Source organism: Pteronotus mesoamericanus, unplaced genomic scaffold (assembly GCF_021234165.1).
Source record: "Pteronotus mesoamericanus isolate MK-2021 breed Mesoamerican mustached bat unplaced genomic scaffold, CSHL_Meso_final contig_101, whole genome shotgun sequence".
Classification (NCBI taxonomy): Eukaryota; Metazoa; Chordata; class Mammalia; order Chiroptera; family Mormoopidae; genus Pteronotus; species Pteronotus mesoamericanus.
In genome coordinates, this window is record NW_026555001.1 from 251764 (window position 1) to 395942 (window position 144179).

The window sequence follows — 144179 nt, forward strand, 5'->3', positions numbered from 1 at the left end:
ACAAAAGAGGGCCCGGTGTCGCTCTGTGGGCTTCTTGGAGGTGCGAGCCCAGGTGAGATTTCGTTTAGTAAGTATTTGGCCACCTCCGTGGCCTTTTCTGATCTGGTAGGAAAGGCTTCTTCAGTCTATCCAGTGAAAGTGTCTACAAACACTAACAAATGTTCAAATCTGACTTTGAAGGCCTCCCAGTGAAATAGATTTGCCAGTTCTCCCCAGGGAATGTGCCCTGCCTTGTCTTGGCTCGGAGAGGGGAGGAGGAGGAAGGTGACCCTGGGGGCTAGTTTTGGAGAGAGTATATATCCTCAGGCTGTTTCCTTTACAGTTTTATGAAGCTCTTGTGTCACAAACAACTGGGAGACAAGGGTGCAAAGGGCATCTCTCCCCAAGGGGGTGTCTTGGTGGAACATTTGGATGTATTTCCACTTTAAGCTTTGAGGCAATAAAAGCCTATTATCTCTTAACATCCAGCCTATAGGGTCTCTGGTGTATTGCCTCTGATTATATCTGTGTCCCCCTTTGGGGGCCCTGGCAGTGTATTACCGCTGCTTCCTGGGGGAGGGTTGCAGCTGCCAGCAGTTCTAAAATTTCTTCATGGTGGAGTTTTTAGCTGTTAAAAGTCCTCTTTCCTTCCAAATAGCAGCATGGGCATGTAATATTAGAAGTGCATATTTTGAATCAGTATAGATATTAACCCAGAGGTTTTTTTCCTAATTGTAAGGCCCTAGTGAGTGCGATGAGTTCAGCTTTTTGGCCTGAAGTAGCGCAGGGCAGGGTTTGCCTCTGTTGTTTCCTGAAGACCGACAATGGCATATGTGGCCTTTGTGACCCCATCTCGTATAAAACCCTGCCATCCGTGAACCGTTCTACTTCAGGATTATAAACGTTCATCTTTTAGGTCAGACCCGCTTGAAGATGCTTGCTCAATAGTCTCTATGCATTGATGTGTGACCTGTTTTCTTATACATTGGTAGGAGGGTGGCAGGATTGAGTTTGGTTTATTGAGGAGAGTCAAGGAGGAGAGCCTGATATTTACTAGCCTTCCTCCTGTGAGCCATCGATGTCCCTTTATTTCTAACACAGCCTGTACTTGATGGAGGCTTTGTACTTCAAGTGGCTGCCCTCTGCTGAGTTTATTGGCCTCTCCTATTAGGAGACCAGTGGCTGCTACAGCTCATAAACAATGTGGTCAGTGGCTGCTGTAGGACTTGGTTGTTTTGAAAAGTAAGCTACTGGCCTTGGAGTCAGACCTAATTCCTCGGTAATGCCTCCAAGTGCTATTCCTTGTCTCTCTGCAATATAAATGGTAAACGGCCTTTCTAGACTTGGCAGCCGTAAGGCGGGTGCACTGCTTCAGTTTGACTTTTAACTCCTCGAAGGCATGGTGGCATTCAGGGGTCCAGTCTATCGGTCCTTTGTCATCTCCTTTTAAAGCCTATTATAGAGGTTTAGCAATTAGCCCAAATCCTTATATCCATAGGCAGCAAAATCTAGCCATTCCTAAAAATCCTTGAGGCTGCCGTTTACTTTGTGGGATTCTGACAGCATGGCCTCCTCTCTGGGGTGACAGGGTCCGGGCTGCTGGAGTAAGCAGGCACCCTAGGTGTCGGGCCCACGGGGAGGTTATTTGGGCCTTTCTGGGAGAGATTTTATGTCCTCTGTCTACTAGAAAGTTTAATACGGGGATGGAATTTTTATCGGAGTCCTCTTTGTTAGCACTAGAGATTGATAAGCCATGGACGTGTTGTAGGGGAGCCCCATCAGTCAATTGGACTTCCCTGAATTCCTTGGCTCAGGCATTTCCAAACAAGCGGGGACTGTCCCTGAAGCCCTGAGGGCACACAGTCCCTGTAGCTTCGCAAGTTTCCCTAGTTTGGGGCTTAGTCCATCCAAACGTGAACAAGCACTGAGAACCAGGATAAAGGGGGCTGCAGAAAAGGCAGCTTTCAAATCTAGCACAGTGAGATATTTGGCGTCTCCTGGGATCTGAGTTAAGATAGTGGAGGGGTTTGGAACTGTAGGATGGACCAGAAGTACAGCCTCATGCACTGCCCTGCGGTCTTGTGCAAACTGGTGTTCTCCATTTGGCTCTCGTACTGGGAGAACGGGGGGGGGGGGCATGGGCGCTAGCAGGGCCTGAGAAGCCCACGTACTAAATCTCTTTCAATGAGGGGTTTGGTCCCTTGTTATGGCCTCAGGTTTTAGGGGGTACTGCCTCTTGTTAGGGTAGAACAGCTCTGGTTGCAGAGATACCTTGGCAGGGGGTCTGTGTGTTGCCCTGGCCCTATTTCCCATACCTCAGGGTTAACTTGCACGAGGTCAGATTCTGGAATATTCTTACTTTCAGGTTCAGGGTGAGAAACTAGATTGGCCATCAGGCATCATGACAAGGGTTCATTGTCTTTTATGGCTAATGCTCCTAGGGTGATGGTGGTTCCTACACTAGACAAGTAGTTCCTCCTTAACAAGGGAATGGGGCACCTTGGAACCACAAGAAGAGCGCGCCTAAAAGTGAGATTTCCGAGGCTGCAGCTGGGGCAGGGGTGGGGGTTGAGTGAAATGGTTGTGGACATCCACTTACCCCCCAGTGATCAAACAGGTTTTGGAATAAAGTCCTGGTGAGTGAGTCAGAGCAGAGCAAGCAGCCCTGTGTCTAACAAAAATGTAAAGGGCTTACCGGCCATATCGAAGGACACCTGAGGCGCCTCTGGCTTAATGGTCAGATGGTCAGTGAGGGCAGTAGGAGGACTGGGGCACCGTCAATTCTTGGGTCTTGGGTGTTTCGACCATTATTGGTTTAGAGACACTAGGTTCCCTTCGGAGCCTGGGATACTGATTCTTCCAGTGGCCTCCCCTCTTGCAGAGGGGCCGGGTCCTGGAGGTATTCGGTGGAGCTGAGTCTGTTGCGGGCTCTCCCTTTCTAGTGTCCTGGTCTGCAAGGATAGCATTGTCCCTTTGTCATTCATTGTAGCCTGGGGGCCGGTGAGCCTGGGGTCGTCTAAGACTTAAAGCCTAGGCTAACAAGGGAGCCTTTGTTTTCATAGAGTGGCTTTTTGTTCCTCTGCCCTGCCTTGGTTGTTAAAGACACTGAGAGCTATTTCTACCCATTATTCGGTGGGTGCAGCGTCCCCAGGCTGGGTTTTGTAATTTTCTCCTGAGGTCCAGAGCCGCCTGCAGGAAAAATTGCATCTGCAGAAGAGCTCAGCTGGCTGACAGGCTCAGGGTCGGTGTTTGTGCACTTTTGTAAAGCTTCAGTTAATCGTCCCCAAAAAGGGCAGGATTTTCAACCTTCCCTGAGTAACCTCTTTTATTTTGTCATAATTAACAAGCTTAATGCTACATTTCTTCATCCCCTCTATGAGACAAGTAACCACATGGATCCGGCGATCCCTTCCCTCTCGTCCCTCGTCTGTCCCAGTTTGATAGACCCGATCAGGGTCCTGATCTGGGATTCCATCTCCCCTGCTCACAGAGACGCGATGTTGAGCATGTGGCCAGCTAATTCACCAGCATGAGCCCTAGCGGTCCCTGTTAGGCACTGCTTTTCATCCGCAGTGCAGCAATGGGAGAGGACAATCTGTTAAGTCACCCCAAGTCAGGTCATACGTCAGTGCTAGGTGATTAAACCCCTCTGTGAACTTGCTAGGATCTTCCAAAAACCAATCACGCTTTTTTATTTGCAAAGGGTCAGGTCAGACATAGAGAAGGGAAGATGTGCGCGGACAATTCCTAGTCCACCAGGCTCCCCGTCTGCCACTTCCCTCAGAGGTAACATACTAGGATTTGGGTGACACTGAGTTCCGTTCCTGGTAGCAGAAGGACTACAAGCTGGGGCGGTGCCTGCTGCTCTGCGGTGGCCTAAGGATTGTACGGTGGCGGCTGCCCTTTGGGAGATGGCTGGGGAACGAGCTGGGAAGCAGGCTGTTCTCCTTGCTGTGGGTCCTGTCTGATCTGCTGGGGGCAGACTCTGGAGGCATCCAGCAGGGGCTGCAAGGAGGACGTCCTCTACTTCATCTGACGCTGTGGCACACACATCCCACAAGCCTTTCTTAAATCCCTGTCTTGGTAAAGGGCCATGAACATCTGCATATGAGGTATTTCACTCCATTTGCCTTCATTTTTGCAAAACAAACCTAATTGGAAAATAGTGTTATAATTCAAAATTCCATTTATAGGCTCGACCTCCCCATCCCTAGTTTGTACTGAGGCCAGGTGATGTTACAAAAGAAAATGAGGCAGTTTTTCTTTTGATCCTCACCCTTAAAAAGTGGCCCAATTATTAAGGAGACACCCTAGAGGGAACCTCAGGGAATGCTGTCAGCGCCTCCCATTTTGTCTCTGTCACCTGGTCAGTACAGCTGACACCGATTATGAGGCCTCCAGTACCCGGATGTGGGGCACGGATGAAGCGTCAATTCAGTTATTTCTTATAGTGTCTACATATCTTCATCCAGTTTAAAGGTATGACCTGAAAAATTACTTATTATATATATAATTTTTTGAATTTTAGAATCAATCAGAGTTCTTTTCATTGATTTTTTTCAAAGGAGAAACATATTTGCAAATGCGTCGGAGTGAGGCAATGACTGTCTCCAATGATGGAAATCCTGTAATGACATGGCTATAGGAGTTCAGGAAAATCCTTGTCTTTCTAACAGAGTGAAAAAGAACCAGATTCCAACTCTGTTTTAGCTTAAATTCATTGACTTCAATTTATTATCCAGCTCAACCATATGCCTACCTCTCGAGATCCTTCATCACAGATCTTCCACAACCTTCGCAACTTTCTACGACTTTCACAAACCATTCAGAAATAATCATCTGTAGCACATTGCGCTTTCGATCCTTATCCTTCAAAAATGCGTTTCTAGTCCTTTCTGTCTCTGCCGCCTCTGTGGCTCCCATGAAAAAGCTTAGGGGCGGGGTGGGGGAAGAAGCAGGTTTTGAAGTCCTCCCTTAACTGCATCCACCCTGCAGAAGATGGAATCATGGATGCTGCCAATTTTGAGCAGTTTCTTCAGGAGAGAATCAAAGTGAATGGAAAAGCTGGGCATCTTGGTTGGAGGGGTGGTAATCACCGAAAGAGGCAAGAGTAAGACCACTGTAATTTCTGAGGTATCTTTTCCCAAAAGGCATTTGAAATAGCTTACAAAAAATATTTGAAAAAAAAATAACTTTTTGGTTATTCTTTTCCAAAAAAATATGGTTGCACATCGTTGCTAACAGCAGAGTTGTGAATATAGGGGAGGAAAAGAACAAATTTATTCTAGGACTTTGGTTTATCTCTAAGCCTTTTAAGATAAATAGGGGAGGTTTGGGGAATGCAAAAGGGTTTGGTTGGTTTTGATGTTCTGGAGCCAAACCTCTGGCCTGGTAAATACTTCATCTGTAAAATAAGGACAGTTGTTATTAATACCTTAATGGCTGGGTTGCCATTCAAATGTTTGTAAAGGACTGACAAATTCATTCACTTATTTTTTAAATGTTTTTTGTCATCTGGGTATATATTTCTAAACACATTTTACCCTTCTGGTAAAAGATGTTAGGGTGCTACTGGTTTCAAGAAAAGTCTCACCCAGTGCTGGCTGGTGGGGCTCAGCGGGTTGAGAGCCGGACTGCAAAGCAAGGGGTCACTGGTTCAATTCCCAGTCAGGGCACATGCCTGGGTTGTGGGCCAGCTCCCCAGTAGGGAGCGCAAGAGAGGCAACCACACATTGATGTTTGTCTCCCTCTCTTTCTCCCTCCCTGCCCATCTAAAAATAAATAAATAAAATCTTAAAAAGAAAGAAAGTCTCACCCTGTTAGGTGAATCAGAGCAGATCTGATTAGTAAACATATATGTTGTCCCATAATATTTTCCAGTTGGAAGGGAACAGGTTCTGATTTAAAAACAGACATTGGATAATTATCTCTACTGTTTATATAAAAATCTTACTCTGAAGGAGAGTGATAGTTGCCAGAAGAAAAGGGGAGATTAGGTAAGTAAAGTGAGATGGGATTAAGAAGTACAAATTAGGCCCTGACTGGTGTGGCTCAGTGGATTGAGTACTGGCCTGCAAACCAAAAGGTTGTCGGTTCGACCCCCAGGCAGGGCACATGCCTGGGTTGGGGGCAAGCAAGAGGCAACTGATTGATGTATTTCTTGTACATTGATGTGTTTCTCTCTCCCTCCCTTCCCCTCTCTAAAAGTAAATAAATAAAATCTTTAGAAAAAAAAAGAACAATTGGTAGTCACAAAACAGTCACAAGGATATAAAGTGCAGCATAAGGAATATGGTTAATAATATTGTAACAAACTATAGAAACAATCCCTGAAAGTATAGTTTTTCGTTAGTAATATTGTAATAACTATGTAAGGTGCTAGCTGGGTACTTGAAATATTATGGGGACTGGTTTATAAAGTAAACCAGTTTCCGTGTGTGGATTAAATGACTTTCCAACCATTATGCTGTACACTTTAAATGAATACAATATTGAATGTAAACTGTAATTTCCAAAAAGAACAGATGAAGGGCCTTAATATATAATCTTAATTAAGGTCCTTAATCTATAGGCCCTTAATCTATAAGGGCCTTAGTAGTTTTTCGTTTTATGATAACTTCAATTTGCCTCAAACTATTAGTAAGGGGGCAGGGAACCCATGCCGGCCTCCGCCTCCCCTCTTTCCAACTCCCACCTCAGCCTCCTACAACTCCTCCTGGGTGACCCGGCTTTCCTTATAAAGGCAGACTCCTGCACGGAAGTCTCCCAGTAAACTTCACCCAGCAATTCTGTTTCCCTGCTCCCAGGAAGCAGCAGGCACATTAATTGGAAGAGTCAGGACCATTCTCTCTAAAAGTGAAACTAGATTCCTGTGTAACCCAGCAGGGTCCCGGAGAAAGGAAGGCACGCGGCCGCTGCTGATGGGAGCCCCAACCCACCGGCCCCCAGGCAGGGATATGCTGTGGAGCCAAGACGCTCCGGCAGGACAGACCAAAACCACACTGGGCAGCCACACCAAGGACTCAGTCTCCACAATCAAATCCACCGTCTGGGACCCCACACCCTGCTGTCTCTTGGCTCCGGGCCTGTCTCCTCTGAAAGTGACATCAGCTTGAGGCCAGGACTGGCAAACATCATTCCTGGACGGCCCTAAGTGCCCATCATGAGGCCTTGTCTCTCTCCTCTTCTGAGGCCTGAACGTTCAAGTATCGCCTGCTCTGGGCTTTTACACTCTGAAATGAGCATGTGGGAGGGTGGAGTCTGCCGCCCAGGGGGGAAGGCAAAGCTGGGGGGAGTGGGGGCGGAGAAGGAACAAAATAGGCAGGGCCAGCTAGCCCTGGCCTGGGATCCGCCCGTCCTAGCACACAGCATTTAAAACAGGTCTACTGAGAACATGGCCACACATGTCCTTGGGTCCTCTTGAACCAAGGAGGGAACAGTCTTCTGAGGCTGACATTTCAGTTACCAGGTCACGGGAGGGCCAGCTCTTCCCTTCGCCCCCACAGTAGACCCTCAGTCATGCCTGAGCCTGCTCCACTCTAAGCCACTGTAATTCAACATCCACATGTGTTCTGAGTAAACATCATAAAAATAAACTTTTGGTGCCTACTTGGCGCTGGGTTGACTTTTACAGCAGCGGTCCCCAACCCCCAGGCCACGGGCTGCTCCGGGTCTCCAGCCTGTTAGGAACAGTAGGAGGGGAGCTGCGGGTGAGCTACTGAAGCTTCGCCCACCTTACTCGCCTGAGCTCTGCTTCCTGTCCCCTCTCCTCCTCACCCCCTACGTCTGTGGAAAAAACTATCTTCCACAAAACTGGTCCCTGGTGCTGAAAAGGTTGGGGACCGCTGTTGTAGAGTGTGGCGGGTTTTTCCATTCAGACTGACGTAGATGAGGGTCCCTTAAGCTCTCTGAGCATCAGTTTCAACATCTTGAAATGGGAAACAGACCTACCACGCTGCATTAGAGTGAGAATTAACTGAAATGGTAGTTATAAAGTGACAGGCACAGTGTCTAGCACAGACATTCATGAGAAATTTGTTCCCCTTCTTCCCTCCCTTTATCGATCCATGAATTCTACGTTTCCTGTGTTGATATTACTGTCAGGGACCATCCATCCGCCCATCCATCCCTGCATTTACGTTACATCATTTGTTGAGCACCTTCTATGTAAAAGTTGCTGCAAGTTGTCCACAGACATAAGTAATAGAAACACACAATCTAAAAGCAAAAATTAAATATTAAGACCAGGATATAAATAATTTGGCAGAAAGTGGCAAGTATCATGGGGGGGAGGTACAGAGAAAGCGTTGGGAGAGTAAACGCTCCCAAGGCCTCTCATCGAGCTCCAATGGAAGAAAATCGCCAGGATTACATGTTATTTGATAAAACATTTCCTTCTCTAACAGACACCACCGGGCCATTTTTCCCCTTTTTACACAAGGAAGGAACCTCAGATTCTAATTATCCTAACCCAGGCAATGGCTTTGTCTCGCCTTTCATTTTACTTTGTTCAGCAATTAGTTGCTCTACTGGGTACCATGTTCAGAACCCAGATTACTTCCAAGATTTAAATTGGACCGCCCACGAGGGACCGTGAAGCCCACAAAATCAGCTAAATGAGGAGATGATGGATACATTGAAGACAGCTGCCTCAGGCCTCACATCCCCGACACAACCACGTGCCGGGGCGTCAGTGCAGTGAGAGCCGGGCCGCATCAGCAGCCAGCCTCTGCCCCTTCAAGACCTCTCCCTACCACCGGAGTCCTGCTCCTACTTAGGCCACTCCCAGGAAGAATTAGGGGGGAAATATCTCCCTGGGAAAGTGCCTGATGAACAGCATGGAGCTGTATTTCTCAGCAGATGAGAGAGAAATTTTGTTGCCACAGAAAAGCTACTACCTGTCAACATGATGAATGAGAAACTGGCGGCTTCTGCAAGCCACTCCTCAGCTCTGCAGGACTCTGACCGCAAGGTTCCTGCCAAGATGGTGCCAAGGAAATGCTGCTGATGCTGCCAGCCGAGTTGTTTGGTGCTGTGGGTTTAGAGACTGAAGACCCAACTCTGCCGCTGATGGGCCGTGTGTGTTTGGACAGGCTCTTGCGCTCTCTGGGCCTCCATTCACTAATCCGCAGGGAAGTGGGGTGGTCGCCCACGTCGCCCACATTGGCCAGCTTATGTGATGGTGACTGTGCTCTCTGGGAGGCACAAGGCATGGTGGGAAGCCAGTCCTTCTGTTAGGCAGCATGGATAGTAAACCAAGGCAGGGAGGGGAGGGACACGTCTCACCGTTAACACAGCAGTCCTGAGCCTGGTCCCAGAAGACCGCCAGGTGTTCCAAACATCACCAGAAAAACCATGACAACACAGGAGGCCGGAGCCCTTGAAGTTCTGTACCATTTCTGCTCTCTGGGAAAGAAAGCCTTTGAAACTATGTATTAATCCCAAGGTCTGGAGAGGGAAGGAGGAGAGGGAAACTTAGAAGCTGGCTACAAGCATAAAACTCCTAAAATCCCAATGGGCAGGGCACTCAGGCTAGCTGGGTGGGTGCCTGCTTGCAGCTTTGGGCTCGTGTATTTTATAAATAAATTTACTATCTCATTTCCTCTCTGTGCGTCGTCTCTCGCCTGAATTCACCTCTAGTAAGCCGAGACAAGCACCGAGGAGGGGGGCCCCTAACTCGGGTCTCCCCGGGTCTCCCCGGGAACACTTCCATCGTTCATTAGCACCGTGACCTCAGGCAAGTAACTCCTTTTTCTAAGCCTCCATTTCTGCATCTGTAGAGATTAGTGGTTTGTGAGTGGATTAAATGAGAGTATACATGCAGAAGCAATGGTGCGAACCAGATCGCTCCTTGTTTTTCATTCTCTTCCCCTAGCAGGGAAGTCCAACCCGCGGCCCGCAGGCCACATGCGGCCCAGGATGGCTATGAATGCGGCCCAAAACAAAATCGTAAATTTACTTAAAATCTTTGTTTTGCTCATCAGTTTTCGTTAGTGTTTGTGTATTTAATGTGTGGCCCAAGACAACTCTTCTTCCAGTGTGTCCCAGAGATGCCAAAATGTTGGACACCCCAGCGGGCCTAGAACTTTGCTGCCCACACTCAGCAGTTTCCCTGGGTCTGCGACAGGAAGTGCAGAGTCTCCTTGGGTCCCCAAGCGACAACCCATGTCCTTCACTAATACCTCAGGCTCATTTCACTGTGTACAACCAGGCACGAGTTCATGCTTCCCCTCAACATGCCTTTACAAGACTTCAGAGTCATTTCCGCAATGCTGCCTTTGTGAGTTCAGGGATTTCAACTCTTTGGGCCTCCGCACAGAGATACTCTTCTTCCTAAGGCCACTGCTAGCTCAGACAGGGCCCCCGCAGGAGTTAGAACCAGGCACCCCACTTAGCAGACAAAGCCCGCGCCAGGGCACATGGTGGAGGGAAGGCTGGAGTGTAGCCCACCCAGCCACTAGCTGGCCCCCCTCATGCAGGGGGCAGACACACCACATCCCTGCTCCCGCCTCCTCCTCATCACCACTGTCACCACCACGACAGCAGCAGCTGACACTTGCCGAGGGCTTGCTGGGAAGCAGGCACCGCTCCGCTCCTCCCCTGCCGTGTCTGTTCTCACCCTCTCCAGTCTCTTGTAAGAAAGTGTTGGACACGAGCGGTTTTCCTCAGCCCAGCACCCCCTCCTCAGTTCTCTGGATCACGAAGCTCCCGTTTCCTCTGGGGAACCGCTCCGCCCCCATCCTGCATGGTTCTGGCAGGGCTGCTGCAGGGTTAATGGAGGCAGTCTGGCCTCCCCACCCAGGTCTCTGGGTTACTAAGGGAAGCGGTTTCTTAGCACAACTTTGAATGGGCCTGATAAAGCAGTGTTCTCATAGCCTTCAGACTGGGTCCAATAAACAGTTCCCATAACAGGAAGTCGGCTCGCTTGCGCAGAATCATGCTATATTATATAATATCTTGGCTTTTTGCCGGTTTTGTTTGTCTTTGGTACTTAAGGGGGTAGGGGCTTCGCTGGACACACACATACACATGCAGGGATACACAGAGACAGAGGAGAAAGAGGGGACTGGTGCCATACAGTGTGGCACACAGGGACACGCAGACACACGCACACAGCTTGCAGCGTGTGTGGATCGCCCACCCTTGAATAAAGGCACGTGAGACATCCCAACGACTCTGTGAATATTCTTCCATCTGCCCGGATCCTGTGAACCTGTCTGGCCTGGACCGGTCACAGCACAGCTACCCTCATAGCCTTTGCCTGATTCAGGTCAAGGTGATTGCAATCCCTCCTTAGACTTTAAACTTGGATGCCGAAGAGAGAGGACTTCGTCCCTCTGGATTGAGAGTTGGAAGGATTTGACCGTTTCTGTCTTTCGGTAGCCGTGACCCCCTCCCATGAAGGAACCCAAGGACAAGGCAGACACAGAGGCCTGGATGAGAGAGGAAGGGCAGGGTCACGCTCCGGATTCTGGACCCAGGTGGGCTTGAGGTCAGCAGCCCCTGCCCCCAACAGCTCTTTTTGTCCAACTTAATGGGGTTGGCTTTCTCTTGCCTAAAAGCACAAAAGCTCTCTTTAGTAGAGAGGCAAGTAAATTAGATAGATTCCATTATTACCCTCATTTTACTGATGTGGAATATGGGATTTCGTGTCCAAGGTCCAGAGTCAGAGCAGAGATGTTGCATGACTATATTTCATTCTACTTGAATGTCCAGTGTGGTCATGTACTAGATGCTGTACAAATAGAACAGTGGAGAAGTGGTTATTTTTCCTCTTAGAATTAACAATCTAAAAAAGAAGTTCAGTCACATGTTACTGACATAACCCCCACTTTGATCAAATCCATATATGTAATGCCGTATTTATGGTTTGCATAATGCTGCAAACAACTCATATCCGAGTTGCCTCACATCAGTGGATGTCCTTGGTGCATTTGGAATCTGAGTAATTCACAGAAGCATGAGTCTCAGATGTCTCTTTTGAGGCCCATTAAGAGTCGGTGGTTATAGGATTTCGTCTGGCTCACTTGGTACATGAATCATCCAGGGACCCTTTGGTCACAAGCAACACAAGCCAAAGGGGAATTGGTTGGCTTGGTGACTAAGAAACTGCAGGGACTCCAATTACCACGGCCAGCTCACTTTCGCATCTTCCCCCGGCCACTCCTGATACTCTCCCCCTCTGCGTGCTGACTCAATTTGTTCCCCACGGCTGGCGGGCTCCCTGTGATGGACAGGAGGGGCACACCTACAGACGGCTCCAGGCAAGCAACGTCCCAAGCTAACAGTCTTGGAGGAAGAAGAGCCTATCAACTGGTGGCACAACTTGATTCACTGGTCCATCTCTGTGGCCAGGACAAGAGGTCCCGTGACGGGCAACCCCTTCAGAGCTGCACAGAGGGGCTTCACCAAGAAATGTGAGGAGGGGATGGTGAACAGACAAAATATCAGATATCGCCTCGCTGTCAAAATGGATTAGAGTTTGAGGAAGGCTTAGCAGAGGGCATCCAGTCCAGCCTCCCCCAGACACACAGATGCTTACCATCTTCACTCTTGGCTAGTCCCCCATCCCACCTGTGTGGCCTTTGGTGCTTGGTTTCCTCATATCTAGTCAAGTAGTTGCATTTGACAGTGGTGTCTGAAGACCATGCCACCTCTGATCATCGAAGGACTGTCATAGCTACAAGAAATGAAGCCTTCTTGGGCTTGGGCCCCAGCCTATGCAGGAGCTCGTGCTAAAGCAACTAAAGTAGTCAAGGGCAGTCAGAGGAAAGGCCTGAAGCCAGGACAAGAGGAGGCCAGCTCCAGCAGAGTGAAGATCAGGAAGTCGCTGGGCCTGGGCATAGTTGGAAGATCAAATTGCTTGTGAATGAGAAAGAACTGATGTCAGACCATTCAAGCCATCAGGCTGTTCGGGGAACTTGGTCCTTAGGCTGCCTGGCCTACTGGGAGGAATATGGACCCAGGATGACAGAGATTTGGAAGCTCCAGAGGAGGAACCAGAGAGGGTAAAAGCTACATGTGGAGTGAAAGCAAATCAGCTTCAAGCCAAGGAGTTTGGGCCTTTCCTTACTTGGCTGTTGGGCTGCCAGGGCCCATGTGGGATGTACAAGAGAATGTTTTAAAGCTAGAAGAGGCTGAGTCCCCAAGGTTCCCAGGGGATGGTGCCCTCTCTTGAGCTGTCACCTGGGACCTCTGGTGACCACGGACTCTGGGCAGGAGTCACCATGGGACCAGTTCTGAAGGAGATGGTGATGCCTCCACAAGCTCGCCAAGTGTCCCTAGCCATGTAGATGCAATTGCTCACCAACCCCCGAGAAGTCCAGAGGAAGGGCTGCCTTTGAAACTCATGAGGCCAATTGAGGACAAACAGGAGTCCACCTCCCATAAGGAGAAACAAGTGACAGACATGGATTGATTCCAGGAGGTTTTGAGAGATAATGTTATTAAGAGAGCCACAAATAACTACTGAGAAAACTCAGAAGAAAGCAGAAATGGCCTCAAAAAACCCTATGAAGTAACCCTGAGACCATCAGCAGGCTTCTGGGAAGGAAGGAATTTGGCCAATGGCCATGCAAGTCCCAAACTTGCCATTTGTCCCCCAGTTTGCTCTCCAGTGAGGTGTCCTTGAAATGTGACTTCTTCCCCAGAGGGAGTATGGTACTTAGGGCATTGCCTTTTAGAAATTTGATAAGCTTTAGAAAAACAAAGCTGTTTTTTCTTCCAGCTCCTTTATTTTCTGGGTTGTCAGTTCTCATACCAAGGGAAAAACTGGTGGGAAAACAATGAGAGAAGACGATCGTCTCAAGTATTATGGTCTCCTGAAAGTCTATAAGCAAGGTACAGGCTCAGCAAGTACCATGTAGATCAGGTGCTCAAAAAAATCAGTTCAAGTTCATTATTTCCAGCTAAGCTAACCAGTCCCAAGAGGAGAGGAGGAGAAAAACAATTTCCAAATACATACAAATTTATAACCAATTTCTTAAAAAAATTTTTTTAATTTATTGGGGTGACATTGGTTACTACAATAATCATATAGTTTCCAGTTGTACAATTCTATAACACATCACCTGTATATTGTGTGTTCACCGCCCCAAGTCTAGTCTCCTTCCATCGCCATTTATCCCCCTTTTACCCTCGTCTACCTGCCCCCCGACCCCTTGCACTCTGATAATCACCATACTGGTGACTGTGTCTATCGGGTGTTTGCTTGTTTGCTGAACCCCTTCACCTTTTTCTCCCAGCCCTGCAACCCCTCACCCCTTAGACAGAAGGAAAAGCCTATAAGAGGTAGTGCTCAAAGTGTCAATAATCCAGGTCTGCAGGGAGCTGACACTGTGCACAAGACAGACAAGGTCCTGAGTTTTTAGATCAGTTGGATTCCATGGAAACAGTGATCACAGAACAGAGCGGAGTCCAACGAAGTTAATTATGAGGAAAAGCGAAGGAAGGAACAGAAGCCAACTAGTGTCCTGAGGGGAAGATATACCAGGTGGGACTGTGAAGACCGTGGTTAGAAGAGGAAACATCACCATCCCAAAGCATTCACCAAGCACCAAATCAAAAACCCCTTGCTGTAAACCCCTTGCCATTTCCAAAATATAGTTGTCAAAATGAGTTTTGGTCAACTGCCCCTACGAGGTAGGGGGGACAGCTAAAAGGCTTCACTTCCCGGGCTGTCTCCGTGTAGACATGCAACTCAATTCTGGCCAACAAGATGCAAGTGGAAGCAATGTGTATGAATTCCATGCTTTCTTAAAGGCAGGAAAGAGCATCTATGTATCTTCCTCCTTCCCGCTGCCTACAAGTGTGAATGCATTGGTGGAAGCCCCCGCAGTTGTTGTGGGCCGTGAGGAGGCCTGGCGTGAAGAAGCTGTGCACAGTGCAGACACAAGCTCAAAGGATCCAGGCTCCCCAGGGCTGGCGGGCCTCCTCCCTGCGGACTTCTTTCACAGGAAAGAAAAACAACTTCTGTCCTAATCGACTCATGTATGATGATCTTAGGCAAGTCGCTTCGCTTCTTCTCTACACCCCAATTTCCTCATTGGTCCAACAGGATAATAGTGTCTACCTAATAGGTTGTTGAGAATCAACTGAGTGCGAGGCATATAGCACAATAAAAGCTACTATTTCAGCTACAATTTTTACAGTTTTATTGAGATATGATTTACATACCATAGAGTTTGCCCATTTAAAGGTACAATTCAGTAGTTTCGAGCATATTTACAGAGCTTTGTAATTGTCACTGTAATCTTTACCCTGTAACTTTAGAGCCCTTTTACCGTCCCCCAAAGAAACCTTGTACCCATTACCAGTCGCTCCCCACTTCTCCCTTCTTCCTCGCCAGCCCTGGGCCTGTTTTTTTTGTGTTTTTTTTTTAAATAGTAAGTTCTCTTTAATCACAATTGTAAGGGTGCTTGAAGATATTTTGTGGTACTATATACTCCTTGATTTAAGATAGACACATTTTTCCTCTTTATTTAGATTGTCTTCAAGAGAAGGACCTGACCTTACGTGGTAATGCAAATACAACTGACACGTGTTTGTTGGATTTTTCTTTAGATGTTAGCGTGCAAAGTAAGATCATGATTTAAATATACTTTTAGACAGTTTTCTGTGTCCATTTTCAATTTAATATTAATTTTTATCAAAGTAATAAACCATTTAAAACAATCTAATTGTAGTATCATGAGGTTTATAATGAAAAACAGCAGCCCTCTTTCCGATGCTCTCCTGGCACGAGCCCCTTTCAGCTCTGAGAATCCTCTAGCATTGATTTCTGTATTTTAAAATAACATGCTTATACTGCTATTCCCTAACGTCTAATTTTAGACATTATCTTACACAGAGTGACAAATTTATTCTTACACCCTTTCCCATCCCAACATACATAATTGTTTACCATTTTTCTTTTAAAAAAAAGATTTTATTTATTTTTAGAGGAGAAGGGAGGGAGAAAGAGGGGGAGAGCAACATTAATGTATGGTTGCCTTTTGCGCACCCCCTTCTGTGAATCTGGCCTGCAGCCCAGGCACGTGCCCCAAGAATCAAACCAGTGACCACTTTGGAGGTCAGCACTCAATCCACTGAGCCACACCAGCCTGGGCTGTATTTTTCTTAAATCACATGTTGATGTTTAAATTATTATAACTAAATGAGTAAGTCATAGTTTAATATCACGATACCTACTTTAAAAGTAACATTTTGATATTCCTGCAGTGAATGATCCCACCCACTCCCCTTTTTTCCCCGATTGCTGTTTCTTTGTAGCTGTTATTAACTCAATCCCAAACTCCTCTCACCGCACTCCCATGCGGCAGTGCCATTGCTCTCTCTGACTGTCCCTCCTTCCAGGGATTCCTATCCTCCAGTTGTTTGCTGTCTAGATGTGTTTCAAGCTCCTCTTTTTCACTCTTGAAGGTTACTTATATCATATCTAGTTCTGAAGGATTCAGCCTGCTTGACCTCCTCATGCCTACGAAGATTAAGTTTAGGTTTTGGCTCGCCCCAAAACCTAGACTTAAGCTCATGGAGCTGAAAGAGGCTTAGAAGTGCTGCTTTGATCCAACCACTTGCCTTGCCTCTCTCAGTGGTCCGCCCCCGTTCTATTTGGAATTCATTGGGTCTTTCTTCTCCGTCTAATTCTAGTGAACGGGGCTACCAAAAGGGTTTCAGGGAAAAGCATTATCATTGGATACTTCCAAGGCCTCAGTATACTTAGTCACAGTTAATAATAAAAAGTAAAATATTAAAGTGCTCTGTTGCTGATTAGAAAATTGGGAGTTCGATTATTAACATGACACTTAAAAGGGGAAAGATGAGAGTGGGGACCACCTTCAGATGCCTGTTGGGTTGCTGGCATAGGCTAATTGCAACAGGGGCTTGAACTTATTTTTTTTAAGCATGTATGGAAAAATCATTTCATATAACCATGAAATATTACTCTACCTTGGACAAAATCAGCACTGCAGACAATTTTCTTGGCCAGCAGTGTTTTTCAATTTTTGAATGCTTTCAGGTTGGGGCATTCACCTTAACCACACTATTCTCTGCACCCCACAGCTGCCTTGCCCTGAAGGTGTGGCAATTGAGAACTCTAATAATTTACCCCCCTTAAATTACAGAGGGAAAAATCCAAGGAGGGGTAATTTCAAGACATTAGCTAAGTGACAAAGCAAAGACTAACCTTCAAACAACCTTCCTGACACACCACATTGCCACTCACTCTAACTCCATGTGTCCGGGCCTGCACAGGCTCCCTAAGTACATATCCAGAGCAGGGTGATGGAGAGAACCAACCTCCAGGACTATTCCCCACGGGCTGGATAAAAGGTTCCTGTCTCAAGACAGAACATAACCTCTGAGTCGAGTGACCAGATTTGAATGCACCAGCTTTAGCGTCTTGCTCTGAGTACTGCTGACATTTAATTCTAACTCATTTTAGGCTTCTGGCTGACCATCTCTTCTCTCATTTGATCATAATCCTTTGTCTAAACACAGTATGATGCAATCACTTGATTACATGTCAGCATTTGATGACTGGTGGACTTCTGAGACGATGCAGCTTCTGAACTGCTCCGTTTCCCAGGTGGGCAGCAGGGGCCCAGGTGAACGCCTCTCGCAGTGTCCATGACGGCCAGGAGACAGGCCTTCCACAGCACCGCCAGGCTCCACGGCAGAATCAGAAATACTTAACATCCACACCACACCTCCCTCTACTTTCTTTAACTCCTGTTGCATTGCCCACACCACTCGTTTTGACATATTTAGAAAGATTAAATTTATCACATGTGTACATCTCAGATTCCTAACTGTATTTTAAGCCTCTGAATGGAAAGAAAAAGACAGCTCTGAGCCATGTTGCTGGGGTTCAAATCCCAGTTCTGCCACTTAATGGCTGCGTGACCTGGGCAAGTTACTGAACCTGAGCCCAGGGGTTCTCATCTACGGAGCACAGGTAACACAGTACATACCTACCTTTTAGTATTAAGAAGAGGAGTCTTTTCAGGAGCCCAGCACACTACCTTACCCTCGGATGCTAGCAAAGTATTTAATGTTGCCAAATTGTTTATCCACATAATAATATTAAAGACTCAATGTGCAAAGTCATTTTCATGATTGATTTGTCTGAGCCAGGCAAAGTTTAGCAATAAAACATCACATTGGAATTGATAATAAATATGAAGTACTGATCATTATGTGAAGGAAAATGGATAAAAGACATCCTGCTAGATGGACAATGCATATTAAAGTTTCATGTCAGTGGCTGAACTGAAAATAGTTGTATTAGATTTAACTATACTTAATTTGATTGTAAGCTATCTCCATTCAAAATTATTCATAATGTAAAAATGATAATTATAACTGGTGTCAACAAAATTCTGGGAAATAAACAGAATAGTAATAGTGTGATAACAGAGGTTGTTATTGCTGAATTTACTGGTTGATTCTGAACACCAAGGAATTCACTGCCATTGTTCTTTTGTTAGAATAAGAAATTGTCCAGGTAACTAAACCCTCGTCCTCCAATAATAGCACCACCTCCAACCTAGAAATACTGGTTTTTCAATCACCAAGGTCTACTGAGTCTACTCCTGAGACATCTTTCAATGTGCTCCTTCTCCCAATATTGTTTCCACTGCCAATATTTTCTTACTTAAAATAGTCTAGGCTAAATGGTAATGAAAAAATACAATAAAAATTATTTTTAAAAAAATTGTCCAGAGTTTTTTTTCTAAATTTAACCACTTAAGGGAGTTTATAATTTTTCTTTGTCTCTTTGAGTGAACCAAAGACAGCAGCAATGCAGGTTTCTACTCACCAAGTCCAGAAATAAGAGCAGGATGGTCCAACGAAGGCCGCCAACATCCCGTATTGTTCACGCCACTGCTGAATTTCCCAAATAGCGGGATGAAAGATGTGTGTGGGCACTTCTGTTTGGACAAACCACATGCCAAAGCAAAAATATGCTAACATACATAGAATTTGGACCATGTTCTGAATGTTGTCTGACACCATGGACGCTATGCTTCCAGGGAGGTGGAGCAGCTACTGGGCAAAAGCCAAGCAAGAGCTCCTGTCCCCTCCTCAGAAGACAGGAGGCACTGCTACCGGTGGGGAGGCATGTTCTACCTAGCACTGCACCGGAATGTTCAGACCTCTGAACTGGCATAACAGGTAAATTCTAAAGCAGCACAGTCAGAGAAAGCAGCAGCTCCATCTGTCAAGGAGAGTAGGGAGAACATCAGGCAGAAAACTATTAAGTTGGGCTCCACTTCCAGTTTAACCTAAAAATGTGTGTATCATTCCAGGCATTTTCATCTTCGGCCACACCCCATCTCTTAGCCCAAACACACTAGGCAGGCAGTAGATTTTCTTTGTATCTGGAAATTCTCTTTGTTCTTCCCTATAAGCTGATTAACATTGTTTAATTTATTTCAGACCAGAGACTGGTTTTTCTCCTAACTGGTCTGCATGCCATTTTCTTCTGTGCACCATTTTAATAAACAGAATGTAACTAACAAGCTTAAAGAGCCACTCAGTCCTGAATCAGCAGCTCATACCATATGCTGTGGGTAAAAACATACTTCCCAAAAAAGCTAAATGCAGAAAGACTAAGGATAGAAGATGCATTTGATACTCAAGTCTAACAGGATGTTAGTATATGGAACATTGAGACTTTAAGGAGAAAAAGTTATTTTTCAAATATATCAATCCTAAAACATCTTTCTTCTCCTCTGCTACAAAAAGTATTTTAAGGAAAAAAAAAATCAGTAGAGAAACAATTGCATCTTTGATTCTTAATGCTGTTTCTTCTTTAAATCAAGTTATTTAAAGCTTTTAATTGCCCCCTAGTTTCATAAAAAGAAAATGTTTTATTATTACAGCTGTCCCAATTTTTCTTACTTTGTCCCCCTCCATCCAGTAACCCTCATTCCCTCCAAGGAATTGTCCCCCTTAGTTCACGTCCATGGGTCCTACATATAAGTTCTTTGGTCACTCCATTTCCTATACTGTTCTTAACATCCCCGTCTATTCTGTGCCTACCAATTTGACTTCTTAACCCCTGCACCTTTTCCCCCATTCTCCCTCTTCCCCATCCCAACCGATAACCCTCCAACTGATCTCCATTTCTATGATTCTGTTTCTATTCTGCTTGTTTGCTTAGTTTGTCTTTTAGATTCAATTGTTGATAGTTGTGAATTTATTGCCATTTTAATGTTCATTGTCTTGATATTCTTCTTTTTCTTAAATAAGTCCCTTTAACATTTCATATAATAATGGCTTGGTGATGATGAACTCCTTTACCTTTACCTTGTCTGGGAAGCACTTTATCTGCCCTTCGATTCTAAATGATAGCTTTGCTGGATAGAGTAATCTAGGTTGTAGTTCCTTGCTTTTCATCACTTTGAATAGTTGTTGCTAGTCCCTCCTAGCCTACAGTTTCTTTTGAGAAATCAGCTGCGAGTCTTAGGGAAATCTTTTGTAGTAACTGTATGCTTTTCTCTTGCTGCTTTTAAGATTCTCTTTAACCTTTGACATTTTAATTATGATATGTTGGTGTGGTCCTCTTTGTGTTCATCTTCTTTGGGATTCTTTGTGCTTTCTGGGCTTGTATGTCAATTTCCTTCACCAAATTATGTAATTTTTCTTTCATTAGTTTTCCAAATGTTTTCAATATCTTGCTCTTTCTCTTCTCCTTCTGGAACCCGATTCAGTGTCCCAAAGGCTCCTTAGCCTATCCTTGTTTTGTTTGGGGCTTTCTTTGCGGGGAGGGGATTTTTTCTCTTGCTGTTCTTTTTTTTTTTACGTTCCAAATTATTGATTTGATTCTCAGCTTCATCTACTTCACTGTTGGTTCCCTGTAGTTTTTTAAATTTAGTATGAACTTGATTTCTGCCTGGATCTTTCATATGCTGTTGAAGTATCCAATGAGTTCCTTGAGCATCCTAATAACCAGTGTTTTGAACTGTGCATCTGACAGATTGCTTATCTCCATTTTGTTTGGTTCTTTTTGAGTTCTGTTCTTTCATTTGGGCCATATGTCTCATTTTGGCAGCCTCCCTGTGTTTCTACGTTTACGGAAAACTGTTTTGACTCCATCTTACTAGCGTGGCCTATTGTCGAAAAGGAACCAGTAGTTGGATGTGGCGGAGCCTTACGTAATCACCAGAGTGGGGCAACCCAGGTGAACCAGGTTGTAGGAGTCTCTGATACGGTATTGCCACTCTATGGCTCTATAGGGGAAGACTCAGGATGGGAACAATGCTGCTGCCTGGCCTCTGGAGTTTTGTCTGGGGAGAAGCTGTCCCCTCACCCTGATGCCAGACACTTCAATTTCTCCCCATATGCCACTGGAGCCCTTCCAGCTGCTGCCCTGGTGCTGAAAACCAGAGGGAGTCTGCATAAGTCCTAATGCCAGGCTCTTTAAGAGACTCCAGAGAATCGTTTTTCTGCTGCTCCCACCCTCACTGGTTTTTACAGCCAGAAGTTACAGGGACTTATCTTCCTCGCACTGGAATCCTGGGCTGGGTAGGCCTCATTCCCAAGGTACCCCTCCCAATTTTTATCCACCACCCATGGGTGTGGGACTGCCTGTTCCACGTCTCCACCCCTCCTACCTATCTGGGTGAATGTGGTTTCTGTAATTTCTTGGTTGTCAGACTCCTATTCAGCTCAATTTTCCTGCAATTCTGGGTGACATTTGTTTTGCAGTTTTAATTTTTGCTGTGGTTGTGAAGGAGCAATTCATGTTTACCTCCGCCTTCATCTTCAATGCTAACTTTTAAAAATGCAAAAAGTCTTGCATTTTCTCAGAAACGTGGTTATGTGGCCAAGAAATTTCATGATAAAGTATGGTTGATTTTGAAATCTTGGACACTGATATATTCAGCTCTATTCTGGTATTATCCAAGTTCATGTTTCAGTGAGAAAAAAAGAAACTACATTATAATTAAAATTTTAAAATCCAACTGTCTTTTGACAGATCAGAAATTAGTGTATCTTTTGCTTTATTTACATCCATCATACCAACAGGAAGGAGACTGTAACTGAAGGTCTGGTTGATTTATTAGCATATTCATGTAATAAGCACAGCTTAATTTAAATGACTGTCAATCTGGAGAAAGTCCTGAAGGGTACCCAGCATGGTTTTCATTTTTCTAACTGGTAATTAAAGACCTTTTCTTGTGAATGGACCATTTAGATTTCCTTTTGGGTAAAGTGCCTCAATTTCATGAAAAACAAATTTCGAGATAGAAATCACGTATCATACAATGCACCCACTCAAAATGTAAGATTCAATGTCTTTTAATATATGTAGACATGTGCAAACATCAAAAATCAACTTTAGAATATTTTCATCTCAAAAAGAAACCCCATACCCTTTAGCTATCAGCACCCGAGACTGCCAGCCCCATGCGATTGTTAATCTACTTTGTTTCTGTATTTCTCCTACTTGGACTCTCACATGAATGGAATCATATACAAACTTTTATGGCTGGTTCCTTTACCACTGTTTCCAAGGTCACCCAAGTTGTAGCATGTATCAGTACTTCATGCCTATTATGACAGAGCAACATTCCATTATATAGACATCGTACATTTTATGTATCTGTTCACCTAGATAAACATGTGGGTTGTGTCCACGTTTTTTTTTTTTTGCTATTATACTAGTGCTATAACATTTGTGTCTAAGTTTTTGTATGGACATGTCTCTCTTAGTATGTACCTAGGAATGGAAATGCTGTCATATGGTAACTCTCTGAGGAAATACCAGACTACCTTCCAAAGCAACTGCACCATTTTACATTTCCACAAGCAGTGTATTAGAGTTCCAATTTCTCCACATCCTCTTCAATACTTGTTCTCAGACTTTTGATCTTAGATATCCTAATGGGCATAAGTGAAAGCTCACTGCAGTTTTGACTTGCATTTCCCTGATGACATTCTGCATCTTTTCATGTGCTTATTAGTATATCTTCCTTGGAAAAGTATTTATTTAGATCCTTTGCCCTTTAACTGGGTTGTATTTTTGTTAAGGAGTTGTAGTAAGACTCTTAAATAAATTTAAAAAAATTCTTAAGTGTCTATTTTCTTAGTGATTTTATAGTTCTTTGTATAGTCTGGATATAAATCCTGTTTTCTTTAAAAGACTTTATTTTTAGAGAGAGAGGAAAGGAGGGAGAGGGAGAGAAACGTCAGTGTGATTGCCTCTCACACGCCCCCTACTGGGAACCGGGCCCACAGCCTAGGCACGTGCCCTGACTGGGAATCAAACCTGCAATCTCTGGTTCACAGGTCGGCTCACGATCCCCTGGGCCACACTAGCCAAGGCTAAATCCTTTGATATTTTATGTGGTATCAATATATTCTCCCATTATAGTCTTTTTCACTTTGTGATGTCTTTTAATGAGGAAAAGTTCTGAATTTCAATATAGCTAAGTGTGTCCAAATTTATGGTGTTTGTGACTTAAATCTCTTCCAAAGTTGAGGTTGTAAAAATATTTCCCTGTATTATTTCCAATAGAAATTAACTACTAAAAGCTTGGTAGTTTTGCCTGGTACATTTGGGTCAAAAATTCACTGAGTTAACCTTTACGTATGATATGGAGTAGGGATCCAATTCCATTTTATCCCCGTGAGAGAGCCATTACCCTATCACCGCTTATGGGAAGACTGCTCTTTCCCCTCCATATTCAACAAGGCCGGTCACTGACTTTTAACCTCTCCATCTCCCTCCTGTAAAACACAAGGAGACTAAGTCAGGGTTCCCAATAGGGAAGCTTTTGTTAAAATCCAGATTTCTAAGTCTCCCCAGGGACTGGGTGGGAGAATGCAGACAGGGTGGAGGATCACTCTAGGCCTGCGGACTGTAAGCTCCTTGGCTAATGTGTATGCAGCCGACCTGGTTGCCAACACAGGGACACTCTGGGGAAACCACTGGAAATGACTTCCATGATTTCTTCTAGTTTTAAGACCCTTCACGTCACAAAGTCTCTCGGTTACTTATTTCTTCCATACCATTTGGGAACGAATATATGTTGAGGTCCTACTACAAGAAATACAATGTGTATCAAATTCCACAAACTACATGATTTTATTTATAAAATTCAACATACTGCCTACTATTATTGCCCATGTCCATTGAAGTATTCCTGAGTTATGTCTATCATTTTTCAAAATTAAGGTCTTTGAAAATGTACTCAGGTAGAGCAAAGTATCACTAAATATTTTATTAAGTTGATACCCCATAGGCATCGTTTGCCATCACTATGGAAAAAAGGTTAATATAAAACAATACAAAAGCATTACAGACAATAGCTTATCCATATTATCTTCATCCCATCAGTGGGATTTTCTCACGTAGTAACCTTTATTCGTGAAATGATTTCATTTACAAACCCATTATTCTTCGCAACCACCTCTGCTTTCAGCTGTTTTAACTTCATTGTGATGTTTTCTCCCGACATTTCGGTAAAGGGCATTTGCTTCACCTTGGATAGAAACTCTTGAATAATCTTTTCACCTTGCTGAAAAACATGTGAAAGTTTCTTTAGTCTTTAAAATGTCTTTTCTAAAAGTCACAATAATAATGAATTGTTTAATTAAATTTCCATGTAAACACACCACTCAACATTTAAAGAACGTTCTTTAAATTTTAAGTGTGCACCGTCTAGAATATACAGTTGACCCTTCAACAAAACAGGGGTTAGGAGTCCTGACCACCCCAGGCAGTTGCAAATCTGCGTATAACTTCTGACTCCCCCAAAACTTTATTTTAGGAATATAGAATATTATATATAATAGAAAAATGTGTTAATTGACTGTTTATTTTATCAGTAAGGCTTCTGGTCAACCAGTCGGCTATCTAAAGTATTCATTAAAAAAAAATGCACATATAAGTGCACCTGTGCAAATTCAAACTCCTGTTGTTCAAGGGTGAACTGCATAGCAAAGCCCTTAGTTGACCATATTTCTTTACAGCAAGACATTAAAAGGATATTCACAAATATATGTTCAACTGCTAATGAAAACGGTGCTGGATACTTTAGTAGTTCCCAAATTCCTCCATATATATATATATAAAAAATATAAATACATATATATACACACACATATATAAATATATATACACATATATAAAAATGTATATATAATATATATATTATATACATACATATATATATTAAAAAAACGAAGTCTTCTGGGAGAAAAAGAACTCAAGATTTACAAATATTATAAGGCAGAAACAGTAACTAAAAATTTAATACTCATACACAGGATATTTCTTTTAAAATTTATTTTAATGCCCAGTTATTACCATTCTAAAGAATGCTTATTACTTGCCATGTGACCTGTGGGCAAATTCTTTACCCATATTCCTCATCCATAAAACGAGAATACACCAACCTCACAGGGCTGTTCTGAGAATTAAGAGTCAGTATGTGTAAAGCGCAGTGCCTGGCAAAGGGTAATAAGCACTGCGTAAATGTTTATTATTGTCTATGAAGCAGGTCTGCATTTCACACAGGGAACTAGATGCTAATAAGTACCCTGAAGGTAAAAGAAAGGTAGATATTGAAATGAGACGAAAGAAAAAATACTTTTCTATTAAACAAGTGCACTTTTGTCTCCCTTAGCATAAAACATTTTCAAAATACATTGTAATTAGTATTATCAAAAGTAGATGACTCCTGTTCCAGTCGGAAACCAGGGGTTACATGAAAGCCCACCTAATCCCAGAGCACGGACAGCGGCGGTGCCGACACCAGCCCACTTCATATTCAGGAGGGCAGCCTTCATACTTAAAGCCATTAACAAGTTACAACACATTTCTCCTGCCTATGTAGGTGCAACGGATAAAATCATACTTTTAAGCTCAAAAAGCATATACATAATAGATTACTATAACAATCAGCCATCCTTCAAGAACACAAAATTCACGGATAAAAGCTAAAAATGTGACAAGTAAAAATTTGTCACAATGCATGCCACACAGTAAATGCTGCCAGACCCCAGCAGTGAATTAAGATTCTCTTATTTTCACTATTATTAAGTCCTGTAATTTTTTAAAAGTACATTGGGCATAGCCTTGTACCTTTCTGTGTGAACCTCTAATTTTCACCCATCCCTCAAAGAGGGCCCATTTCTCCCATGAGAACAGAAACACCCTGCCCACAAAGAGCTTTCTGGAGTGAACACTGGCCACATGCCACTTTATTCTCTATGACCATAACATTTTTATTATTTTTATCTCTCCAATTACATTCTAAACAACTGGTGGACAGAAACTGTTTTTATTTCTTTGGTATCATCTTAACTAAGCACTGAGTAAATATGAGACTTACCTGGACTTAATCTATTCATTTATGAAGTAATCAAAGATTTGCCTGAACACCTATTAACTCCTCTGAATTACTTACTTTAAACCTAGACTACTAGCCCTATCCTCCTACTTTTAAAATCTGGTACTTGAAATGCTATCTTTTAATCATGCAGATGTCTACTTAGTGCAGAAATCAAAAAATACAGATGAATTCCTTGCCATGCAAAGAAATGTTACGTGAACTCCAATAAAATGAACAATCAGTAAGTAAACCTTAGAAGCATAGGGGAAAAAACTCATCTTCGTGACCTGATATGCATAACAATACAGAGGTTAAATAACTACAGAATCAATCTGACAGACCTCTCTTTCCAAATGGCACCTCTTTGCTGCTGGTTCCATGTCATCATTTTCCTGTGATTCTCTGATATCCTGAAACTCCTCCAGCTCCGTGGCTTTTTGCTTAGCACATTCTATTACATGTCTGGGAAAATTAGCAAGCTCTGCAACGTGAATCCCAAAACTCTGATCACAGACGCCTAGAAGAAATTACAGGTGGGGGCGGTGGGTGAGAGGCAGGGTAGGAAGAGACAGCAATTTATGTAAATGGAACTTACCCTTCTTACCTTGTCATTGGAAAACTCTATTTTGTATTAGTTCAAACACAGTAGCTAAATGTTTCAGAGTAACTTCGAGAAATGAATTTTAATTAAGCCTTCAGTAAAAAGTGATTATGACTTGGCACAGTTATATTTTATCCTTGACAAATATAGTAGAAAAATAAAAATAGCAGAGAAAAGGCTTGACATAATCCTCAAAGGCCTAGGCAAATATCTGAGTCTGAAGAGATGTTAATCAACTCTCTCTTGAGGTTTTCTCCATTTCATAAGGGAAGAGTTAAAGTACTAAGGAAAATAAATAAATGGAAAAGTGTCACTAGTTAAGAGGTACATTTAATTCAAAATATACTGACTTATTATTAGTGAATGGTCTATCCTCTGAATCTGCCTACATTATTTTCTAGAGATGCTGACTCCAGAAAACTGGTTGGATAAATAAATTTGAATATTTGCAATACTTTTCTTCGAAGTTATTTACCATTCTTACATAATCTCATTCTGATTCTAAACCACTACAAACAAATGACAATGAAATATTTTGACCCAAATCACTAGTAAATTTATAGACTAGCAAGATGATATTCATCTTCATTTGTGCAGAAAATACACTGACTCAAGATATTCCTTCCAAATGTTTAATCCAAGAAATCCTCACAGTTATGGAGCTTCCATTTTCCCCACAATTATGTATCAACTGTAAATTGTTGAGGGACCTAATTTTATATCCCATGCATTCTTGAGCTGGACACTTTGCACAACTAAGAGAAACAAATAAAAAAACAGTTTCATAAACATCTGTCCACAATGAAGGACAAACTTACTCCTATCTTCTCTGCACCTCATCTGGTCTTTTAAAATATTTTGAACCCATTTCTATTATCACATAAAACACAATCATTTAAAAGCAAAACCTCAACTTTATGCTAAATGCCAGGTCCAACTAAAAGTATCTATAGTTTATGTCAATAATAATAATAATAATAATAATACAAACACAGTAACTCAAAAAGAATTCCTACTGAACCATTAAAAAAAACAAAGGATAAAGGAAACAAAAATAGTGTCTCATTTATGTACAACAAATTGATACAGAAAAACCTGTTCATGGAAAATGAGAAAGCCATCTGAACAAGTTATTCTGATGATTGGTGAAATGTTTAATAAAAACTTTAGAGTACATTAGTCTTATCAATTTGATTTGATGCCAGATCCACAAAAGACAAAACTTTTCTGAAAGGATAAAATGCTGGTGCAGAGTTCTGGCCAAGATGGAGGCATAGGTAGATATGCTTTGCCTCCTCACACAACCAAAAGAAAGAAACAACCAATTTAAAAACAAAAAACAACCATGAACTCTATGGAAGTGTGGCAATCAAGGAGTTAAAGAAGAAACATTGATCTAGACTGGCAGGAGGGCAGGCTGGTGCAGGGTGGAGAGGACACACAGCAAGGTGGCAGCTGATAAACTGACAGGGCTCACATTCGCGTGCGGATAAACCAAGAGGAACAACTGGGGAGTGAGACAGGTCGTGCAACCCAGGGTTCCCACTGTGGCAAGATAAAGCCTCCGTACCTCTGGCTGTAAAAACCTGTAGGGGTTGTAGCAGTCGGAGAAACTGCTGGTATCTTGAAATCGGGGCAAGAGACCAGCACCTAGCATTGTTCCCTCTCTGACTCCTCCCCCAAATACAGCTCCACAAGGCAAAGAAGTGGGTTGCCCCACCCTGGAGAATTCCTAAGGCTCTTTACAATGTTACAGGCGTGCCAAGACAGAAATATGGCCCAAATAAAAGAACAGATCGAAACTCCAGAAAAACAACTAAGTGACAAGTAGATAGCCAACCTATCAGATGTGCAGTTCAAAATACTGATAATCAGGATGCTCACAGAAATGACTGAGTATGGCCAAAAAAATAAAGGAAGAAGTGAAGGCTATACAAAATGAAATAAAGCAAAATATACAGGGAACTATGAGTGAAGGGAAGGAAACTGGGACTCAAATCAATGATTTGGAACAGAAGGAAGAAGTAAACATTGAACCAGAACAGAATGAAGAAACAAGAATTCAAAAAACATGAGGAGAGGCGTGGCAACCTCTGGGACAACTTTAAACATCCCAAAATCCAAATCATAAGAGTGCCAGAAAGAAAAGAGGAAGAGCAAGAAACTGAAAACTTATTAGAAATAATCAAAGGAAACTTCCTCTATCTGGAAGGAAATGTAAGTTCGGGAAGCTCAGAGAGTCCCAAAAAGTTGAACCCAAAGAGGAATACACCAAAATTAAATTACCCAAGACATATCAAAATTAAGTTACCCAAGGTTACAGATAAGGAGAGAATCTTAAAAGCAGCAAGGGAAAAGAGAATTGCCTACAAAAGGGTTCCCATAAGACAATCAGCTGATTTCTCTAAAGAAATCTTACAGGCAAGGGGCTGGAAAGAAGTATTCAAAGTCATGAAAAGCAAGGGCCTCCATCCAAGATTACTCTATCCAGCAAAGCTATCGTTTAGAATGGAAGGGCAGATAAAAATGCTTCCCAGACAAGATAAAGCTAAAGGAGTTCATTATCACCAAGCCATTATTATATGAAATGTTACAGTGACTCATCTAAGAAAAAGAAGATAAACAAGTTCAAATGAACCTGTTTATGTAACACACCACTAACATAATCAGATAATTATAACAGTTTATTAAACAGTAACAACTAGAGTCTTGGAATGTCAGAGCCTATTTTGCTATCTAATAGCTAATCTGGTAAGAAAAGATATGGCTGTGGGAGAGGGTATAAAATTCATCTGTGAATACGTTCAAGAGTATAAATTATTCTTTCTGTGATTGTTTTAGAATGAGCAGTCCTACTACAAAGACACAGAAATAGAGATAAGATACCACATCGCTGCCCCCAGGCTGTGAATTGAGAGACAAATGCGTTCTGTAAAAACATCAATAATTCATACTAATTCAGACTGGAGCAAACTGCTGGTGATTTCAAGGGTGGGAAGTTTCCCCGCTGTCACTCTCTGAATTCACAGTACACCAGTGGTGTAGACTCACCTTTCTTCACCTGATAGAGCATAGTTAAGGTTTCTTCAGTAGTTAGTGCTGTGACATGTAGATTATTAACAGTTGGTATCTGACTTGCCAAGGCAGTAAGTTCATGAAAATGGGTTGCAAACATGCAAAAAGCACCAATTTTTGTTGCAATGTACTCTGATATAGCCCATGCTAACCCAAATCCATCATAGGTAGAGGTTCCTCTTCCCAATTCATCTATGATTATTAAAGAATCTTTGGTTGCGGACCTGGAACACAATTACATGAAAATTTCTCAAAAATAATAATGCAAAAAACAAAATTAAGATAATATAATAGAAAAAATGTGTCACAAACATAACAGATTCATTATTTTACTATGTTAAAATTACAACAAAGTCAATAAAAAGCACTAAAACTTCAGGAGATAAAAATAGGCATGGACATGAACAAGGAACAACTGATGGAAGAGGAAACAAATGGTGAATAAATCAAATCAGCCAAGACTAAAAAAAAAACTATACCACTACACAAAGATGGGACAAGCGTATAATGATAAGATCACTGGGCTACACAGCTGGTGGTCATGAGTATTTGTGTGCAATACTTAACTAAATGTACGAAAGGGAAATTTTTTTTTTTTAATTAGGAAATCTGACAGTTCTTCATATACTTATTGGTCATTTATTTATTTTTCTGTGAACTGTCATTGATTATCTTTTGCTTATTTCTTTAATCTGTAAGTTTTGAATATTAGCTTGTTGACTACTATACTGAACAAATAATAATCAACCCATAATTACTAAAAACAAGAGATTTCAGTAACCTTTAAAATAAAAGCCTAATAAATTTCAGACATGGGAGAGAGTTCACTGACACACATAACCTCATTCATGTTCCTGTGACCAAAAAAACAAAAAATCATTGTAGAAGTAGAATTTGTCCTTAGGGCCTGTAAAGATGGGAAAGGACTTGAGTGAAGGGCAAGAAGGAAGAAGAGACCATTCTAAGTAATATGAACAGCGCAGGCAAAAGCATGGTTGTGGGGGAATATAAGGTCAACAACTATTAGAAATCTTAAGACAACTTTAAAAATCACAGTTTTCCACAACTATCACCAATCACCTTTTTAAGATAATATAAAGTACACAAAGTCCACAACTATTACACTAGATGAAAGTTCTCAGGTGTTTTGTACATTAATCTACAAATGTACCTCTCAGAGGACAGGAACATTCATTTCCATTTTCAGGGGGCCGGGAAATGCACTCACCTGAGAATAGAAGCAGTTTCTAACATTTCAGCCATGAAGGTGGAGACTCCTTTCAATTGGCTGTCACCAGCCCCTACGCGAGCCAAAACACAGTCCACAATGGACACTTCTGCGGACTCGCATGGCACAAAACACCCAATTTGGGCCATGAGAACTATCACCCCAGTTTGGCGAATATATGTTGATTTACCTCCCATATTGGGGCCTATAAAACAAATTATATCAAAAAGCAAAATTATTAATTTACTTCTAATGAATTGACTGTTAGTCCTAAATTACACATTGGTGACTAATCACCTAAGTAATGTGATATGACACAAAAGAAGCAGAACCATAAGCTGCCCAAAGTCGTGGCCAAAGTTGCTGGCAATACTACTCCCTTAAGAATGACTATTTTCTCTTCAGACAGACATATACTGCTCCCTTCATAGAAAGGACCCATAAAAAACATACCTGACCTATAACTCAGCTATAGCCTAGAAAGACCAGACATTTTCCCACAGCTCACAGAGCTGCCTGCATAATAATTTTATGACATCCAGTAAAGTGGTACAGGCCTAACTGACTAAACTGTGTAACTCATTAATAAATGGGCTATTAGTGTGAATGGATCAGTATGGTCAAATTCTTCAAACCACTTAAAATCTACACTGAAGCCCTAAGACATGACCGTACTTCTGGAAAATGTACGATTTTCATGTCTGGGTTAGATTATATAAACAACTTGAAAATCCATCTGGGGAAATAGAATATATTTGCCCAAAGACTCCGAACTCCCTCTCCTTTGTCTTTTGGAATCAGGTTAAGCTCTCTCAAAAATTCTTTAGTCTGAGACACGCTACGTTAGACTATCAGCATGTCTACCTTTTTTTGGTTTTTTTTTTGAGTTTCACATGAATATAGTGCCATGTCTTTAAAAGAATGGTGACCCTAAACTGAGGTCATTCCAGCAGCCAATTATGCTTGATCTTAAATGACCTCTTTTGAAAGGTCTGGCACAAAGGTAAGCTTTGAAGAGGAAGAGATATGTTCATTTTCAAATACCCTGATTCCCTGGAACAGAAATTTCATATAAATACAATTTTCTGTCATAAGGCTTTTCCCACCTCTTCCAAATCTTCCCTCTCACCCAAATGAATATATTACTTGTTAATATGAATAACATGTTCTTTTTCTAATGTCAAGAACTAGAATTTTCTTCAATTTTAATCATATTTCCACTCCAACATTAAAAAAGGAAACATTACCCAAAATAACCCATAAGTTAGGTTTTATACCAGTAATGATGTGGAACATCTGTTTATCCTTTTCAAAGTGAACATCATTGGGAATAAATGCAACTTCATCTTGAACTTCAACACAAGCATGTCTGGATGCTTTCAAAATAATTCTTCCATGTCCTTTCTCCAAAATGACCGGTCGTACATATGGAACAGGAGCTCCATTTGACACATGAGCAAAGCTGACAACAGCATCTAACTGAGCTAACACATCATTGAGTGTCTGCATTGGTTCTACATAGCCTATATAAAAAAATAAAATGTGAAAAGGAATAATGAATAATAAAAACATACATATAAGCAGCTCTAAGAATAAATTTAACTTCTCCGTTTGGGAATTCAAACTCTATTTCCTAATTCATGTAATTTTTAAAAGTTAATAGAAGTTTGCCACAACTAAACTTGAAAATAACACCTAAAACTCCACATGAGGTTAAAATGTGTTGCCATGTCTTAAGAATACGATGCCCCCACCACCCACCAAAATCCCGTAAAATATGAAAGCACACAGCTGATGCCCTGACCAGCGTGGCTCAGTTGGTTAAGTGTCATCCTGCAATGTGATGGGTAGCTGGTTCGATTCCCAGTCAGGGCACATGCCTGGGTTATGGGGGCCCATCCCTGGTTGAGGCGTATGCAAAAGGCAACCAGCCTACTGGTTGATGTTTCTCTCCCTCTTTATCTCCCTCCTTTCCCTTCTCTCTAAATAAATACAATTTAAAAAAAAAAAGGTTAGGGGGGAAAAGCACACAGATGCTTAAAAATAAATGAGGTAAATTTTTTAAAAACCTAATATGGAAATGTTATCCTAATTTATTGATAAGGATATAAAAGTAGGGTACAATAATATTTGAGGCACACCTACAATTTTAAGGCGCACTATTTTCTAAAACTTAAGAGTCAGAAACCAAAATGGCATTTCACAATTATTATAAAAAACATACAAACACCAAGTAAAAGACACAATGTGACCACCAAGGCCCGTGCATGTTAAGACCGTAATTTTATTTCAGAATTTTTTCCCATCAATATCACATGTTTAATTTTAGCATAAATTCAGACCCATTACTGTCACTTAAAATACTTTCAACAAGATTCTCCTTTGCTACAGCATTAAAGAAGCTAATCAACTGGCAGTTACAGTAGGTATGTTTCTTGCTTCACTCAAATATTTGATAAAATACGATTTGCCTTTTGAGAACTTGTAAGTAAAACTCTGCTTCTATTTAACAGTTCTTGTTTGATACTGAACACCAACCTGACACAGATAAGCTTCAAGAACTTTTCTTTATAAATAAAAGCAGATCGAAAACCATGTTTTATGTTTATGGGGTCCATAACGTAGATATGACCTAAGTTTTTATGACAGGGATGCCTGGGTTGAAACTTTTCAGTATTTCCTCAGAATTATTTTTATTCCATAGACTAAAATCTTAATATATAAAATGAAAAAAAAGACAAACATAAAAGCTATTCAATATTATGTACATTAAAAAGTTCCTGAGATATGTGGAGGCCATAACAATAGTCAAGAACAGAACAGATTCTAAAATTTTAACAGGTTGAAGGGATGGGCATAATAGACCCACATGTTCTATAGAACTGTCACACAGACATCAATATGTCAAAAGCTTCAAGGGACAGTCAAGGGAATAATGTTCAATTTTAGAAGAACACAAAATTATGACTATTCAAATGGCAGAAAATTTGACTCATCTTTGATTCCCTTGTTCCCCATAAAAGTAATAAAATGTTTTGAAAAAATTAACAGAAATGGCCAAATACAAATAATTCTCTTAACTTTGTTTTACCATTAAAAAAAGAAAAAAAAAAAGAAGAGAGTTCACCGTACCTTATCATGCAGCAAATAGGAACCTGTGAGAATTACTTAAACATTAGTGAAGTACTTACTATAATTATTTTAAAACTCATAAAACTTCTAACGTATCGATAAGAATAGGTCTATAATAAAAAAGAAAACCAAAAGCTACTTACTGAAGAGTCCACATTCAGTTTCTCAATTCATCTGGCTCTTAACAATATTATTTTTTTATGGTTGTTCGTTTACAGTTGTACTGCCTTTTTCCCCACTGCTCACCCCTACCCCCTACTCTCCACTCCCACAGTCAATCCCCTTAACAATGTTATCCTTTTCTGCTTTAATTGCAAGATAGAAAAATGATCTACTATATATATATATTTTTTTAAAGATTTTATTTATTTACTTTTAGAGAGAGAGGAAGGGAGGGAGAAAGATAGGGAGAGAAACATCAATGTGTGAAAGATACATTTGACCGGTTGCCTTTCACACGCCCCCAACAGGGGACTGGGCCTGCAATCTGGGCATGTGTCCTGACTGGGAATCGAACTGAAACCTTTCGGTTTGCAGGCTGGCACTCAATCCACTGAGCCAAGGCTGATTCACTATATTTTTAACTAAAGATAGTTTAAAATGTATACGTTAGACCAAGAAGAGGCTTTGTTTAAATTCCAGGTGACTCCAAATACAAAACCTTCAATTTAAAAATACTAAAATCTAGTAGCTTTAACCTACCAGGTGCTTAATAAATATTAATAGTTTTTCTGAGGAAGAATCACAGTTTGGCTAGAGAGCATTTAGAGGGTTCTTAAAAATTCAATCTAAACTAAGGAAAATAATTGATCTAGATTATCATGGTACAGTTATCTGTTACCACCAAGCAAAAACATAATCTTTACAAATCTCATTCATCTCCAAACTAATATATAAAGTGTATTAAAACCCTTGTTTCTGATTTACTATAAAAATTCATAATAGTAAAACAATTTACAGAATTATAAATGCACATGGTTTTTAAATGACTTTTACCCCTAAATAATTCAGCATGCATATCCTGAGAACAAAGACATCCTCCTGCTTAATCGTAATATACATCCAAGAAATGCACCACTGATACCATATTATCTCATACTAAACTTCGCCAATTTGTCCCCATAGTGTACTTTATAGCTATTCCCTAACTCTAACCCCTAATCCTTCATCTAATCAAGGGTCATCTACTGCATTTGACTGTCTTGTCTCTTTAAATCTCCTTTAATCTAGAATAGATCCTGATCTTTTTTTGTTTCCATGACACTAACATTTTTAAATAGTTCAGGCCTTAAAAAGAATGTCCCACAATCTAAATTTACCTGATTTTTTTCTTCTTATGATAAACATGTTAAATGTTTTTATCAAGAATATTATATAGGTGATATTGTGTCCTTCCCTCTGCATCACATATAATATCATTTGTCCCATTACCGGTGATGCCAACTTTGATAACTTGGTTTAAGTATTTCTTTGATATAATTTTGCAAGGCACAATAAAAGTTGCAAAGTCAATATCAGCATGATGACAGGCAAAGCCTCCCAGCTTAACACACCCCCATCTACACTGTGTGTGCTAAATATCCATTCATCCCATGCTAAGGGAAATACCATGGTGCCACGTCATGCCGTCCCTTTAATTATAAAACAATCACCTCCAACAATGGACTCTGAAAGTCTATAAATGGCACACAGAACTTAAAAGGGCTTGCTTGCCTCATGTATAATTTCTATTTGCTTTTCAGTGGTATTTATTTCTATAACCTAGAGCATGAGCTCATAGATAATAGTCCTTGGTGTTTCTTTCCCTTGTTACAACTACAGTAAGTTTTGTGCTTTTTTTGCACATCTTTGTTTTTCAGGGCATTCTCATTCCTTAGCATGCACTAGCATATCTTTCTATGTACCAGGTAATTTCCAGTTACTTTTCCTACCACAATACAGCATGCATTATTTGGTAGGTAGTCTAACATAATTAACAGTGTAACAGCTTTTTAAAAGACCACTCTTCAACCATCCTCACATTTTTCTATTACCAAAAACCAGATCATATTCCAAATGTAATGGCTCTATTTAAATTTACCTGAAGAAATGTTGATAATTTCTTTAACAATGGCATTCTGGGCTTCCTCGTACTCAGTTTTATTTTTGGTATATTCTTCATTAAGAGAAGTCAGAGCACTGCAAATCAAGACAATGATATTATTTTAAAAATGAAAACATTTACTAAACATAATGCATACTTTATAAAATTATCCAGAGTATCCATCCTATAAAGCATCAAAACAATAATTAAAATGGAAGTATCAGTAGAAAATGAGCAACTCATTAGGGAAAAATGTGGTTGGAATTCAATGCATTAATATTTATGTCATTTGCAATAGCCTAGTAGCATAATTCTTCCCCTAACAATTATTCCACTGGGTGAAATTCTGATCTGTGACCTTTCTAAAGTATTTGAATGAAATAAGTCTTCATCCTTACTTAGGATAGAGGCCATCTTCCCTTTTAAAACACACACGGTTTCTGTCAATACTGTAATTGTTTTTTGATACTGACAGTTGTCAAAGTAAGGAGTGTTTCAAAAACCAAATCTTATTGAAGAATTTAAAAAGAGAAGAAAAATCAAAGGTTGAAAAATAATTGCAGAAGATGAGAATAAAGTGAAGAAAAAGCAGTTATTCACTGATATAAAATGAACGGACTGAAATGAAAAACAAAGGAGGAGGGGGCATTGAAAAGAAGAAGAGGTGGAAGTCCTTTATCAGAAGGTCACCAGTAAACCAAGACGGCAATTGTGAACTTCATTAGCCAGTGACGTAATATACACATACAGCTTACAAACAGTACACGGGCAAGCAGCAGCACAAGGAGACTGCTACAAAACGCGCCAGTGAAAAGAACTACAGGGGTAGGGCAGGGGAGAATAAGGGGAGGAAAATGGGACAACTGTAATTGAACAACAACAACAAAAAAGACTTACAGAAAGAAAAGCAAGAGGCAAAGGCATTATAAAAATGAGGCCGCTGTGTGAAGGAAAGTGCTGCAAGAGATAAAAGTGGAGGTGGGCAGAGGCCAGGCTGTATGGGTTACAGTAAAGATTCCAGAGTTTTCTGGATGACAGACAGAAATTGGAACATTTTAAGAAAGAAAATTATATGATCAGAGTCGGATACAAAGCAAGCACTCAATCTGCTGGGGGGAAAAAAATCAACAAATGAATTCTTCACAACTTTTGGAATCACTGTTATCATTCAGTTCAATCTTTTTTATGTTATAACTAACAAATGGGTGATTTAAAGATGATTACAGCACCCCCTAAGTTCTAAGCCAAAATATATATATTTCTTAAATCAGGGATATAGTGTGGTAAAAAAACAACAGTTACTAAACGTGGCAATAGAAGATCTAGGTTTGAGCATTTAGCATTTCTAGATATCTAATCCTGGGGAATTGCGTTTCAGCTTCTTCATCTAAAATCTGAGAGAAATATACCCAACCTATTTATTTCAGAAAACTGTTATGAGGAAGAAACTAAACAGACTATTTTCATCACTGGGGTGTCCAAACAGCTAGAATAATAACTGCACATAACAAACACTCAAAATACTTGTTAAATAAATTCTAGTACAGAGGAGAAAGGATAAATGCCTTCCCTCACCCAAGTCACAGATTTATTTTGAAATAATTTTTTCTCCAACTATGAATAATTTGCCTCAGGAACTTCCTGATAACAGCAAGGGGAAAAAAGCAGAACAAAACTGGTTAGGTATTTTTTAACATGGAGCATGATTTTTTAAAAAGCTATAATCTAATGAGTGCTGTCATTACAGTTGGTAGATGTCTCCCTAAACTAATTTATACAGCCACTTGATATATCAGAAAAACTTTTTTTTTCCACTTGATAAAGGACAGCAAAATTTTCTTAGAAAAAACAAATGTGAAAAATAAGTAAAGCAGAGATATGGGAACTAACTATGATATGGAAATATATATAAAAGAAATACAATCTTTTTCATATTGACAAAAGAGTATTAAAACAGATAATGTGAAAAAATAATCCTAAAAATAAACACGAAGTGCCATTTCAGTTAATGAAAAAAAGAGTAATTATTTAAAAAGTGGTGTTGAGACAGCTGACTAGCCTTTTGTAAGACAATAAAGCTTCAATCTTACCTTATGCCTTATTTCAATTAACAGTAAATATAGCAAAACTTTCGTATTATAGAACATTCACATTTCCCCAGAGAGTGATTTAGTTCTACGGAACTACTGAAGACTTAACAATATAATACAGGCTTACAAACCTATTGGTAAATTTAACTCCATTCTTCTGGATATCTACGGTACTGAAATTTTTATTGTTACGAAGGACTTTTTCTTCCTTACACGTTACACGAAAATAATATCCAAACTGTGAGTTGGAATCGAGTTTAATCTGTTTGCCGGACTCCAAACCTTCATGATCAGGAAAAAAAGAAAAAGTGTGTCATAGATATCAACAGCCATTGTTCCATATAAACGTTTAAAATAATGAAATCTAAACTTGTATTACATGATAATATACTGAAAATTATTAATACTACCTAAGATACAAATCCTACTTCACTCAAAAAATATGTGAATTAAGTATATCTATAAAATCCTTTAATTCCATTATTAATGTTAGCTTCTGATGTGGAAGCACTTTTTGGGTAAACCCAGCCAAGGCTACAGAGCGCCGGCAGCGGGCAGCGTGCACTGTTCTAGTTGCAGGGGCATGACAACGAGTAAGCTCTAGTCCCTGCGCTCCTGGAGTTCTGCGTGAGGGTTCTTTAGTTAACCAAAGCATTTCTCGGGGTACACAGAGCAAATTAAAGTGAACAAATATACTTTCCAAACATAAATTTGAGACTCTGACCATGAAACTTGAGAAAAACTAGGGCATTTTTTGTTAAATGTAGGAAACTTCATAACACAAGCAAAGATAGATCAGCTAGACTTGATGCAACAAAGATTTTTGAGGTTTTTTAAAAAAAGATTTTATTTATTTCTTTTTAGAGAGAGGGGAAGGGAGAGAGAAGTATCTATGTGAGAAAGAAACATCGACTGGCTGCTTCTCACACGTGCCCCAACAGGGACTGGGCCACAACCTAGGCACGTGCCTTGACTGGGACTCCAACTGGCGGCCTTCTCGCCATGTGGGTTGATACCCAACCAACCAAGCTTTTATAAGTCTGTCCTGTCCTTATAATCTCATTCATCAGTGTGATCTTTTGACCACAAACCAGAAGACAGATAGTATCTACAAATTGACTTGCTGAAGCATGGCTATCACATGTTGTTAGTAGCAAACAACTAAAGAGAGACAGATCTCACTTGACTAGGAACAAAGAGACTGTAGAGAGCTATGACGTGAGGAGGGTAAATTTCAAAGGCAAAAATTCTTGATTCTATGCTCTAGTCCATATATGGACTCCCCATAGAAAACTCTGTGCCCATTTAAAAATATGAAGATATGGGTGTATTTCTCCAAAGAGGATCCATAACTTTCCTCAGATTCTCCAAAAGTTTAAGAATTACTGCTCTGAGGAATCTTTCTAGTTCAAATGCTAAGATTCATTTATTCATTTGGCATACATGTGAGTGACATTCAGAACAAAGAGATTTACAAATTTAGAACAAAACAGTGTGAATAGTGTGAGAGTAGTTAGGGAATTAATCTAGTAGAGCAGGCAGACATTTCAAAAAATTGGTATTAATGAAGTGCTCAGGAACCCCAAAGCCAATTCAATGAACTATTTCTAGTAGAGTTAGGCTTATAGAGAAGGTGATATTTAAAACAGGTGTTATTTAAAAGACATGATAGGGCCTGCTGGGTAATTTGTTGACCAAAATGTGGAGGCATCCTGGGGTTTGGGCGAGTTAATAAGACATGAGTCTGGAAGAGCAGGCAAGACTTTGAATGTAAAGTACCCTGTGTGTCCAACTGTGTCTGTAATTATATTCTGTAGAAAAAAGGGCTGGCACTATAAACAAGGAAGTTGGCACAATAAACTGTGTCTTCTAGGAAAGTAATTCTCATACCACCGTGGATAGTATGTAGACAGAAGAATTATTCAAACCTCCAACAGCCCATTCTTACCTAGATCTCTAGCTGTACTTATTAATGTTGATTGCATCTTTTTTTCTAAATCATCCATTATTTCTCTTAATTCACTCAGATTAGGATCAAATGAAGGCTTTACAAGGAATTCATGGTTTTCCACCTATAGACAGAACAAAGAGTAATTCAATTTTATTAACAATAGGTAAAGATGGAAGTCACTGAAACAAGAATTTTCTTTTACTTATTTAAATTTTGCTAATGTTTTGAGTTTTATTCAGTCACAACATAAGAAGCTTCTATTTATTAAGAGATGTAAAGTTCTTTTATTAGCTTAGAGCTCTAGATGTACAAAATTATTTGTATGAAACAGACATATTGCTATTGCTGTATATGTCACCAAAAGCATTATTTTTATTTACATTTCCCCTAAACTATGTTCAAAACATTTTTTCTACACATTACTTAAGAATGTTCAATGTTCAAAACCTATAACAGAATGTTTAGTTTTTGTCCAAACCAAGTATCTCAAAAAGTCAGCTCTAAAGAAAATTATAGCCCTGATAGGTATGGCTCAGTTGGGCGTCATTCCACAAAATGAAGTGTCACTGGTCTGAGTCCCAGTCAGAGCACATGCCTGGATCTGTGGGCCGCATGCGAGAGGCAGTCAATCAATGTTTTTATCTCACATCGATGTTTCTCTCCCTTTCTTTCTCCCTCCCTTCCCCTTTTTCTAAAAATAAATAAAGATTGTATTTATCTTTAAAAAGAAAAAAACCCTTTTAATTATAAAATTTTATTTCTTTGAACTGAAAGTTCATCAAAATCTCATGATTTAAAAACATAATCTTAAATATTGTTTCCCTAAATCCTTACCTATAATAACCACCAAGAAATCACAATGAAAAAATGGATCTCACTTATAATGGTAAAAATACACACAAAATATTTAGAAACAGAGTCTTAATTTAGTAGAATTTTTATAAAGATAACTGCATATTAGAAGATTAAAAAGAACTGATAAGTGAAGAGGCAAACCCTGAAGATAAAACTAAATCAATATTAAGGCCTACTTATTCCTAGTAAATGTCCAATAGGAATCACTTTTTGAAAGAAAACAAAATGACTAAAATTTAAACAGACAAAATTATAAAAGAATATTTAAAAAAATAAAAGCCTACCCTTACAGACATTAATAACTGTTAAAAAATTATATATAAAAGCATAAGAGTTTTCAAAAGAAGGGGATTTTTAAAAATTAAATAAGTGGGACTGATATAATTTCCCAATTACCATCCACTTAATGAGAGCACACACACATTCATATACCAAATGGGAAGATCACAAAAATAAGGAGCTAAAATCAAATTATAGAAAAGCCAGCAAAAATTAAAAACATTTATCACATAACTTGCTCAATTTAATACAAAAAAATGAAAGCTAGGTTTAATTATATAACATTAAAGGTTTTAAAAAAAATACATCTAACTTTAAAAAAAGTATTGTTCTGAGAATTTTTCTTTTTTTTTTTTTTGCCATTTAATCGTTTTGTATTTTTCAATTACAGCTGACATACAATACTATACCACTTTCAGGTGTAAACCCCAAAGACCAAACACCACATAACCCACCAAGATCATCCCAGTAAATCCCGCAGCCATCTGACACCACACGCAGCCATCTGACACCACACGTAGCTACCTGAATACCACTGACTATACTCCCAGTGTTGCACTCCACATCCCCATGACCACTTCTTTGCACCTAAGATGTACTTCTTAATCCCTTCACCTTTTCCACCCATCCTCCCAACCCCCTCCCATCTGGCAACCGTCAAAATATTCTGAGTCTGTTTCTGTTCTGCTTGTTAGTTTATTTTGTTTTTTAGATTCAATTGTTGATGGATATTTATTTATTGCCATTTTTTGTTTGTATCTTTAATTAAAACTCAAGTTTTTAAAAAATAAACCTAACTTTTAAAAATAAAACATTTCACCCCAATAGCAAATGTGTTGGAAAAAAATAACAAGACAAAACATTTGTATAAAAGAAATAAAAGCTTTGCAAAATATAAAGATTAATGTTTTCTTTTATAATAGCACTTGTCTGCATGTATGAGAAAAACAGCAAGGTCATTAAATGGTCACATATAACGTATGATTCACAGATGAGAAAACAGGTAGTAAACAAACCCAAAGGAAAACGTTAAAGCATCACAATAAAATGAATTATTTAAGCAACCTTAAGGTATTATTCTATAGCTATTTTTTTTTAAAAGAGAAAAGAACCCACCACCAAATACTAATGAGGCTACAGTGAAATTAAGGTACTCATTCATTTCTAGTGAACATCTAAGCTGAAATAACCTTCAAAAAAAAGAAAAAAGCAGTATGCAACAAGACTCAGACATCTGTTATACTCTTTGACAGAGCAATTCTACTCATAGGAATTTAAACTAAGGAAATAATGCAACAAAAGGAAAAGAATAGGGATGAATAAAATCCATGCAGATTTATTTGTTATAGCAAAACCCAGAAATAAAAAAATCAAGCGTTTGCACAATGGTGTATCATAGATTATAGTTATATAAAGACAATGAAGATGATCTAGAAACAGGGACCAAGACTGATAATAATTACAGGGGGAAAAATAATGCTACAATTGTGGATTAACACTGCTACAAAACTTGCCTCTTCCAATGAATTCAAGAAAAGTGAGGCATAGAAGATCAAGTTCCTACCCTCACTCCCACCTTCCAGAAACCCAAGGATGATGAGTCAACAAAACCCTGAGAATTCTTGCTAATAATGCCAAATCTAGAGAGAAGAAAGTTGAATGGATATCCCTACATCCCCCACCCCCGACGCCCCACCCCCTGTCGGGAATGCTGTTTTGAAAGCGCTGCTGGGGAGACTCAAGTGAAACAAGGGAAAGTAAATGACTGAGCTCTAACTTACTAAAATAAGTACTCTAAGGACCACATGCCAAATTGAGTACCTTCAGCAATACCTCATTACTCCCAAACAATCTGGGACAATAAAATATACCATCCAACATACCCATTGCATGAGACTTACACAAAGAAGATAGAACAAAATAAACCCAGGCTTGGAACACCCACAATGAAATAATGACATCAAGAAACAAGATAAAAAAATGAGGAAGTTAGGTCCTAACAATATCATTACAGCATAAATAAATACAACATAGCAAAGAAAAGATACTATTAAGTCAAATTACCTGTACTGACATAATAGACTTGATATAATCGGAGAGCGTTCACATGAAAGCTAGAGATTAAAGTATTTAGAAAGGAGAAAAAGAAATATGGAGGATACTACATATCTTAAAAAAATTTTAAAAACGCTCTACCTACCCTAAAAATACTAGATAAAATATAAACATTTTTTTTTCAAATAAATTATAGTTGAGTTAGAGAAAACCCAAGGTCTGAGCTTCTGCAAAGGAAAGAGTCCACGGTTTAAAGCTGGGCCAGGGTTAAAGCATTTTAAATACCCACCTCATGATAAATACCAGTAATAAGGGAAACCTGCATGGGCCCCAGGAAAGGGGGGGGTGGGTGCAGAATGTACTCCATGACAGTATGTGACGAAAAGCCTTGCCATCACCCAGGTTTAGAATTCAAACATGTGCTGTTTGTTTTGGCAACGGAAAAAGCTGCTGGTTTTTGGCCACTTTTAGTATCGCCTCCTCCTACAGAGATGAAACTGACCAATTTCCACAGGAAACATAACTACTAAGAACAAACAATACATTTTCAGCTTCCCTTGCAGCTAGGTGTGGCCATGACTAAGTTCTGGCCATTAGAATGTGAGCAGAAAGAATGTGTGCCGTTTCTAGAAAGTGTCCTCCTCTTCCCCTTTTGTCCTCGCCCATTGGCTGGAATGAAGATAAGGTAGGAAAAGCCAACCTGGACCTTGAAGATGAAGGCAACATACTAAGGGTGCTGGAGCAACAAGGGAAAAGCCAGGACCCAGAGAGAGTGGAGCTGTCCTGCCAGCCCTGTGCTGCTATATCCACACTACTATGATAGAAAAATTTAAACCCTCATTCTTATTTAAGCTACCATTATCTACATGGGGTTTATATTTCAGCAGCTGAATCTTCACCCTAACCAATCTAAAAAGCTCCAGGCTGAGAAATTAACTTAAAAGTGTTCCTGAGTGAACTACATTGTAGGTGTATGTCAAAAGTAAAAGCAAATTTTTTTCCCCTGGAAAAATGTATTATTTGCTTGTATAATTCACACAGACAGAACCCAGAAAAACAAGAATTCATAATCTAAAGATACACAACAGACGAGGAAACGAGACAATCAGTAGAAACAAGGAGCAAATTCGAACCCAAGAAATTTTTGATATGTAATATTAAGTATATTTTTAAAGTTTAAAGAAGTGTGAGAGAATGGAACACGTGAGCAAAGAATGAGACGTTACTTAAAAAAGACCAGGAAGAGTTAGAAATGAACCAAATTATCTTTATGGATGAAAATTATAATTGTTGGAGGAAAAAAAAACCCCAATTGACTGGTTAAACGCTGTATCAAGAGCTGAAGAGATATTCAGTAAATTAGAACATCTGAAATAATCACAAAGAGAGCAACAAACACATGGCAGAGAGAATGTGAAAGTAACATATGCTCCAGTTGTAGTTTTAGAAAAAGATAATGAATAAGCACAATATTCAAAGTCATAATGATTGATAATTTTCCAGAGTTTATAAAAGACATGAATTCTCTGATTTAGAAAACATAGCAAATCCAAATAGGAAAAAGTAAAAAGAAATCCACTTATGGACACATGATACTAAAAAAATCAGTATCTCAAACCAAGACTTCTAATCAATACTAATGCAAACCAAAACAGCACAATACAATCTTACAGGTACTAAGGAAAACATAACCGTCAATCTGGAATTGTACACCTAGATTAAAACATCCTTCAAAAACAAGGGTGGATTAGACATTTTCAAACAAACAAAACCTTACTAACTGATCTGCAATAATGGAACTTCTAAAGACTATCTAGGAAGAATGAATGAATAGCAAAGAAATTGGTAACTATATGGCCAAATCTAAACACTGACTGTATAGAAATCAAAGGGGTAAAAAGACAAAACTAAAATACCAGCCAATGATGAAGAAATGTAATCTGATATTAGGCATCCTAATATCCTAGTGTGTGTGTGTGTGGGGGGGGGGGATGAAAAGATATTGACAGACTTTTAATTTTGATGAATTAACTACATACATTTTCTTAAAATTTGTAAAAAATCTCCAAACTAATGCATGTATTTGTTATAGGATGACAGAGGGAAAATGGAACTTAAAAAAACCAGTCAAGAGGGCCTGGTGGGGTAGCTCAGCTGGTTGAAATGTCATCTCACCAAGGCTGCCACTCTGACCTCTGGTCAGAGTACATACAGGGACCAACCAATGAATACATAAATAAGTGGAAAAACAAGTCAATGTCTCTGTATGTATGCCCCCCTCTGCAAAAAATAAACAAAACAAAACAAAAATAAAAAACACAGTCAATATAGTAGAATGGATAAGGGCCCTAGCTGGTGTTACTCAGGAGACTGAGTATTGATCTGGAAACCAAAGGGTGCTGTTTCGATTCCCAGTCAGGGCACATGCCTGGGTTGGAGTCTCCAGCTGAGGGCGTGAGAGAGGCAACAAATTGATGTTTCTCTTCTTTTTCTCTTGCATTTACCCTCTCTCTGAAAATAAACGGAAGGAAGGAAGGAAGGAAGGAGAGAGGGAGGGAGGGAGGGAGGGAGGGAGGGAGGAAGGGAGGGAGGGAGGGAGGGAGGGAGGGAGGAGAAGAACAGAGGAAAGAGAGGGGAGGGGAGGGGAGAGGAAGCCAAAAAAGAATGGATGAGGAGGACCAGGAAGAATTGGAATCACAAAATGATTTGGCAGAAATCCAAACTGCCACTTTTTTGGGGGGGGGGGGGGGGGAGGAAAAAAATGCCATGTAAAAAACTAAAAAGAACTCTGGCATAGCTCTCTCACCATTAGACAAAATAAATCTAAGGCAAAAATCATTATTAAAGATAATGTCCCTAGAGAATAATGACAATTCAAATCACCAAAAACAAAGAGCTCTGTGCCTTAAAAACATATGAAGCAAAACTGGATGAACTGTATGGAGAAATCTAACTATAGGTCAAAAATTAACAAGTATACGATGTGAATAAAACAAGTAAAAGCTTTATCTAATGGACAAATAGAGAAGTCTGCAACCAAAATTAGGGAGCACACATGATACTCAAGCACGTGGAAAACGTCTATTAAATTAACACATAAGAAGCTTAGAAATTTAAAAACTTATTTGTAAACAAACAAAAAAAAACCCAAGAACCAATGATAATGGGAATAAGCTACTTAAAACTCAGTAAGAAATTGTACCTCTCAAAACTTACTGGATATATTCAACTAAAGCAAAAACAAAAAAGGTAAAAGAAAAGGCTATATGCTCTGACTGTTGTGGCTCAGTTGGTTGGGCTTCATCCTGTGAAGCAAAAGGTTGCCAGTTCAAATTCTGGTCAGGGCCCATGCCTAGGTTGCAGGTTCGGTCCCTGACTAGGGCACAAAGGAGAGGCACTACTGACTGATGTTTCTCTCTCACATAAATGTTTCTTTCCCTCTTTCTCCCTCCCTTCCCCTTGCTCTAAAAAGAAATAAAATCTTTTAAAAAATGAAAAGAAAAAAACAAAAAAAAAGGCTAGAAAAATAGTGATCACGTAACTAAAGAGGCTGAAAAATGACCAAGAGAAATAAAAATATATACATACACATACAAGAATTGAAATTAATGAAATAAAAAGTGAAGATACAAAAAGAGGATTTAAGAATCAACTGATGAATGCATAAATAAGTGGAACAACAAATCGATGTTTCTTTCTCTCTAAATCAACCAATAAAAATTTTTTTACAAAGGAAAAAATAAAATTGGGTTATTTATCTTTGCCACATATACAGTGAAGATAAAGACCATGGTCAGCAGCAGCCTGCTGAAATTCCAGAAAAGGCCCAGAGGCAACCCGCACACAGACTTCAATCACATCAATGTAGAACTCAGCGTCCTTGGAAAGAAAAAGGAGAGGCTCAAAGGAGCCTCACAAGTGTCAAAATTAAATACTAAAAAGAGAAATCTGAAAAGTTTAGAAAGGCCTTTGCTTTTCAAAAATATTCTTCTGCTTGAATTATAGAGTATATTACATACCTGATCCATATCTAAAGTTGTTTCTATCATTTCCTGAAACTTGGAGAAATCAGAACGAAGATCAATAAGTGGAGTCACAAAAACTGCCAACAACAATGACTGATGTTTTCCTAAAAGAAATAAAAAATATATAAATAAAAAGCCCTATTTTTTAAAAATACAAGACTACAGATCATAAAACTTTGGATAATGAGTACCATTTAACACAAACAGCACAAATAGCACAGCAGGTCTCCAAAGTTACTATTTCCTCAGGTATTCAAAGGTGTTTGGTACTTATTTTTTATAGAAAGGGGAGATGCCCTGGCACCCAAAGCTTCCTAATAATAAAACACTGCCTCTCCCGTCTGTCTCCCTCACGAGGAGTACTAGAGATGCAGAGACGTGACATTAATTATAACTAAAATACATTTCTTTGTAGATTTTTAATTTATTTTTTATTAAATTTAAAAGATTTTGTTTATTTTTAGAGAGAGAGGAAGGGAAGGAGAAAGAAAGAGAGAGAAACATTAATGCAAGAGAGAAACACTGGCTGCCTCTCATTAGCACCCCAACCCAGGGACCAAACCCACAACCCAGGTGTGGGCTCTCACAGGAATCAAACAGGCAGCCTTTTGCTTTGCGGAATGACACCCAACCAACTGAGCCACACTGGTCAGGACTCTCTGTAGACTTAATAATTCAAAAGTCGTTAAAATAAAATACCTCCAATACACCTTATATCCCTGATTTCCATTAATAACACTACAGTGTTCCAATTAACAAAGACTAAATCAAGCCAAGTATTTACACTGGAACTTTGCTTTCTTCTATTTAAGAGTCCATGCTGGGGAATTACATGAGTGAGTAAAATAACAAAGTTTATAGCATAAAAAACATGAGTCGAGATCTAGGCGTCACCCTGGCCCATGCAGTTCAGTTGGTTGGGCATCATCATGCAGAGCGAAGGGTTCCCAGTTCAATTCTGGCCAGGGCACGTGGATTGAGTCTGGTCCCTGGTTACAGCACGTGCGAGGGGGCAGCTGACTGAGGTTTCTCTCCCTCTCTTTCTTCCTCCCCCACCCCCTAAAATAAATAGATAGATAGATAGATAGATATAGTCATTTAAAAAAAAAAGGATCTAGGTGTGAATCCCAGCTCTGCCACCTTTTGTGATCTGTAACATACTTCTGAGTCCCCTTTTCCTTGTCTATTATAGTGGGAATAATAGTAGCTACTTGAAAATGAATAAGTGAGATAACTACACACAACACTTAGTACACTGCTTCGCACTTTAGAGAAGCCCAGCAGTTACCATGTATTATCATCATTATATAACCACAAGGATTTTTTTTCCTGATCTGCAATAAATTCCCTTGTAAGAATTCTGCCAGTGACCGCTAGCACTCTGCATTTCACTCCCAAGCAAGTTTCCAACCTCTTCCCAGAATATCAGTAGCTCTTGAATGAGGAAAAAAAAAACCTACCATGAAGTCAACAAAACTGTTATAAGAATTCATTTTATTATTAATCACAACTGCATCTACACATAGTTAGAAAATAGTACATATGTGTTAAACATTTCTATAAACAACACTTTGCCCACATAATGTCTGTGCTACAATGTCTGGTTCTTTATTCTGAATTAGCTCATATACTATTGGTAAATACAGGGAGGATGGCAGAAGAACAGGTAGCTTTGGTTCATGAATTATTTTTTCCCCAATCCATTGTTTTTGAAGCGACCAAGAGCAAATTTCCACACATTTGAAGAGTAAGCTTAGCTACATATGAATACCAACTACTCAGTGTAGTTGGCTTAATGACCACTGTACTTCCTAATATGTTGAAATGCAGGGAAGCCTGAGTAAAGATGAAGGGTACAAAACATGTGCAAGTGTGTAATTATTATTTTCCACTAAATTCTGTACCCTGGTTCAGATCTTTCACGTTGATGAAACCGACCTTTATTAAAAGCAAATGCTCTGAAAGGGCAGCTCAAAAGAGGAAACAAGAGTCCCAGATTTTAGGGTTGCAAAGAGTACCTAATGCTGGTGCTAGGTGAAACTGCAATGGAGATTTATGCAGGCTGCTATTTTTCTTAGTTTGTTAATGTCTTTGTTTGTTGGTTGTTCTTTCTTTCTCTCTTTCTTTCTTTCTTTCTTTCTTTCTTTCTTTCTTTCTTTCTTTCTTTCTTTCTTTCTTTCTTTCTTTCTTTCCTTTCTCTCTCTCTCTCTTTCTTTCTTTCTTAAAAAGATTTTACTTATTTTTTAGAGAAGGGAAAGGAGGGAGAAAGAAAGGGAAAGAAACATCAATTGGTTGCCTCTCACATAGCCCCCAACCAGGGACCTGGCCTGCAAACTAGACACGTGTCCTGACCGGAATGGAACCAGGGACATTTTGGTTCTCAGAACGATGCCCAACCCACTGAATCACACCAGCCAGGGCTTGTTAGTGATTGCTTTAAAAATTTCATAGATTTTGAGGTCTATTTTAAACTCATTTTTATAAGCTCTGTTATGTTTCTATTATGACTTTAAAGGTAAGGTTTTCCAAGAACACACACAGGATATTACTACAAACTACCTGTATAGACTGCAGAGATTGTCATCCTCAACGTGTCTTCTAGCCCCTCAAACATAATGGCCCACCTTGCTGGAGCTCTTTTCATATTCCATAACGCCCCTTCTGCATTAACCTGCTCCTTATACTGCAAACTTTCACTAGCACCTTAAATTCTTTCCCCTATTTGTAATTTATACTGAGACCCAGTTATAATTACCAACTTTATTTTTGTCAATTATTGTTTTTTAATTAAAAACAACAGCTTTACTCCCAGACATCCCCCCCCTTTTTTTTACAACAGCTTCACATTTTATAACAGTGGAAGGACAGACAGAGGGATGTCTGACATCTTGGCAAGACTGCAGTGGTAGGAGCTGCTCTCCAACCTTCTCTATGCAGCCCAAGGACAAGAAGAAAGATGTCAGACAGATGGTCAAGACAGACAAAGTCCCAGTGAACAAATCTGGGGACAATAACAAAAAAGAAAAAGAGGTCCCAAGGCAAAGTTCAGAACAAGTCTAATAACCTAGTTTTGCTTGAAAAAGCAACATATGACAAACTGTAAGGATGCTCCCAACTATGAACTTATAACCCCAGGTGCTGTCTCTGAGAGACTGAAGATCTGTGGTTCCTTGGCCGGGGCAGCTCTTCAGGAACTCCTTAGTATAGGAGTTATTAAACTAGTTTCAAAACACAGAACACAAGTAATTTACATCAGAAACACCAAAGGTGGAGGCACCCCAGGGGCTGGCAAAGATGCATGAACGACAGATCCCACCAGTTGTACATTTTGAAAAATAGAACTTTATTAAATTAAAAACAAAAACAAAAACAAAAAAACAGCTTTATGGGCTGTAATTCCATACCAAAACAACTATCCATTTTAAAGAGTAAAATTCAGTGGTTTGAAATATACAAAGATCTGTGCAACCATTGCCACAGTCTATCTTATTAGAACACTGTAATCCCTCCTCTAAGAAAGAATGGACCCTGTACCCGTGAGTAGTAACTTCCCAATTTCCTCCAAAGTCCTGCCCCTCCCTCCTCTAAGCCTAGGCAACCACTAGCCAGTCCATTTTGCATGTCTAAAGATTTGCCTTTTCTGGACATTTCCTATAAATGGATCATGTTATACTGTGACAGCCTTCTTTCATTCTGTATGTTTTCAAGGTTCACTCATGCATGTTGTATAACCATGTTATCAGCACCTTATTTCTTTTTATTGCAAATAATATTCCATTGTATAGACATAACAATTTATTTACCCATTCATCAATTGACAGACACCAATTGGGTTTTGGTAAAATTCCATTCTCCACTAGTTACCATAGTCTAGAAAGTCCTATACAATCTATCCAAGGGTCTTAACTCAAGGAACACATACCCTTGAATTCAGAGTAGTTCATAACTGTAATCTCCCATTTCCACCATTATTAACAAAGGCAAAAAACACAGTAGTACTGTCAGTACCTGTGTCTTTGTCATCAATAAAAATTCCAGATATACTTTCATATCATATTATAGTTTTTGGAGACAATGAAGTATCATTTAAACTCATTATTAGTTCAAAATTGAAGTTAGTAGAACTTCATATCATGTCATTAAATGCATTAATAAAAAGAACATATCAACGAATTTGTTTTATAAAATGTCCTTCAATATAACTGGTTTCCTTTTCAATTCTATGTTTTATTTTATGCATTTAAGAACACCACTCTGAGAAGGGATTCACAAGCCTCATTAGAAGCCTAGAGGGTCCACGGCACAAAAACGTTAAAAACCTCGTACAGGTCTTCCCTCTTTGGCCTCACCTTCTACCAACATCGATCTCCCTTATTCTCTGTGATTGACCACCACAGCTTTCTTTCACTCCTTCATCGAGTCAAGTCTGTGTGCCAGCCTTAGGCACTTGCATTAACTGGTCCCACTGGCCTCCCCACAGATCTTAACAGCAGGCTTCTTCTCATCATTCAAGTTCCATCTTAGACAACTATTCCTTAGAGACAAAAATCCTTGACCACCAGACCTAGTGTCTTCCTGTCCCTCAGCCAAGTCACTATATCACATCAATTATGTTCCACTCTTTTTGTTGTACTTATTACTTATTACTATCTGAAATTCTTGTTCATTTATTTGTTTATTGTTTGTACCCCTCTATCTTTCCACTATTATAAAACTTCCATGTTCTAAGAACAGAGACCTTAAAAGTCATTTCTACGACTGTACCTCCTAGAATAATGCATGGCACAAAGCCGGCAATTGATAACTGTTGAATAAATGACTTCATGAAGGAAAGGAGCACGGAAATGACAAAGCAATCAATCACTGGTCATTAATTAGCTTTGATACACACAACACTCATCCAGCAAGGATACTAAAGATCACCCAGGGAAATAACTATTAGCTTCTTAAAGGCATTAAAATGTGAAATCCCAAGTAATCTAGTCATTAATTTTTGTAAAACTTCAAGATTCATTGTCAGCCCCTAGGTTCTTTTTTAACTACTTGAATATTTCATTTTTTTAGGAATGCTGTTGTGTGTGTCTCACCAACTGCTGCAATGTTTAAGTCAATAAGCGTTAAGTACTTACATTTCTATAAAAACCTAAAGTGCAATTAATCGCTATTAAACATTTCATTGTCATTTACTATGATAAAAATTGTAACAAATTTCAGGATAAGTGGAAGCCCCTAAGTCTATCAAGAGTAAATGGCCATTAAAATATACTCCTGGAATGCTGCCCAGATCAGCTTCTAAATCTGAACCTTAAGTGTATCAATTACTGTATCAACACTTATTTTCTCCATGTTCATGCCTTATTCATAGGTTGAGAGAAATACTAAGGAGAGCATCTTCAGTGAATTTATAAAGATTAATTTGCAAGTGGTAAAACACCATTGAAAATTACTTTGGCATATGTGTTACCAAAAAATAAAATATTGCACTTTCTTGATATACCACTTCAGAATGTTCTTTTTACTTGTGTAACTTATCAAAATTATATTTTTAGAAGGTGCAACGTACAGCGTAGTAACTAGTTAATAAAACTGTATAGTCTAAATTGTAACTCAGTATGGTGATAGGTGTTAACAAGACTACTGAGATGATCATTTCACAGTATTTACAAATATTGTGCCATTATGTTGTACACATGAAACTAAATGCTATACATCAATTATATCTTGATTTTTTAAAATTCTATTTTTGTGTATTTACTTACTTAATGTCTGTTTCCCTTGCTGTTTACAGGCAAGGAAAAAACTCTCTGTACCCTAGCACAGCCTCAGCAACTAACAGTGTCAGGAACATGTGAGTACTCCCGTGTTCGCTGAATGTTCTTGCTATTTCTGCTTCTACTCCCTTATCTTCTGCAATAGCCTCTGGATATTAGTCCTTTGTCATGATGTAAACACAGAATTAGTTTTTGCCTTTGTTAGTACAAAGACTATAAAGTACTAAGATATGAAACACTGTAAGCTTTCAGAATCTCTTAAATAAAGGGAAGACAAAGCACCCTGAAATGCTGTTGAATATAGAAATGTTGAAATAGAAAAATCCAAAACCATTTTTCTATTCATTTTCAGTTTCTTCTCTCACATGTTAACACTCTTCTCCCTACATTAAGTGTTACCTTCTCATTCTCCCAAAAGAAGTGCCTAGTGCATGTCAAGAGCTGGGCTGGAACACTCACTCATTCCTCATGCACATGCTGTGCATCTTAGAGGGCTGTGGTAGGGGTTAAGAAGAGAGGGCACAAACATCAAACAATCAATTTCAAAGAAGCATGGCAAGTATAATAATAGGGAAGTACAGGGTGCTTTGGAAACACATAAACAAGGCAGGAGTGTACTTAATGTAGGGACAAGGTAAGCTTTCCCAAAGAAATGACTTTTAAAGTGAAATTCAAAAATAAGGACAAAGCTAGGTAAGACAGGAAGGGACAGATGCCTCAGTGTAAAGGAACAGCATTTACAAAGGCCTGGAGAAGTGTACAGTATAGGTGGTATCTATCTACCTGGTGGATGTTCAAGTTCATTTGGACTAATGCAAAAAACAAGTGCATTTTTTTCAAGTGCATTTGAAAATCTTCCTCCATCATAAAATTAGTTTAGTAAATATGAGCATTTTTCAATGAAATTAAGTGTCAAAGTACAGAGTAGTACTGTTTCAGTTTTATACAATTTATTATGTAATTATTTGTTTTTATATATACAGTGTGTATATGTGTACACACACCCAGAGGTATGAACTGAGTCACAATGCAAATGCATTTCTTTTTTTGAGATTTAAAAGTTTGCTATATTACTAACACTGCTACTAAAGAATGTATCTACAGTAGGGAGCAAAAATCTGGTCTTTTTAAAGGCAGATTATTATCAAAGCATTCTCTGAATGAAGATTTCCTTTTGCTTCTGGCTTGAAGCTTACTTGTCAACCAGTGGTGGCTGGCACCAATTCAACACCAAGAAGAATCCCCAATTTGGGGTGTGGTGAAGGAAACTTTATCAGTGCGAACAGCTTAACTGTGATACAGCACAGCTGTGGAACAGCTCAACAGTGTTTAGTGTTACAGTTCAATTATGAAGCTCCATGGCTGTGGAACAGGACGGCTGCGGGGCAGCTCTGGGGCCAGGCCCCTCTCTGCTCTCCACGCTAGCCTCCTCCACTGTGTTCTGGCAAAACATCCTTGGGGTTTGCTCTTTGGTTGTTTCAGCTTCAAAGGTTGTTGAGCCAGGGAAACTCAACCTGAGTGGAAAGGGAAAGTGCACTCTCCCAGCAGGGGGGAGCTGACTTATATAGACAAGTCCCTGCCCTGGTCCCTGATTGGTCTGTCCTCATGGAAATAAGAACTCCAAATCCTCAGTTTGATCGCCAAAGAGGACTGTCCTGATTGGTCAGAACTAAGCCCCTCTGATTGGTCCATGAAAATCCTGATGCAGGATACAGCTGTACAGCTCTGAAGAAATAGGGAAAGCCTCAGTACTATTGGTTAAAATACTATCCCAAGACCTCCTTATTTTAAAGGTTGCCTCAAGTGACAGGAACACAGTCCAGGCAGGCAGTTTAGTGCAGGAGGCAGGCAGCTTAGTGCAGGCTCCTCCCTGGAGTGTGGTTTGTGTGAGAGACCCTTGTTTAGAAAAGGCTGCTAGGCTCTGCTTTTAAATTTGAGCCTGGTTAGCCACCAGGAGTCCTTGGTATCTTTCTCAGGGTCCACATACTCTAGAGCCACTATCTATGCCAAATTACTTTAATCCACTCATATATTTATAAGACTCAAAGATGAATTTCAAACACTGTGTGACCCGGTTTATTTCTATTTCACCTTTATTTAAATAGTTTAGTCTTTTAGGATACCAGACTAAAGAAATGTTTAATGAGGTACGGTCATCTCAGTGAACGGTTCTAATGAAAATTTCTTATTGGGAGTTGCAGTTAAAAGTCACAGAAACACCAGCAATGAGGAGGAGGGAAAGGATAAAGAAGAGGCCACAATTCATGAGGGGGCTTTTAATCTAGTTTAGACTTAATCCTAAAGGCTGTAAAGCAAGCAAGCAAACAAAAACCCTGAAGGGTTTTACGCAGATTAATGACATGTTTATATTTATATTTACATTTGAGAAAGACGGTTGATTAGAGCAAACGAAGGGCAGCACCAGCAATAGGAGGCGGTCGGCGGCTCGGGTAAGAAACGATTACAGCCCGGACTGAGGCGCTCACAGTGGGGATGAGAAGGCGTCAGGGGTGAAGCGTTACTTAAGAATTATTTTAGGTCTTATATCAACTTTTTAATTTTAAGAGAAATGAGGAATAATAGAGGGCAAGTGTATTTTTCAAATAGCTATTTCTAACAGGAGAAAGATGATTCAGAATAAAGCTTTTATCACTCAGTGCAAATGGACTTTCTACTACTGCCCTCTGCTGTCTCTGAATTTTTTTTTCAGGAATAACATTAAGATTTCACTAAATCTAGAGTTAACCAAAAACCAAAAACACCACAAGATATCAGGAGAACATACCAATATCTAGCAATAAACTAATATATTTTAAAAACTTTTAAATCATGACTTTGCTTTTAAAGGGAGTGCATTTGGTTTATTTTCTTTATAAATTAGCCCTACTTTTGGCTTTCTCCATGAAATCAGTAAGGCTAAGGAGCTATGCTGAACTCTGCAAAATGTCATTCTGATATTTTTTTTAAAAACTCAAAACAGGTCAGTTAGGTTCCCAATAACCAGGGCACACCTAAAGCCTCCAATGTTCGTGTTATAAAAAGAAAAGAACAGCGCACTTAGCACCACAACACCTGAAGTCTTTCTCCCCTAATGTTTTCTAGGCTGAGTGACTTCAAATACCAGGACATCAGTCACCAAACTGTTGCATAATTCTCATCAAATGCATTAGGCCACAGACACTCAGGGGCTGTTTTTGTTTCCTTTGGACATATATAAATAACCAGAAGTGGAATTGTTGGATCATATTAGATTTTTCGACTTCTGCATAAGAGGTATCCTTACCCCCCAAAAAGGGAGTAAGAAATTCTGCTCTGCACATTCCTTGGGTAATCTTTATCCTTCCCTTGGAGAAGCATGGAAGTTAGAAACTGGGGCTGAGGGTCTTGGTTCTCTTTCTCAGCTCCCCTGCTTGTCAACATTGTTTACTGCTACTCTTTACATTTGGTGTCAGTGGGCTCTGGGTCCCCAGAGGGCTCCACGGGAGAAACTAGCTACAGGACAGAAATATGCCCAGCAGGCCAATAAAATTAGTGTTAAAAAGCCTAGCCAAGTGATGGCAGGAAAATGGAGACGAATGATTTTGAACAACAACAAAAAAAGCCTAGCCAAAACTCCATTTTAGGCTCTGTGGTTCCCAGGTACTCTGCGCACATTGGTGGTCCCTGACCTGAGAAAGCACACCTCCCCACAAGACCTTTCAAGGAAGGACACTAGGAACCTGCACATGACCTCTCTGGACCCCTTTTCAGTGACTTCCTTTGGCTGTAATGCATATCTTTACTTTAGTGCTGCTGTTAGGTTGTATCCTTTTCCTGGAGCAAACTGTGTATTTGCAAGCACTCTCATTTTAGGTCCTATGAGTATTCTTTAGCAACTGAACCCTGTTCAACTGTCACTGTTGGTGCAATAAATAAATTTAGTAACCCTAACATTCGTTTCTAAAAAGCAAAAATTCTGCCCTAATCAGTACGGCTCAATTGGTTCAGCACTGTCCCACAAAGCAAAAGGCTGCCAGTTCAACTCCTAGTCAGAGCACACGCCTGGGCTGCAGGTTCAGTCCCTGGCTGCGGACTGTGCAAGAGGCAACCGAATGATGTCTCTCTCACATTGATGTTTCTCTCCCTCTCTCCCTCCCTTCCTCTCTATCTAAAAATAAATAAGTAACATCTTTAAACAAATAAAAATAAAAAGCAAAAATTCTAAGTTGTCTCATGACTTCTGTGATAACCCATAGGGCAATACAAACCTGTTGTTAGCAAAACATACTAAGTCACCAGAATCACATTTGCTATATAAGGACAGCACATTTGCTAAGTATGTCAAGGGTGAAGGAAAGAAAAGAAAAACAAAATCATTTTGTTACCTTCATATTTTTCCAAAGCCTGTATAACATAAGGAAGTTGATTTATGCCCTGATAGAGTCGGTAACAATCTTGTAAGTTTGCTGCTTGTCTTTGAAATTTCCTGGCAAGTCGGTTAAGATCTGGAAATCGACGAAGCAAATCTTCTTGTAAGATCTGTCTCAATTCTGTATCTTCCACAAAAGCTTCCACTAAATTTAATCTGAAATAAAATTACACCAGAATTAAATATTTTAGTAGAGAATTAAAATCTGTCAGCTAGATATAAGTGTCAATTAAATGAGCTAAAAAACTCCATATTAGGATCTTAAATCTATTCTGAAATGTTGGCTTTTTATGGAGGATGAAAAGCTCCATTAACACTGTAATATAAGCAGTTTCTAATTAGTTGTTAACCAAATTAATGTTTAGTTGAATGGTACAGGCCAATTTTGTTTAACTTTCATCAAACAGACATTTCTTAAATAGAAGAATTTCATTATTGGGATATTGTTGTTACTGATACATACTGCACATGTAAACAATAATCTTTAATGAAAGAGAATTACAATTCAAGAAGGATGACAAATCCAATATTTATTCAATCAGAAGGTCTTATAAGTTTTCAAAATGCATTCTAAAATTATGTGACAGTACAAAGCCAAAAATATCTAATTAAAAAACTGAAATAAGTCTGTTGCTCCCTAAAGTCAATTAAAATAAAAGCTTGTTTCAAGAACTATAAAACATGAAGCTCATATTGCTTTTACAATTTATTGGAATCAGTGGCTTTCCATTTTTTTTCCACTGTAATCCACAGCAAGGATTGTTTTTATATCATGACCCAGAGCATGCATGTCTAGATATTGTAGGGGGCAAAATGTGCCCCCTATAATAGGACACTTTGGTATAAGAACTATTTTGAGCTAAAAAAAACTAAGAAGAAGGAAAAAGAAAAGCTGTCTTTTCCCTATCTGCATAAAAGCAGGACATAAATTTATAAAGGTTCCTCACCTCTTCCTTCTTCAGCAGGAAGGACAAAAGTTAATCACCCTAGACAACCTTAGACCCTTATCAGCCTGAAGATAGCACCCACAGAACCTACAAAAACTTTAGTAACTAATTCCTCAAATATTTGCATCCCCACAAATCAGCCCTAGAAACTCAGTCTTCTCACTTCTCTAAATTTTATTATTTCTTTGCTAAAAACCAACCCTCTTATTACTCTTCTCTGAGTATTCCCATGTATAAACATTTCTGTTTTTCTCATTAATCGGTCTTTTGTCAGTGTAATCTACAGGGTCCCCAGCCAGATAACCTAGGATGATAGTAGGAAGGAGGAATTTTCCTTCCCCACAAAATATAAAGTATAAATTAAGTGTAACAAAACAACACTACATGTGATGCAGTGTTATTTTTCTATCATATTTGACTTTTTAAAAATGCTGATTATCACCCAGTACACTAATTTCACAACCCACAACTGAGCGACAACTTGCAGTTTTTAAAATAACTGTAGACGTTACTGAAGTTAATAGCTGAAAGGTAAATTTTAACCACCTAACAATCAAAGGTAGAGAAAATGGCCATGGCACAGCACATGACTAAAGGTCAGACGGCCATCTATCAGGTGAGCAACCTTTTCCTTAAAAGGATGACCTTGATTATTTTTATTAATGCTTTACAAGATGCATGAAGGTCAATGACTTTCTGTATTAGATGGGTTTAATCTCAGCTCTGCTCCAACTAGCTGTGTGACCTTGGGACAGGTCACCTCTCTCATTATTATAGTGGTTCCTGCTGGAAGCATGGTCTATAGAGTGAGCAGACCTTAGCTTGAATTCTGCCTCTTCCTGAGCAGTACATTAACCCACAGGGGTTTACATAGGATCAGGGTGAGGAAATGGGCTTTCTAAATCTCTTAACTATTTACTGGTCTCTCCATCAGCATTTACAATTCCTGCAACATCAAAATGTTCATCCAATATATCATATCAAGGAAAAATATGCTACCCCCAGAGTAATTACATAATGACTATATACAAGGTCTGTCCCAGAAAAGTCCAGCCATTGTTAATATAATGAGAATGGTTTGCACAATATTGATGTAACCTGGTAGCCAAGGAGGGTGGACTGGAATGCACATGTGTGAACAATGACGACTTCATTGTACTAGTCAGTGGGGGCAGTAGATGCTGTTAAGTGAGCATGTGTACTGTGTGGCTGTCACATTCAAAATGACTGAGTGAGTAGAGCAACAAATCTGCATTAAATTTTTGCCTTAAACTTGAACATTCTTCGGCAGGAACTATGGATGATTCAGAAGGCTGCAGCTATGGGCAACTAGTGATTGGCAGCTTCATTACATCGACGCGCCCATTTATGTATCACATCTTATGCAGTGTTTTTGGCGAAACATCGAATCGCCCAGGTGACTTAGTCCCCTTACAGCCCAGATTTGGCGCCCTGCGACTTCTGGCTTTTTCCAAAACTAAAATCACGTTTGAAAGGAAAGAGATTTCAGACAGTCAATGAGATTCAGGAAAATACAACAGGACAGCTGATGGGAAGTGGAAGAACTGTGTGAGGTCCCAAGGTGCCTATGTACAATGTGCTTTTTATCTTCTTCAATAGTCTCTATTTTTCCTATTACATGGCTGAATACCTTCGGGGCAGACTTCATATATTTAAAGGATTTCTCAGCCTCAGCAATATCAGCATTCCTTGTTGTAAGGGTCCTGTGCTGTTTAACAGTACCCCTATCTTCTACACACTAAACTGTCTCTAGGAACTGCCAAATGTCCCTTGGAGGAAAAACTGCCCTAAGTTCCACTGGTTTAAAGGAACCTACATAAAAATTCACTCTTTAAAAGATGAAAATAAAACAAAAATAACAAACTCTACAGAAAGCAAGATATCTAGCAGCTGGCAGCAGATATATTCCTTGTGACAAATGCCAAATTAGTGGAAAAATAATCTGCTACCAAGCTTATATTATGAACTAATCACTGGGGCTATAAACAAACACTGACAATAACTCAGGAACTTACTGCTCTGGACAAAATTTCAATTGCATGTACTCTAGATTAAAAAAAAAAAAAAAGGAACAGATGCAGCCAAATTATAAAATCCAATAAAGCAAACTGGGCCTTCAGAGCTAAGCCTCTGGCTCTACTTGCACTCTTCCAAGTTTGGTCCAAGATCACCAGCATCAAAATCACTTGAAGATGGATAATACTAGAGAATCCCTGGTGGGTGGTAAGGCACGGGGGTGGGAAGGGGGAATTCTATAAAATTTCAGTGAGCCTCTCAAGAGATTCTTAGGCACACAACATTTTGAGAAAAGGATCACAGGCAATTCCTGAGGTGTACGAAGGGGTAAAGAAAGGCTGAAACCTGATACTGGCTGACCTGCCCTTTAATCTTTCTTTTTCTCTTTTTTCCCTAAATTCCCAAATTCTCAGGTAAATGGTAATAATGCACAGAGAAGATATTTCTGATCAAGAATCTTCCTATGCTTTTTCTCTGTTCCAAGCATCTTATCATCATTTCCTCTCAAGCTGACCTGAATATGAATCATACGTAATCAACACTGTTCAAAAACATAAAGTTCCAATAAGAGTATTAAGAAGAAAAACATCAAGGAAAGGAAAAAGCTTCTAAAATTCACAGTATAAGACAATATACTCAGCCCCCTCAATCTGGAGTTTGGATATCATTAAAAGCCTAATAAATTGCTAGTTTCACAAGTCTATTCAGTATGCCATTTCAAAATTACAGTATTGGTTTACTGTCTGGCTAACACACATTTTTAAATGATTGCTCTGCTAACTGCTTCCATGACTATGCCATTTTTACATCACAATTTTAGAAGTACCAAGATGAAAGAATAGATATATTTTTGCTTGTTTAGCCACAGACTTTCCATGAAAGAGTACCGGGCAGTGGTTAACAATTCACATAGAGTATAACAAGAAGTGTGTTCCTGGAGAACACAGAGGCCCTGAAGAAGGAAGGGATCCTGGGAGCTAGGAGACCGGGATAGGAGACTTATTACTGTATAGCCTTCTGTTCTGAATTTTGACACATTTAAATATAGTTACCTGCTCAAACAATTAAAATTAAAAATTATAAACTGCCTTAGTTACTTGCAAATACCCAATTCTTCTTATTTCTTATATTTATTCACTTAATACCACTCATTTTTAAAATTTGTTTGTTTATGTATTTATACTTTAGAGAGAAGGGAAGAGGGAACGAGAGGAAGGGAAACATCGATGTGATAAAGAAACATTAGTCAGTTGCCTGTCGCACACACCCACACCAGACTGAACCCGCAATCCAGGCACATGCGCTGACCAGGAATCCAACTGGCACCCTTTCACTTCCCAGGACGACGCCCAACCAACTGAACCACACCAGTCAGGGCATTAAATCCCACTCTTCTTCTCCAACAAACTTGGCTTCAAAAAGTTACCTTGGCACTTCAACTTCTGCATTTTCAATAAAATATCAGTATACCCACAATTCACTAACCTCATATTTTTTATTTTAAGGCTTTTTTGGAATCCACAGGATTAATACTTAGCTTGGTAATTTTGTATCTGTAGAGTCTTACAATACTGATCAACTATTCTGTTTGTCTGGCATATTCCAAAACGATCAAGAGACTGTGATGCTTCTGTATATCATCAGTATTCAGCAGGTATTCAACAAATTCTTGAATGATTTGACAATATCAAAGCCATAAAAATATTGAAACTTTTACCCATTTTGGCAATATCTTAATTTGCCAAGCGGAAAACACTAGGCACACAATAAGGTCACTAGAAATAACCTAATTATTGAAAAAGGTAACACAAATTAAAGTGCAACCAGTCAATAAAAAAATATGTACTTCTAAATAGGAAGATAAAATGGCAACACTAAAAAAGTATCATGCAAAAAGTATTATGCTAAGCGAAATAAGCCAGGGGGCGAAAGACAAATACCATATGATCTCACCTATAAGCAGAACCTAACCAACAATGCAAAGATGCAAGGAAAATATGACCAGCAACACTGAAAGGAAAAGAAATCAACAGAGACAAGAGGGAAGGGGGGGGGGCAGGGAAAGGGAAGGGAAGGGGAAAGTCAAGGAACATATAGCAAGGACTCATGGACAAAACCAAAGGGGAAGAGCTGAGGGAGGGAAGGTGGAAGGGGGGCAAGGGAAAGAGGTCGGGGGGAGGCAGAGACAAATGTATTTAAAAATTAAATAAATTAAAAAAAAAAACATGATACATAAAGACTAAATAAATAAATAAATAAATAAATAAAAATAAAAAAATACTTATGATAATATACACAAAATTGGAGGGAAAACCAGGCCACAAAGCTATTAGGATTACAACTATGCTGAAAAGAAAAGAGGGGGGCATCGGCTAACATAAGCATTGACTAGATAAAATGGTTCTATTTATACACAGTTCAAAATCAGGCAAAACTAATTAATCTGTGATGTCAGAAGGACAGTGGTCACTCTCGGAGTGAGGAGAGGTAGCAATTAGCAGGAGAACTGAGGGGAGTTTCTGGGGTGCTAACTATGTTGTTTCTTGACTTATGTGTTACTACACCAACGTGTTCACTTTGTGAAAATCCATCAAGCAGCACACTTAGTATGTGAGCTCTCATGTATACTTCATTTAAAAGTTTTAAAATTCATACCTAAAACAACAAAAATATACTCAAATTGCTAATCATATTAGGTAGCAGGGTTATACAACTTTTTCTTTTACTTTCTCAATTTAAAAAAATTTTCTGAAATTTGTTTAGACCACCTTAGTCCTTTTCAGAATAATCAAGTGCTTCCTATGTGCCTTACCTTGTTCAAAGTACTTTTACACATATTAAATTGCCTAATCCTCAAAACAACCCTATGAATTTGGCATATTATTACTATCATTTTATTTAATATTTTTTAAATATTTATTTATTTATTTATTTATTTTTAAGAGAGGGGGTGGGAGGAAGAAAGGAAGACAAACATTGATCAGAGTGAAACATCAATTGGTTGCTTCTCACTCGCACACACCCCGACCAGGGAGGGGGGACCAAACCAGCAACCTAGGCATGTGCCTGACCAGGAATTGAACCAGCGCCCTTTCACTTTGCACTACAACGCCCAGCCAACTGAGCCACACTGGTCGGGGCATTACTGTCATTTTAAAAGTGAATAAACTGTGAAACAGAGGTTGAGGAACTTGCCTGAGATAAAAGCTAATAAGTGACAAAGACATGTTTTGAACCAATGTACTTTGGCTCCCAAGTTCATTCTCTGAAACACTATCCACCCCATCTTTCCAATAAAATTTTGCTTTTATAGTGAAAAAACACAATAAGTTATTTAATTAATCTAAATCATTACAATTTCACTATTACAATGTGGCTCTCTGTGAGGTTATATGCTATAACATAAACATAACAATTATAACAAAATTGCATATACGAGTAAATGGTGCCCTGGTTGGTGTGGCTCAGTGGATCGAGTGCCAGCCTGCAAACCAAAGGGTCACCAGTCCAATTCCCAGTCAGGTCACATGCCTGAGTTACTGGCCAGGTCCCCAGTAGGGGGCACACGAGAGGCAACTACACATTGATGTTTCCCTCTTTTTCTTCCTCCTTTCCCCTCTCTCTAAAAATAAAATAAATAAAATCTTAAAAAAAAAAAAAAGGCAGCAGTATAATCAAATGGAGCAACTGCATGTTACCCAAAGCTTACTAAAGTATACACTAGTAATATACCTCTCTTCTATTCTGTTCTTATCCATGAGAGGCTGTTTAATCCACTGGTTAACCAGCCTTTGTCCTTGAGGGGTTTTGCATTTATTCAGCAATGCAGCCAGAGACTGAGAGCCAGTGGTATCTTCAACAGAACCCTAGTAAACAAAAAATTAAAAAGAATGGCATGCTTATTAGTGAAAATGTTACAATGCCATGAAAAATAATTTTGAGAACATTTAATATTCTTCAAATATTAAATGAGAAATTTGTGTAGTTTCTTCCTAAAATCAAATTTTCAATCGGTAAATCTGTATTTTGCTGTGTATTCCCCCAAACTAAAACCACTTTATAATTACTGCAGTTTCAGACCTAAAACTTATTGGAATGTAATTCTTAAAAACTGCTATAATATAAAAAGTATTCATAAAGCCAGAAAAAATACTCTTTCTGTATCTTACATGTAGAAAATTACAGTAATTTAAAACTACTTATCGAAGTATAGTATTTCAAAATATTTAAGCTCCTTAGTGAGATTTTTCAGGGTATATCAGAGGAAACATTTTTTAACCTTTCACATTTTTATTTTACTTTTTGTAACAATTTCTTTTTTAATAATCTGTATATTGTATTGTGTTCACTACCCCAAGTCAAATCTTCCATCACCATTTTTATGCCCACCCCTTTACCCTCTTCTATGATCTCCCCACTCCCCTTTCCCTCTGGTAATTATTACACTTTTATCTGTGTCTTTGAGTTTTACAATTCAGTGCTTTTAATCCATGTTATTATTTTTTTTACCTGGAAAAGATTAAGGGCTCTGACTGCTGCAATATCCAATTTCATGTACTGGCTGAAGTCAAAAGTAGTCAGTTCAAACTGTCCAAAGTTTGAATCATCTGATAAGAGTTCTAAAAACTTGATAACTGCAGACAATGATGAAACTGCAACCTAAAATTAGGAATTTAAAATAAAAGATTGCTATCACTAGAATTCTAGGCATTTTTTAAAGGCAAATGGCAAAATAAAAATAAATTCCAAACACAGCATTTTCCTTGGTGTTTCTTCCCAATCCAAACCAAGAGAATCAAAGTTTAAATAAATCTCTTAACGTTAGAAAATGATTTTCAGAAAATGAAAATATACTTTAATAGCAGCACTGTTCATAAAAGTCAAAAGTAGAAAATACTCAAATGCCCACTAAGAACAAAATGAATAAAGACTGGCATGTTTAATGTCCACTCGAAGGAATACCACACAATATAACAATCTACAACTACATGCAATAAAGATAAATCTCATAAACATAATACTGAACAAAAGAAACTAGACTCAAAGAATGTGTGTGTGTGTGTGTGTGTGTGTGTGTGTGTGTGTGTGGTGTGTATAAATGAAATGATTCCGTTTACATAAACTACAAAAATAGGCCAACCTAATCTACATTGTCAGAGGTAAGAACCAGTGTTACCCTGGTTGGGCATAATGGATTAAAGAGTATTTTCGATTCTCAAGTCTTATTATTTAAATAATACATTTTGAAAGGCTGTAGCTACCATTAATAGTGATTCCTCTGATGGATCTGGGCAAAGTAAACTGAAAGCTTTCAGGAAAGGGTTCATTATTCTAAATGTCATTAATTAATTCTTAGAAGGTGAAAATATCAACATTAACAGGAGTTTGTAAGAAGTTAATTCCAACCCTCATAGACGACTTTGAAAAATTTGAGGCTTTCAGTGGAGGAAGTAACTGCTCCAGGAGGATGTGATGTAAATGACAAGAGAACTAGAATTAGAAGTGGAGCCTGGAGATGTGACTGAATTGCTGCAATCTCATGATAAAATTTAACAGACGAGGAACTGCTTCTTAAGCATGAGCAAAGAAAGTGGTTTCTTGAGATGGAATCTACTCTTGGTGAAGATGCTGTGAAGACTGGCGAAGTGACAACAAAGGCTTTAGAACATTACATAAACTTAGTTAATAAAGTGGCAAGTTTAAGAGGATTGACTCCAATTTTGAAAGAAGTTCCACTTTGGGTAAAACGCTACCAAACAGTTTCACATGGTACAGAGAAATCATTCATGAAAGAAAAAGTCAATCAATGTGGCAAACTTCCCTGTGTTATTTTAATAAATTGTCACAGCCATAGTTAGCAGCCATCAACACCAAAGTAGGACCCTCCCCAGCTTAAAGATTACAACTCACTGCAGATTCAGATGGTTAGCATTTTAGCAATAAAGTACTTTCTGATTAAGGTATGTACATTGTTTTATAGACATAAAGCTATTGCACCTAATAGACTAAAGCATAGTATACATACAACTTTTATATGCACCAGGAAACCAAAACCTTCGTGAATTGTTTTATTGAGATAATTGCTTTATGTGGTGGTCTGAACTGGACCTGTAATATTTCCAAGGTATGCCTGTACTGAACATAAAAAAAGAAGTTCAGGACAGCAAACCAATAGCCCAATGACATATCATATTTTTTGCCATGTATAATGTGCACTTTTTTTGCCAAATTTTTGAGGGAAAAATAAGGGTGCGCACTATAAACAGCAAAATACAATATTCTACTTATTAAAATATACTTGAGGTGAACCCTTTGTGTAGGCTGAGTATACCCTCCTCTTGTGGTTGACCCTTGGCTGCTGTTAGCAGATCAATGGGAGGGATTTACCCAGGCCAGTCAACTGCAAGGATTGGCTGTGACCTCTTATCACCAACCTCCGCCCTTCATGGAGGATCAGCTGTGCAGGGGCAGGGCAGTGGTGCTCTGAGGTGCTCTGTAGCTGTCCACTGGGCTGCCTGGCCCTGGGGTTTCCTAAGTGGTGCAGACCAAAGTCAGCTCCCACCTGTGTTTTGCCAGGGGCCACCCTGCCTAAATTATAAAGCAGTTTGAGATGCCTGCTACTTTTGCTGAGCTTGGAGATTTCCAGGCAGGCCTTGTGCTCACTGAAGCCTGCTGCTGCTTGTTTGTTCATATGGAAATGCAGCTTGGATTGGCCCATAAGTCAGGTGGGGTGGAGTCTTTGGGGATCTCCAAGGTGGGTCAAACAGCATTAGCCAGGTTGATGGAGAACCCAGCCTGGATGATAAGGATGGCTGTGCCACTAGACCCCACAGGACACCTACTGCATTAGGCCACCCTTCCAAGATACCAAGTCAAAGCAGCTCTACCTACTACATAGAAACAAACATAGGGAGGCTGCCAAAAGGAGGATATAAAGAAACATGGCCCAAATGAATGAACAGATCAGAACTCCAGAAAAAGAGCTAAACGAAATGGAGATAAGCAATCTGTCAGATGCAGAGTTCAGAACATTGGTTAGGTCAGAATCAAGATGGCAGGAGGGTGAGTGGACGTCACACTGACCTCCTCCCAGGACCAACCTGGAATTACAACTAAATTGTGGAGAAATTACCTGGAACAAACAACTGAACAATAGCAAGAGAGGAGCCTTGTAACCTCCGAAATAAGAATCGGCTTTAGCGCAATCTAACTGGTAAGGAGTGCAGTAGAGACTTGAGAAGGCGGGCAGGGCACCCATGGGCGGCAGCACCAGAAGGATATTGAAACGGCCAGTTGGATCCCTCTGAGAAGAGTGGGGTCTAAACAATAAGCGGGAATCTCCTGCCTACAGCACTAGAGCCCAAAAAGTATAAAGAAAACAGCCACCTACAAAAAGCGGCAGAGTTGTTCTCTGCCAGAGTCAGGTGACTAGAGATGCAAAGAACAGTTTAAAGGGCCAACGCATAAATTTTTATTTGCAGCCACTTACCCTAGTCTCCAGCAAAGGCAGGGGCAGAGTGGGCTAGAGACACCTGAGGAGAGACTGGGGAAGGAGGCTTTGGGGAGAGAACTGAGAGAGTTGCAGTGGGATCCCAGGGCTGAAGTCTCCCCCATAGGGGAGCAGCATGAGAGGAACCAATAACTCCACCCCCAGGAGGGACTCTGCTCTGCCCTGAGCTGCCTAAGGCGGCCTGCTGAGCACAGAGTGACTAGATTAACAGCTGAAGGAGAGAGCCACAAAACAGTAGATTTCTGGAAGTCTCGAACAAACTGCCTTGAAGGTCAGACAGGGAAGACATCTGACATCATCAGAGGCAGATCCAGAAAGTAAAAACAGCGGTCTCCTAGCATAGAAGTTCTCACCACACAGTCAGAAAATCAAGACAGATCAACTTAAGGAGCAGAAGCAAAAAAGAAGAATCTCACAAATAATGGGAAGACAAAGAAACACCCCCACTCGAAGGAGGGGGAAAGGCGGAATCCCCAGAAGAACTAAGTGCAATAGAGGCAAGTAAACTATCAGATACTGAGTTTCAAACAATGGTTCTAAGGAAGCTCAATGAGCTCAGTAAGCTCAGAGAGAATTACAAAAAACTAAAGGGAAACTGTGATGAACTTTGCAAACTATGTCAGCATGAAAAATGACATAGAAACTATCAATAAGAGACAAGAGGAAAGGAGTACAATTTCTGAATTGAAGAACAGAGTAGAAGGAATCAAAAGCAGACTAGAAGAAGCCAAGGATCGAATCAGTGAGCTGGAGGACAAGGTAGAAAAAAGCTTCCATAAAGAGCAAGAAAATGAAAAAAGACTCAAAAAGAATGAAGTGGCATTTAGGGAAATGCAGGACAACCTGAAACATAATAAATAATGTCCGTATCACAGGGATACCAGAAGAAGAAAAGGGATACAGAACCTGTTTGAAAAAATGATGGAAAACTTCCCTCATTGGAGGAGAGAAAAAGTCACACAAGTCCAGGACGCAGAGGGTCCCATACAAGAGGAACCCAAAGAGGCCTACTCCAAGACACAGCATCATTAAAATGGCAAATATCAAAGACGAACCAAATCCTAAAGGCAGCAAGAGAGAAAGAGGTAGTAACATACAAGGGAGCCCCGGCATGGCTAGCAGCTGACTTCTCAACAGAAACACTACAAGCCAGAAGGGAATGGTGAGAAATATTCCAAGTCATGAAAAGCAAAGGCCTGAAACCACTGCTCTACCCAGCAAGGCTCTCAATTAAAATGGAACACAAAATAAGGAGTTTCCCAGACAAAAGACAGCTAAAAGAATACACCTCCACCAAACCAGCACTGCAAAATATGCTAAAGGGACTGCTTTAAGATGAAGAGAAAGAGTTTATGAATACCCGGTTCCTTTCACAGTTAACAATACTTGATATTACCAATATTTTTTAGTATGTATTAATCTGATTGTGACAATGATGTGTTCTTTTAATTGTTCCTTTATTATGTGTTGAAACTAAACCTGTTTTTGTATATTTCTTACCTACTTCTATTATTTTTAAAAAGCTTTAAATCACTGGTATTCTATATCCATTTTTTTATTAAATGTTTGTAGAATTTTTTCCCTAACTCTTTTTAGATGTACTGCAAATACTTTCCTATCTATTACTTGTCCTTTAACTTTTTTTATATGTATATTACCATACAGTTGTAAATGTTTAATATAGTCATATTGTCAATATTTTACTTTACAGCTTCTGGGTTTGAATATTTTACTTCAGGGTAAGAAAAATATTAGTTTGTATTTTCTCCTAAAACTCCTTAGATTGTACATATTGATTTTTAACTCACCTGAAAATTTCTTGTATAATGTGTGAAACAGGGCTCTACATTTGTTTTATTTCAAGTAATAGTAGTCCACGCACCTTATGTGTTGAATAAGCCTTATTTTCTCCATTGATTTGAAATATTAATTGAACCATATATTACATTGTTAAGACAGGTATATACGTTTGTCTATAGAGTCTATAGAATGCTCATTATATTTCATTGATCTACTTGATTATTTCTGTGCTAGTGTCATGTTGGTTTAATTGCTGAAACTTTTTAATGGTTTTAAATTTTTTAATATTTTATAACTAACTTTGACATTTAAAAAGATAAATCAATCTGCATTAAAGAAAGAAAGAAAGAGAAAGAAAGAGAGATGGACCTCCTACCTTTTGCAACAACATGGATGGAACTGGAGAATATTAAGCTAAGTAAAATAAGCCAGTTGATTAAAGACAAATACCATATGCTCTCACCTATAAGTGGACTCTATTCAACAAAATAAACTAACGAACAAAATAAACCACAGGCAGGGAAACATGGAGCAGACTGAAAGTGACCAGAAGGGATGGGGAAAGAGGACAATGGTGGAAAGAAAAGGAAGGGACTAGACAAAGAACATGTATGCAATGACCTATGGACATGGACAACAGAGTGGGAACTGACTGTGGGAGTGGGGGGTGGGAGTGGGATAGGTGCGGGGTGGAGGGTAAAGTGGAAAAAATTGAGACAACTGCAATAGAAGAAACATGATTCATAAGTAAAAAAATAAAATATAAAATAAAATGAAAAAAATTCCTTTGTTACTTCAAAAAACAAAAACAAAACAAAACAAAAAAACACATTGGTTATAAGGATGCTCAAGGACCTCAACAGCAAGCATAAAAAGATCCAGTCAGAAATGAAGGATACACTAATTGAAATAAAGAACAATTTACAGGGAAACAACACTAGAGTGGATGATGCCAAGAATCAAATCAGTGATTTGGAACATAAGGAAACAAGACACAACCAAGCAAACTAGACAAGAAAAGAAAAGAATCCCAAAAAACAAGAACAGGGTAAGGAGCCTGTGGGACAACTTTGAGCAATCCAACGACACTTTACAGGGGTGCCAGGAGAAAAGAAAGAGCAAGAAATTGAAAGTCTATTTGAAAAAATAATAAAAGAAAACTTCCCTAATTTAGTGATGGAAATAGACATGCAGGTCCAGGAAGCACAGGGTCCCAAACAAGAAGGATGCAAACAGGCCCACCTCAAGACACATCATAATCAAAATGCCAAAGTTTAAAGATAAAGAGATGCGGGGGGGTGGAATGGGCGAGAGGTGAGGGGATTAAGAAGTACAAATGCACAGTTATGCAATAGCCATGGGGATGTAAAGCACAGTATAGGAAAAGGAGTAGCCAAAGAACTTAACACATGACCCATGGACATGAACAAGGGTGGGGGGACTGCCTGAGGGAGTGGGGGGTGCTGGGTGGAGGGGTGCAAAGGGGGAAAAATCAGGACAACTGTAACAGCATAATCAATAAAACAATTTAAAAAAATATACTTAATACTGTATTATAAATGTACATATTTTTCCTAATCAATAACATAGTAATCTATATGCCCTTGCCAAACTGTAACAGATGTACAAGGCTGTCACAAGAATCTCCTGCTTTGTCACCAGTTTGTAAAACAGTAAAAACAGTTTGTAATATCTCTAAAAGCATCTTCATTTTTAGAGAGAGGGGGAGGGAGGGAGAAAAAGAGGGACAGAAACACCAACAGGTGATAGAAACAATGACCAGTTAGTTGCCTCTCGCATGCACTCCAACCAGGGACTGGGTGTGTGCTCTGAGTGGGAACTGAACTGGTGACCTTCTGCTCTGCAAGACAACAAACACCTAACCAACTGAGCCACAATGTTCAGGGCGGTTCTTCATATTTTCAATAGAGATAAGTTTCTCTAATACTGGAATTACTGCTCATCCAATATTGGTTTTTGATTATGTCACCAAAAAAAAAAAAAAGAGTAAAAAAGATAAATTTAGTTTATAATGATCAAATTATTATGTGATAAGCAATCATTGCAAAATCATGATTATAATAGTAGTCTCAGTTCATTCTAGTTTGAAATCTACTTTGAAAATTATAGTTTGTTTTGTCTTAAATATAGAAGAGCCTCCAATATTTAACCGCAAAAAATACAACTCCCAAGTCATACACACCTCAATGAGTTGAAGAAGATAAACTTTAACCACTGAAAATCCCAGTTACATTATAGTTAACTTTATTTGCATATTCATTTCTACCACTGAATATACGTAACCAGTGCCGATTTTTTAGCCAAACTGTTTAGATGTAACATTTATTATGCAGTTATTATGTGCTGTATACACTCACCTTTTTACATACTAATCTCTGTAACAATGCTTTAAACAGGTATTTTTAACCTTATTTATCATATAATGAAAATGCCTCTCAGAAAAGTGAAGTAATTTATGAAAGATTTCACAGCTCGTATATTCTAAAGCCTTGATAAGTCTTTTCCCGCCTCCAGTCAGTAAGCTTTCTCAAGTATTCAAATGACAGTAATCAGGCTCTTTCATATGAAACCAATAAAACTCTCCCTTGTCCAGGGATACATGTTGTCTAAGTATGATGGAATTATACTTAAAATTATGTTCAAATTTTTCCAGTCATTTCCTTGAGTTTCTCACAAGTTTTCATGGTTAAAATAAGCTTAATATCAGTGATCCACAGTTTAGGTTTGAAATACATGTGACAGAGCAGCCTTCTTAAAAAGTCACTATTGCCATGGCTGGTGAGCTAAGTTGGTTGGAGCACTGTCCTGTAACCAAAAGGTTATGGGTTTGATTCCCAGTCAGTGCACATGCTTTGACTGCGAATTCGATCCCGGGACTGAGTGCATACGATCCCTAGTCTGGGCATGTACAGGAGGCAACCAATCGATGTTTCTCTTTCACATCGATGTTTCTCTCTCTCTCTTTTCCCCTCTCTCTAAAAAAACAAAAGCAGTAAATGCCCTGACTGGTGTGGCTCAGTGGATTGAGCACTGGCTCGAGAACCAAATGGTTGACGGTTTGATTCCCAGTCAAGGCACATGCCTGAGTTGCAAGCCAGGTCCCCAGTTGAGGGTGCAAGAGGCAACTGCACATTGCTGTCTCTTGCTGTCTCTTCCTCTCTTTCTTCCTCCCTTCCCCCCTGTCTAAAAATAAACAAAATCTTTAAAAAAAAAAAAAAAAGCTGTAAAAAAATGTCCTCAGGTGAGGATTAAAAAAAATTTTTTAAAGAAAAAATAAAGTCAATATTATAACAAGACAAATTCACACTTGTAATCTACATACCTGATTCTCCATTTCTGGCAAGACAGCACTATTCACCTGTTCTCCTTTTTTGCCTTTTAACAACCGGTTAAGGTCCTGAAAAATATCTCTTGTGGAAAAGTCAGTTTTTTTCCTTTCTGTGATCAGAATTCCTCCTCTCTGAATAACCTGTTTTACAGGAAATATTTTAAATTACTATGAGAAAAGCGATGAAAGGAAAACTGTAGCACTGACAAATATAAAATGACAACTAATAAATTATTAATCGGCCTTAAATTTTCATACAACATGCAAGACATTGCCAAAACATATATAAACACGTTTTTTTTTTTAAAAAAATCTATAAACAGAATTTTCATGGATATTTAAAATTATGTTCACACAATGCCTTCAAGAAATAGTCCCAATGGGAAAAACTCCCATTGAGACTATTATAGTCCTGGAAAGTTGTTTAGATTACTTACTATCGATGCTAAAAATGCTCATCATAGATTTGCTATTTCTCAAGCAGTTCTTACAATATTTGAGGCCCATGAAAACAAAAGAATCCTTGAAGAATACAACATTCCTTAAGAAATATCTAATGAACAATATACCTACAAATTGGCACAATCAGAATTTTGTTAAAAGAATCAAGTTCCACTCAAACTTTCAAAATAGTCCTGAAGAACTGCCTCTTATTTGTTAAATCCATGCTAAATAGAGTAATTTTTTTAATGGCCCTAAATCACCTTGTTTTTGCCCCTGAACTGTGAAAGCATTCCTTTTATCAATTGTGGTTTGATCTGAACCCTGTATGGCTCGCATTCTCTTACTCTTTAGGGAGGGAAGGAGAGAGGAGAAATGATCTGAAATAGAAGAAAAGTCTTAAATAAAAAACAGCTTATTCTAAAGTCCTATTAAAGACACAGTTTCTGTCAAAGATAAATATCTAGACAGTCCTCAAAATAAAATATCATTGTAATCACATACAAAATGTTTTTACTTTTAAATTATTATTATTTTTCCTTAAATAAAACAGCATGATGTTAATTAGAGCCTTTGTGTAGCTTGGTTTCTCCACTATCACTAGACTTTAGAGAGAGGAAAATTCTCTTACCTGCCTCAGTTTCCCCATGTCTCCAGCAATCTCTCCTCCAGGTAAAACGCATTCCTTTGGTCCAATCTGAATCAGGAGCGCCTCCAGATTGGAGAACTGATCATTATCTGGGAACTCACACAGCCCTAGCTTCCTCTGTATGGAGTCAACATACCCAACTCCAACCTGTCTCTGGCCATCAACTGTAGACATTTTAACACCCACAACACCAATGGAATCAGATGTATCATTGTTACTGAAGAGAATGTCTTCAAATTGAGAAAGATTACCCGGAGAAGCCTAAGCAAAAATAAAGAAAAAGTTTAAGAAACTGTTGAATATGCTTTAAAATTTTACCAACAAACAAAAATTACCCAACCTGGATGAATTTAACAAAATAAACTTTTACCAAAAAAATAAAAATTCTTATAGCCATATCTTTGAATAATTATCACCAATTTTCTGTAAAGCATCCCCTCTACTTTTCCAATTATTTTCAGACTACTTGGGCATATCTAAAAATAATTGCATCAAAAGTGATTTTCAGTTTAAAATTTGGCAGCTGGGTTTAATACACACATTAAGGAACCAAAAGTGATCTTGCTATGAATGCTAGGCTTAAATTTCTACATTCTGCCATACCGCCCACTGGTTACACATATCAGTATTTTCGCTAAGTAGCTATACCACATAGGAAACCGGTATATTAGCTTAAATACTGACCTTCAAAAGTCTCTCTCTATATTAATATACATGTATGTAAAATGAAAATTGTTCTAAATCAGTGATTTTCCAAATAAAGGGTCCTTGACCTATTTTCAATATTTCAAAAAGATTAAAACAATTTCTTTATGATTACATAGAATAACTAAAGGGTCAAGTTTCTTTGCTTTTGTCTGGACAAGTCTGTGGATGGCACTAAAAACTTCAACCTGATTAACTGATAGGTTGAAGTTAACATAAGGCATTCTGGGGCAATTGACAACCATGGTAATGAAACATGAGATAGTCACAAATAGTCTAAATGAGCAGAGTGACAGCCAAATTTAAGCAACCATTAGCCATCTATAATTTCAAATGTGGTTAGTATCATAATCATTTATCTTTTCACAATGATTCTGAATCTCCTATAGCTATGAACTAATTAAAATCTGGATCAAAAATAAAAATTTGGCCCTGGCTGGTGTGGCTCAGTGAACTGAGCACTGGACTGCAAAGCAAAGGGTTGCTGGTTCAATTCCCAGTCAGGGCACATGCCTGGGTTGTAGGCCAGACCCTCAGTAAGGGGCACATGAGAGGCAACCACACACTGATGTTTTTCTCCCTCTCTTTCTCTCTCCCTTCCCCTCTCTCTAAAAATAAATAAATAAAATCTTTAAAAATAAATAAAAAGTTGCCAAATTAAAAAATCACTGATTCAATCATAAATGTAAACATCATACTTTCACATAACATGCTTTAGAATTATGTGCACAAGTTATGAAGCACACTTTAAAATTCTCAAAAGTAAACCAGGAGCTAACAAAACTGGGTCCTTGAGGATGCTTGAAAAGGATATGACTGGTAATCTTAGAACTGATGGTATCTAAGGTCGTCCTTTTCTGCCCCAAACACACTAACTACTGAGAACATGGAAAAGAAATCAATCACAGAGATCAACTATTTTAAATATCACTAATAGTTTACAGTAGAATCAAAAAATGTCAACAAATTAGTATTAGCGGTTATAATCTGAACTTCTTTAAATGTCAGAATGAAGATACCACCTTTTAACCTGATAAAGATACATATTAAACATGGGTACCCCCCACCTAAAAAAGAATTCATCTGGAAAGATTCTGATATGACCTAAAGGACCGACAGGCTGATAACTATGGTAATCACCTGAACTTATGACTGTTTTTGTTGTTGCTACTGAGTTCTGCGAGGAATGAGATAGAAAACATCACTTTGTGGTACCCTCAATTTTCTCTTAATATCTTTCAAGACATAGGCTAAAACTCTAAGTAAAAGACCCACTTTTACTAGTACAGTAGCAATGAAAATTCTCAGAAAGCTCCATCATGTAGAATGCCAAATTCTCCCAGATAATAAATGTCTATTCTTACAAATGGAGCAGGGTGAGGATGGTATGGAATGAAGATTGAAAAATACTATATTTGAAGCAGCATCAATATAAATATTGCATTAAACTCCACAAGAAAAACCTCACAGGACTTTCAAATCAGAAAGCATCTTAAAAATGTTCTAATTTTACAGTTATTGAAAAAACAAATACAGAAGTTTGGAATATTCGCCAAGGTCACCCAGAGAGACAAAAAAAACAAAAAATGTTTGTAATAACTATGCACTGTGCCAAGTGGGTTCTTGAACTATTGGGGGGACCACTTTGTAAATTATATGACTGTCTAAAAACTATGCTGCACACCTAAACTAATATAAAAACTACAAGCACTAAAGAAAAGAAAAAAAGAAATGAAAATGACCGACTACAAGTTCAGTGCACTGTCCCCTTTCCCACACACACTTATTCTTAGAATAAATCTCACATCACCAAAACATTTTTTAATCCTCACCCGAGTACATACTTACTGATTTTTAGAGAAAGGGGAGAGAAAAACATCAATTGCTTGCCTCTCATACACGCCCGACTGGGGACCAAACCCATAGACTAGGCATGTGTCCTGGTGGAAATTGAACCTGAAACCTTCCAATTTATAGGATGATGCTCCAACCACCTGAGCTACACTGGCCAGGACCCCAAAAACATTTTAACCATTTACTGAGAGCCTACTACATGTGGGCATTATGTGTAAACAGACAATACAGTGATTCTACAGACTAATAAGACAGCTATTAAATAAATAAAACAAAGGAGCACTATCTTCTTAAAAGCATTAAAAGCATGCCTGTTGCCCTGACTGGTGTGGCTCAGTGGACTGAGCACTGGCCTAGGAGCCAAAAGGTCACCAGTTAGGTTCCTCGTCAGGCCACATGCCTGGGTTTTGGGCCAGGTCCCCAGTTGTGGGTATGCAAGAAGCAACTGATGGACGTTTCTCTCACACATCATGTCTCTCTCCCTTTCTCCCTTCTTTCCTCTCTCTAAAAATAATAATAAAATCTTAAATAAAAAAAAAAGTATGCACATCAATGAGCCTTTCTAGGCACACTGTAGAACATGATCTCCATTAAAGTCCTAGACTTATAAAAAATAAGTATGAGTTGGTTGAAGCATCATTCTGTAAACAAGAAAGGTCATGGGTTCAGTTCCCAGTTAGGGCACATGCCCAAGTTGTGGGTTCAGTCCCTGGTTGGAATGTATGAGGCAGCCTATCAATCATTCTCCCTCTCTCTCTAAAATCAATAGGTCCTCAGGTAAGGATTAAAAAAGAAATTACAATGTAATAGAAGAGAAAGGAACATACATAAACACATGACAAATGTGTATAAATGAGATATTTGGAACAGTATAAATTTGTGTAAAATTACTTCAAAAACAGTAAAATCAAATCCTTATTTAATGCTATATTCAGCTTTATGTAACAGCTATTTCTTATTTATGTTTCCAGCACAGTGACAAAGATCTGAGTAGTCATACATTCTGAGTTTCTGAACTTCTGAGTTGAAAGAAATTATCAGGTGAATTTCTGAGTTGCTATTAAATTGTAATTTTTAAAAATCACGTGCTAGAGATTAAAATTTCTCAAAGCACTTTACTATCACGCTTGGTTAAAATATGAACACACAAAGAATTCCCGTATATTTTCATTTTTTTCTATGCTTAAAAAATAAATCAAAAAGGAAGATATTTACCTTAAATGCCAAATACCAATCATTCTCCTTGGAAGCCTTATTTCCAGCTCTGTTCTTATAAACTTCAACTCTATACTGTCGAACTAGAAGAAGATCTTTTACAAAAGACTCAAAATTCATTTTACTGAGCACAACACTCTCCAGAGTCTTTGCTCCTAAAGAAAAATATTAAAAATATGTTTGAAATTTGAAGATTTGAAGTAATGTGTTCCAAGTACCCAACACAATGTTTCCCCCAAAAAACCACTAGGTTCTAGCAGTAATCCATTCTTTCAATAAACTGTTTATCAAGCACCTATTTTATGTCCTAGGAACTTTGGTAGATGAAAAGTATAAAATGGTAAATAGGCAGAGCCCCTGCTCCCATGGAGCCTATGAATCAAAATAAAAAAATTTAGAAGATACAAAGATAAAAAAGAATGAGTAGAAACATATAGCTAATCTTTCTTGTTCTTTTTTTAATTTGTTTTTCACAATTTTGAATATAAGTCATATAGTATTGGGTTGGCCAAAAAGTCCATGTGGCTTTTTCCATAAAATAAAAGACACATTTTTCATTTTTACCAATAACTTTATTGTTCTAAACTAATGTCTCAATTTGATCATGGTCAACCTAAACTGGCCTACCCAACTATGGAGCATTGCCCAGCAAATCTCCAGCATGAAATTTCGAAGACCACTTTTGACAAGTTCCACCAGTCACAGAACGTTCTCCAAACACTGTACAAATCTTTTGTTGCATTTCAGTTGCATTTTTACCACTCTTGAAATAATAAAGCATTAAAATGGTCACACAAAAATTTGCCAATTTTGAAAAGTTTTTTTAAAAATGCAAGCTGATAAGACAGCTGGCACAATACAATCTGACAAAATTGTTTTGAATGAAGTTAAAGACAACTAACTAAGCACTACTAGAGCCATCTTAGGGATAAAAACCAAGTGAACTTTTTGGCCTTTTTTCAGAAGGTCCATAAAAATGAGTTAGTCGTTATTAATTACAAAATGTTCTAGATAATATATTCACATGGCTAAAAATCCCAAGGTTCAAAAAGTACAGCAAAGTTTCCCTTTCAACACTGTTTCTTATATATCCAGTTCACCATCATAGTGTTATCAGCATATAAAATATATTCCCAAACACAGTCTTATGCAGACACAGCAAATATAAATAAAGTATTATCTTTTTCCTTTTACACAGTTGCTTATTATACACACTATTCTGTATCTTGATGTTGTTTTTAACTTTAGTATATTTTGAAGACTGTCCCATCAGTACTTAATCAGCTTCTTTCAGTTTAGAACTGCAAACAATCCAGTGACTCAGGATGCTCTATAATTTGGTCTCTTACTGATGGACATATATATAGGTTTTTAGGCTCTGTTATAATTATAACAATGCTATATGAACAGCTTTATCTGTGCTTCACTCTCCAAACATGTGGGTGTGTCTGTGTCATAAGTCTTAAAACTGGATTTTATCAAAGGATGTGTGTGATTTTGATATGTATTGCCAGGCTATCCTCCTAGGATAGCTCGCCAGTTTACACCACCATCCATAAAGTATAAATGCATACACCCCCCTGCCCCCGCCGCCACCCATTCAAAGCAGTTTTCAAACTTTCTAATCTTCATCTTAGATCACTGATCCTCTAGCAGACAACTGGCAATGTCTGGGTAGAGACAGAGTGCTGTTAAACATTCAATGGACAGACCCTAGCAACAACAAATTAATTATTCAGTTCAAGATATCAATACTGTCAAGGCTGAGAACTCACCTTAGTTGAAAAATAGTGTCTCAGCTTAGTTGTGATTTGCAAGTACCAACTTAACAAAAATAAAATCACCCACACTACCAAATTGAACCAAAACTCAATTTTCATATAAGTAATGCCAATTATTCACTTACAGGCAATTCAGAATATACTTGTAAATTATTCTGACAATTCTGGAACTTAAAGATTTAACCTAAATTTAACAGTAGATCATGTGAAACACATGTATCAAATACAAATGAGCATAAAGATTAATTTTGATTTAAGTTTTTTTAAGAAAAAGAATGTATTTATTTATTTCTAGAGAGAGGGGAATGGAGGGAGAAAGAGGAAGAAAAACTTCAATGTGCCCCTATCTGGACCAAACCCTCAACGCAGGAATGTACCCTGACCTGTAATGGAACCACGGACCCTTTGACATCCAAACCACTGAGCCAAGCTGGCCAGGGATAGGGCTTAAGATTTGTTTTGTACAGCACTTGAGACACAGCTAATACTTCCAATATCAATTAGTTGTAAATACTAAACAGGAATCCTCACTGTCAAACACCCTGAGAACTTGTTTAAATCTTGCTAAAGGTGATTCCTTATGCTCTACACAGAACAGGCAAACAAGTATCTACAGGGATCAGGCAGGTTAACAAATAAGCAAAGGAATCCACAGAATTACAACGGAACTGACAGATGACAAATGGCTTCATAAGAGACCATAATGGGATGGTGGGAACTGACAAAATGAGCGAAGTATCAGGTAAAGAAGGAATCTAGACTCATTAAATGGTCAGAGGGAGCAGCTACTCAGCCTGAACCCACTGCTGAAGTGCAGGGATATTTCCCCCCAGAGTTTGTAACCATGCAGACTTTTCAAAAATAAGCTCGAAATCCCGATTTTTTTTTTCATGAAACCTCCCAATTTTTAAGTTATAGGCAATTAATTCAAACTTTATCAAAATCCATCTAGCTGAATACCACATAGACAACATTATTCCTACTATGAAATATCATCATCAAAAAGAAAAAAACTTGCTCGAGAACAATACTGAATCAGAGTTCATACAAAATCAGAGAGGAATTTCTCCCAGAAACACTTATGCCACCGTGAACATAGTCAGCAACTTCCAGTTAATATTCATCAGTGAGTTTCACAACACTGCTTTTCATATCATCCTTCAATTTAGAAGGCAAAATATCAAGCGCAACCCAGCAAAAGCAATCTTGGGGAGAGGAAAAAACCACTGATCTGGCGTAACTCTTACACAGCTCTTAAATCATCAGTTCAGTAGGATATGCCAGCAGAACTGTCTAGTGAACAGTTTTCCAAAACATTTGAATGTGAATGCTTATCACAGGATGAAGAAGCACCCCCAGACCTACAAACCCAACCACTCCCTGTTCTTACACCTGACTACTCTGCACGTCAATGTTAACTGCCTGGCTCTGAGTGAAAGAATACAGAGCAGTAGTTCATCTTTTTATCGACACATTTAACAAAACACAAGTTCACTACTGTGGTGATGTCTTAACTGTTGGTGGGGTAAGAGGCTATTGATTCCCCTGCTTCCCAAGGCCTCTTCTACCTCCATTACTAACCTACAGATAAGTTGCCTAACCTACAATGCTATCCTCCCAAAATACTGTCTCTCTTAAAGGAGTTTTTGTGACACAATGGGTGGTAGTGTATTTTCAGTCATATTTACCAAGAAGAACCTGAAGCACATCTACTTCCTGGTGAAGAGCTAAGACCGCATACTTTAAGTCAGACTAGATGGGAAGGACTGACCTCCTGGTGTGAAATAGGGCGAACAGGAAGAGAAAACTACCCAGCCTCCACCTGGGGGATAGCAGAAGGAATACCATCAGGTAGGTACAACATTCTTCTCTTCAAGAGGAATGTGCCCCCATCTTCATTCAGCTCACAGTTACCATGTGACCGCTGCATGTGGGCACCGTGCCAGGTGCTAGGGTTCGGAGGTGGAGGCCGGTTCTAATTCAGCTCCTGCTTTCCAGGAGCTTTCAGTTCACTGGGAGAGATGGGAAACGGAGTCGATTAAGTGCTATGTCTAAGGCTGGAAGAAAGTCCTGAGGGTGGGAGGACCACGTAAGAGGGGCAGCCTTAACATGGGAGTTAAGAAAGGCCTCCGAGAGGAGATGGCTTCTAAGCTGAGTTCTGACACCAAAAGGCAAAAGATATGTAACTTTCTTTTTCAGTGACTCAGATTCTGTATAAATTGGAAGTACGCACTAACCCATTTCACGGGCTTTATTCTAATAATGTATCACTAGATGTTGAAGATTAAAAGTAGTTAAAAGGATGTGAATTAAGTATAAATGCCAAAAGAGTGAACCAAAGAGAGAAAATGATCAATAGAGGTCATCTCTGAGAGGGAGATGTGGGATCCACAGCACAGCAAAAGCTCATCTTTTAACTGGCATAATAAGGAAGAAAGAATGGGTACAGATGAAATTAGAAGTATAGGTTCAGGAAGGGTTGCTGGTTCAATTCCAGGTCAAGGCACATGCCTGGGTTGCAGGCCAACAGGGATGGTATGCGAGAGGCAATCAGGCACTGATGTTTCTCTCCTTCTCTTTCTCCCTCCCTTCCCCCTCCCTAAAAACAAATAAATAAAATCTTAAAGTACACGTTCAGCCCTGACCAGTGTGGCTTGGTCAGTTAAGCACCACCCCACAAAGCGAAAGGTTGCCTGTTTGATTCCCCATCAGGGAACACGCTTGGGTTGCGGGTTTGGTCCCCTGTCGGGGCACAAACAAGAGGCAATAGGTCAATGATTCTCTCTCTCACACGTTTCTCTCCCTCTCTTTCTCCCTCCCTATCTCTTTCTCTAAAAATACATCATTTTTTAAAAATTCCTGCTTAAAAAGTATAGGTCAAAAAATAACCCCCATATCATCAATTGATGGAGAAACAAAATATGGTATACCCACACAATGGAATATTTGGCCATAAAAAGGACGGAAGTACTGATAACCCAGACGAACCTTGCAAATATTGTTAAGAGAAAGAAGCCAGTCACAAAGACCACATATTGAATGACTCCAGTTACAGTCAGCCCTATCTATGGTTCTGTATCCTCAGATTTAACCAACCTCCGATGGAAAAATGATATTGGTGCTAATGTTTCCTATATGGTACTTCTACAACAATTCTGTCTGTAGTGAACATATGCAGACTTTTTTTTCCTTGTTATTCCCTAAACAATACAGTATAACTATTTACATAGCATTTACACTGTATTAGATAAGTAATTTAGAGATGATTTAAAGTGTAAGGGAGGATGTACCTAGGCTATTTACGAATAGTATTATGCCATTTTACAGAAAGGACTGAGTATCTGGATTTTGGTCTGGGGCGGGGTCCTGGAACCATCCCCTGTAGGTATCAAATCTAGACAGGGAAAGTAGATTAGTGATTGCCCGAGGGTTGGAAGGATGGAAAGTAGCCCAGTAACTGCTAGTAGATACGGGATTTCTTTCAAGGCACAATGAAAATGTTCTATAACTTGTTGTATTATGGCTGCTTCATGTTGTGAATATACTAAAAACCACTGAACTATGTACAGAGTAGAGCAAAAGTAAGTTTACAGTTTTTCATATGGAAAACAGTACAATAATTAATAATATAAGAATAAACTAGGGGTTTTGCATACTTACAACTGTAAATTTACTTTTGCCCCACTCTATACTTTAAGTAAGTAAATAGTATTGTATGTGAATGATAGCTCAACAAACCTGTTACATTATAACTTTGAGGGGCAGGAAATTAAGGGAGTTCTCTTTTAATGTTACCTATTTTCAACAATCAGAGGCAAGACTGACTGCTAAAGAATGTAGGGAAAAGTGACAGGGTCCAAATTTGTCAAGACTAGGAGCACAAGGGATCCTCATCAGGTTATCTGGGGTCATTTCTGCAATAAGCAATGCTGCCTAGAAACATGGCTAACCTTCTTAATCTTATCAGCTTTCCAGAGCAGCGAGAAAGGATTTTTATTAACCCTTTACCCAGGTAGCATATTAAAATAAAATTAAAAATTCCTCCCAAGAAACAAGTAAGTTTGGCAGCCTTACATCAACATACATTATAGAAAATATCCTTAATCACTTTCACCTTGGACAGTAAAAACTGCAAAACATCAGCTTTTGGGATCCAAGATATTTTTTGTTTTTGAGCCCTTCCCTTTTTCAGCCACTTCAGCCAATTTCTAGTACATTACCCATCGTTTTAAAACTCTTATTAACCTACTCAAATAAATATTGTAACAATCCTTTACATAAAATGTGCTTTTGGCATAACCCCCTAATTAAGAAAGAGAACCCTGGGAAGGAATAACTAACATTCACTTCTTATCACATTTGACCACATTCTCAATAGGATTAAGATGAGATGACTGTCTAGGTTATTCCAGTTTTAGAAATGTCCCTGGCAAAACCCAACATTTTAACTTTCATGGGCAGCAAAAGGAAAAGTTCTGTGGTTTTTAAAAAAATCTAAACTCCAATATTAAAGATTTCTGGATTAAAGATTTCTAAACTTCCTTCCCAGTAAATGGATACAATGCTTAAGACCCATCCATTATTCCTTTCGCAATCTAAATTAGACAGAAAAATAAAACTATTTGTATTATTAACAGATACTTGGAAAACCAGTCATCCAATTTATTTGATAACACACAAGTAGGTTAGAACTTAACATATTTTAAATGCTTTAACTATTCTAAACCATGTGGATAGAAAGACAAGAGAAGTGTACTAATGCAGAATAACCGGAGTCATATAATCATTTTAAATTCGGAAAGCAATTTAGACCGTCGTTAACTATGAAGCCACCCATGTAACACTAGCTCTGGCTGGTCTTGACTGATCCCCATACCTTTCTATTCTTGCCCCTTCTGCCCCATCCTCCACACTGCAGTGGAAATGATCCAACACACCACCTCATCTTTGAAGACTTATGCTTAAGTCTTCAGACCTCTCACTGCCTACAACATAAAATTCTATCGTCTCTTGGCACAACGTAAAAAGTCTTTCATCTCCTGACCCCACCTACCTGGGCACTCTCCTCACTCCTCACGTTCTGCTCCAGCAACACCAGTCTGCCTCTTTAGGCCCTCTCCCCAGCAAACTCCTTGTTCAAGACTAAACTGGAATTTAGCCTCTCATACAACGCCCCTCCTGACGTCTCCAGTCTTTAGTAATCTTGCCTCCTGTGCCTCTTCAACAACTTGTTATGGAGCATATAACCCCACAGTTCCTCACCTTGAATCATGATTATTTCTTTATGCCTTGCTCTTCACCAGAGTGAGCTAGCTCTGTGAAGGCAGGGATACTGCCTTTTCTATCTACGTACTCCCAGGGTCCATAACCCTAACCCTGGCTGACACGCCAGCACTCAATCAGTTCCTGCCTAATCAATGAAACATCTTTTGTCAGTAACATTCAAGTTGCACGTTAGCAAAGGCAGCAGGAGAAACTCAAAACTCCTTACTCCCCCTAGAATGCTCTTGCCACTATCACAATGGAGCCAGGGAGGAAAGAGATCAACACAAAACACAAAGCCCACATAGGGTGAGAAGTATGCAGCTTTCCAGCGAGAAATGATGCCGGAGAGATGGGGCCGAGCTACAGAGGGCACCTGAATGCCGAGATGAGGCACAAACACACATAACTGAGAAGTGAAGGAACCGCAACTTTAACCCAGGCAATCCGGCTCCGGAGTACGAGGTCCTGACCACCTGGCGGACAACACTGTTTCTCGAGTCCGCAGGTCCCCGTGCGGGCCCAGCGGTATAAATCGAGTATGAGCAAAATAATGATGTTGACATAAAATGGTCTCCCAAGACCCCTTCTGTTCTAAATCTCACTTCTGCACTGGCGTTTGTAATAAAAAAAAAAATTGGCTTTTGATGAGATTCACAGTGCCCAGGCGGGGCCGTAGAGCAGAGATCAACGAGACTACTGTTAAACAGAACAATGTATTTAAACGCCTCGCACGACACCGTGCACGTAGTGAACGCTCCCAACGCGTTCGTTATTAGTTCAGCTCTGGAGGCTGGGCAGGGGGCGGTGGCGCCCCACCTGGCCAGGCAGGGGCGGGAGAAAGCGCAATTTCCTACGGGGCACACACATCCCCATCCCCGCTTCCCCCCGTCCGAGCCCGTTTGCCGCCCACTTCCTGAGAGAAGCCCACTCCGCGGGGCCCCTCCGGAGGCCGCGCCGTCCTGATCCTCACCTGCCGGCCCCATGTACTTGACCACCCCCTGGGTCTTAAACACCTCCCGGGCGGCCAGCAGTGCATCCTCGCGGTGCGCCGTGTAGAAGTCGCCCCGGTCGAAGAGGCGCACCGTAGTGGTCGGCTTCTCCGGCATATTCTGGAAGAAGCGCACGAAGCCAAACTCGGCCACGCTATCCAGCTGCAGCGTCTCCTTCGGCTGCACCGCCATTTCGCAATCTCTCCAAAGACTGGCTAAGGAAAACTGCACGACACTACACCGCTAAGCTGTTTTCCCGCCTCCCCTCCCTCGCCCCCGGTGCGGCGTCCGACCTCTGCAGCCAATCAGTATCCAGCGTTGTGCTTCTGTAGGTGGGAGTCCTCTGTCGTAACCAATCATAAACGATCGCGGCCCATCTTCCCGCGCACGCGAGCTACTGTCTACTGCGCATGCTTAAACTTAGGTAGCGAGCAGACCCTGGCTGGCCCCCGTCTTGAAAATAATTAAGTTCTGCGAGTTTTCTGGATTCCACAGGCTGGGATCTCTTAGAATCGGCAGCCGCCAAGGGGAGCGATCAGGTGTGACGTTAAGGCAGATTTTGCATTTATTACACACCCGGAAGCGTGGGAGTGGAATCAGAAAGAAACTTGAAAACAAAGGAAAGCTAGCCGCCTACTCCATTCCCAGTATTTTAAACGTGTACTCCTCTCTATCCCTCTCCTCCCAATCTTCCCCACCCTCTCTCCCCTGCCGCCCTTTTACTTTTTTAAGCAAACTGCCAACATCAAGGTTACTGGTTTATTCTCTACAACTTCCTAACAGCTTCATACTAGCTAAATTACCTCTCATTTAGTCCAATCCTTGATTGATTCATTCATTCCAAAATGTTTATATGACCTGCTACATGCAGGTCAAAGATCTCTTCTAGGATCTAAGGATCACTAGTTTAAAGAACAAACAAAAAAACCACTGCCCATGTTCAGTTTACATTCTAATGAATGGTTCAGATATACAGTAAGTAAACTAAGTGGTATGTTAAAAGATAAGTGTTTAGGTAAAATAAAAAAAATAAAATATAGATCGGAAAGATGTGTTGAAATTTCTTCAAATGTTAATCAAAGACCTGAAGGAGGTCCTGCACAGTCAACTGCCTGAGACAAGTATTGCACTCTCCTGTTTGGCTTACCCTTCTGCCAGGGAAGCTGCCGCAAACCCTGATTCAGCAAGTAGAATGACCCCAGGGGCTTTTGAAACTAATTCCCAGCCCCCACCCGCATTCATTAGATTGGAATTTCTAAAAGTGGGGTCTTGCGATCCTTTAAAAAGCTCCCTAGGTATGCCTGATAATCAGCTCAGTTTAGAAAACATTGACACACAGTTTGAAATTCAAATACCTTAAGAGGCAGAAAGCAAAGTTTGGATCATCTCACTGTTGACTATTCAGCAATGCTACCTCCAGCCCTGCTCCCTCCTCTCATCCAGACCCCATGATCTAGGAGGGCAATAAACTTCCTCTTCCCTCTTAACACTTGTGACTTCAACACAAATTTGTCTCTCCTCTGGAAATGCCCTTCCTTGCCCTCACAGGCACTTTGTGTAGCAAGCTCCTAGACATCCTTCAGTCCCCTGCTCAAAGGTCTCTTAAACCTGCCCAGTCTCCCACAGTGAAATTAGTTGCATTATCTTCTGGCGTTTCACCTTATTATATCTCTTGCTGCATTTTGTTCACCTGTCTCTCTTGAAAAGGACAGGAATGGATATTTATGTTTACCTATAATTAATAATAATGGCTAATGTTCAGCATTTATTGACTCCTGGATGTTTTCTTTATTTTCATGTGTTTTCTGTGTTGCAGGAAAAACTCGGTTCTTCTCGCTGAGGGAGTAAAGAATTACTAATTAGCAAGTCTATTAGCATGCAAGCAAAGTTTATTAGTGATACGTTCTCATGGAAGAAAACTGGGGGGACCAGTGGGGGGATGGGAGGAGAAAGGCATAGGTAAAGGGCAAGGCAAGAACACCAAAAGCAAGGGTGGCAAGAGCCTCAGGTCCTTTGTCCTGAGGACTTACATAGTTGGCAGGATGGGTGAGGGAGTTATTACATATTGATTGTGTAAATGTGTTGCCAGATTCCCCTGGGAAAGATCACCTAAACGTAGGTATGTGTGGAGGGTTGTTAATCCAGAATTCTTATCTTGCTCCAGACCATCTTTGGTCATTTTGTTGTAAAACAAGTATGTGACAGGAGGCAGTTAATTAGACTTGATGCAGTTACCCCGAAGTTAATTATGGGCTCTTTCTGCAAGTATTAGGGACCCCCTTGTAAAACAGTGACCAGAGGCAGGCAATTAAACAAAGTTGTTTTATGGGCTTTTACTTTGGGAACTGTGGACCCCCCTCCTCTTCCTCCTTCTAGACCTTGAGATGAATATACAGTTTCAAAAGCTCTCTCCTAGATAGTGGAATCAATACATGAGGAATTTCAAGGGCTCCACTCATGGTGTTTCTTGTGATGCTAGAACACCTAGTAATCTTATCAGAGCAGGCTCAGGATTGCTGAGTTAGTGGGTCGGACATGTCTCTCTCTTCTCCCTGCCTTGGTTTACTATTTATCCTACCTAACAAATTCTTTGCAGCTATAAGTGATAAGAACTTTCCTTGTTTTATAATAGGAAAGTAAGACTTGGAGATGCCTAAATCACAGAGCTATTAAGTGACAGAGCTAGAGTTGAGTCTTGTTCCAGATTCTGTACGCTTAACCATCTGTGTGCCATAAGACCTGGCCTATTAGGGATGCAAGAGATGTATGTAACTGAATGAGCTGTGCATCACAATAACTGCTTCTACGTGATAACCAAACCTTGATTGTCATTCCATCTCTTCCCCTAAGATAGTGAGTTCAGAGGCAGGCAGCGTTATTATAAGAATATCTACCTCTAGAGTTCATGTAGGGATCAAATGAGATAATATTATAGTTTTCAAAGTATTTCTTTTTGCCCTGGCTGGTATAGCTCAGTTGGTTGGAGCATTATCCCGTAAATCAAATGGTGGCATGTTTGACTCTCAGTCAGGGAACATACCCAGGTTGAGAGTTCAGTCCCCAGTTGGCGCATGTACCAGATGGCAACCAGTCGATGTTTTTCTCTCACATCACTGTTTCTCTCTCTCCCTCTCTTTCCCTTCCTCTCTCTCTCTCTCTCTAAAGGTAATAAAAGAAAATGTCCTCAGGTGAGGATAAAAAAAGGTATTTTTTAAAAAATCTTTTGCAAACAGTCTTTATTTGTTTGTCATCACATTTAACCCCACCCAGACTGTATCTATTTAGTATTTATTTATCAATGAAGTCTATTCTAAAAATAAAAAGAATGCCCACACTTTCCCTAATCTTAGAGGAAAATTCAAAGTAATGTGAAGTACTATAAGGAATGTCAAAACAAACTTCTTATCCTGGCTGGTGTGGCTCAGTGGACTGAGCATCATCTTGTGAACCAAAGGTTGCAGGTTCGATTCCCAGTCAGGGCACATGCCTAGCGTGCAGGCCAGGTCCCCAAGTGGGGGCGTGTGAGAGGCAACCAATCGATGTTTCTCTCCCTCTCCTCCTCCCTCCCTTCCAATATATAAATAAAGTCTTTATTTAAAAAAAAAAGCTTCTGAAGGCAATTTAAGAAAGGATTTGTAGGGTGGGAGAAGAGGGCCTTATGGGAGGACATTTATGTTAAGCTGGCTGAGGGCAGTGTGTTTCACTCGGATCTTTAAAGATAAACAAGGAAAAACCCACTTCAGGTTATGAGCTAGATACTCCCCCACCTCCCCGCTGCCGCACTGCGGATAGACGGGCACGCCGCAGAGAGCGCAGCGCTCCCCGAAACCTGAGGGTTTGAAACCGGCGGGGGCCAGCTGAGGTGGGAGCAGGGCTCTGAAACCCGCAGAGCCTGTCCTGGGGTTGTCACGGATGAGGAGGATAAAACACAAAAAGTCTCAAACACTTCTCTGTTTGCCGGGAGAGCAGACGGGGCACTTCCCTCTGCCCAGAGAAGGCCGTGGCACATCCCTTTAGTGGGGAAGGCCCCGTTGTCCTTCGATCCGAGGCTCTTATTGAAAATCATATCAGTGGGGTATGTAACAGGAATGCATACGTTATCTCATTACATCAGTATGGTAAGTTTCACAGTGAGTATATGATGCTTTTAACAAGACAAGTGACAGGAGTACACTGATTTACGTGGGTCCGAGAGGAGACCAGAATCAACAATAGAGGCTATAGATATGGGGAAAGTAGACTTAAAGGTGCCTTAAAGATACAGGGTAAAAGGTGTAAATAAAGCAAATGTCTTAACAAGGTAAGGAGTGTAAATAAAGGTCCTTCATAGCATGAGCTGACCAGAGATCTGAGGGAGGAACAGAGCACACTCTAAAGAGTTTACTTTCAGGCCTGATTACCCCCGGACCCGCCAGATCTGATTTAGGGCTGTTTTTCCTGCACTGTTTCAAGCCCGAGCCAGGCGGGGAAGGGAGCCACCAAGGGTTAAGGAGACTGCTTCTCGGCTGCAGTGATGACTCCGGCCGTGTCCAAGCCAAGCTGAGGGGTGCAAGGGGGCCTTTTTGCCCCTTCTCCGTGTCTCCCAATTTCTTGTCTGCTGCCAAAATCGGCCAACGCCTGTCTTAGGTCGTTAACCTCGGTGCGAGGTCACTTACATGTCATTGGCTAATTGACCCTCCATGGCAAAGCGAAGAGGCAGGGGTTATGCCCCTGCCAGCGGGGGACAGGTCGAGTCTCCTCAGGAGCCTGTTTCTCCATCGCCTCCTGATTATTTCCAGCCTTGGGGCCCTCCAGCCTGTTGGCAGGGTTACAGCTCCTGAAACCAGGCCGGGCGTTTCCCAACACGCCCCAACACACACACACACTCTTTAGAATATTTGTACAGTTTAGGGTCATAGCTCACTGCTGATGGAGGTGGATCTCCAGGTGTGAGCCTATTGCAAGAAACTGGTAACTGTGGTTGTTCCTAGGCCGGGCACCAGAGCCACCAGCAAGGATGGGAGCTCTTTCTGTTATCCTTTTGTACTGAGAAAGAAAATGTGTTTCAAACCTGAGCTTTGTAGAGTGATGATATTAGCTGCTCATTTGGTGAAGTTATCATTTATGGTAGATTTTAAATGGGCATAATGTCCAGAAAATTCATCTAGAAGACTATTGGTCTTGTCAGAGGACAATGACCATTAATCAGACTTAGAAGATAACTAATGATTCCAGACATTCTTTACTTTGTATCCAAACTAATAACAATGATCCTAAAATGCCCTGGAAAAGAGGGACCTTTAAATCAACCTGCTTGGAAACAAGTTTAAAATAAAACTTTGACATATGCTTGTAATCCATTTGAGAGGTTGTTTTCACAGTCTTCTTTTAAATTTATGTGCATGGATTAAATACGTGTGCATGATGTTAACAAAAGTTCAGTAGAGTACATTTGAAAATCTAATTGGCTTTATTGAGAAATTCATGAATTGGGAAGCATCTCCTCTAGCAAGTCAGGAGGTGCTCTGAGAAGCTATACACTATGGAAGGCTTTTATAGGCGGAGACTGGATGGCACAGGAAAGGTATTAGCAAAAGAAGAGAAAGGGTTGTCTCAGGCAAGGTTACTAAAACTTAGGGAAAAGCCTGGTCTTTTTAATTTTTTTTTAGTAGTTTATTTTTTATTGTTTTTTCCCTCCATTACCATTTGTCCCCCTTACACCCTTGTGTACCTCAATCCCTGTCTTATCAGGCAAATTGCCTCTGCTTCCTTTAGTGGGGAACAGAGCTGGCTCGAGTGACAGATTAACTCATTTGTAGTGACCAGAATATTCCAGAACGGACTAATGAAATTACATTCCTGGGAAAGGTTGAAACTGCAGTTAGAACAGGAAGAAGTCTAGGTTTGGTTATAAGGGTTCAGCATAAGTGACTCCATTTTGGGCCTGTGGTTTTTCTCTTTTGCTCCATTCTTAAAGTTAACGTCAAATAGTCATACCTTATAGAAATTCCATGTGTTTTCCAGTCCTACATGAGAAACTGAATTTCTAAAAATAACTGGTAAGAGGAATTTTGCAAAAATATACCTGGAAGACATGACATGATTGATAGAAGGCACTAAAATATTTACCCAACATGTTTTTCAGTTTTTTTAAAGATTGTATTTATCTTTAGAGAGAGGGGAAGGGAGGGAGAAAAAGAGGAAGAGAAACATTGTTGTGAGAAAGAAACATCAATTGGTTATCTGGTTGCCTCTTGAAAGTGTCCCAACAGAGGGCTGAACCCACAACTCAGGCATGTGTCCTGACTGGGAATCGAACCAGCGACCTCTCGCCTTGCAGGCCAGTGCCCAATCAACTGATCCACCTGCTCAACCAACATGGTTGTTTTTAATTTTCCACTCTATTTTCCAAATTCACAATAATGACTATTGCTTTTTTATAATCAGAATAAGTATTGGGCAAAACAGTCCATCTACTTAACAGACTTGAAAGAAATAAAAATTAAGATTTTAAGCCCACTAAGTATAGAAAAATATTTAGTAAATTTTGAAGTGCTTTAACTAAATCTAAAATTATGATTGTTAATGCAATTTTATATGATAGTACATCCATGAGAAATTCATAGTTAGCACTGATTTTGCTACCACTCTAGTTTCCCAAATCTTTGTAATGTGGTTGTATTATTCCATTATTCAGAAATGGCAAGTAAGGCGTTGTCAACCATGTCAGTAGCTGCAGTTTCAGAGAAAGGAGGCCTTTTGGAGTTCGATATTAAGAAATACATTTTTTTAAACAATGCTATGGAAATAAAATCACATCCTGTATAATTCACCCATTTAAATTTATATATAATTTAACATGTCTAGGTATATTAACAGGATTGTATAACCATCGCCACAATCTCATTTTAGTACACTTTGTCACTCCAGAAGAAGCTTCAAGCTGATGGGCCTGCAAACCAAAAGAAGCTTCATACCCATTAGCAGTCCCTTCCCGTTCTGAATGCACCCCTCACCCCCAGCTCCTGACAACCATGAATCAACTTTCCATCTCTATAGATTTGCCCTTTCTGAACATTTTATATAAATGGAATCATATAATGTAGGGTCTTTAGTGACTGACTTCTTTCACTTAGCATAAGTTTTTAAAACTCACCCATGTAATTTTATGTAACAGTGCTTCATTCCTTTCTACTACCAAATACTTCATTGTGTGGGTATGTACTTTATTTATCCATTCATCAGTTGGTGGATATTTGTATTGTTTCAACTTTTGGGCCATCGTGAAAAATGCTGCTGTGAACACTTGTGTAAAATTTTTTTATGCCAATATGTTTTTACTTCTCTTCAATATATACATACTTTGAAGAGAAATTACTGGCTTCTCCTTTAATGTGTTTAACTGTAATCTTTATGTTAAACCATAATCCATATATTTAACATGCTATTGTTAACATTTTGAGGAACTGCCAAACTGTTTTTCAAAATGGCTGCAACATTTTACATTCTTACCAGCAATATATGAAGATTCTAACTTTTTCACAGCCATCTTATTGGGTGTAAATCTCATTGTGGTTTTGATTTGCTTTGCTCTAATGGCTTATGATATTGAGCAACTTTTCATGTGCTCTGTATGTTCTTCTGAGAAAATATGTGTGAATCACATATCTGATAAGGGATTTATATGAGAATATATAAAGAAATCTTACATCTCAATAAAAGAAAGATAAACAACCCAATTTAAAAATGGGCAAAGAGGCACAGAAACAAGGAATAGACTGATAGCTATAAGCAGGGCAGGGGGGTGGGGGGTTGGGAGTGGTTGAAAGAATGTGAAGGGAATAGACAACATATAAGCATCACTGTAGACTTGAACAATGGTGTGGAGATTGACTGTGGGAAGAGGGGCAAGGTGGGAAAAATTGGGAAACTGTAATAGCATAAACAATAAAAAAATCTTTAAAAATCAATTCTAAGTAACATGCTAAAAAAATAAAAAAATAAAAATGGGCACAGGATCTAAAGAAAGTCACTAATTTTTTTATTTGTTTCTGAGCTCTCTATTCTGTTTCATTGATCTATGGATCTCTTTTTTTGCAGTTATTTTTGTAATACCATACTGTTTTGATTACTGTAACTTTGTAACATAGTTTGAAGCTAGGGCTCATGATGTCTCCTGCTTTGTTGTTCTTTCTTGATTACTTTGGCTATACATGGTCTTTTGCAGTCCTGCATAAATTTTTGAATTGTTTGTTCTATTTCTGTGAAAAATGCCATTGGAATTTTGATAGAGATTGCATTGAATCTGTAGATTGTTTTGGGTAATATAAACATTTTAACAATAGTACTTCTTCCAATCCATGAGCTAGTCATTAGTTTTTTTGTATTTTTTAAATTATTTATTTTAGAGATAAAAGGGAAGGAGAGAAGAGAGAGGGAGAGAAACATGGATGTGAGAAACATTTATCAGTTGCCTCTTGAACATGGCACAACAGATTTTATTCTGAAAACAAGATGTGCTCATTCTCTTTTAAAAGTTTGATAAGAGCCCTGGCTGGGTCGCTCAGTTGGTCGGAGCATGACCCTGTACACCAAAAGGCTGTCAGCTTGATTCCTGGTCAGGAGCACATACCTACGTTGTGTGTTAGATCCCTGGTTGGGGTGGGGACAGGAGGCAACCAATTCTTTCTTTCTCTCTCTCTCTCCCCCTCCCTTCCTCTCCCTTCCTCTCTTAAAGTCAATAAATATATCCTCAGGTGAGGACTTTTCTAAAAAGTTTGATAAGAAAGGAAAAGAGTGAAAGGAATGGAAGCTTGTTACTGAGGTAAGGTCAGTGGGAATTTTTTTCCAATTGATTCTAGAGAGAGAGGGAGGGAGGGAGGGGAAAAACAAACAAACAAACATCAGTCTGCTGCCCCACCCATCCATGCATTCATTGGTTGACTCTTGCATGTGCCCTGACTGGGGACTGAACCCACAACCTTTGCGTATGGGGACCATGCTTCAACCAACTTAGGTACTCGGCCAGGGCATTGGAAATTTTTTAAGTGGTGGGGAAACACATATTAGGATGATGGGAAAGAATTGTAAAATTTGTTGTATCTACTAAAACTGTTGTTAGGGAGGAAAAAACGTTTTCTCTACCCTAATAGGTTCAGTGACTAGGAGCTTGTGGATTAAACTGACAAAAGACAGATTAAGAGGCATGTAATTTTAATTAATATTTATATGCACAGTTCACAGAAAAGAAGTAACTTTTATAGAAGCAGTAAGGCTCAGGGGCTTATATACCCTTTAAGAAAGGAAAATGATTTTTGGTTCAAGGAATGATAAATTGTGAGGATGCAATTAGGAATATATGGGAGAATTAATGGAAGAGAAAGGCTATTGAGATCTGTTAAGGCAAACTCATCTCAGTGTGAACTCTCTATCTCTGGTGCTAAGTTGCTCTTCGTTGTACAAGAATAAACTCCACAAAGGGAAATTTTTGCCCTGCTCCTAGACAGTTAAGGGGAAGGCAGGGAACTCTTCCTGCATGTGCTGATTCTCAACTGCCTTCAGCTCAAAATAATCCTTCTGCCAAAGCAGCAAGTTTTGGTGTGGCATATCCTGATCCCCTTTCATGTTGAAACTAGAAAGAGCTGAGGTTAATGTGTTAATAAAGGCTTCATGGAAGAAAGGGATCTTAAGCTGGGCCTTAACTAAGTAGAGGATATAGTAAGAAATAAAGTCAACCGTGATCAGATTTTAGTTGTTCCGGGAATGGTATACAAAAAGCCTTGAGAATGGGAAGAGCTTAGTACTAGGGAAGATAAAAATTACATTAATCTAGGCAAGTGGTAAAGTCTGGAACCAGATGCTGACAGTGAAGAGGAAGGAGGAACCAAGGGAGGCCACGCTGAGCAGCCATAGCTCGATGACACCACTGGAGCCTGGGGCTGGGATGCCACCCTTGGAACGCTCCTATGGCAGTCATTGGTCTCATCCCATTGGTGCTCATGCGTATTTTTTCAACTGTTCTTCCTTCCTTTTATCTTAAGATTCCAAGTTCTACATGAGGGTCCCTGTCCCCTGGCTACTGAGAGCAGGGGGCGGCAGAGAACTGTCTCTCACTAATACTGTACACACAGAAGTCTCCCCAAATTGAAGAGAGGATGGGATATGGGACAATGAAAAGGGGAGAGCGCCCCCTAGAGGGCCAGACTGTGAAAGGCTTTGTATAACCCCCCTGGCAGATGAGAGTAGTAGACTTCATTTTGTATAAAATGCTGTGATCAACTTTAGGAAAATAATTCTGGGAGCAATGTGGGATTTGGGCAAAGAGACCAGTAAAAATGTGTAAGAGAAGGCAGATTAGAGGAACATTATTTCTGAGGGGGAATCACAGGGCCTGAAGACTAAAGGAACAGAAAAGGTAAGAGACAGAAAAGAATTTGGGACTTGGTACATGATGATGTCATTTACTGATTCTAAGAATACAAGAGACAAGCTAGGTTTGTGAAGGCACATGGTGAGATCATTAAAGGCTAGTTAAGTGAAACAGTTTAGTGTAGAACTGAGGAGAAAGGGCAGAAATGGAGACAGTATTTCTATTATCATCTAGGCTTAAAAGGTAACTAAGGCAAGGGAACGGACAAAATCCTCCGGGGAGAAAGAGAGGAAGGATAAATCCTGGGAACATCGGTATTTCAGAGTCACTAGGAGAGGAAAACAACCAGCGGGGATTAATGCCCATGAAGCCAAAGAAGGAAATTTGTAAGCACACACTGGAGTAGGAAATGGAACAGCTAACATGGTGATAAGTGCGGAGAGATCAAGTGATGAAACACTGGGGAGAAAAGGCCATTGGCAACCAGCAGGTCAGTGTTGATCTTAGCAAGAATAGTTTTAGAAGAGATAGAAGAGTAGGACAGAAACTAGAGGACACTGGGTTTAAAAGTATGTCACACAGGTTAGCTCCAAGTGCACCTTTGCCTCCTTTGTAAAAATGGATCAGAAGTTTTGTAAGTAGAGGGCGCTGGGGAGACACTGCAACAGGGGAGTGCTGTTCCCTTGCAACACCATCGGCCTCCCCAGGGCACAGCTCCCACAGACGCAGGGCCTGTCCATCATTTGGCTCTTCCAGCAGAGGTGGCTTCTCCAGTACAATGCTGCTCCTGCGGTGGACAGCAGCCAGCAGTTTTCCTGAACGCCTGCCCAACACTCCAACTATAAAGGCAGCTTTATAGAGTACCTTTGGTGTCTGGTGAGACACCTCCCTATCAATAGTCCCCCAGCACTCTAGTGCACGGGTCAACAAACTTCTTCTGTAAAGGACCGGTGTAAATGTTTTAGGCTTTTGCCAGCTGTCGACTGAGTCAGTCAAAACTATTCAACTCTGCCACTGTAGTCTGAAAAAGCCACACACTTTATGTAAGCAATAAAACCTTATTTGTGGACAATGAATTTTTATTCCATCGAATTTTCACATATCACAATATACCCCCCAACCATTTAAAAATGCAAAAACCGCCGTGACTAAGGTGGCTTAGTGGGAGGGACATTGTACCACAAACTGAAGGCTGGCAGGTTTGGTTTCCGGTTAGGGTGCATACATGGGCTGCAGGCCAGGCCCCAGGTTGCGGGTATGAGACAGGCAACCCATTGATGTTTCTCTGGCACATCAATGTTTGTCTCCCTCTCCCTCCCTTCCCCTTTCTAAAAATAAATAAAAATCTAAAAATGCAAAAACCAATCTTAGCTCCTAGGCTGTATGAAAACAAGTGGTCATGGACCAGCTGTAGGCTCTGGTTTGATGACTCCTATCCTAGATTTTCATCATGTTCCACAGGCTAATTTTCAAGTTCTGCCAGTACCCCATGGCAGCAACCTCTCTGTTCTTTAGAGAGCAACAGTGCCTCCCCCTCAAACTTTGGGTGTGGGGCTTAGGGGCAGTAAAGATGTCTTCCTTAGGTGTTCTATCTTAGCTGTGAGGGTAGAGACTGCTCCTTATTTCTGCTGTTCCTATTGTTTTTAAAGTTCTATTCTTTTTTTAAAAAAGAATTTATTTATTTTGAGAGAGAGGGGAAGGGAGGGAGAGAGGGAGAGATACATCAATGTGTGGTTGCCTCTTGCATGTCCCCTACCTGGGACCTGGCCTGCAACCCAGGCATGTGCCCCGACCAGGAATTGAACTGGCAACTCTCTGGTTCACAGGCCGGCACTAAATTCACTGAGCCACATCAGCCAGAGCATATTGTCTTTAAAGTTCTTGTTATTCTCTACTAACTATATTAATTTCTATCACTGTATAATAAATTACTTTAATATGTTTCTATAGATCAGGAGTCCAGGAATAGCATGACCGGGTCTTTTTATCAGGGTCTCAATTGTTGATGTCAGCCAGGGCTGTGACGTCATATGGAGCTTGGGTCCTCTTCCAAGCTCACTGGTTGTTGGCAGAATTCAGTGCCGGAGGCTCTGGGACAGAGGCCCTCAGTTCCTAGAGTTTGCCTGATGTTTCCTGATAAGGGACTCTCTCCACTACACGGGCAGTTTGCTTTAAGGCTAACAGGAAGCACCTCTGCTGTTACTGTTTACCTTTAGATGATTTTAAAGGGATCATCTGATTAAGTCAGGCCTGCCCACAGTAACCCCCCCTTTTAATTCAGTCAATTGATTAGGGTTCTTTTTTTAAATACTTATTAAAAATATTTTTTAGATTCTTCCAGTCAAGATGATGGCATAGGCAGACATGGCTTGCCTTCTAGCACAACCACATCAAAATTACAACTAAAATATAGTAAAACCATCACGTAGAACTGTCAGAAATCGAGTTGAATGGAAGGCTGACAACTATGAAATTAAAGAAACCACATCCATCCAGACTGGTAGGAGGGGCGCAGACACAGAATGGGCTGGTCCCGCAACCATGTGTGGTAGATAAAAATTCAGAAGGGACAAATTAGGAGCAGGGTGTCCTAGCCCCACACCAGACACGCCAGTGTAGGTTTCCAGTGCCAGGAAGGTAAGTCCCCACAATGTCTGCCTGCAAAAACCAGCAGGGGGATTGAGTTGGTGGAACAAACTTCTGGAGCCCCAAGCGGTTCCTCCTAAAGAACGCAAGCACGGACTCACCTACTCAGACTACCTCCCTCTGAGCTCCAGCACCAAAGTAACAGCGTGACAGGCAGCACTGGCACACAGGGAGACACTGAAGTGTCTGGCATCAAGTTGAGCAGAGGCCATTGTTGCTTTTCTAAACCTACCTGCCACAGAGCCACAGAGCTGGTAGGCAGATGTCACATCTGAAACTCCATCAACCTGGTTAACACTGTTTGACCCTCCTTGGAAATCCCCAGAGATTCTGCCCCATGCAACGTACAGCCCATCCCAACTGTTTTTCCGTATGAATAACTGGTCTTAGCTCATAAGGCACAACTTCCTTAAGCCTCTCAAACAAGCAACAGCGGGCCTCAGTGAGCTCCAGGCCTGGCACTAGCAGCAGCCAGCCTAGATTCGCAGCTTGGTTTTGCTGAGGAATCTCCAAGCCCAGCACAAGTAACAGCCATCTCAGATTGGTTTATAGTTCAGACAGGATGGCCCAAGGCAAAACACAGATAGGGTCTTACCTTCGCCCTGGGAAACCTCAGGGTCAGTGCATCCAGTGGACCAGGTCATAGCACCACCACCCTGCCCTTGCACAGCTGATCCTCCACAGAGGGTGGAGGTTGGTGGTCAGTGGTCACAGCCAATCCTAGCAGAGCAGCTGACTGGCCTGGGTAAACCCCTCCCATTGACCTGCCAACAGCAACCAAGGCTCAGCTACAAGAGGGTGTGCTCAGTTCACACAAAGGGCACACCTCGAGTACCCAGCTTGAGTGATAGGGGAGGCTATGCCACTGGACCCCACAGGACTACTACATTAGGTCACGCTACCAAGACATGGAGTCAAAGCAGCTCTACCTAACACAGGGAAACAGGGAGGCGGCCAAAATGAGAAGACAAACATACCCCAAATGAAAGAACAGATCAAAACTCCAGAAAAAAGAGCTAAACAAAATAGAGATAGGCAATCTATCAGAGTTCAAAACACTGGTTATTAGGATACTCAAGGAACGTAGTGAGGACCTCAGCAGCATAAAGAAGACCCAGTCAGAAACGAAGGTTACACTAACTGAAATAAAGAACAATTTAGAGGGAAACAACAGTAGAGTGGATGAAGCGGGGTATCAATGATTTGGAACACAAGGAAGCAAAAAACAATGAATCAGAACAAGAAGGAAAAAAGAATAAAAAAAAATGAGGGTAGTATAAACAGCCTCTGGGACAACTTTAATAGGTCCAACATTTGCATCATAGTGGTGCCAGAAGGAGGGAAAGAGGAAGAAATTGAAAATCTATTTGAAAAAATAATAAAAGAAAACTTCCCTAATTTGGTGAAGGAAATTGGTGTGCAAGTCCAGGAAGCAGAGTCCAAACAAGGTGGATGCAGAGCCCACTCCAAGAAATGTCACAATTAAAATGCCAAAGGTTAAAGAGTATCTTAAAAGCAGCAAGAGAAATTAATTACCTACAGAGGAGTTTCCATAAAACTGTCAGCTGATTTCTCAAAAGAAACTTTGCAGACTAGAAGGGATTGGCAAGAAATATTCAAAGTCATGAAACATGCAAACCTAGAGCCAAGACTGCTGTACCCAGCAAAGCTATCATTTAGATTAGAAGGGCAGATAAAGAACTTCCCAGAAAAAAACTAAAGGAGTTCACTGTCACCAAACCATTATTACATGAAATGTTAAAGGGACTTATTTAAAAGATCAAAACTATAAACAATGGCAAAAATGTTATCAACAATCCAATCTGAAAAACTAATCAAACAAGAAGAGACAGAATCATGAATACAGTGTTCTGATGTTTGCCAGATGGGAGGGGATGTGGGGGGGCTGGGTGAAGAGGTGAGGGGCTTAAGTACAAATAGGTGGTTACAGAATAGCCATGGGGATGTACAGTGCAGTATAGGAAAAGGAGTAGCCAAAATCATATATGCATGACCCATGGACATGAATAATGGTGGGGGGACTGCCTGAGGGAGCGGAGAGTGCTGGGTGGAGGGGGAAAAGGGGGAAAAATTGGGACAACTGTAATAACATAATCAATAAAATTTTTTTTAATTTACTGGTTTTTGAGAGGGAGTTTTTTAGTTTCAAGAAACATCAATTCTTGTTGTTCCACTTACTTATGCATTCATTAGTTGATTCTCATGTGCCCTGATCTGGGATCAAACCCACCAACTTGGCGTATCAGGGCAGTGCTCTAACCAGCTGAGCTGCATGGCCAGAGCTAGGGTTCTTAATAACATCTACAAAATCCCTTCATCTTTGCCATATAATGCAATTTAATCTTGGGAATGATGTATAGAGCATGTACATCAGGGTTAAGAAATCTTGGGAACCATCCTAGAATTCTGCCTACTACAGAAAGGATAAAAATGTTTCAATATACTTTTTATGTTTTCTTTAATGTTGTTCTTTTCAATTTTTAAAATTTTCCTATCAAAAGTAAAATATTCATATAAAATACAGGGTGGGACAAAAGTAGGCTTACAGTTGTTCACATGGAAAATAATACAGTAATTAAATATAAGAATGTAGTGTTTTGTGTACTCATAGCTGTAAACCTACTTTTATCCCACCCTCTATGTTTGTATCATAATTATTCATTATGTAGGATGTTGAAAAACTGGTGCTTCTAACTTGACCAACCATAGAATTCCTGGTTCCCAACATTCTCTATTAAATTCTGCCTCAACGTATAATGTTTACCAAAATGCGACTTCATCTGAAACAGACTCTTTGGTTTTATTCTGAATAAAACTGATTTTTCTGTGAAGTTATATATCATAGGTTATAAAATTTATATTGAATATGCATGATTAGAAGTACTCAAGCAAAACTCTAATTTGTAGTTAGCATTCAAAGCATTTCTTAACCTATTATGTGTCTATTATTAAATTTGATTCAATACAAAGTTAGGAAACTCAGTTTTAAAATTTTATTTCATAGTTCATAAAAAAAGGTTTTTATGTACAACACTCAAATGTAAGTAGGAATGCAGTGTTCAGTCACAAATGGAAGCATATTCAATGCATACACTTCAATGTCATGTATAAATAATTTTAACTATGCAATGCAAGTTCTGGGACAGTCAGATTCTGGGAGATCAGATCTGCATACATATGACACTGGTGGTCAAATTTTAAGATTGGTAAATTTCAAGCTGCTTATATTTTGAGAGGAGGTTTCACTATGACAAATATGTTAACTAACAAAAACGTCTTCAAAGATGTCTCTGTCCCATGCTCATGTATTTGTAATCTAGTCCGTCTATTAATTTCCCTTCTTGTTAATATTCAAATGACAGCAGCTATCCATTGAGCTCCCTATGCATCTCACCCATCTCCTTTATCTGAAAGAGAGAAAAAAAGAGAAAAATATTTTTAAGTAATTTTCCAATCTTTTGTTCCTAAGTTAAAAAGAAAAAGAGGAAAGAGATATAATTCCCTTCCACATTTATGAGACTTAATTAAAAAAAAAAAAAAAAAAAAAAAAGAAACTATCTTATAGGAAGCACACATTAAATGCATGATTCAACTACTATTTAGAGAGCTAAGGGAGCCGAAGTGACTAGGGAAAGGGGCAGGTAAGCTGAATTTTTAAGAATGAATTCATTTTTTATTAAATGTATATTAAATAATCCATTTACCTCAGCCTTCTGATACTTTGCCATTCTTTTCTTTCTGGAAATAACCTGAATGGGAAAAAAAAAAAAGATTACTCTCCTAGAACCGCTACTAAACAAAGAGTTGGTCTAAATTAGTGATTTTTAATAGGTGTGCCGCAAGAACTTTTAAAACATGCAAGATGACTATTTAGTCAGGGGTGCTGACCTCTTTTTCCTTAGATTGTCAAATTTAAAAAATGACACAGTTAACACAACAATAGCCATCTGGTATAAATAAATAGAAATTATACCTATTTTTTTTTTGGTCAGATTGGCAAAAAAATACACTTTTTGGTGTGGTACAGAATTTTGGTAATTACTTTGCGTGTGCCATAAGATGAAAAAAGTTGAAAATCACTGGTCTAAACTGACACAAGCCCCGGCTAGGTAGCTCAGTTGGTTTGAGCATTGTCCTGATATGCCAAGGTTGCAGGTTCGACCCCATCAGTGGACATACAAGAAACAACCAAGAAACACATAAATAAGCAGAACAACAAATCGATGTTTCTCTCGCTCTCTCTCAAATCAACAAATTAAAAAAAAAAAAAACTGTTGCTTTATATTAATCATTTTTAACTCCTTTCTATGTTAACCTTAATTTGTGTTGTTATTTCATTTCACTGAATCGTTTGGGAGGTCAGGCATTTTGCATTCACCCTGGCAGGAGTGTTGAACTGTTTGCAGTGAGGAGAACTGAAGGCCATTTGCTGCTTGATGGCAACATAACTGACCTGGGAGGCACCCAGCTACCACCTTTTCTCAGATTAGTATCCTTCCTTGCTTCATAAGGTGACTTTTTAAATAAAAAGGGACCAGAAATACAATAAATTCACTCACTATAGATAATTAAGGAAAAAAAGATGAAGACTTTTGTTTCATTTATATCATTCTGGAACATAGATGTAGCCTTTTGATATTGTCACCTTTCCTTGAAAGAATACACCCTTAAATGAAATTTTACTTGTTCTATACTCACCAGAACCACAATTCCAGCAATAAGTGCTATTGTCACAACCACAATGACAGCAATAATACCAGCTTTTAGACCCTGCATTGAAAATTCAGGTGGTTTTTCATCAACATAGTAAATTGCAGTTCGACCAGGATCCAGCTCCAGTTGTTCCCCTTCTACTTGCAGGTCCATTTTCTTGGAATGGAACAAGGATTCATCTTTAACCTATATTGAGAAGGACAAAAGCAATTTAAAATGGTACCTCAGTACCTGTCGTTAATTCGTTCCCACGAATGACGAGCAAGCAGTGAATGATGAAGCATTTTCTCTTGAGGGCATCTGGCGTCATGACTCATACAAGGTCCAGCAGGTGCCACGAGTGGCAGGCAAGGGCCAAGTATAGAAACATTTTTTCTCCTCAAAATGTGATGATTATCAGGTTTGACAAGTTCTGAAACTGACGAGTACCGAGGTATGACTATATTTAAGAAAACCTGGCCTCATGAAATTACATGCCAATTATAAACCAAAAGAACTGTTGCCAAGAACCTTTATGGTTTCAGTGATAACAATCTCCTACACTTAAACTTAAAAAAACTTTATGGGAAAATTTCAAACACATACAACAGTAGAAACAACATTATAATGAAGCCCCATGCACCTATCACCAGATTCAACAACATAAACACACGGCCAATCTTATTTCACCTGTTCTTCCTTCTATCCTCCCCACCCTTCCCCAGGCCAGATTATTTTGAAGCACATTGCAGATTTCATCAGAAAATAGCTTACTATAATATACTGAAGCTTAAACCAACTATTTTATCACACAGCATTTCTCATATAACTCTTACTCATGAAAATAAGAGGGAAAGACCATATACGCAAACTAAGTAACTACCAATGAGGAGATAATAAGGATTATGGGAAGATAGTCTAGGCAGAACAATTTGATAAACAGGCATAAATAGACAATCATGAGAGTGACAGGGAAGACACCATTAATTGCAGCACAAGACCCACTTGGAGAACGGCTAGAGATATAGCTGACCTGTGAGTGGAAAAACAGATGATGAAAGACCTTAACTCCACAGAAGCATGACAAAGAATATGACATTTCTAAACACAAGAATAAAATAAGGAAGACTTTACTCACATCTTTTTCAAAATAATAAGCCACATCAGCTATGTCCACATCATTTGGAGTTTTCTGAGAAGAATTTTGCATCAGATCAATAGTGATAACATCATTCTCATACTGGGAGGAAATTGAAAAATACAAATTAATATTAACATAACCAATATCATGAAAACAACATTGTTCAATAATCAGGACAGTCACAGCTTGATTTTCTATAAGCTACATGTGTCAATGTTCCTTTCCACTAGTAGATAATTGAGTTTTTCACTAATAATTTTTAAATCTTTGGGAAAAAAATAAACTAAAAAATCTTTGGAAAGCCTTTAAATCTATCCAAGGGAACTAAGACAGCAATTCAAACAAAGATAATTACAATGCATATTTTCTTTTCAAAAGAGAATTTTCTTCTCCTGAAAAGATTTTAGAATAAGATATTAAAGCACTGTATTTAGTTAGAATGACTTTAAAAGTAAAATGCTAAAGATATGCAATCCAAAAAGCAGTATGCATTTACCACATTCTGCTTTAGGAAGCAAAAAAGTATATCTTCTAAAAAGTCTTTTTAAAAATATCAACTTTAATCTAGTGGGATTGAAGAATAAATTCATACAGCTCTCAAAGAGTTCCATTGCACTATTCAAGCATTTTGCAACCAGAGTTGAAAAAGTTAAGGAAGGGCTAACTTGTAAAAGGACTAGCTCCTGAAACCAGAGGCGATGGGAGCTAAGCCCCAAAGGCAATGGGAGCTAAGCCCCCTCAAGTAAATGTGTGTCAACGGCAATCACAGAGAGCAGTTTTCCAGGGCAAGAAGACTGGCATGTGTTTGGGATACTAAGAAACACTAGATTTTCTTTAAGGGTAAAACAGGTTTTCAAAGGCTCTGGAAGAAAAACAAAACAGGGAATCTGTTTTATGATGTGCCCAGGGCTGAAATTACTACTCAAATGCAAATTTAATCACCACCAAAAATCAGATCCAAAACATACCATTTCACCAATTTCTGCCAGAGCTCATTTGCTTAAAACAACAACAACTACAACAACAACAACAAAATCTTACCAGAATATTTGAGATATATTTTGGATTCAGTTGATAACGAGTTGTGATTACATTCTTGAGTGCCCTGTAAATAAAGATCATGTTTTTTTAAAGAATGTTTGTATTATACAACATTAAGAGGTACTGTATTAACTAAACAGCTCAAAGCCTGGAACTGTCATTAATCAAACTTGTTGATGTTATGCCACTTTGCAAATATTTGATTCAAGCAAGAATCATCCACTGATGCTCAATTGTTGAGTTCCACTTTGATTAGAAACAGGGTATTAAGTACCCACCCACAGACTATAGTTATTAATTAAAAAGAGGAAAATGGTAACTCTACAGTGGAGAAACCTGGTGACACCACCTTAACCACAGGTAGCATCATCAGTGCAAGGACAAGAGGACATCATGTACTTCCTGATGTGAAATACTTTGGACTACGTAATATCACTTAAGTGGTTTTTTTCCTGTCAAAAAGTTGACTTGACATTTGCTATATTAAGACCATGCTTATATCCAGAGACCTAGTACTTTCCCCAGAATTGATTTTGTAAATGTTGGTAATAAACCAAGGGAGGAAAAAAACATAACATGTACTTTATTATGAGAAAACAACAAACCAAATGTGAGAGACATTCTATAAAACGGTTTGCCCATACTATTCAAAAATATCAAGGTCACAAAAGACAAAAAAGGCCAAAACAGTGTTCCATATTACAGAGAGTAAACAGTCATAAAACTAAATGCAATGCACGATCTTCCATTGGGTCACAGGACAAAAAAAAGTTAGGAAGGACAACATTGGGAAAACTAGCACAGTATGGATAAGTTTTATGAATTTGCTAATTATATAGTTGTTATGTAAGAGAATGCATTTTGTTTCAAAGAAAAGATATATTAAAGTATTCAGTGGTAAAGGGGCACAATGTCTACAATTTGCTCTTACCTGGTTCTAGGAAAAAGTATACATGCTAGATAGAAGATATACAAAGCACACACACATACACATACAAAGAAAAAATATGGCAAAAACTCACTGGTGAATCTAAGTGAAGGGCTCTACAAAAATCTGTACTATTCTTACAACTCCATTTCAAAATAAGGTTAAAAGTTTCATGTATAGTATCTTTTTAAGAAATACGAAAAAAACCCCCAAACCATTGAGACTTGTTTTAGTTTTTCTAATGTAGGATGTAAAATTTGAGCACCAACTGTGTAAACATAATGCATTTAATAGCACTTACGCCTGCAAACTTTGACTATCATAAGGTCTTTCTCTTGTTTTGTGTTTTAGTTCAATGATGATCCAGCTGTAAAGTAAAAAGACAGTATTAACTATAACAACTCAGACTTTTATATTATATTCTTAATAAGCTAGTAGAGGTAACAAAAAGGATTTATGCAATCGATAGACCTTTAATTTCCTCCTTGGACCACACATATCTTTCATAAAGAATTCATACAGCAGCTCTCTCTATGGAGCTACTTGCCCAAGCCTTTCCCCCATGACCACACCTTTCCCCACACCCTTCCCCCAGGCCTCTCTTTCTCCTAAGTTCCAAGGGCCCCTCTTTTGCTTCTATAACTTGCTTCCTGAGCCCACTTCTTTTACGACTCATTTCTCCTACTTCTGTGGCTTTCTAAATAAACTTTTCCTTGAATTTGGGGAAAAAACAAAAAAAAAACAACAAAAACACAAACTCATCCAGGAGGGAACACCCTTTTATCTCTGACCCTCTGGCCACAACATGCAAGGTCATGTGGGGTCAAGGCTTAGCTGGTCACATTGGGCAATGTTCAGGTGAAGACACAGAAAGGTGCTGAGAATAACAGAAAAGTAACCTTGAGGGTCCGTAAGACAGAAGCGTAGAGAATGTCTTTCTTGGTTTTGATACCTTTTCAGTTTCTACTTCTTGCCAATAAATTCTTTTTTGCTTATGCTAGCTTGAGTGTGTTTAGTACACTACTGTAAGAAAAATATATATAAAAAATAAAAGTATATTGCTAGTAAATTCATAAAATATCTCTGGAAGGTTATAGAATAAACTGGTGACGTCAGTTTTGCGGAGGTAAACTGGATAACTGAGGCGGGATGGAGACTTTTCACTGTACACCCTTTTCTATTTTTTGACTCTAAATCATCAAAATGTATAATAAGTTTACTTAAGCAAAATAAGTTTAATTAAGCAACTCTGAAAAGCATGAAAACAAGTGATGTAGAAAGCCCAACTTACTAGGTCCTCACTGGTTCGGAGCAGGTTTTCTCAGTGTCCTTATCTGTTCTTCTGACCCCAGCAGTGTTCACACACCAGCACGTGGTGGTGCCATTGCACTGCTTGGCTTTAAAGTGCCCGTGCTCATCACAGTCAGGATCGTAGAGCCCGTCATTGTTCTGAATAGCGTCTTCAGGTTTCGGTCTTCTCCCAGACTTTGAATGAGACATTTCTGCCTTCATCACCAAACATTTGGAAGCCACTACCAAAAAACCCCAAAAAACAAAACAAACTTAACATTATACTGAAAAATAACTGCCATTTTATTAGCTTAAGGAAAAGAAATTTTAATTTAACTCCCAGGGCCAAAGATTACTGTAGACTTACACATGTGCTACACTCACTTTCTTAAGATGAGAAGCTTTCAGGTATGAGATAATTGACAAAATAACACAATTCAGTTTTGAGCCAATAAAAGGCTTCCCAACTCAAAATACATCCATTAAAGAAATAGAAGTCAAAATAAAGTTTAAAGGCAACAAAGATACTCTACTCACGTTCTGTGCAAATGACGGAATTTTGTGTACCAATTGAAGTACACTGGCATTGACCATTTAGGTTCAGAGAGCAGTTTGTGGTCAGTTTGTAGTTTTCACAGATACATTCTAAGGGGGAAAAAAAATCCACTTTAAAATGTGAATTGACTCTCAACTCTGGTATCCCAGCTAAATCATGGTCTTACAATAGTGCCTAAGTCACAGGGACACGAAGCCTTAAAAGGTGATTCTGAATGTTTTCTTTTTCAGCTATAATTAGAGTGGCTGACATAACTTGTATATATTATATAGACATACAGTCTAATTTGCACGCATTCCCATTTTGATTTTTTTTTAATCAAGAATCCAACATCACATTAAGCTTGGCCTTTGTGATACTCCCGCGTCAGCGCCCTCCCTCTTCCCTGTCCTACCAAGGTAAACCTTTGCCTGTCAGTTACCGCCTCTTCTTCAAAAATCAGCAGTTCCATACCCTTCCTTCCTCCTTGCTTTTGGGCTTAATGGGAACATATTCAGTCCTTGGACTGTAATTACATCTTAGAAAAATTATACTTTAAATTGAATTTGGTAGCACCTCAGTAGGTGGGCTTCCTAACCTAAGTAAATCCTAGTACTCAACGTTGCTGCGCATCCTGAGTATTGATGTCAGTTTAATAGCTATATCCTTGACTATCTCAAAAGTAAATTTTAACTTCAAATAGGCAAGCCCACCTAATTTCTTTCATCTAAGAGAGTACAATCATTAAAAACAAAAAATATTATGACAAACCAAAGAATATTGATCTTTCAGGTCTCTAGGTAGCTTTAATTTTTTCCTGTTTAAATTATAATCAGTGCTAACCACCTACATAATCTGACCAGCTCTACACTCATTAGGGTCACGAATGAAGTATAGTGGTCCTTCTCAAGAAGTTAAAATCTGATGCAGCCCTATACCTGCTCGAAGCACATTTTTTATGTCCAAGCAATGTCAATTTTAAAACACACCAAACAGGTACAGACTTTCTGAACATTGGCTATCATCACTTTAAAGCAATTTAGGATTTAAATATTTAGCCCCAGAAGTAATCTAGAAAACCACATAACTTTTAAAGTATAATTAATTAGGTTATACCCTGCTGGTGAGGGTATAAAAATCTTTCCAGAAAACTTTGGCCAATTGCCCTGTCACTTCTGCCCACCATTTTACAAACGATAGAGGCCAAGATGTTTATCCCAGAGTAAGAAACACTAGAATCAAACTATATGCCCGACATTTGGATAACGGTGTGACCTTCCAAGATACAGTGTTACGTCACCATTTAAATCGTGCTTTTCAAACCCCCCCCCCCCCAAAAAATCAAGATTCAAAACTGTTTAGATTTAGGGCAGTGTTTAAAACAAAAAATGCACGCTATTACTGATTATACGATTCTCTTTAAGTGGCGCGATATTTCTGGGTTCCCTACAATAAACTTGGCATTACTTATATGTTCCTCACAAAAAGGAAACCACCTACACGCCTTGTAGTCAAGGTTTAGGAGGACTTTCTCCAGCGCGCAGGTGACGAGCGGCCCCGGGCCTCTATGCAACCACCTGTTCCCTGCCGAGACCGACATCCCGGCCCGCCGCAGCTGCTCCGGGAGGGGCGGACTGCAGGTCGCCGTCGCAGACTCCCCTCCCGGGCCGAGCTAGTTTCCGCCACTGCAGAACCCCCAGTGCTCCCTGACCCCACCCTTATCGCACAGTCTGAAGGATTACCGGACACAGCCACTCCGTTCCCTGCCTGCCCCTCCGTCCACGCCCTGGGCCACTTCCCTAGAGAGGAGTGCAAAGCGGCTGAGGGAGGCTGCTGCCGCCGGCCAGCGCAAACGGCCGCCTTCCCGCCACCACCCCTGAGCGGTAGGACCTCCAGACGGCAAAGTACGGCAGCCCTCTCCTTCCCCACAATCTCCGTCTCAGGTGCCTGAGGTCAGCAAACCCCTACCCCAGGCCCAGGCCGACCCCACAATTCCGCTCCCTACCATTCTGAGCCGCGGCCACTACCGTCGCCGCAGCGAGTAGGAACCCGAACGCGAGGAGCTGGGGGTGCGCCATGCTGCACGCGCGCCGAGCAGGAGGGAGCGAGGAAGGAGTGAGTCGAGAGGAGCCCGCTGGAAGGCCCGGGGGTGCAAGCGTGCAGCAGACCAGTGCGAGATGCTCCCCCGGTCCGGATGTAAGAAGGAAGCTGTCCGAAAGACCGAGAACTATGGGCGCAGGGCGGAGCGGAGCAACCTGCAAGACCTGGCGGCCCCGCCTCCCGGCGCCAGTCGAGGCTGCTCACCTCTGCCCGTCGGTTCTCCGCGATGAGTCACTGTCCGAGGGCGGGGGCGGGGGAAGGGAGCCGTTTCCCCTCCCCCACCCACTGCGCGGTCGTAAGGGGCGCCACGCCTCTCTAGGCGTGCACCCGGCCCCGCGAGGCCGCCAGGTGCTTCCTCCCGCGGTGGCAGGTGGGAGCAGAAAAGGGGAGAGGCTGCGGCTTTGGCAGTCGGTAGGGGACCCATGCTGGCACACAGAGGGTTTGAAAATAGTGGGACTTCTCTTATCCGAGAGAGCACAACTCTGAAACGTAGGAGAAACGGGGCCTGGAGGAGCGAGTGAGGAGGCTAGGAGGAAGAACTGTGGAAGCTAAAATGGAATACAAAGAGAAGCGGAGAACCGTCGAACCATAATATAAAAAAGACCTTTGAGCTTTACCTAGCAGTTTAATTGTACCCCTTTGAAGCTAGTAAAAATAAATAAATAAATAAATAAATAAATAAATAAATAAATAAATAAATCCCCTTGGCTCTTGGGAGATGACAAATTTCTATATTCTCAATATCCCCCCCCCCTTTTTTAGCCCTTGGAGATGTAAGAAAAGTTGTTCCCAAGAGCCAAATGCTAGAAACTGAGATTACTCCTGTTTTGATTAATATTAGAGAACAATATGAGTTTTTCGAAAATACAGAGAAGTAGAAATGACAGTTAATAATTTAATTTAGTGCAAATGAATTCAAATTACAATATGCTATTGTTTCAGTCTTAATTGTAATAACCTGAAGCATTCAATAACTTAATATATTGTGTCTTTAAATTTTGGTTAGCTATATCATTATCTACTTTTATTTATTTTTGAATCATTTTTTAAAATATTTATTTTTAGAGAGGATAAGGGAAGGAGAGAGAGAGAAACAATCAGCTTGCCCTTTGCACACCCCAAGGTGGGGACCTGGCCGGCAACCCAGGCATGTGCCCTTACTGGGAATCAAACTGGCAACCTTTTGGTCCACAGGCCAGGGCTGTTTTTCAAATCTTTATAAGAGTTTATTTGAGCCCAAACTGACAACATTTGCTGGGAAGCAAGAAGTCAAATGCTCCTTAATTAAGGCTTGTTGCCTTAATCTGTTTTTAAAAGGATTTTTTCTGCTTAAGAAACCATTGGAGTAAGAATTCAAGAGGAACGGTGAAAAAGTAATTTTAAGATTCAACTAAATTAATATTTATATGTATATATCCAGTAAAAAAATTATGCTTTTATTGAGCAATCATTTAAGTGTGTTGTACTCTCCTGCTGAAAGTTGATTAACAGGCAAGATTAATGTAAATAGTCACATTGTTAGAGTAAATAGCTATATAATTTTAATTTTACTTGGACATTAAATAAGCTATCCACTTGATTATCAAGGTCTTAATGAAATCCTATCACTGTTTTAAATCTGTAAATCTGAGTTGCTAGATCTAATTTTGGAATTTTGTGATCTGTTCAGCAACTTGAAGTGAAAAGAATAGTAATGTCAAATCAGGAACAAGTTAACCCAATTTTTGTTGTTTTCTGCATTTTGGATGCTTTCAGGAAGTTGCACACAGCCAGCTTCCAAACTACACGTACTTTTTTTTCTTTTTTAAAATTCTTTATTATATTTTTTCCATTATCATTAGTCTCCTTATTTCCCCTTCCCCCCAGCAATCACCACACTGTTGCCCATGTCCACGAATCCTTTTTCCCTTTTGCTCAATCCCTCCACCCCCTTACCTCCCCTGCTGCCCACTAGCTGTCATCTGCTCTCCATCTATGAGTCTGTCACCATTTCCCTTGTTAGTTCAGTTTGTTCAATTCCACATATGAGTGAAATCATATGGGATTTGTCTTTCTCTGAGTGGCTTATTTCACTTAGCATAATATTCTCCAGGTTCATCCATACTGTCACAAAGGGTGAAATTTTCTTCTTTTTTATGGCTGAGTAGTATTCTATTATGTAAATGTCCAATAGTTGTTTTATCTACTCTATTGATGGGCACATGGGCTGCGTCCATATCTTGGTGATTGTAAATAATGCTGTAATGGACATAAGGGTGCTTATGTTCTTTTGAATTAATGTTTTGGGTTCCTTCAGATATATTCCCAGAAGTGGGATTGCTCAATCAAAAGGCAGATCTATTTTTAATTTTTTGAGGTATCTTCATACTGCTTTCCACAGTGACTGCATCAGTCTGCATTCGCACCAACAAGTGCAAAAGAGTTCCCCTTTCTCCATGTACTCTTCACCACTTGTTTGTTTGTTTATTGATGATAGCCATTCTGACAGGTGTGAGATGGTAACTCATTGCGGTTTAATTTGCATTTCTCTGATGATTAGTGACATTGAGTATCTTTTCATATGTCTATTGGCCATCTGTATGTCCTCCTTGGAGAAGTGTCTATTCAGGCAGGTTCTTTGCCCATTTTTTAATTGGGCTATTTGTTTTTCTGGTGCTGAGTTTTGTAAGTACTTTATAAATTTTGGATATTAACCCCTTATCAGATGTATCTGCGAATGTTGACTCCTATTCTGTGTGTTGTCTTTTTATTTTGTTGATGGTTTCCTTTGCTATGCAAAACCTTTTTAGTTTGATGTAGTCCCATTTCATTATTTTTTCTTTTGTTTCCCTTGCCTGGGAAGATATATCTAATGTACACGTACTTTTAACAAGGATAATCTAACTGGTTACTTTGGCTTTACTTGCAAAACGTTCCATTGTCAAGCCTTATTTAATCTGTTACCTAATCAAGAAGCACCTCATCTTCTTATAAAGTTGACGGCTTTTTGTTCAATTGTTCATTGCAGTAAAATGAATTGAGTAAACATGATTATTAAATAAATTACAAAATACCACACTAAGCTCTGACGTATCTGAATATACATCAAAGATATTTATTTTTATAGCTTTTTAATACCTCAATTTATCATTCACTGCTCAAAATTACTCTTATTTTATACTGTGAATTTGAATCTTGTGTAGTTCCAGTACTATATTTGACATTATTTTTTTTTAAGATTTTATTTATTGATTTTTAGAGAGAGGGTAAAGGAGAGAGAAACATCAATGTGAGAAACATTGATTGGTTGCCTCTCATATGGCTCCTACCCCCACCCTGCACCAGGGATTGAACCTGTGACCCAGGCATGTGCCCTGACCCATAATCAATCAGCCACCCTTCGCTTTGCAGGACAACACCCAACCAACTGAGCCACACATACACAGGTATATTCCTAAAATTACTATTAAATTTTACAGGTGTTGCTTTTCAATTTTGACAAAAGTTTGATAGATAATATTTGATTAAGAAAGAAAAATGGCAAGATTAAAAACTAAATATTTTTTGAATTTTTAAAGTATGTTTTTTATTTTTTAATTATAGTTGTCATACAGTATATTAGTTTTAGGTGTACAACCCAGTGGTTAGACATTTATATAATTTATTTTATTTTATTTTTAGAGGGGAAAGGACGGAAAAAGAGAGGGAGGGAAATACTGATTTGAGAAACATGAATCAGTTGCCTCTCACATACCTGCAATTGGAGACCTGGCCCACAACCCAGGCATGTGCCCTGACTGGGAATTGAACCAGCAACCTTTTGGTCCGCAGCCCAGCACTCAATCCACCGAGCCACACCAGACAGGGTGCCATTTATATATAATTTATGAATAAATCCAGTATCCATCTGATACCATATATAGTTGTTACAATGTTATTGACTGTATTTCCTATGCTGTACTTTACATTCCCATGACTACTTCTGTAACTACCAACTTGTACTTAATCGCTTCACCTTCTCACTCATCCCTCACCCCACCCCCAATCTGGCAACTGTCAAAATGTTCTCTGTATCTCTGAGTCTGTTTCTGTTCTGCTTGTTTGTTTATTTTTTAGATTCCACATACAAGTAAAACCATATGGCATTTGTCTTTCTCCGACTGGCTTATTCCATTCAGCACAGCAGTTTTCAGCTGGTGTGCCATGGCACACCCATGTGCTCCAAGAATTTTTAAAACGTGCAATACCTGACTGTTTACTCAGGGACACTGACCTATTTTCCCTTAGATTGTTAAATAAAAAAATGACAACAGCTAACATAACAATAGCTGTCCAGTGTGAATGCCCTGTATTGAACCATAAATATATAGGTCATAGAACAGAGTTGCATCTTATTGGTCACGTGCCATAATAAGGTTGCAGCTAATTGGTTAATTCTTGGTATCAGAAATCCTTATATACAAGTATAGACAGCTGATTTTTTTAAAAGCCACTTTGGAGCAAAAACGGTGGGTAATTACTATTTTTTTTGGTAAATCAGTCAGAATTAAACCATTTTTTGTCAGATAGACAAAAAATATATTTTTGGTGTACTACAGAATTTTAATAATTAGTTTATTTGTACCATGAGGTGAAAAAGTTTGAAAATCATTGTTAAGGTCCATCCACATTGTCGCAAATGGCAAGGTTTCCTTCTTTTTTATGGTTAAGTCACTTTCTATTGTGTATATATGAGACAGGCTGAGCCTCTTCTAGATGAGATTAGATTTTCATCATTTGACCCTCAAACCCTACACCCAATCAGTGGCCAGAAAGAACGGTCCCAGTAATTGTAGTGTAACGCCTTATTAGGCAACAAGCCTTCTGGGATGCTAATGAATGCTTGGTTTAGTCCCAGAATGACCGTTTCATAACCTTACCCTCATTATAATAGTAAAAACACACCCCAGGTGGAGAGTTAACATGCTAATGAGAGGTGATGGATGAAGAAGTATGTAGTTCCACTGTGCAAGCCTCAAAGAATTCCTGCCTCTACATACTTAGACATCACACTTAGACATCATCTTTCCTCCCTCTACTATTTTTTTCTTTAATTTTTATTTACTGATTTGAGAGAGAGAGAGAGAGAGAGGAAGGAAGAGAGGGAAACATCAACTTGTTCTACTTGTTTATGCATTTATTGGTTGATTCTTTTATATATCCTGACTGGGCCTTGAACCTGCAACCTTGACATATTGGGACAACACTTTAACCAATTGAACTGCTCATCCAAGGCTACTTTGAAAACTGTTCCCCCGCCTTTGTTCAGGGAGCAGCAGCCATTTCTTTCTCCCTTCGGATGCTGTTTCCCTCGCACGCCTGAGCTTTTTAATAAACCTCTCACCTGAGTACTATTTTTAAGTGAACTCTCTTGATTTCCATCTTGTGAGTTTCTAAGAACCTTGGACACTCTTCTTTATCCACTCATCTACTGATGGACACTTAGATTGCTTCCATACCATGTCTATTGTAAATAATGCTACAATGAACTTATGGATGCGTGTGTCTTCAATTTAGTGTTTTGGGTTTCTTCAGATAAATAACCAGAGGTGAAATTGCAGTTCTTCTTTGTCTCTTGTTATAGCCTTTGTTTTAAGGTCTATTTTGTATAAGTACTGTTACTCCAGCTTTCTGTTTATTTGTTTCTATTTTTTGACATATCTTTTTTTCAACCCTCTACTTTCAGTCTGTGTGTGTCTTTTGATCTGAATCAAGTTTTGTAGACAGCAATTACAACGGTCTTGTTTTCTTATCCATTCAGCCACCCCATGTCCTTTGATAGGAGCATTTAATCCATTTGCACTTACAGTAATTGTTGATAGATGTATATTTATTGCCATCTTATTATTCATATTTTCTTTAGAGAGAGAGGGAAGGAGAGAAGTAGAGACAATGATTTTTGTTCACTAGTTCATTTATTCATTCATTATTCCTTATATATGCCTTGACCGGGGATCGAATCTGCAACCTTGGTATATGGGGATGATGTTCTAACCAACTGGGCTAGCCAGCCAGGGCTTATTATTCGTATTTTAAAATTAACATGAGCTGGTTACTTTATTTAATTTTTCACTTTAAAGACAAGACTAAAATCAAAATTACTGAACTTTATATTTCAACCTGAAAGAATAAAAAAATAGCTATAATTTTAGAGTACCTTCAAAAAAGCAAATATTATTCTTATGAGCACTAATGGACTATATTGAAACAAGGTAAAATATAAATATCTAATTTTGTACTTTATTTAAAGTTTACCACTGCAATCAATTACAGATGGTTTACTCTGAAAGAGGCTACTATGAAGACTGCAGACTCAAATACTGATAGTTGTTCTTCAAAATTGAATTTATGGAATACTTAGGAAATAGGTTGTATTGGAACCAGTTGTCAGTTTTATAACATTTGTTAGAACAATTTTTTAAAGATACAGAAAATTATTGTTTTAATACAAATCAGGAGTTTTAAAATCATCTCTAGTGCTTTCAACTTCAAATGGCCATAAACCAAAGACCCAAATAATTTCAAATGATCAGATATTCTTTAGGCAATAGTTCTCATGCATCAGTACTTTTATTTCTTAAAGATTTTATTTATGTATTATTAGAGAGGGGGAGGGAGGGAGAAAAAAGGGAGAGAAACATTGATGTGAGTGAGAAACATCAATTGGTAGACCCTCATACATGCCCCAACAGGGGACCAAACCCACAACCCAGGCATATGCCCTGACCACAAATTGAACCAGCAACACTTTCCTCTGTGGGACGATGCTCAAACAATTGAGTCACATTAATCAGGAGGTGTCAGTGCTTTTAATATTGTGTACATAAAATTATAGTAAAAAGATGGTTATAAACAAGATGTACCCTCTCCATTTTCATGAATAGCATCACAGTAAACCAAGTTTATATTTCCCTATCAAGTGTGATTTTCCCATTAGTCCACTTTGTGATGGTTCATTAAAAATATCTTCAAATCCAAAGGTCTCATGATTAGTCCTCAAAATATCCAGTGAAAAATTTGAGCTTGAAAGAAGTGGAAGATGTTGGAGTTGCTGCACTGCCTTCAATTCCATTTGCAATTTTAGTGGTACAAATAGACCCTGGATGTTTCTCAGTGTGGAAAAATTCATTTTATTTTGGTTGAGCTAGAATATTTTCTCTGATAACTCAAGAGGATAACTAGGCAAAACTATTTTTCACACAAGAGAAACCTTTCCGAAGGAGATCATGACATTCAAAATGTCCACTTGCTGAAAGTTTGGTAACTGGAATGCTGTTCTAGCTGAGATCTAAGTCCTCTGAGAGCTATTCAACTTCAGCTTGCTCTACAAACAGCCTCTCAATTTCATTACCATCACCAGCCCCACTTCTAACTCCCTATTATTCATATTTTTTATCTTTTTTCTTCTTCTTTTTAAAGAAGATCCTTTAGCTCTGACCAGTGTGTCTCAGTTAGTTGGGCAACATCCCACAAAGCAATATGTCATTGGTTTGATTCCTGATCAGGGCACATGACTGGGTTGTGGGTTTGGTCCCCTATCAGGGTACATACAAGAGGCAACCAATCAATGTTTCTCTCTCACATTGATATTTCTCTCCCCCTCTTCTTCCCTTCCCCTCTCTTTAAAAATAAGTAAAATAAATAAATAAAATCCTTTTTTTTTTTTTAAAGAAAAAAAAGAAGACCCTTTAGCATTTCTTATAATTCTGGATGGTGGTAATGAACTCCTTTAGCTTTTTCTTGTCTGGGTATCTCTTTATCTCTCTTTTGATTCTAAATGACAGCTTTGCTTAGCTTTACTAAATGATAGTAGTCTTGGTTGTAGATCCTTGCTTTTTATCACTCTGAATATTTCTTGCCAATCCCTTTGGCCTGCAAAACTTGTATTGAGAAGTCAGCTGACAATCTTATGGGAACTCCCTTGCAGTTTACTGCTTTTCTCTTGCAGCTTTTAAGATTCTCTTTGTATTTAACCTTTGGCATTTTAATTATGACGTGTCTCGGTGTGGGCCTCTATTTCCTCCACCAGGTTAGGGAAGATTTCCATCATTTTTTCACATAGGCTTTCAATTCCTTTACCTCTCTCTTCTCCTTTCAGCACCCTCCATGAGGTAAGTTGGTACAGGTGATGTGGTCCCAGAGGCCCCTTAAATTATCCTCATTTTTTAAAATACATTTTTCTTTTTGCCGTTCTGTTTGGGTGTTGATAGACAGATAGGTAGATAGATAGATAGATACAAAGAGAGAGCGAGAGTCAGAAACAGAGAAAAAAGGTCGTAAGAGCATTGTTTATAATAGCGAAAAATGATTAACAACCTACATGTCCACTGAAAAGACACCAGTTAAATTAATAATAATAGGATACAGTTATATTATACAATTATTTAAAATGATGTTACATGTTTTTAACTGTTGAGATGGAAAGATATCCACGACCAAGACTGTTAAAATAGAAAATAAAGCTCTTTTTAGGGGGAAAAGTAGGTGAAGAAAATAATCCAAAAATGAAAAACACAGCATATATATACATGAAAATGTCCAGAAAGATATAGCTAAAATGTTAACAGTGCTTCCTATGGGGTGTGATCATAAACATTCTATATTAATATTTCTGTGATTTTTCTTTTTTTAATTTTTAAAAAGACTTTATTTATTTTAGAAAGAGGGGAAGGGAAGGAGAAAGAGAGGGAGGGAAGCATCAATCAGTTGCTTCTTGCACGCCCCCAACTGGGAACCTGGCCTGCAACCCAGGCTAACCCTAACCCTAACTGGGAATCAAACTAGCGTTTGATTTGCAGGCCAAGGCTCAATCCACTGAGCCACACCAGCCAGGGCATGATTTTTCTACATCTTAGTTTTTTACAATCATCAAGCATTATGTTTACAAGTGTATAAAACAATAAAGCTAGAAAAACTGTAGAAGAAAATAAAAATTCCACACATGGTCTCAGTGTAGCACCCCTTCAATGGCACCGTTTGCTGATCTGCCTGCTCAGCAGACAGTCCTGTAGGCTGGAAGTCCAAGATCAAGCTGTCCACAGGGCCATGCTCACTCAGAAGGCTCTAGGAGAAGACCCTTCCTGTTCTGCTCCTGGTGTTTGCCGTCGATCCTTGGTGTTTCTTGGTTTATAGATGCATCAGTCAGTCCTCCCCTGTCATCACATGGCATTCTCTTTGTCCAGCAGTTTTGAAATCAGGTAGTAGAAGTCCTCCAATGTTGTGGTTTCTTTCAAAGTTGTTTTGGTTATTCTTGGTCCTTTGTATTTAGATGTAAATTTTACCTTTTAAAAATTATTTATTTATTGGGAGAGGGGATGGAAGGGAGAGAGAGGGAGAGGAACATCAGTTGGTTGCCTCTTGCCCACGCCCAACTGGGAACCTGGCCTGCCACCCAGGTATGTGCCCTAACCAGGAATCGAACCAGCAACCTTTTGGTGTGCAGGAAGATACCCAACTCACTAAGCCACATCAGTCAGTGCTATTTACATATAAATTTTTGAATAGGCTTGCTAATTTCTACAAAAAAAGTCTCCTGAGATTTAATTGGGATGGGATCACACTGAATCTATATTATCAACTTAGGGAGAACTGACATTTTAGTAATATTGAGTTTTCTAGTTTGTGTTCATAGTCTATCTCTCCATTTACTTAGATCTCAATTTCTTTCAAAATGTTTTGTTATTTTCAGTGTAAATATCTTACACATATTTTGTTAAATTTAATCATAATTGTTTTTATGTCTTTAATGTTATTGTACATTTATTTTCCAATAGTTCATCACTAGTATATATAAATACAATTTATTTTTATTTTTATTTTATTTTATTTCTTTAAAGGCCTTTACTGGTATAAAAACAATTTAAACATTTTATAAATACATTGTAAATTTTTTTTAAAAACCATGTATAAATTAGCAATTTATTTGAGGTAAGCCTACACATTTCAAGAAATGATCTGGCTCTGAAATGAGGGTATTCAAACTGTATAACCATTTTATATTATTTTTTTCAAAACTAACACAAAATATTTCAAGTGGCATTTCATAAATATATAAATATCACTTACATAAATTAACTCAATATCACATATTTAAATATCAATAATTTAAAAATAATAAAATAGTGTCCTACCACTCATATTTTCAGTTCTTCATAGAGAACAACGTTAGTTATGTGCCCAATGGACAGCTTTCTGAGCAGAGGAAGGAATGTCCATGAACCACAACCATCTTAGATGCCCAGGCTACTTTATCCGAACGGCCCTCTGGGTGAACTGCAGGAAGCCCTCAAGGCTCTGCAGGATGAGGTGAATTGTCAAGGTCTGCCGCCACTCATTCTGTGACTGCATCTTCTCCAGCAGGCCCGTGTCTGGTGGGCTCAGGGATGGTTTCTTCAACTGGATTCTTTTGCTTCAGAGTATTTGACTCTCATCTGCAGCCTTGGCATTTTCCTCAAACGTGTTCTGGAGGTACTCCAGGTATCCCTGAAACTCCACAAGACCAGTGGTGAGTCCCATCAAGCAGGTCTCCTGATTGAATCCAGATTGGAAGCATCCATTTTTTCCTGTCAGTTTTGAAAGGTTCAGCTTGTTTTCTGTCAGTGCCTCTTTGCTTTTTTTACATGTTTCATAGTTGTCACACATCTTATTTTTCACTTCAGAGATTTCGAAGATGATGGACTTAATAAGTTTTTCAGTTTGGTCTGGCGAGGTGAGTGGTGATCTCTTTAAGGTGGTCTCATCTTTGGCATCTTCTCCCAGTGGGACGGGAGGTAGGGAAAGCAGTAGCCGTCACCAGGAGTATTTTTTTCAAAACTAACACAAAATATTTCCAGGGAGATAGGCCAGCGGGCTGAAGGTGTTTGTGCAGAGGGAGTTCATGGCCAGGTTCCTGGAGAGAGATGGAGCTCTCTTTTCTTCCTCTTTGATGGGATGTCAAAGGAGGACCTTGTGGCATTTTCTGGAACTTAGTGTTCATAGCTTCCTCCTACTGTATGACTCAGTTTGAGTCCCCAGGCAGCTAAATACAGTTTGTTCTTATATATTGGTTTTACATCCTGCAGCCTTGTTAAATTTATTCTAGTAGCTTATTTTTTTTGTAAATTCATTAGGCTCTGATATGTACACAATCATGTCTTCAAAGAAAGTTTTCCTTCTTTCTTTTAAATCTTACTTATTACATTGACTAGGATCTCCAGTACAATACTGAATAGAAGTGAAAGAAGTAGATACCCCTCCCCTATTCTGATCTTAGCGAGAAGACATTCTATTGTTTACTATTAAATATTATGTTAGCTGCAGTCTTTATTACACATGCCCTTTATCAGGTCAAAATGTTTTTTTCTATTTCCAGTTTCCTGACGTTTGTTTGTTTGTTTGTTTTTAAAATCACAAATGGGTGTTAAGTTTTGTCAAATGCTTTTTCTATCTCTTTTGAGATAATCATATTGTTTTTCTCTTTTATTCTATTTATATGGTAAATTATATTTCATATTTTGTTAAAGAGTTTTGCAACTATATTTATTTGTAGTTTCTTTTTAAAATTTTTTGTTCCTCACCCAGGATAGTTGATTTGAGAGAGAGAGAGGGGAAGAGAGAGAGAGAGAACGATGTGAGAGGGAAACATCATCCGTTGCCTCCCATACACGCCCTGACCAGGGATCAACTGGCTACCTAGGTATGTGCCCTGACCGGGAATTGAATCCACAACCTTTTGGTGCACGGGACAATGCTCCAACCAACTGAGCCACCCTTCCAGGGCTATTTGTACTTTCTTAGCTGTAATAACTTTGTCTGGGTAATGCCGATATCATGAAATGAGTTGGGAAGTGTTCTTTTGTCTAATTTCTGAGTTTTTGTAGGTTGCATATTCTTTCTTTTCAAAAAAATATTTTCTCTAGTTTTATTGAGATATAATAGACATACATCACTGTATGAGTTTCAGATGTACAGCATACAAGTTTGGTTTATAGGGTGGGAGGAGGAAAAAGGAGGGTAAAGGGGAAATAAATGGTAATGGAAGGACACTTGACTTGGGGTGGTGAACATGTAACAGTGAAAAATTGTAAGGATGGGAAATTGTAACTCACTCCACCATTCTTTTGACATTGTTTTTGTAAGTGCTAACTCTGACTAATATGTAGCTTGTAGATAAACAACATGTTTATGTAAGAATCCTAGGAAATAACTTCAGAAAATATGTACTCAGACCTTCAGGCATCCCAGCGCTGGGAGATACGCTGACCTTCAACCGTGAAGCCAGGATGACTAAACCAGCATGATGTACACCGGACCATCATTTGCCTTATTGGCATGGGGTGTGCTTGTCTGCACGTGGAGAACTTTTCTACCCTCTCCTCTGATCTCTTCGTTCTGTTCCCCTCTCCCTCCTTATAAAAAATCTGTGACCCTACCGAGATGTTCAGATGGGCTTTGAGATGTGGGTCCCCCATCTTCCCAGGAGATTGGCTTTGTGACGTGAGTTCCCCATCTTCCAGGTGGCCAGAACCTGAAAATAAGCCACTTTCCTTTACATCAGCAACTGCCTCTTGAGGGTTGGCTTTCACAGCAGCAGGCAGCTGGACCTGTGTTTCAGTTACAAATACACAATACAATATACAGATAATGTATTATAGAATTATATTCCTGAAACCTATATAATTTTATTAACCAATGTCACCCCAATACATTTTTTTAAATAAAAATTAAATAAAAATTTTTTTTGAAAGAGTGGGTTTTAGGCAGGGCTCATAAATGACATTGGGTATGGCTACCATGAAACATTTTGGAATACCGTGAGAACCCAGGAAATAAATTTAGACTTTATTAATATGAAAAAGAAAAGGTTTGGTTTACATATATTGTGAAGTGATTACTACAGTAAGTTTAGTTAACATCCATCGTTTCACATATTTACAATAAAAAGAAATGGAAAAATGTTTTTTCTTCTTATAATGAGAACTCTTAGGATTCACTCTCTTAACCTTCATATACCAGTGGCAACTATAGTCTTCATGTTGTACATTACATCCCTAGTACTTATTTATTTTTTAAAATTTTTTATTTATTTTTTCAATTGTAGTTTACATTCAAAATTATTTTGTATTACTTTGAAGTGTACAGCATAGTGGTTAGACAGTACTTATAATTGGTAGTTTGTATCAACTTTTTCCAATCCTTCCACCCTACCCCACCCCACTGCAGTCCCCACTTGTAATAACAAGTGTGTTCACTTTTCCTATATTGCTTGAATGTTTGTTAGCATTCACCAATGAAACTATCTGGGCCTGGAGGTTTTTTGTTGGAAGATTTTTAATTATAAAGTCAGTATTTTATAAAATGAAAGGCAATTCAGATTTTTTTGTTTCTTTTGTGTGTTTTAATATTTCTGTCTTTTAAAATATTTTTTCCATTTCATCAAAAATTTCCAATTTATTGGCATAAAGTTGTTTATAATATTCCCTTACATCTTTTTATTGTTGTTCTATTTCAGTTGTCCTAATTTTCCCCCATTGCTCTCACCTGTCCTGCCTACCTCCCTTACATCTTTTTAGTATTTGTAGAATATGTAGATATCTTTTCTTTTATCCTTATTATGGACAACTTGATTCTTCATGTCTTTTTAAAAATTATCAACCTGGCTAGAGATTTATATATTGCATTTTTTAAAGAACTAATTTTTGTTTTTTCTGATTTTCTTATATTGCTCATTTCTATTTTCTTAGCTTTTCTTTCTTATTTTTGTTATTTTTCTTTTTTCTACTTATTTTGGGTTTAGTATGTTCTTTTGTTTTCACTTCCTAAGTTGAAAGCTTAAATCAATGATTTTAGCCCTTTCTTTTCTTACAACATAAGCATTTAAACCTATAATGTCCCCTCTAAGCACAACTTTAGTTGCAGCCCACAACTCTTCATTTGTTGTGCTGTAACCATCATTCAGTTAAAAATAATTTCTGGTTTCCCATAATCTGTTCATTGACTCATATGTTATTAAACAATGTGTTGTTTAATTTCCAAATACCTAGGAACTTTCCAGGTATCTTTTTGTTGTTTATTTTTAATTTAATTTCAGTGGGGTCAGGGAAGGAACTCTGGGTGATTGTAATTCTACTTTATTAAAACTTGTTTTATGAGCCCTGGCTTGTATGACTCAGTGGATTGAGTGCTGGCCTGAGAACCAAGGGGTTGCCAGTTCAATTCCCAGTCAGGGCACATGCTTGGGTTGCGGGCCGGGTGTCCAGTTGGGAGTGTGAGAGAGTCAGTCACACAATGATGTTTCTCTCCCTCTCTTTTCTCTCCCTTCCCCTTTCTCTAAAAATAAATACGTAAAATCTTTTTTAAAAAAGGCTTGTTTTATGACAAGTTTCATGGAATCATAGGTAATTAAACAATGTGTTGTTTGATTTCCAAATACTTAGGGATTTTCCAGATATCTTTTTGTTATTGATTTTTAATTTAATTTCAGTGGGAAAAAAAACTCTGGGTGATTGCAATTCTAACTTTATTAAGCTTTGTTTTATGACCCAGTATATGGTCCATCTTGGCAAATGTTCCATGTGCACTTGAGAAGAATAAGTGTTTTGTTAGGTGGAGTGTTTACTTAGTTGATAGTGTTCAGGTCCTGTATATTCCTTCAGATTTTGTACCTATTTATGTTTTTAAATTTTTAAAAACATTTTTTATTTCTTAAGTATATTTTATTGATTATGCTATTATAGTTGTCCCATTCTTTTCTCCCCTTTCTCTCTCTCCACCCTGCACCCTCTCTCCCACCAGCATTCCCCTCACCCCTTAGATCATGTCCATGGGTCATACATATAAGTTCTTTGGCTTCTCCACTCCCTATACTATTCTTAACCTCCCCTTTTTGTACTTACCATTTACACTTCTTGTTCCCTGTACATTTTCCCCCATTCCCCTCCTTACCCTCTGAGCTGATAACCCTCTGAGTGAGCCCCATTTCTGTGATTCTGTTCCTATTGTAGTTTGCTTGGTTTGTTTTGCTTTTATTTTTAGGTTCTGTTGCTGATAGTTGTGAGTTTGTTTTCATTTTACTGTTCATAGTTTTGATCTCTTTTTTCTTAGAAAAGTCCCTTTAACATTTCATATAATAAAGTCTTGATGATCATCTCCTTTAACTTTACCTTATCTGGGAAGCACTTTATCTTCCCTTACATTCTAAATGATAGCTTTGCTGGCTATGGTAATCTTGGATGTAGGTCCTTGCCTTTCGTGACTTTGAATACTTCTTTCCAGCCCCTTCTTGCCTGCAAGGTTCCTTTGGAGAAATCAGCTGATAGTCTTATGGGAACTCCTTTGTAGGTAACTCTCTCCTTCTCTCTTGCTGCTTTCAAGATTCTTTCTCCTTATCTTTAATCTTGGGTGATGTCATTATGATGTGCCTTAGTGTGTGCTTCCTTGGTCCAATATCTTTGGGACTCTGAACTTCCTGGATCTCCTGGACGTCTATTTCTTTCACCAGATTGGGGAAGTTCTTCTTCATTATTTTTTCAAATAAGTTTTCAATTTCTTGCTCTTCCTCTTTTCCTGCTGGCATCCCTGTGATTTGGATGTTGGAATGTTTAAAGTTGTCCCAGAGGTTCCTAAGCTGCTCCTCATTTTTTTTTTTTTTTGAATTCTTGACTCTTCATTCTGTTCTGGTTGAATGTTTATTTCTTCCTTCTGTTCCAAATCATTGATTTGAGTTTCCTTCCCTTTACTATTGGTTCCCTGTATATTTTTCTTTATTTCACTTTGTGTAGCCTTCATTTTTTCCTCCATTTTGCAACCATACTCAACCAATTCAGGGAGCATCCAGATTACCAGTGTTTTAAACTCTGCATCTGACATGTTGTCTCTTTCCTCGTCACTTAGTTCTATTTTTGGAGTTTTGATCTGTTCTTTCATTTGGGCCATATTTCTTTGTCTCAGTGAAGCTATTACCTTGCAAAGGGTGGAGTATTAGGTATTCGTCAGTGTGGGGCAACCCTCTTCACTGCATTATGGCACTGTATGTGGGGAAGAGATCAGAGAGGGAACAATGCCATTTGCTTGTCTCTCACCCTGCTTTTGGTCACTTCCCTGGCTACCCACAAGCGAATTGGGCCATTCTGGTGCTTATTCCTAGGTGAGAGGGCTTGTGTAAGTTCTAGGACCCTGTGGGTCTCTCCAGCAAACTTTTCCGTGAGGCTGGGAGTTTCTCCTGACACTGCAGCTCCTGAAGGTTTTTACAGCCAGAGGTTTTGAGGCTTTCTTTTCCTGTGCTGGAGCTCTGGGTTGCATGGTCTGTCTTGCTCCCCTGTTGTTCCTCCTGGCTTACCCGCACACAAATGTGGGACCTCCAGGTCTGCCACCTTGCCCCACTTCCTCTCCACCCCTCCTACAAGTCTGGATGAATGTTTCTTCTTTAGCTCCTTGGTTGTTGGGCTTTCATACAGTTTGGTTTTCTGTCAGTTCTGGCTATTTTTTGTTTTTAATTGGTGGTTGTGCTTCTTTTGGTTGTGCAAAGAAGCAAAGTGTGTTTACCTATGCCTCCATCTTGGCTGGAAGTCCTCAACTCTCTTAAAAATATTTTTTAAAATTATTGTCGACATTCAATATTATTTTAGTTTTGGATGTACAGTGTACTAGTTAGACATTTCTATACTTCATGAAGTGTTCTGCCCAACAAGTCCAGTAACCACCTGGCACCATACATAATTAGTATAATATTTTTTACTATATTCCCTATATTGTACTTTACATCCCATGACTATTTTGTAACTGCCAATTTGTATTTTTAATTCCTTCACTTTTTTCACCCAGTCCTTCAATCTCCCTCCCATCTCTTCTATCAATTATCAAGAGAAAAGTCTTGAAATATGCAGCCATAATTGTGGAAACTATGGACAAATCTATTGTGAGCAAATCTGTCCTTTTTTTTCAGTTTTGTCAGTTTTCATCTCATGTATTTTGAAGCTGTTATTATATGTGCACACATTTAATTTTCAACATTATATTATGAAAATGTTCAAACATATGGAAAAAACAATAGAGTTTAACAATGAACACCTACCTGTATACCTACTACCTATATTATACCATTAATGTATTACAATGCTTGGCTTTATTACATATCTATTCATCTATTACCCATTTTGATGAATTTCCAAGTCCATCGCAGATTTCAGTACACATATTTCTCTAACTATTTCACTATGTATATCATTAACTAGAAATCATGCTTTTTAGAGTTTTTTTCCTTTCACAGTAAAACAATAAACAGATAAATATTTTAAGTGTAGCATTAAATGAGTTTAGTAAATGCATACATTTATGACCCAGACTCTTACTGAGATAAATATGACCCTCATTTTCAGAAAGTTTCATTTTTCCCTTTCCATTCAATCCCTATTACCTTCAGATGCAATCCTAATTCTAATTTTTAAAATTTAATTTTTAAAGGGAGAGAGGAAGGAAGAAAGATAGAGAAACAGATTTGTTGTTCAACTTATTTATGTGTTTATTCGTTGCTTCTTGTATGTGTTCTGACCTGTAATGGAACCCACAACCTTGGCATATCAAGAGGATATTCTAACCAACTAAGCTCTGTGGCTGGAGCCCTGATTTTTTTCCCCCCACTATAAATTAGTTTGCCTATTCTGACACTCAGGGCCAGTTTCAGGGTCATGCCACCTGTGCAGTCACACAGGACCAGATGCTTGGAAGGGCCTCACACTGGGTATAATGGTCTGCTATAATAATTTTGAAATTCATAATATTTTAACAAGGGGCCCACATTTTCATTTTGTATAAGGCCCTAGGAATTATGTAGCTGGTCCTACTAGAAGTTTTATATAAGTAGAATCAAACCATATGTAATATTTTTTCTGTAAACCTTCTTTTATTTAGCATGTTTTTAATGTTAATAATGTTTTTGAGATTCATCATGTTGCATATGTTGATAATCTGTTCTCTTTTATTGCTGAACAGTATTTAAATGTATGAATATGCCACAGTTTGTTTATCTATTCTCCTACTGATGGACACCTGGGATATTTCCAGGTTTTGGCTATTATAAATAAAGTTGCTATACATTCTTGTACAAGTCTTTTTGTGGACACAAGAATGCTTTAGACTAGCTATCTCAACATGGGGCACTATTAGGATTTTGAACAGAATACTCTTCAAAATATTTCAAGGAAATTACCTCTACTCATTCAATCCCCTCAGTCATTTGAAAAACTCCGAAAGCCTCTATACATTTCCAGCCCTCTGGGGAAGGCAGTACCACTTCTGATTAAGAGTTCCTGTCTTAAATAATAGCATACTGTGCCTTCATTTCAGCAATGTATTTGACCTAATATAATACTGCTATAGATAAGGCAGAAAAATGTGTACTGTACACAAAGTATGCTAGAAGAATAGAAAGGCAGTCAATGGGACTAGAATTTGGTGATTGACAGGGGAAGGACTTGGCCCTGGCCTGGTAGCTCAGTTGGGTACAGGACTGTCCCAATAAGCCAGGGTTGCAGGCCCGATGCCTGGTCAGGGCACATACCAAAATCAACCAATGAACGCGTCAATGGATGGAACAACAGATCAATGTCGGTTTTCTTTTCTCACTCTCTAAAAATCAATAAATAAAAAAATTTTTTTAAAGGAAAGGGCTTGAAGACTTTGAAGGAGCTGGATGTTTAGAAGGAAGAAAATTAAGAAATAGTTCAGAAATGGTAAGCAGAACATTTATTACACCCCCTGGCCCTGAGGTGTGCACAATATAAGGGGACAAGTAAAACCAGGATCTCCCTGAGAAGACTGCTCAGAAGATGTGGTAACCAGGGGCAGACAGATTCATTTATACTTCCAGGAGGTGGAGGGAATCTTCAGAGAGGAGGAGGAAGCTATGTTACTTTGATGGTAACAGATCTGGAATTGCAAAGGGCACATGGAAGAGTTTGGGGAGGATAGGAAGGGGTTGCTTCAGAGGAGGTAAGGAACTCAGGGGTATTGGGATGAACATCCAATGTTGATGTCAAGTGACTCGGCTTATTCCTCTGGTGATGACTGAGATAAATGGGAATATGAGGCGCATAATGATAGTCTGACAGGCTCTTGGAGAGATATGGAAAATAAGACTGAGCTGTGTGAATTTTGAATAGTTAGTAGGAAGGTCAAGGAGCTCCAGGATGTCTGCCTGCCCCAGCAGAGTGTAGTGGTGGGAGCAGACAGGGATGGAAAGGGATAGATGTGCTCTCTCTGGGAGAAAATGGTAAAGTAGGGGCTACGGGTGACCAACGATAGCTTAGTGACTACCTGAATAATTGAGTCATGGTCATTAATAAACATTTATTGGGCAGCTACTTTGTGTACGACTTAACCATTCAACACTCTGAAAAGAATATTGTTCTTAGAGCCAGCTGAGAGAGGAACCAGTTGGTTCCAGAAGGAAACAGAATGTGGCAAACAGAGATGAACCTTAACCTTTGCCTTATCAAGATCAGAGAGGGGTGAGGTCTTTATGGTGGGTCATTTACAGTGTATGCAACAGCTCTGGTGAAACCGGAGAGGTTTCTTCAATGTTTTAATTTAATGACATCTTTGAAGCAACCAATTATTCTATATAACTGTGAGGAAGTTATCTTCTGGTCATCTACAGTTACCTCCTGGTAACTGGACAGAGTCAAGCAGGGCTGTTTCTGTGGGTTCTTGTGTTGCAGTGGTTGCTTATAAGACATGATAACAACATGCCTTATGTCAAAGGAAAACTACATACTTATATTGCTTTTCTTTCCAGAGTGATGTGTATGTTTCAAGAGGGATGACTGAGATGTCTCTAGAAAATCAGAGTGTATGATAAGAACAAACTAAAGTCACAAGCTTAATGTCATTGATATTCTTAGTCAGGATGAGTGAGTTATCAAGTGTCATAGTCCAGCTGATCCATGCACAACACATATTAATATAAACAATACTGACTCAGAGTGTACCCAACATGATAATGTTCCTGAGAGTCTGGGTTGTCACCTGTCCTAGTGCCAAGATCAGCAGTCATTGAAGATGGAGTGAATAAGCTAGAGAGTGGTTGCTATGAACTGGTAGAAAGAACTGAAAGAAGGAAATAAAGAATGTGGATTGAGGAGGGGGTAGGGAGGATATGTCACGTCTTTGTTGGTTCCCTGTTTGTAGAAAAAGGGGAACTTCCAGGAGTCTGTAGGGAAGTCTTGTGAACTGATAAAGTAACGACTGCATTTCCATTTCCGTGCAGGATTATTAGGTGAACCAGCAGCAGGTTATAATAGTGGAGATGATGATGATATGAAGTCCTATATAAAGCAAACCTACTGTTAGCATTTCCTTCCGTTACCTGCAGCTGACAGAACTTGCTGGAATACAGCTAGCAGCTAATGGGTGGTGAGTTATTTATGGAGTTGGAACACTGTTAGGGACCAAGTTTCTATTTCCAATTTTGTCAAAAAGACAGCTCAGAAAAAACAGCATGTGGGCCTAAAGGCTACAAATAGCTCAAAGAATATCTCAAATTGGTGAAGTGTTGGTGAGCCATCCCGACATGAGGACATCATACTTTACTTCTATCCTTTGGTACAAAAGGCTTTGTAGGGAAAAAGAGAGGGTCTGTTGAATGGAGATTGCTAACTGGTGAAATTATGCAAATATAGATTAAGACACAGGCATACCTTGGTTTGTCATTCAACCTGGCTTGCTCCTGTAGAAACAGTCTGTCCATAAATTTATTTTTTTAAATATATTTTTCAATTACAGTTGGCATTAATATTATTTCATATTAGTTTCAGGTGTACAGCACAGTGGTAAGACAATCATAGAAATTACAAAGTGATTTCCCCAGCATTTCAAGTGCCCTCCCGGCACCATCACGGTTATTATAATATTATTGACTGTACTACCCAATTGCACCTTACATTTTGTAACTACCAATGTACATGTATTTGATGCATGTTTTTGGGCATAACATGGGGGCAAAAAAGGGAGAGCTGGCCTATGAATAAGCCTTAAGGGGATCCAAAATCAGCTAAAGAGAATGGTATTTCAGGACTAATCGGTGAGGAGAGGAGATAAAATAATTTAGTTATAATCAACAATCAAACTTTGAGTCTCCACATTAGTCCTGTGGATGTTCAGGTTCAACATGAAAGGATCCTTAGGGTGCTCACCCCCCTATACTCCCTTGAGGAGTTTCTACTTCAGTAGTGAGACAGATAACCACACAGATAACTCCAGTCTATAGAATCAATAGAATCAAGATTGGTCTGGCTACCATCCAGTTCTAGATCCTTATAAATGTTAATGAAACAGATGGCTTTCTTTTTTTGCAGCTTAATTTTTAGACTCTGCTTTCTCTTGAGGGGTTTCCGAGCCCTATTTGGCCACTGGTCTGAAATCTTCCTTAGTAGTTAGTTAATTCAGCTGATCATTCAGAAAGGAAGAAAAGGGGAAAATGAGCACTTGTAAGCACTTACAATGTGCTTTCTTCACACTATCTTATTGAATCTTCACAGAGACTATACACTTATTTCCATTTACAAATGAGGGAACTGGTTAGGCAAAGTGAGGCAACGCCCAAGATCCCACTGGTGAAAGGAGCTACTAAGGTTTCACCCTAAGTACACACGACCCTAAAACCTAAGCTCTTTTCACACACCATGTAGCTGTAGGGCTCTCACCTCTAAAATTCATGTCTTCATAGTCAAAACTTAGAGAGATGTTTGTTTGTGTATCAGATAAGCTCTGGCACTTGGTGACTTCTCATTGATTCCCAAAGGAACTTGAAGTGAGGTGCTCATCTTTATGGGGGGACTTTATTCTTTGAAATGTGGTGTCATACTTTCTATCTGAAAGGCTATAAAATATTTTGTACTTTGCTTACTTCTTGTGAAAACGCCCATATGAATGAAAGTAATAAAGCAGCCAAGCCCTTGTAACCCAGGAACCTTCCGTATCTGCTTCCTGCTGGAGGCTGGAAGAGGGGAGAGAATTCTGCCTGGTGGCTGTGAACTCCCCACTCACTTTGGGATGCTGTTGATTTCTGATTCCTAGGCATCATGCCAACAAGCAATTTATAGAAACAAATCCTGGAATTATACACAAAGAGGCACTTAGGCATAGGCCTGTTTGTGTACAGATTACTCAGAATTCAGAAGCTGTATTTTATTTTCTTATTACTTTTGGATAGAGGGGAAGGGAAGGAGAAAAAGAGGGAGAGAAACATTGATGTGAGAGAGAAACATCGATCATTGCCCCTTGTATGCTCCCTGACAGGAACTGAACCCCAAATGCAGGCATGTGACCTTACCAGGAAAAGGAATGGAAATCGCCTTTTGCTTTGTGGGATGATGTCCAGCCAAATGAGCTACACCAGTCCGGGCCAATTCAGAAGATACATTGGTTGTGGGTCAAAGGCCACACCACATCAACCCATCCCCCTCTAATTTCAGGGGGAAATTCCAGATGAGAACTTGACTTAATAAAACCCTCTGCTTACCCCAGAAATTATTTCTCTCTACTCTCCTGCTTTGGTCCTTATTGCAATTGCAATGAGATTAGCAGTTATTTGTGGATGTAGAACAGACTGCAAAGAATCCTAGACTAGCTCCTAGTCACCACTCAGACAACGCTCTGAGTGTCGCCTTTGGGTCTGATGGGAATTCATTCACTTGAATCCTTGGTATATACCGAACAGCACTGGGTTAGTTACTTGTGAAGGCTCCACGCCACAGATTATTCTGGCTGTACTGAGATGCACACTAACCCAGTTAGGCATTCCCCTGCCCTACCCCACAGGGGCCCAGCCCAGTGGACTCATGCTCCACGTTCCACCCCTCATCAGTCATAGCTATTGTCGGGGTGCTCCACCTAATCCATGCCCCAAAAAGTGAGACCCTAGGTTCCCTGCACTTTCCCTGGGCACAATCCTACACTCAAGGTCTCTGCCAGGAAACTACTAAAGACCATTTGCTAGTGAGTGACACCTCCCGGGTTAGATATTTACATTTTATTGTAGGCCTTCTGGAGACAATGTTTTATCCAAAAGAGCTACGTGATGGTGGGAACCAGGCACAGAAGCATGTCATTGAGGGATGCGTGTGAGGCAGTGGAATCAAACCATTGCACTGAAGCCCAGGGCTGACGTGCGTCTAATTTGTACCTTGTTTACTTAATACATATCTATTGTATTAAGCACTTAATTTACTTAATTTAAATTATACAACTCTGTAACTAAGCATTAATCGTGGCCAGGAAATAAAAGACATAGGCCCTCAAGAACCTCCAGCCCCATTGACGGATATCAGACACACACATTCAATTAAAAATTAAAGAGCTACATATTAAGCCCAGACAATAATACTGGAGTACAACATTGAGCTTTTTAAAAGAAAGATACATCATGGTACCCAAATCTATCTGAGACTGGGGTCTGAGGAGTCCAAAAACGAATCTCCAGGAGAATATTTCAGGGGAACTTAATTGCTTTTGTTTCAGGGTTCCAAAGTTCACTCTGGCTACTGATCTCCTGAACACCAAAGAGAGTGATTGTTATTTGAACACATTCATCGTAGACCAAAGAGTATGCATTTCAGCTGAGAGGGAGCACTTTGGTTAATAATTAAGCATCATTATTATTGTATTTTAATTTCTCATACAAGTCCAGTTTTAAACAAATTGTAACAATTGGGACCTCAAGCTATTACACTTCAGTAATTTGTGTCACTGTAGCCAGACTTAACTCAATGCTGTTATCAACCTTTTACATCTGAGTCATGAAAACGGAGAGAACTATTTATTTGTGTATCAGGTAACTCTGGTGCTTACTAACTTCAGATTTGATTCCAAAAGAAGCTCGTACATCAAGTCCTCAGATAACATTGTTTTGTTATGATGATGATATTCTGTAGATGAACAAGACTGGGTGAGTCTGCTCAAGGCATTCCCAGTCCAGGACTCAGGCAGGGAAAATGACTAGAACAGAAGATAAGTGGTATGGTCTAACGTGCTAGGAGAGCACAGAGACGGCTGTACAGAGCAGGGACTGCTCAAATTGTCCTGAGGATGAACAGGAATTTGTCCTGAGGATGTACAGTCAGGTGGAGGAGTTGGGGGGCGGGGAGAGCGTTTGGAGCAGAGAACAGCATACACAAAGGTCTAAAGATGGGGTGCTCTTTCCAGCCGGCACTGCGCCATAGGCATCTATCAGGACAACGGGCACAAGCACTGCTAGATGGGGGACAAGAGACAGTCCTACCTCAACAAGCAAAACTAACGACCTGGGACCTCCTGCCACCAACGCTAAGATCAGCCCGTTCGGCATACACACAGCCCCCGTGGCGGGGGGTGGGCAGCAAGAAGGACTGTGACTTGAGGATGGATGTGGGCAACCCCTGGGGTTCAGGGTGTTGTACACGCAAAGCAAGGATTGTTGCTGTTGCCTACAGTGCATCCAAGAACGAAGCGAACTGGTCCACAGCAAGGCACTAGTACAAATCTGCATCGTGCACATTGGCAGCACACCGCACGGAGAGTGGCACGGGCCCCACTGCCCCGGGCTCAAAAAGGGGGCCGAGCTGCGCTCCTGAGGAGGAAGAGATTTTAAACAAAAAACAATTTTAAAAAAATTCAGGTGAAACATGATGAAAGGAGAAAGGATGCTACCATGAGCCGTCTTCCAGAGGAGCCGGTCCGGCAGGCAGACTTCCTGCGCGCAGCGCTCCAAGACCAGGCCAGGGTGGCTGCGCAGACGGTGATGTGCCGGAGGGCAACGAGCTGGTTTTCCTCTGTCTGAGGAAAACCAAGGCCTGGAAAGGCAAACAAATCCTTTTCCCTCCTGTCTTAGCTCATGCAATAAAGGTGTTTATTGTTCTAAAAACAATGGGGAAACTGTGTGACAAGTTTGGGAAACTAAATATAGTTGAATATAGTGAGATTATAGGGCACAAATGGGGAGATGATGGGAGAGGAGGCTAAAAGTAAAGAGCAGATGATAAGGGTGTTTGGATTTTATCTAACCGATGACTAATCCAGGGAGCGATGTGGTCAGGTGTGTGGAAAATTTCCTTTGGTTGTGATACAGAGGACTGACTGGCAGCACAGGACTGAGACAGGAGGATCATAGGAAAGAACAAATAAGAGCCTGACTCTGGCGGGGAGGAGGTCTGGAGAGGAGGACACGGGCCTGTCAGATTCTTGGGAGGTAGAGTCAACAGGATGTAGGAGATAAGAGAGCAATTTAGGAAGACTCTGGTTTTCTGGGCAAGGTGACAGGGTAAAAATGACTGTACCATTTACAGACACAAGGAGTGAAAGGGAGGAGTCAGGTCGGGCGCTAGATTCTAAGGAGAGAATGAGTTCCTTTTGAGTCTGTGGTGCTTGGGTACAGATATTTTAGTACATGGTTAACAACCCATGTCTAAAGTTAAGAAGAAAGCTGTCAGATGGATATATGGATAGCTAATAGAGTCATCAGTATCTACAGCCATCATTGAAATTGTAAGCGTGTATGAATCAATCATCCAGGAAGAAAAGGAAAGGAAGCCGAGACTGGATTCCTGGGAACACCAGGGGGGCAGATATGTGCACTAGATTCTTGACAGGGTATTGAGCGAAAACAATTCGGACAGATCAAAGAAACTAGTGTGCAGAGTTCAGGCTAAGGCAAGAACTAAAATTGTCCACCATGGTTGGCCACTAGGAGGTTGTAGTGATTTTAGCAAGAAAAGTTCAGTGGCGTGTTGAGGGGTAGAGTACAGACGGAGTAGGTGGGAATAAATGGGAGATGAAGAGATAGAGGCCAATGAATATAGCCCTTCCCTGACCTTGAGGTAAGAACTGCAGAAAGATATACCTCAAGTCTGTAAGCATTTAGTTGAGAACCTACTATGTATCAGACATTTGGTTAAGGAAGTGAGGGAGGGAGAAGTGATGGAGACATAGTCACTGCCATTGAGAAGTGCTCATGCTAATGAAAGAGACAATTATAATACACTCAAATGAATGCCAGAATAGAGATACAAACAGGGTATTTTGAAATCACCAAAGAGGAATAAAGAAAAGGATGAAGGTGTATGGGAACAAGTGGTGGAGATGAAGACATATTTAATTGGAGCACCTAGAAACACTCAAATCCTGATTTCAACTAGCCATACCTCCCTATATCCACATATATACCAATTCATTCTTTACACAACCACCAGAGGAATCTTCCAAAGCACAAATCTGATCACTCGATCCTCATTCCAGTGGCCTTCCGTAGTCCAAAGGATGAAACCCCAATTCCTATCACCCTCAGGGCTCTGCAGGGCACGGCCCCTGCAGCCTGAACAACCTCATCAAGTTCTTGCCACTCTAATATTCTTCTCCTCCATCATGCTTTCCTCTCTCTTGCCGCTCTCCATCCCTGCAGAACTTTGTCCATGCTTGCCTGCACGCCCATCCCGCCTGAAGTGTTCTGCCTGCTGTCTAATTAGTGCCTCCTCAACCTTCAAACTTCAGCATGATCACTGTTTCTTCAGAGAAACCTTTACTGACACTACCAGGCAGGTCAGATCCTCCTAGAGTCCCAAATAGTCATGCTTTCTGCATATGTAATTCTATTTGGGCATATTATTTGGATCATATCCATCTCTCACACCAGAATGAGCTCTGTAAAGCAAGGAGCAGGACTTTGTTGTCCATTACATCTTTAGCAATGAATGCAACACATTGTTTATGAGACAATAAATATGTGATACATGAATAAAGGATGGAATGAATGAAGGTCCTGATAAATACATACACAGAGGTGTATGGCTAGCAAAGGAATGCAATGTTATAAGTGAGGCTTTGGCCTCAAAACTCAGGTTCTAGGAGGATGCAGTAAGCAAAGGAAGAAACTACGAGGAATTACTTTTGCTTGGGGTAGAGATGACCTAGAGTCAAAAATCAAAACAAACCTGTCTTTCCTTCTTTTCCCTTAATTTATTTTTTTAAAAAGATTTTATTTGTACTTATTTTTAGAAAGGGGAAGGGAGAAGGGAGGAAGAGAGGAAGAGTAACATCAATTCGTTGCCTCTCACGCAACCCCAACTAGTGTACCCTGACCAGGGATGGAACCAATGTTTCGATTGGCAGGCCAGCATGCAATCCACTGAGCCATGCCAGCCTTAGTGTCCCTTAATTTCTTATGTAAATCTTGACTCTTCCCACTGCAGAGAGTGTAGGCTGGTGATTCAAGAGTGTAATAACCCAAACTACAATCATGGTGATTACCCCTATGCTCGGATGTTCTTAGGTCAAATCTGAATATTTTCAAGACAGGCAAAATTTGAGCATCCTTGGAGGCTGAGGGGAAGGAGTCAAGGAAGAAGGTGAAGATAGGAGAGAGAGGTGGTGGATTTAGCTTCTGCAGAGCAAACATAATTAGTCTTATCCACATCTGGCCTTGCTGGATACTGTTGGGGGAAAACCAGTTTGGTGCAAATGGCTGGGTGCACCCAGGGTTGGTGGTTTGTAGAGCTGATGCTCCAAATGAACCAGGAAGTGAAGGTATTATCCAAACATTTATTAAGTTAGATACGAAACTGGATGATGTTGTACAGGGCAACAAAACTGTAATTTATCTTTCCCACTAAACAGAAATTATTTACATCTCTACTGGACAAAAATCTGTAGGCTTACAGCGTGCCTGGGCTGTAATCAATGGCAAATAGCAAAGTCAAACTTGGATTCTTTCTTCTAGATAATAAAATAATCTTGGGTGAGCTTGTTAAATCACGCAAACCATTGAAGGACAGACAGATATTCTCTTCCTTTGTTTCCAACTTTGGGTACATTTTCTTTTTCTTTTCTTTTTGTTTTTAAAGTCTGAGAACTGCTAATCAGAAGTATGTGATATTTTTCTTTTTAGGTTTTATTTATTTATTTATTTGTTTTTAGAGAGGGGAAGGGAGGGAGAAGGAGAAGGAGAGAAACATTAATGTGTGGTAGCCCCTTGAGCACCTCCTACTGGGGACCAGACCTGCACACCAGGCATGTGCCCTCACTGGGAATTGAACCAGCGATCCTTTGGTTCACAGGCTGGCATTCAGTGCACTGAGCCACACCAGCCAGGACTGGATACTTTTTCTGAAACTGAAACTGCTGGCAAGTGATATTCTATGAGATTAGACTGGGGAAGAGATAAAAGGAAGCCAGAGGAGGTGATGGACTGAGATAAAAGGGAGCGGTCAAGGGGAGGCAGTCTAGATGCCATCGGTCGAATAGCAGTTGTAGTAAGGGAAAGGGAGTAAGATCTCAAGAATAAGAAGCTGTTCTGGGAGACAGAGCGGGAGCAGCCCAGGCCTTCCCAGAGTCCCGCGCGCAGCCACGGCGGAGGACTGCTGCCGGGGACTGCTGGGCTCCAAATCCAAGGCGCCAGGAGGCGCGGTTTCATGTGGGATGCACTTTCCACACGGACTTTGACTCCTAGTCCTTCCTGAATGAGTCAGGATTTGAGAAGAGAAGCAGAAACTTTATGAAGGACATAGAATAAAGGATTTATCACAGGAATTACACAATTGTGGGACCTGGCAGAAGATAGCAAGGCTTTTGCCTCTGTATCTAGTGTTTAGCCTTCACTCACCAGAGGTCACCATACTGCCAATCAGAAAAGAAAACTGGGCTTGACTGAGGGAGAGGACACAGAAACTCACAAGGACAAACTAAAACCCAGGTCGGATTTTCACCACTCCCAACCTTGATGCAATGGGTGCCCTCCAGGAGGGGCTAGCACCCTTCACCTGGAGTCACACGCACTTGACCCAGACCATGGAGAAAGTAAAGGAGTTCTGGTGGGAGCTGGAAGAGCCGCAGGTCCCGGTGCTGCCTCAGCCCATGAACTAGCAGAGTGCGTGAGCTGCCTCAGTGCCTGGTTCTCTGCACCCACCTCCGGAGCATTAAGGCCGTGGCTGTTGCTCCACTTACAGCTTCCAAATGCCACACAAATTTCTCATGGAGTCAACGCTTACCTGAAATATACAGGGAAGAGAATTCTCGGAAACATAGTTCCAGCTCAGCTAAGCTGACACAGACAAAGCCACCACAAGCTCTCAACACCAAGCACAGTGCCCAATAAATTGTGGAGTTTTGTTAGCAAAAGTACCTTTAAAACAAACCACGGATACCTGCAACAACATGGATGAATCTCAAGAACATTATACTCAGCAATAAAGGCCAGATAAAAGCTTTATACTGTATGACTCCATTTGTATGGAATTCTACTCCAGAATGCGAAGCTGGCCTAAAGGGACAGAAATCTGACAAAGTTGCCTGGGACAGGGGCGGGGCTGGGAGGGGAGTGACTGGGAAAAGGCACAAGGAAATTGGGGGATGGGGGCTGTAATGAAAATGTTTTTTATTTTGATAGAGGTGTGAGTTACACAAGTATGTTCTCTTGAAAAAAACTCCCTGAACTTATACCACAATTTTTTTAAAAAGTAAAGAAAAATGGTGCCCTTAGAGCTAATGACAGACTAATAATCAAGGAACACATATTACATGTTTCCTTGTATCTACCTACGGGGCCACTTTTAAGAAACTGGCCTCATCAATGCACATCCTCACTCAAAAATTGGAAAAGGATTAGAAGAGGGTGCAACTCTGAGATTCCCATTCTTCAGCCAAATCCAAAATTGGAGTAAGAAAATGAAAAAATTAAAATACATAAAAGGTTTACAAAAATAAATAAAAGTCCTGGCTGAGCAGCTCAGCTGGTTTGGAGCGTTACCCCGATAAGCCAGGGTTAGGGTTTGATCCCCAGTCAGGGCACACAAAAGTAACAACCGATGAATGCGTAAATAGGTGGGACAACAAATTGATCTCTTTCTCTCTAAAATCAATAACTTAAAAAAAACAATTAGAGGGGAAGACCTAAGACAAACTGGTAATAAAAAGACTAGGCAGATGAACTCAAAGTTGAACTGTAGAAGGAGGATTTTTATTACTTTTCTCCAAAATTTAAATTCAATCCATTCAACAGATATCTGATTTCTAAATTGCATCTAGGAATGCTGACAAACAGAGAAAGAGAGAGTGAGACAGACTGACTCACAAACATTCCAAATAATGGAAATCATCATAAATGTGAAGTCAGAGAATGTAGTTTCATTGTGCTCAGAGGAAATGTGTTCTGTGGCCTTGCAGGGACCTGAATCTCTGGGGGTGGGGGGAGACGCTGAAAGGAGGGAGAGACCTGAAAGGGAGGGCTGGGGACGCGAGGGGCTAACAGTGAAAGTGTAACAGAGTGAAATCCTTCCTCCCTCTGGTGGCTTTCAGGCTAATAGCTCCTGCTTTACATGCTAATTAACTAGAGGAATTCTGCTCGGGGCGGGAGAAGCCCCTTTGTCAGTGAAGGTGTGGGGGATTATGCACCCAGCAGTGACTCCAGAACCGGACTCAGGAACACAGGGATTTAGAAATTCCCCACCTTTCCTTGGACCCCTTTTCTCACTTGGCTATCTACAGTCCCCACCCACCTCTTCACCTCACACCTCACCCCTCCTCCCTTCCCTTGAAATAGAAGATGCCTGAATTTCGAGCTCTCTTAAGAAGAATTTGAGAATTAGCTCCTCGAGCTAGCCTTTCTCGATCCGAAAAACTTTGCTCACTCTAAAACTCTGACCTGTTGAATGTTGGCCTTTCTTTTGAAGCACCGGGTTCATGAACCTTGTACCTGAAACAAAAGCCTTCCCTTCCGCTCTCTGGTCTCAGGACAGCAAGGAGACTGGATGAGCAGGTTCTCTTAAAGGCCCTCACAGGTCCCATTACTTAGGAGTCCTTTTACAAGCTCGGGTTAATTTTTAACTTCTCTGTGGTGAGATAAAAAACAAAGGCAGAAGCTCAGACCCAGTAACCGTGCATCCTCACCCCACGGCCAATTTCTAAAGCTCTCGGTCTTTGTCCCCAAGTCCCCTCCCCTCTCCTTTGTCTCCAGGTCTTGGGGAGAGCTGAGAGAATGATCACGTGGCCCCAGTGAGGCTGGCTTCCTGGCAGTCCTCTGGGCTTCCTGCTGGGACCAGGATTCCTAGTATTTCAGGTGGCTGCCCCATTTTTTTCTTTTCCCTTTTGTTTCTGTTGTGGATGTGGCTGCTTGTCCACACCCCGGGATTCCCCAACCTCAAATGCCAGAATCCTACTTCTTAGATTTCAATATTTTCAAGGTCAGTGGAAACTTTTTTAAAAAAGCAACATTAAGCTAATATATTACTACAGAAAGCAAGCTTTTCTATTTCTCCCCAAAACTGATGCTCTCTAGCACTTCTCAGATCTTAAGAGACATGCTTTTTTTTACTTTACGTAATTTTTTGTTTTTCAATTACAGCTGACATACAATATTATATTAGTTTCAGGTGTACATCCCAGTGATGAGAAATTATATAAGTTATTAAGTGATCACTCTGATAAACTTAGGACCCTTCTGCCATCATCCATAGTTATTACAATATTATTGACCATATTCCCTATGCTGTGCATCCCCGCCACTATTCTGTCACCACCAATTCGTACTTCTTAATCCCTTCACCTCTTCCACCCATTCCTCAACTCCCTCCCATCTGGTTTTTAAAAACCAGTCACATAAAAATAAAGTTAAAAAACATAGATAAAATTCTTAAAAATAAATAAAAAGTAAAATATAAAAGCAACCAACCAGTCACTCAGAATTCTTTCTTCCCTTTTTCTAATGATACCACTTCTTTTTCTTGATACCACCTTCTTAAAGGCTCCTTCACATACATGAAAATAATTGACGTATAAAGAATTATTTCCCAAGACATTGTTTTTACTTTGTTGAAACTAAATAATAAATATTTCATGAACACTTTTCTCCCATTGCTGACCGAGCTGTTAAATCTTGGAGTCAGCCTGGGTAATATTACACAGACAAATAGCTCTTGACACTTACGGGCTCAGAGTGGACACAGCTAATGGCTATTTCATGCTAGAAGAATTAAGTGAGTGCAGTATGCTCAGCTTAAAAACTGGCCATGGGCCTGAGGGAGCAGGAGAGCAGGGCTGGTGTTCAGAACATGTTGACCACCACTTTCTGCTCCCGAGAGGGCCAGAAACCTTAGCTAAAATGTTGCCCAAAGCATCCCTCCCAGGCCGCTGGCTGCTCTGGGGAGATGGTGGTGGTTGCGCAGTCACCCAAACAGGCAAATCCAAATTCTGTCTGTGTCCTGAGGTGTGTGGCCTGAAAAGAGAGGCAGAGACTGTGAGGCATGGTATTCAGTGGCAAAGAAACTCGGACCATGAGTTTAAGCATGAAGATCTCACTGAATGGAGAGCTGCCCCTGTGAACACTAAAGACACAGGGCTGCTGGTGGGGGCGGGGGGCGGCAAAGTTGTATAAGGAAAACGGATGGGTGGTTCAGGACTGATGGTTCTTGGGGCAGCTTGATGTGGCCGATTGCTAGGCCCCACATCCATTTGCTGAAGCAGATAGTACAATCCCAAGCTTGTCATCAAGGTGTTTTTATGCTGATACTGACCCATTTTTTTTTTTTGGCAGCAGTCACTCAGGTTTTTTCTCTAGGAACTCCGACTGCTGGTGAGCTTTATATTTTCCAGGCTCCGCACCCTGCAGCAGGCAAATCCAAATGCACATGCTCAAAAATACTTGAGAATTCACTTATCAAAAATAAAAATTCGCTTATTACCATGACTAGTGGGGCTCAGTGGGTTAAGCGTTATCCTGCAAACCAAAAGGTCACTGGTTTGATTTCCAATCAGGACACATGGCAGGGATTTGGGCCAGGTCCCCTGTTGGGGGCGTGTGAGAGGCAACAGGTCAATGTTTCTCTAATCCAATGATGTTATTCTCTCTCTCTTTCTCTCTCCCTTCTTTAAAAAAAAAGAATTCACTTATCAAACCTCAGCGCTATTGACATTTAGGGCTGGATCATTGATTGCTGTAGGGGCTGTCCTGTGGAGCAGCATTGTAGAATATCTTGCAACATCCTCTATTCACTAGATGCCAGT

At 39.5% G+C, this 144179-nt stretch overlaps 2 protein-coding genes, 1 non-coding gene and 3 pseudogenes across 3 annotated transcripts; 2 read left to right on the forward strand and 4 right to left on the reverse strand.

Moving 5' to 3' along the window:
• Positions 1-23960: 23960 nt before the first annotated feature.
• Positions 23961-86675, reverse strand: MSH2 (mutS homolog 2). Its single transcript, XM_054566868.1, has 16 exons — positions 86404-86675; positions 78388-78542; positions 74596-74874; positions 73518-73664; positions 65374-65523; positions 64597-64730; positions 57837-58036; positions 47696-47805; positions 40485-40608; positions 38668-38818; positions 36444-36541; positions 32509-32754; positions 31232-31436; positions 29980-30227; positions 26669-26844; positions 23961-24509 (listed from the first exon to the last, which is right to left on the reverse strand). Exons 1-16 carry the CDS (start codon positions 86612-86614, stop codon positions 24339-24341), a joined length of 2805 nt encoding a protein of 934 aa, XP_054422843.1. The 5' UTR covers positions 86615-86675; the 3' UTR covers positions 23961-24338.
• Positions 50633-51003, forward strand: LOC129065629 (40S ribosomal protein S25-like; annotated as a pseudogene).
• A 15768-nt stretch (positions 86676-102443) lies between the features above and the next one.
• Positions 102444-111238, reverse strand: EPCAM (epithelial cell adhesion molecule). Its single transcript, XM_054565760.1, has 9 exons — positions 111070-111238; positions 109067-109174; positions 108531-108771; positions 107541-107606; positions 106312-106375; positions 105268-105369; positions 104136-104336; positions 103142-103186; positions 102444-102844 (listed from the first exon to the last, which is right to left on the reverse strand). Exons 1-9 carry the CDS (start codon positions 111140-111142, stop codon positions 102803-102805), a joined length of 942 nt encoding a protein of 313 aa, XP_054421735.1. The 5' UTR covers positions 111143-111238; the 3' UTR covers positions 102444-102802.
• LOC129068137 (small nucleolar RNA SNORA72) lies at positions 106736-106865 on the forward strand. Its single transcript, XR_008528902.1, has one exon. It is a non-coding gene; the product is annotated as a small nucleolar RNA SNORA72 (small nucleolar RNA).
• Positions 111239-118068: 6830 nt separating the features above from the next.
• Positions 118069-118536, reverse strand: LOC129064643 (proteasome maturation protein-like; annotated as a pseudogene).
• Positions 118537-121424: 2888 nt separating this feature from the next.
• Positions 121425-122157, reverse strand: LOC129067916 (interleukin-6-like; annotated as a pseudogene).
• Between the last annotated feature and the right edge of the window lie 22022 nt (positions 122158-144179).

What these genes read in the sequence shown, in the direction of transcription:
- MSH2 (XM_054566868.1), bottom strand. Translation starts at nt 86,614, where the DNA reads ATGGCGGTGCAGCCGAAGGAGACGCTGCAGCTGGATAGCGTGGCCGAG. An exon ending in ATTGGTATTTGGCATTTAAG is followed by an intron (nt 74,875 to 78,387) that starts GTAAATATCTTC and finishes ATTTTTGCTTAG; the next exon opens with GCTTCTCCGGGTAATCTTTC. An exon ending in GAGCCCTTAATCTTTTCCAG is followed by an intron (nt 64,731 to 65,373) that starts GTAAAAAAAATA and finishes TTTGTTTACTAG; the next exon opens with GGTTCTGTTGAAGATACCAC.
- EPCAM (XM_054565760.1), bottom strand. Translation starts at nt 111,142, where the DNA reads ATGGCGCACCCCCAGCTCCTCGCGTTCGGGTTCCTACTCGCTGCGGCG. An exon ending in TTCCGTCATTTGCACAGAAC is followed by an intron (nt 108,772 to 109,066) that starts GTGAGTAGAGTA and finishes GTTTTTTGGTAG; the next exon opens with TGGCTTCCAAATGTTTGGTG. An exon ending in CAAAGTATCAGAAGGCTGAG is followed by an intron (nt 102,845 to 103,141) that starts GTAAATGGATTA and finishes TCTCTCTTTCAG; the next exon opens with ATAAAGGAGATGGGTGAGAT.